This window comes from Trachinotus anak, unplaced genomic scaffold (genome assembly GCF_046630095.1).
Source record: "Trachinotus anak isolate AG129_WGS33_773 ecotype Australia unplaced genomic scaffold, CSIRO_AGI_Tana_v1 ptg000019l, whole genome shotgun sequence".
NCBI classification, from domain to species: Eukaryota; Metazoa; Chordata; class Actinopteri; order Carangiformes; family Carangidae; genus Trachinotus; species Trachinotus anak.
The window spans coordinates 16,537,698-16,681,876 of NW_027273870.1; the positions used below are offsets into that span (position 1 = coordinate 16,537,698).

Below are 144,179 nucleotides of genomic sequence, written 5' to 3' on the forward strand. Positions count from 1 at the left end.
GACCAAATAATCTATCTCCTTGTTTGGGACTTTCAGCTGTGGATTAATACACATGTATGTGAGATGAAGGAACATGTCGGTCAGTGAAACAGTGGACCGTATTAATGTGTTTTTAGTAAGTTTTGGATGGTGGTACACCGGAACAAACTATATCAGGCTTTGACTACACAGACAACACTTGTTTGTAGAATCAATTCATTCTTTGTTTTGCTCTTTTCATGGGATTCATTGACAAGACAACACAGAATATGACCAAACTTCTCTTTTACATAGATGTCATCTTTATGACCCATAAACAAGATGCCCCAAATAGCTTCTCCCTGCATGATAAATATCTAAATTACAGAGTATCACTTTACAACAAATATATAAATAATATGACTGGTTTTATTGATATAATTATTTCACTGCTGGTTTTGATCTTTTGGTAAACAGGTATAAAAGCTTAGAATATCATCAGACTTACACTTTAGTGGGACTGGACAAAGTAAGCCTTGGACTTACAGTATGTGCAGGCTGAAAAATTGCTCAAATAGTAAGTCAGTGTGGAGAAGCATAGGGGATCATTACTGAAATGCCACACAAGTAGCCAAAGTCTTTGAGAAGTGACAGAAAAGGGATGAAAAGAGGGAAAAGTGAGGATGAAGACAAATCTGAAACAGTACAGTTCCTGCTGTATCCTTCATTTTATGCACAGTATCCTCAAAGAATAACGGAAGATTACTGTTGTGCTTCAAAACTTTATTAATCCTTCTCTTCAGTATGTCGCAGGGAACATTTCTGACCTGGACCTCTTAGTGTGACAAAACAGGCAAAGGTGAGAAGTGTGAGGTAAATATTGTGTTTAATAAACAAACATCAGTCAGGGAACTGACATTAGTCTGGGGATGGAGAAGGGGGGGAGGGAGGGGGGAGGGGGTATAAAGCACAATGCACATGTGTAGAGGTGGGGGGAACATATTTATCTGTTACACAAGGTGCCCCCCGTACAGTAGGAGCAGGAAGTTCTATATAACATACAGATCAGGATCCAAGTCTACGGTACAAAAACTTAGCAGCAACATGTTAACATCGGAGACCAAGGGGCTAACAAAGTAGTTTCATTTAGAAAAAGTCACAGTATTCTTAAAGCATAAATTTGTTAAAAAGGTAAAAACAGTTCTAAGCATCCTCTAGGGTCAATGCTACTCACAAGATCTGTGTGTGAAATACATAGGTAGGGAAATTATCTATACATTTATACTCTAATATAAAGACCTTCTGGTAATGGCACAGTACAAACTCTCAGGAAACGCGACAAAAATATACAATGTCTTCACGTCACATTTGCAGATTAAAATGTAACTAAGGTCTCTGGCAAGCACAATAGTTTCAGTGATCAAAAAAACAACTTCTCTTCAACCAAAATAAAGGACACCATTTTGTTAGTTCAGCTATCTTGACAGATTATGCCTTTTTAATACAAAAATAAGGACAAATATAAATTAATATATATTAAAAGAATCAGATTGATACATGGGGGATCTACTGAATAAGCACAGGTATTTATGATACAATAAATACTTGTCATTCATGACTGGGGGTCGATAAACAGAGAGTAGTGTATTTAACCTGGCAGGTAATATGTTTAACTCCTCTACAGGTGAGAGCATACAGTATGTATGTGTGTGTGTTTGTGTGTTGTTCAGTAGCTGTATAAAATACCACAAGTTTGAGCGCAGCTGTGTGTAGGATCGTGCACACAGTCTCGGAGGGTTCAGGAGGTCTGTTAGGGGAGACTGCACACTACAGTGGTGGTTTCTCGTGTTGTAGGGGGTTATCACTGCCCGCCCTCTCCCATGCTTTAATGCAGCTCCTCCTAGTGGTGAGTCTGTGGTACTACCAGTTAAGGTTACTCCTAAAACACACAACTCACAGACAGGAAGCAGGAAGTCTACAGGAAGCGGTCAGCCATCAGTGACCGGTCAGTCCTCCAGGGAAGAGACAGTGTGGCACACCATTGGAGTCATCATGACCAACAAAAAGAAGTAGATGTAAGGAAAAGTCAACGCTTGTGTTTTTTTTTTTTTGTTTTTTTTTGTCTTTTTCTCCACTTCATAATAAAAAATAAGTCTGTTTTTGTACTTTACAATACAATTCAACATCCCCACCGAGGAAGCATCAATCATCAGTCCAGCACTGACAAGAAAAGAAACTCTTTTTTAGTTGTTTCTCTTGTTTTTTTGAATTTTTTCAGGGTTTTTAAAAAACAACAGGGTTGGTGGGGTGGGTGGGTGGGGGGGGGGGGGGACTGTAGAGGGTGGTGGGTTTTCTCAGGAAGAATCGGGATCTTGGACAATGGGGGAAGAGGATCAAGTAAGGCGGGCAGGAACACAAAACATATCTGGAGAGGAGGAAATCTGCCAAGGGTATTGTCTCTTTTTTTTTATTTCTTTTTTTATGAGGAGCACTTTGTACAGCCGCACTTGACCACTTTCTCTACTTCCTGGACAAACGAAGAGCCGTCAGTGCACTGGAAGGTGTATTTCCTGCGTTTGCTGCGGAGGGGGGTGCAGCAGGTGCCCTGTCCTTCTGCTCCCCCCGGGCAGCTGCCCCGACACTCTAGACGGGAGACCTTCTCCTGGGTTTGGCACGCCGCGTAGCCTTGCTGTCTCTGGTAGACATCTCGGACCCGTTCCCCTCGGCAGGCCACCTCTGCAGGGATGAGGAACATAAAGGTTACAAGTTATCCACACTTTCTGAAGCGACAAGGACATGGTGACAAAAGTGATCTTCATGGTGAGAAAAACATGATGACTCAAGAGCGGACTCCAGAGAGAGGCTGAAGAGACGACAGTAAGAGGAGGCAAAGGGACATGGAGGAAGCGACTTTGCATTGCTCTTCAGTGGAGGTGGGGAAATTAACCAAATGTACATTTTGCCAACTAGTTAGTCTTAGGGTGACCATTTCCATAACACCAAAAAGGAGGACATTATGCGGCATATCAATAAATTACTATGGTGTACATAGGACTCTGGTATACTCTCATTTATAGTACAATTGTGAGTGGTTTAAAGATGATGTTTGTGTAGCTGAATAGGCTACACAAACATACAGCGGCCGGACAGGGCATTGAAAATCTGGACTGTCCGGCCTAAAGCCGGACGCCTGGTCACCCTAGTTAGTCTCCACCAAAAATGAGGACTAACTGGTTGGGTTGGCAAATGTATGTATGGTTACCTTCCCTACCTCTGATTAAGAGCAGTGCACAGCTGCTTCCCTGATCTGTTCTATGATAACCATCTGGGACTGTTTCCATGCAGTGGTTGAAAGAGTCCCAAATGGGGATAAGGGACACAAGGACTCTTGACACTCTGCATAAATCCCTCTATAAACAAGCAAATTTATCAAAGTTATCTAGTATAGAAAAATGTCAAATGTCAAATCAAGACCCATTACCTGAAGAATGTTTAATACTCAAATGGTACACAATTTAAGGAGCTACTTTAGCTACATGTTGCGTGAGGTAAAAACAAAGTGAAGCAGAGACAGAGAGCAGAAGTATTTTGGGATGCACTGGAGATGAAGAAAAAAAGAAAAGGAAAAAAAATATCAGGAAAAAGAGGCAGACAGTAAAATGGGACCAGACAGTCTCACCTGAGTAACTCCCCGTGTGGGATTAAGAGGAGGCTCAGGAGATGCTGAGTTAAAAAAGCAGTGGGGTTAGAAGTGTTAAGTGCAGAAACATAAAACAGTTAGAGACACACATACTACAGCTGAGAGACTTTAAATGAGAGTTTACAAGTAACAGAGAGCAAAGCAGAAGCGTAGAAGAGATTCTGTTAAGAGAAACATACTAGATTCAAAAGCTTGAACAGCATTAGATATTGTTTTGTTTTTTTTAAATGTGGGAGGTAATAATTTCTACACACAGACACAGCCAAGATACACATGCCACCGTTCCAAACATGCCTCCATGTTTTCCTCACCTCTGTCGCACGCCTCTCCTGTATATCCGCTGTTACACTCGCAGTATGCTTTGCCCAGGCCCGACACCCTGCATTTGCCATGTTTGCAGCGAGACAGACTGCAGGGGTTAGCTGCATCCTGGTCCTGCTCGTCACAGAGTACGCCAGCAAAACCAGGCTGGCAACGGCAGGAGTAAGAGTAGGAGTTGATTGGAAGGCAGGTACCATGGATACACCTGTATTGTGGAGGAGGGAGGGACAGGGAAGACAGAGATGTGGACAGTTATACAAATCGTCCAGGTAAGTCACTCTTTTGATTCAAAAGCCCGCAACACTGGAGCTGTACTCGCTCTGGTTTTTAAAGTCATACAAACACAAAGGCCACTCACTTATTGCCATCACAGGGGTTGTTGACTTGTTGATCACACAGTGCTCCTGTCCAGCCTGGGTGGCAGGTGCAGGTGAAGCCACGGTGACCTGTTGCGTGACAATCGCCCTGGATGCAGGCACCTCTCTGGCATGGCTGGCAGCCTGGCTCCACCCCGTGGCCCAGCCACTGTCTGGTGGTGCTTTGTGAAGTCCCAGAGCCTGGAGAACCTGGCCCCAGCCCAGCCCCTAGGTCCTGGAGCTTCCCATTAATATACAAGTTACGCAGGCAGCCATGGAAGCTGGTGCCGTTGCGTCCACCTGAGCCGTGCTGCAGGGCCGACAGACCCCCAGAGGCTGAGGCGCGCTCTGGCATCCCTGGTGGAGGAAAGGAGTTATTGGAGCGATCAGATCATCACTAATGCATAGATACATTATCTAAACATGGCAGGAGAACACAAAGTAAATACAATTCAAATGTTCTTTTATTTCTAGAGCAGCTTTTGAGTTAATAAGAAATTCAGTAAGGGGAGAGATGGATTAACAAGGTAAAACTAGATTTAATAAATTTTGGATTTCATTTTAAAACAATGATGTTTGTAACACTTCTTTCCTTTGGCATCATAGTCAGGTTTTATCCAGGGGAACAACTAAAATGTCTGTGGCAGAGGATCAGATGAAGGGGCACACTGTGAAACATGTCTTACATTTATTCTAGTCCACTGACAGATTTAAATCCAACAAATTTAAAGTCAGGTATAAACCAACCAGTAAACTGAAAACGTGTTCTCTGTGCACTTTCTTTCTGGTCTGTGTTGGCACACGTGCTGCAGTGTTCTGAATAAATCTGAAGTTTATCTTTTTCTTGGATACTCCCAGTAAGAGAGTCTTGCAGTAATCAAGACAGCCAGTGATAAAAGGGTTTCACAGTACCTTTCCGTGACAAATGGCTGTACTTTGGAAAAACTCCTAAGATGATTAAAGGCACTTTTAGTGATATTTCTTGTGAGTTTCAGATTTCAAATCAGGATCAAAATGCACATCACAGTGACTTGTGGTTTGATGTTTTGTGCCAGGGATTTAAGTTAGTCTATCTGGGCCTTTAGAAAAAATCGCCCTTATGTCCCAGTACTATGTAATATATATCACATGTGCAAATAGTGTATTTTTTTCACTTTAAAACTTCAATGAATAAACCAGGTTTTTCACTGATAAATAAATTAATATACACAGCAAAGAATTTAGATTCTAGTCACATAATCCTCTGTGACCTGCAGTGGAGCAATGAAGTATCTATGGTGTATTTGTGTGAAGTGATTCTCACACACGCACACACACACACACACACACACACACAAACAAACAAACAAACAAACCCACACTGTGCACGGGTCCTTACCTCCCAGGTAAAGTGGGGAATCTATGTTGAGTGTGGACTGTTTGCTGATAGAGTTGATGGATTTGGGCGGCCCGCCATCGATGGACAGAGACAGAGTCTGGTCTGATGCTACTAACTCCACTGCATGAAAACTACCATCATTCACTGTCTCCACACTGGGTGAGAGAGAGAGAGAGAACGGAGAAATATTGAGTCATCCATCATGTGAATGTGGCATCAGTGACATTTCTGCTTGTAGTAGCATGTACCTGTATATAGCAGAAGGAGGGTAGGACCCAGTATCATAGCTGACCCTGAGGCGTCCTCTGTACAGCTCCATGGCAATGTGATCATTGTCCCCTTTGTACAACAACACGCCACTGTCCTCATCTGTAGCAATCTGTAAACACAGCAGGATGACTGTATAAATGATGCTATGAATGGTGGTAGAAGAAGTATTCAGATTCTACATATAAATGCAGCAGTCTTAGCTTTTTGCCCAACTGGCAGTGGAAACAAATTCTGAACTCAACACTGACATATTAGCAAACAGCTGCTGACATTATCATTAATTTGGAGCCACTTTCACAATCTTAGTACAGCATTCACTCTCTTTTAGCTCTGTTTTCTCTACCAACTCCTGAATGAAATATCTCGCTCTTTAGCTGCTGTTTGCTCCATTATATTCACAAACTAGTTGCTAACTGTATCTATCTGCTGTTTGGTGCTGAGGAGTAAGTTTTTTCACAGTAAGCTTTTTCACTGAAAATGATGCTATGAAAGCAGTGTTGTCACATTGTTTTTACAATGTCATTTCATACATTTTTAATATAAAAATATTAATTATAGCCGCTTTGTGCAGACAAAAATAGACGTATTTATATATATTATTAAATATTTAATAGAGCAGATTTTTTGTGTTGTAGCTTGTTGAAGTGAAGCTATTCTAAAATACTTTGGTTGGACCATCTTCAAAGGGTCACAAAATAATTGGGCTTGTGAGATGACTAATGTAATGGGTGAAAGAAATCTGTATTTTTTTTTTCTTTCCTCTAATATTTCTTTGTTTAGATATTTAACTCTTTGAGCTTTGAAAAAAACTAAAGAGGCCACTGTATATCGTTAGAGATCAATGGCTGGGAACCACTAGTTTAATACATAAAACATATACAATACAACACAGAATAACATAAAATCTTAATCTGAAAAGTAACTAGTGACTATGACAAATGAATGTAGTGAAGTAAAAAGTACAATGTAATTTCAACAGCAGTAGAATAGAGTAGAAATATAAAGTGGCATGAAATTGTATTACTCAAGTAAAGTACAAGCACCTCAAAACTACATAATTACAGTTTCAGTGGATTTAAGTAGGTGATGTTTTGACTGAGTGGGTGTGCACCTGTAGGCTGATGTTGGTCTGTGGTGAGAGCAGACTGGAGGGAAGCTGCAGGTAGGACTCGCGGTTCACAAAGTTGACGCTGACGAGTGTCTCACAGCGCTCGCCCTCGTAGCCGTGGAGACACTGGCAGCGGGGGTCTGTTCCCACGATGACACACTGTGCGCCATTGAGGCACTCATGGTTGTCGCAGGGGCTGGTACGAGGAAGGACCATCGGGGGAGAGAACTCGCAGAACAGCCCGCTGCAACACACAAATTCACACACACACACACACACACATTTTAAGTTTCTAATAACTTCAGTGTTAAAATTAGCTTGAAACTGGGGGTCTGTGTGAGTGTAAATGTGTTATCTTCATTTCTGTTATTCAAGACTGTATTATTGTCAAATTGGGGTATTAATAACTCTCTTGATTTATATTTTCAAGCACAGTCAGAAATCTGAGGTTTGAAAGCAGAGTTTCTGAATGTGCTTTTGTTCTTATTTTACATTTACATGCCAACGTTTTGTCTAAACATATGTTTGTGTCACTCTGACAAGTGAATAAAATGTTTTTAAAATAGTTCCTTCTTACCATCACTACCACAGCACAGCTTACCACAGCAATGAAATTACTCCAGTAACTTAAGGGTAGGTAATAATTTGTTCTTCGCAATAACTGACAATGAACACAAGGGGGAGACCCTACAACACGACACACTGTACATTTACAGTATTCACATTTAGCATGGTTTTAACAAGTTTTGGGCCAAAAAAAAAAAAAAAATCTTTAACTTTGTCCAGTATAAGATCCTGGTTCAGCAAATGTTTGCTGCACAGTAGCATTACAGGTGCTGTTGATAAGGAGAAAATAACTTTGACATGATTCAGTGTGTGTGAGTTGAGTGTGCCTCACCTGTATCCCTCTGGACAGACGCATGTGTATCCGTTGACGGCATCGATGCACTGACCTCCGTTCTGGCACTTGTTCTCCTCACAGTCATCATAGTCCAGCTCACAGTGCTCACCTACGTAGCCTGGAGTGCACTCACACCTACAACATACACACATACAAACACACACACACACACACACACACACACATACAGAGACAGGAATGCTTGTTGATACTGAACTTTAATTGCCAGTCTGGATACATTGTGATTCAGACAGTGAAGGCTGTTAGTGGTTTAAAAATAACTAGACATTATGTTTCAAAATGCCTGATGAAGAGTAGTGACTGTGTTGATAAGTTTATACAACTTAGAAACAATGCACTAACACACACGGACCACAGCACTCATCATAAAGGAGGAAAACTAAAAAAGACTCAGATAAAATCAAGACAGAAAACCTTATGAGACAGCCAAAACCATGCACCCAACACCTTCCCTTAAAACTCAAACACACACACACACACACACACACACACACACACACACACACACACACATACACACACACACACACACACAAAGCTTATCACTGCAGGGAAAAATCAGCAACAAATTTATTTCAGTGTGAGGAATGTTAGTGCTCAAATCCTGGGGGAGAGAAACAAGAAATCACTGCTAACTTCTCCAAGTCTACACATGTGTGTGTGTGTGTGTGTGTGTGTGTGTGTGTGTGTGTGCAGTCCACTCACTTGTATCCCTGAGGGGTCAAAATGCACTTTGAGTCATGCTGACATGGGTTCAGCTCTGGAGCGCAGAAATCCAGTTTCTCTTCACATAGCTCCCCTAGGAACACACACACACACACACATACACACACACATACACACACAAATCATCTCAACACCTTTTCAGGACTGTACATATCATGAATGATAAGTGGAATTATATATAAAACATCGCAGTATGTTCCAGCTGATTTGCAGTGTGTTTCTGCTTGTGCATCTTAGTATAAATGACCCTGTGTGTGTGTGTGTGTATATATATATATATATATATACAGAAATGTATGCCTGTATTGTGTGTACAGAAATGTGTGTGTGTGTATTTGTTGTATGGGCATGTGCTCTGATGATGGATGACTCTCTTGTGCCCAGAACCAACACAGTGGTCTGATAAATGAGCCCATCTCTGGGAATGTCATATTCCTGATGATATTCCCGATGTTCCTGAAACTCTGAACTCCAAATGAATCACAGATGAGGCATCAGGGAATAAACCAATACTCCTGTCAGCACAAGTCTACTCTGGAATAATTACGTGATCACTTGGCGATCACTGACAACATGTGTGAAATGATGGGAGATGTGTAAAGCATGTTTCTGCTGTAGAGCTTCTATCTCATTTATTTAGAAGCAGCCATATTAGTTTAATAGATGGAAATTTTAACATGCCATGTCTTCTTCTCCCAGGGTATTAGTTTTAGAAATGCTGATTGTACCTTTAAATGGCTTTAATAAAAACAAAACGGCTGTCAACTTTCTGTAAAATATGCAAAATGCCAAGAGTGGTGGGTGGGGTAGTGTGGGTGCAGGGCGTGGATTTAAAAAAAAAAAAAAATTATTTCAAAGTTAGTCAGAAAAAGCTGTCAATCTGTTTATAAGTGATGTATTGTAAGTTAGATATTTAGGTTGCAGGCAGCAGACTACACACAAGTTGCATTCCTTGTTGCGGGATATCAAAATGACATTTATTTGAAAGACAAGGCTGGTGATATTCTCTATTTTTCTTATCGTCAACATATTCCTGCTGCCAGAAATACTCACTAGAGCACAGCCGTTTTTAAAAATGTAAGTCTTTTGGGGCTGAATGCCACAGTAAGGCTGGGGGAATTGAAAAGCATTGAGAGAACAGATTCTTGGTTTGGTCTTTTCATGGGAATTTTGGATGATAAAATATAGAATATCATCAGCCTTCTTCTTTTACCAAATTGTTTACCTGGGATGGACCATACCATAATTTAGTATGGTAACAACATGTATACATAAAGAAGCAAGCGGAATAACAACAGATATCTGAGAGCATGAAAACTCAGTGCTCAGTTTGAACATCAAGGACATGCGCTGCTAACATGAAGCATGACTGCATACAGTATGTCAAATCTGTGGTACTGAATATCACATGTCTGGGGAGCATGGATAAAGCACAGGAAATGAGAGAAGGAAGGAAGAAAGGAAGGAAGGAAGGAAGGAAGGAAGGAAGGAAGGAAGGAAGGAAGGAAGAAAGGAAGGTGTGAGGGACAGGAAGGGCAGAGAGAAGAACAGACTAACCTCTCTCCACCTCATTGGTAGCAGCTGCAACCACAAAAGAACACAGACGATAGATGACAAGCAGAGCGAGACAGGAGAGAAAGACACAGGACAGCAAGACACAGAAAGACACAGAGAGAACACCGCCACAAAGGTTAGCAGTCAGAGATGATTAGCACAGTGCAAAAGCAGACAAACAAGTAGCAACAGACCAGTGTTAGTCAGCAAAAAATATGATTTGTCTGCAGCTTATTAATGTAAAAGGGCCGTCCTTATCTGTGCATGTATGTTTCAGTGGACGCAACAAAGCCGCGTAGTGAGAGTTTGAGTGCCTGGGAGTAAAGTCCCATTCACTTTTCCTATAGACAATGTTACGTGACTCAGAGATGGAGCGCTTTTGTGGCTTGGATAACTCATCAGTACATAAGATGAACCACTGCATTAGAAAATACCTGGTTCTTGATGATAAAAAGCCAGAGGTACATAAAAATGTCAAGGTATGATAAACTGTGGCCCTCAAGATCATGGTAGAGAGGAACTGAAAACACTATCTGCATCCACACTGTCCACACTGCTTACAGTTGTATTCATGAGACAGCGGCTGGTTGTGAACATGAGTATTGAGTGTGTCAAGGCACGTCATAGATCTTTCACAGATTTTTGGTCATCAAGTGGACAGATTACTGGATTTTATCTCAAAAAAGGAAAATAATATCTGTGGAATTTATATATATATAAACTGAACCAGGATAACTAGATATTGTACAAACTTAATGTACATGAGATTTACTCATTCAAATAAGGGGATCTCAACTAGAAGTCAACTCACAATTTTGAATGAACTCAGCAACTACAGAGTTGTGTTTTGTTCTCAACTGCAATGACCAGTTCTTTGAATTTGTTTCAGCTGAATTCCCGCCTCTGATTGACTTCTCCTCCATGGCAACAGCAGCCGAAGCTCATAGGTATCGTAGTATTTTTACTTTTTATAATTGTGTAAAGCACTTTGAATTGCTTCTGTGAGAGACTGTGCTCTACACAGAAACTTGACTTAACAGTTTAGACCCATCTACCAGGTCAAAATGACAAAACAGGGTGTCTCAGAAACTACGTTGAAATAACTGAAACCAGTGGCCATAACATAACACCTACAGCGTCCCAATGACATTTAGGATATTGATGAAAGGAACAAATAAAAGACCCCCTCCCACTCCATAGCTCTGTATTAACCTGTGTTACCTGTGTATTCCGGAGAGCACATGCAAGTGTAGTTGTTGATTCCATCCACACAGGTGGAGTTGTTCTCACAGTCGTTATCTTCACAGTCGTCGATGTTGATCTCACATGCGTCACCTTCAAAGCCCTCCGGACACACACACCTGAGAATACGCAGTGACACAGACGCAGACACAGACACGCACATACACACACATTAGAGCAGGTATCAAATGACAGACACATGTAGGGCCACATACTGCACATTGTCAACAGAAGTCTTAGAGAAACTCTGAACGATACACACACACACACACACGCGCACACACGCTATCCATGTGTGCAGCTCATAACAGCAGTGTCAGCTCCATCTACATATTCCCACTGGAGAGTCATTACTCTGTTAATGTGAGCGTGACTCAACTCTGTAACTACTACTCAGGTTTATTACTGTGTACACACACACACACACACACACACAAACACCCCTCTCTTACTATATTTGTGGGCAAGCATCATTGAGATAACATCCTCTCAAACAGCTATTTAATCTTGTGTCCAGTGTGTTTTGGTGTGCACTAAGCTGTCGGACCCCACAAGTACAGTGGACTTCTGGTTTTGGACCCCATGAATACAGTCAAACAAGGCCTCACGCGCACGCACACACAGACACACACACACACACACACACGCACACACAGTGGTATATTATGGGTCTAATAAAGAGCTCTTATGCGGCACACACTCAAGTGGATTAATATCTCATTACATAGTCAACGACAGCTCTTCACAAAGAATATTCCACCCCCTCTGCCGGAGAAGGAAAAGAAAGTGAACAATGATGGAAATACAGAACATACAGAGAAAAGCTGAAATGAAAAAGTAACAGAAGAGACAGAGAGAGAGAGAGAGAAACAGGAGAAGCTGTGATCTCGGGCTGGTCTTATTGTGTGTGTGGGTGGTTAAAGTCTGCTTAGAGTGAGCAGACAGGCAGTGTCTCCCCTCCTGTTAATACTAAATAGCCTAATGAAGAGAAGGCGATTCTCACAGCAGTGCTGTCCAGCTCAGAGACACACTGAAGACAAAACTGGTCCCCTGAGCCATTTACCTCCTGTGAATCCATTCCCATCTGTCATTAGTGGTGCAGCATCGTGGATGGAGTCATCTGCAAAGGTCCACTGATGGCTGCTATGTCTGCTATTGTGTTCTTAATAATAATAAAGTGCTTCACAGGTTTATTGATATCTACTGCCTGGTATCTAAAGATTCACCTTACCTCTGTCTTTTTAAGTGTATGGTTACATGTGTATATTTTTGTTTTCTGGTATACATAAAGAAATATTCAATTTCTTATAAACTGGATCTTGTTTTTGTCGCTGCCATCCCTTCAAGTTATAGGCTAATAACGATTTACTCACCAACTTGAGTACAAGATCTGAGAATGCTGCAGCCAGATCAATAATCATACAAATGCTGTTTAGCCAGATTATCTCTACAGTTATTCTGAAGGAAGAATAAATGTGAGTTTGAATGTTATAGGCTGGATCCTACGATTCACACAGCGAAAATTAGACCCCTCTTGCCTGTAAATGCTCATGTCAGCCTAACTCCTCACCCTCAGTTTATACTTTAGGCTTTCTGTTGTCAGGTTTCTCAGGCTTTAGAAACCTCCAGTGTCACTGGAGATGTTATGTAACAGTTTTCACAGGTTGAGTCCTCATGACAAGTAAACAGATATTTGTGTGTACAAATGGGAAAATCATCTTTAACATAACCCATGTAAGGACAGTAGAGTAGTTTAAAAAAAAAAAAAAAACAATTTTCAAGTTTCTCACCAAAAGTTGCTCCCTTCTCCTTCCTTCAGGTGGCAAGTTCCACCATTCTGGCACGGGTTACCGATGCAGGCGTGAATGGGCTCCTCGCAGTTTTGGCCCTATGTACACACACATAAACACACACACACGTTCAGAGCTTTCAGAGAACAACAGCTTCTTATCATAATCACCAAGTGCTTGCATCCGTCGTCTTAGAGGTAACATTGTCTTATCCTCTTGATATTTGAACACTCTCCAAGTGTTTAAAAGTTTGCAAGTGTTTAATTGATGACAAAAACTGTCTTTTACAATGGTTTGTTGTTAGGAAAGATGCTTGGATAAGACAAGTGAATAAGACCCTTTTGGCTTTCTATAGCATGTGTACCTTAAATCCATAGGGGCAGGTGCAGCGGTAGTAGTGCACAGGGTCATTGGAGCAGGTGCCGTCGTTCTTGCAGGGGCTGGACAGGCAGGGCTCACACTTAGCCTGGATACTCAAATCCACTGGGCCTGTGCGTTGACACACCAACCCACACACACACAAACAAAACACACAAAACAGAGAGACCACTGGCTTTATATAATATTCTGTGTCTGAGGAGTCAGGATACTCATATTTGCACACACTTAGACAGCTGCACATTGTCAGGGACCTGCATAAATCTTACATCTTAGATCTTCAGATAAAGATGGTGCTTTGTCCCCCTGCCCTCTAAGTATTTTTTGACATTTCAATTTGAATGATATAATACTGCAGAAACATTGCCCATATGAATATTAGTAAATGAAATGGGAAAAAAGAATATTACCTCTACTATAATATTAGGTAAGATAATGCTTTGTGGATGTCAGAGTTTCAGATATGTTACTGGGTTGTAAATGAGAATATAACAGATTTTCTTTGCAGGTCCATGGCATGTACAGAACACAGACATATCCCCAGCTCTGATGACAGAACATCAACATTTAACAGTCGGGACACATGATGCTGGTCAGAACATTTGGGCTGAAAGGGAAGCAGAGCGGTTCAGTCTGGTCAGGGTTCAAAGGATGAGGAACACTGGGCTGGGATAGTCTCGAGGAGCTGGGGAAGGAGAGACTGAGGAGGAAGTACTGGGATATGATTGGCTACTTTACCTGGCACCAGAAAACCACAAGGCCCCGGGACTTCTACAGTGTGTCAGTTAGATTAGGTTAAAAATAGATTTTAGTCATGTATTCATGGTTAATGTGATATAATAATGTCAAAGGTTAGTAGCATTTTGTGGATTTTGGAGATTTACTGTATATACATTTAAATATTAACATTTACAACTATCCATTGAAAACCATGTATCTATGTATTTGGAAATCTTGAGTTATCAGAATAGCTGAATGTTTTCTTTGTTAGTTCAGACTATTACCCTATTTCTTCAAATAAAAACTCTCTAAAAACTCTAAATGATCTAAATATGTTAAATATTAACACAAGAATTTATTTATTTTTTTACATTCAAGGTTTGCACTTTAGCCATACATGGTTTTCAGTGGACAGGGACAATTTATAAATGTTGTCCCCTTTAGGAGTCCTCATCAAGTGTCCTCATATTGGTTGTCTAGTCGCTGGCACTAAATAATTCTGGTCTGCTCATCTGCAAAGTATGTAAGTGCAGGCTTTTGTTTTTGGACACACAATAAAGTAGATATGACCTTTTTACATGCAAGTGCGTCTCTATATGTGTACATATATCTGCCGACGTGTGCATGTGTTTCTGTGGTATTGTAGTGCTGTGTGCACGTGACAGTGTGTGTTTACCTGTGCAGGTGAACTTCTTCGAAGGCGTGGTGAGCAGCAGCTTGTCAGTCATGTCGCCGGGCCCAGCACAGCGGGCTATGCCAGGTTCCTTGTAGCCACTCTTCACCCAGTCTGACAGCCACTGCATGTGGCAGTCACAGTACAGAGGGTTGGCGCCCAGAGCCCTGGCAGCCAGAAGGAGCGTAGAGTGACAACAAGGTTCAGGCATAATAACAGAGTACAGAGGGAAAGTCAGTCACTTTAACCTCAGTCGTGTTTTGTTTCAGATCAGCTGTACTGCAGAACGGAGCCAGAACAAAGGAAAATGTGTCACTGTCTAAATACTTACAGACTGAGATCAGTGTTGAATCAACTGTGAAAATGCAGTATATTTCTGCCATTAATAACTGTAGTTGAGACGACTGGGAGCATCTGTCTCGTACTGACAGGAGTGTTGGCGGTTGTGTTTCTGAAACGTCTCACACTTTCCGTGAACTGAATTACACATTTCATTTCCCCAAGTTTTTGCTGATGTTCTATGGCTCAATATAACCCCCCATTAGGGAGTTATTTTTCTTTTTAAAAGGTAACTAATAGAACCTTGTGTTAATTCAGGCAGACCATTAAAGTCACACTTGCAGTATCTTATTAGCATCAGCTGCTTTATTCATGCTCCACAGTGACTGATTCATCAGCTTGCCTACTATCTGACTCGTTACAAGTCATATTCATGCAGGTGCATAGATCTGCCTTTACACCCTGATTCTTGACACTATTACTCTTCGTTTCTGATAGTTTAATACCAGTATTTTTTACTGCTACAGCTCCTTCCATCACCCCAACCTCTGCATTATCTAGTGTTTTGTGTTATAAAATTTGACCAAATTCTACATGCTTACTGTTGTAGAGTTATATTCTATCTGTGCTCATGTATGGGCTTATTATGGGGAACTAATCTCTCTCAATTGCCTGATTCCCTACATCCACCTGCTGGTCTGAGCAGTGACACATTGCTTTGATTTTTTTTGAGAGCAACCTTAAAGAGAAGATTTGAACCTAACTGTACAACCATCGGCAATAAATGGTCAATTCTTTCATATAAGTGTCTCTGGCTGAACTATTGTAGTGGTCACAAAGGAAGAGCCAGTCTCAGGCTTGTAATAGACTGTAAAATAATAGGCCCCTTTTCTGTGGTCTGGAGTGTGTATTATTAGAATAAAAGCCTGTCACAAGCACTATCCATGGTGCTGATCCCCAGGACAGACACAGGCACTCCCTCACTGGTCCTCCCACCAGCAGGCAACTCAGATGATTACTGTCATCCTTCACTGCAGTCCATCATATGTGTGCCTCCTACCACTGTGCTCTCTCTACAGACTGCTTAGTTTTGAGATACCATGCTGAAAGACAACATCAGTAAACTGAAGAGAAAAGTTATAGTTCTTCGGTGTATGAGGTCAATCTTTCAGCTCTTAATTACCTCAGTTTATCATTTTTAACAAAACTATTGTTTAATGGCTTTTAAACTTTCTGAATTTCCGAGTCTCCACACTGGAGTCCTCCCTGCTCCAGTGTGGGTGTTTTTATGCTGTAAAACCCTTTTTGCAGAAAAAGCTATTTAGCAGATTTCCCCCAAATCCAAGAATACATTATTTAGCAAAGAAAGTAACCACAAAAACAGTTTTGCTGTTGTAGCCACAATGAGTGCAGCGTTCCACAGAAGAGGAAGCTACCCCAGAATCCCACTGTATACACACCATCCTTTAATTACAATAATTGTATCAATAGAAAAAGGAGGGGCATATTTAGGATCCAGGTGTAAGCCTCTCTGAACAGATGTTTTCTTTTCAGATGATGAGAAAGAAAAAAGTTTATGTTACTCACAGGTGGGAAAGTGACGACAGGTCTTTGAAGGCTCCCTCTGGTATCAGCGATATGTCGTTACCATGGAGAGACCTAAGGCAGGCCGAGAGGACGATGAGGACAGAGAAGAAGAGGAGGGAAATGTAGAAAGATATAAAAAATCTGGACTGCGTCAGTCTGACTCAAGGCTGTCTGCATAATGCTCATCGGTGTTGGTGTGTATTGGGACAGGTACTCACAGCAAACGTAGAGACTTGAGCCCGTCGAAGGCCCTCACTGGTATGCAGCGCAGGCGGTTGTAGCTCAGGATTCTTTACATACAGAATAAACATGTTGGCATGGAGACAAACGAAGAAATCCTTTTCAAGATATCTTCAAACGCAGCAAGGCATATCAGAGCACAATCCTGTTTATGACTACATTCCACTGAGCAAACAAGTCCAGCAAACAATTCAATACATTTGTTGGCACAAGCGCATCCATCCATTCAGGTATACACATGTACATAAACATGTGCATGTCTCTCAGGCACAAACACAAACATCTTGCACTCAAAACGGCCATTTTCCCCAATGTGATCACATTCTTATATGGAATTTGGTCTGTAAGTGGAAAACAAACAGCTCATTCATGAGTTCCCACAGGTCACCTGTGGTGGCCTACATGGGACAGTATTCATGTGTGGCTTTATCACAGCTCAACAAAATATATGTGCTGAAAAAAGGAATTCTTTATTTGATTTCTATTTTCATTTTTATCAAGGGCATCTTCTTCTTGTGCATCAGTGAACCACACACATTCACTAACACACAAACGTACACACACATTGCAAAGGCAGTGATGTAAAGCCAGACTCACAGGGTAAGCAGCTCGGACATGTTACTGAGGCTGTGGTTGGACAACGTGCTGATCTGGTTGTTACTCAAGTCACTGAAAAGGAAACAATAACAGATACATAAAAAAAACACATGCATAACAAAACACGCGCACACGCACGCACACACACGCACACACACACACACACACACACACACACATACACTCACACACTGTACTCGGGTTGTCACGCCCACATCTTGGCCAAACCAGGTCACATCAAAAGTGATACAGCACAGAACTCTGACAAAATTCAGTCAGTTAGTTTTGGTCTTCAAAAGTGCAAAGAGTGCAAGGAACACACACGGCCAAGTCACGATCCTGATCATAAATGTGTGTTTGAGTCTGCAAAACTCTGGCTTGGAGACTTGTGCATTAATATCTGAGTGTGTGTGCGTAATGTCTGTCAGCTGAGGTCATGTGGGCGAGACTTACATGAGCGTTAGGTGTTTGTAATTGGAGAGCTCCACAGGAACCTGAGTGAAGTGGTTACCATCCAGGTACCTATAAGAGACAGAAAGAGAGAGAGAGAGAGAGAGAGCGGGGCGGGAGCGAGAGGTGGTTTGGAAACAAAAGACAGATGAAGAAAGACATGTGGAAGATGTAAGGAGGATTGAGAAAGAGAGAGAGAGAGAGAGAGAGAGAGAGAGAGGGAGAGAGAGAAAATGAGAAGGGAGAAAATGAAGTTATTTAACCATGTGGGAAATTCCTCATCTCCAGCAATGTGAGCAGTCATTACTGCTGGAGCCATAATAAACACTGGAGTTTAATATCCCCACAGGCATCCTAATAGAGTATAGCCACCCTGTCTCTCGCACGTACACACACACACATGCACTACTCAGATCCTATTTCCTTCGCTGTGTGACAATGTGCTATTAATCCAGCGTATTAATTAAGTCTTTGTTAATATTGGAAGAAGCACATTCCCCACAGGAGAAATATTGAAATGATAGAAAATACCACTGAGGGTTTTTTTCTGATGTTCAATTTAGAGCTATAATTTTCTGATCATCAGGGATTTTCTGTGTGTGTGTGTGTATGTGTGTGTGTGTGTGTGTATATGTGATGCATTTCTGCAATAAAAATCCTCTGTAAGACCACAGTATGTGTGCCTGTGCATCTCTATGAGCCTGTGAGTTAATGTGCACTTTTTCACAAGTGGCCAGCTAAACTCCAGTGAGTTAAAAAACATCATTCAAATGTACCATGTCTAATTTTTTAAGTTTTGTCAGCTGATGCTATAAGGGCAGCAACTCCGCGTAAACTGGAGTCTTGTCCTGAATTCACACCAGATGTGAGGCATCAACGCTTCAGCACAGCACAAGTGTCCATCTTTCAGTCCACACTGACACTGCCCTCCATTATGTCTTCACTGTTCTCATGTCCAGCTGACAGGACAGCAACTGGACAGACGGTCCTCACCAGGTTGACTGATCATAAAGTCAATGAACAAAAATTGTTGATGTAAGCTCCATTTCCTATTGTAGCTATACATGCCCACTGTTCAAACTGGAGATCATTGTGCGCACTGTACAGGATAGACAGCAGGAAATTGGTGTGATATGAAAGGCTGTCTTTGACACTTCAGAGGGAACCACACAAATAAAAAGTTGTGGGCAGTTGTGTGTCTTTCAGAGTAAGTGTGGATTGTTTACTCCAGAAATCCTTCACAAAACGCAGCCTCCACATCCTCTTCGTCCACAGAAAACCGTGTATCCACAAAATTGGTAATTTGAAATTTTTCTAAAAAAAAAAACTTTTCATGTATGGGTTGAAAAAATTCTCCTTCCTCCTTTAGCTACATAAGCAATTGCATTATCTTAAAATAATACACGGACCTGTTTTATTCACCAAACAAAAAGCTGATGTTTTAAAGATACATGATTTTCTCAGGAGTGACAACAGGCAGCCATCTAAAAGACAGGACCTTAACAACTGTTAAACCAGTTATATTGTACGTAATGGTGTGCTGGTCCTAAACTCACAGTTCAGTGGTCTCTTTGGGCAGGCCTTTGGGCAGCGTGGTGAGACCCTTGTTGCTGCAGCGCACCACAGTATCCAGACAGGAACACTCTGCTGGACACCTCAGCACTGGAGAGCAGCTGTTCTCATCATTACCTGATCAGGATGAATGAACAGATAGATGGAGCGGTAGAGAGGGAGAGAAAGATTAATGGAAAGTTGAAAAAATGCAATGCAAAAATCTGTCAGGGCTGCAGATGTTGCAGAGCATCTACATCGGCCTTATCTCACCATCTTCACAGGCAAAGTCCTGGACAGCTACGTCCTGGATGGGGATCTCCTTCAGGAAGTATGGACTCTGGCAGCGAGGGTTACCGGTCACGATGCGTTTCCTTCTCAGCCAATCCCCGAGCCAGGCCAGGTGACAGTTACAGTTGAAGGGATTGGCCAGAAGGTTTCTGGAGAGCAAAGGGAGGAGATGGAAGTGCTCAGAGACATAGCTGATGTATTTATATTTCTCTACATTTGTGTGTGTGCGTCATACTGTTTGTACTCACAGTGTGGACAGGGAGTGCAGTGTGTCGAAGGCCCCGGGGTTCATAGAGGTGATCTGGTTGTCATAGAGCGACAGGAGACGCACTGAACTCAGCCCCACAAAGCTGCTGTTGCTCACACAGCTGATACGGTTACTCCTCAGCATACTACTCAAACACACAGACACACACAGGCACAAGTGAGTCAATGCACTGTGTATTTTTGCAGAAAAACCGTGCATGTTAGATCATATTTGAATGTGATGCGTATTTGAGATGATGATGTGATTGCATTTGCATTTTGCGTGTGTACCCACAGTGTGCGGAGGCCGCTCAGTCCCTTCAGCATGCGGTGGTGAATGTTCTCCAGTCTGTTGGAGGTCAGGATCAGCTCATTGACCCCTGAGGCTCCTTCAAATGTCCCCTCCTCTATGTCAGTGATACGGTTATTACTCAGGTTACTGCAAAGAGCAGGAGGCAGAGGTAAGAAGGTCGCACGAATGAAAGGAGTGGAAGCAAGAGAGAAGAAAGATGTAGAGAGGGGACAAAGGAGGCGAGAGGCAATTCAGCGAAGACAGAATGAGTAGTGAGGAGGTAGTAATGTATATAAAGAGACAGATGGTTCACTTTCGTTTCTCTTATTTGTACAATCATTTCCTCTGTGTGACCTGAGCATGACTTTCTCACAGGCACATGTGCTTTGTTCCCGTTACGTTTACAACATGTCTGACTCACATCTTCCTCAGCTGAGGTAACTTTTTGAAGATCCCTGTCGCCTCGAGCACAGTGAATTCATTGTTGTTGAGACGCCTGAGAACAGAGAAGAGAAGAGTCTGGTCAGAGACAAAGAGAGAGAACAAGTGAAGAAACAGAGACAGAAGAGGAGGAGACATGAAGGGCGATGTACAGATACATGTTGTGCTAGACAAATCCAGCATGACTCACAGTTCTGCGGTGTATTGAGGAATGTGATCTGGTATTTTGGTGAGTTTCTGGTTGGAGCAGTCGACCGTAGTGCCCTCACAGCGACACTTCTCGGGGCAGGCAAGGTCGGCGAAGCAGTCCCCTCCTAGCTTGCTGCGGTAATCCTCTGTACCTGGTCAAAATCATAATCCACAGCGTCACTGAAGGCCCTCACCATTCAAGAGTCGAACCCCAGTGTTTACTGGTGCTGGTTCCAACACAAACTCTGCTGATGGCCAAGGTGAAGTATGGGATACAGTGGAGGAATTTTGAGACTTTGCAGAGGGGCTGCGCTGCTTTTGTTTAGAGTGGGAAATGTCAAGATGAACCAAAGACGTTAAAAAAAAAAACATTGCTGATTATGATCATATGCAACATTACTCATGAGCAGCAGGAGCCAAGTCCGCAAGACACACAAACTGTCAAGATCCAGACATGTATACAGGCACACACGCACACGAGGACAAACATACTGAAGTTGTTCTGTCCTGTCAGACTACAAAGCAACTGTTAGTGTTAGAAACCACAGCACCAACAAAACAGCATCAAAAATTAGATCATAGCAGAAAAATGCTTACGCACACCCAGGCAGTCATCTATCAAACTGCACACACACTCTCTCACTACACACAGACACAAACACACACCCACACACACAGAGGTTGTGGGGGGACGACAGGAGATTGCTGTCTCTTGCGTCTTGGCCATGCTGTAGGGTGTTGCAGGGCCGTTCCATGGTGCTTGACAGAACCATGTTCCACTATAGGAACCTGGCAGCCACATGGTTAGATCAAGCACAAAGGAACAACCTGCTGACTGACTGCTCCTCCGCTGGAACACAGGGATGGGAAGGGCAGAGGAAGGAGAGGAGGAGGGGAGGAGGAGGAAGGCAGAGGAGTAGAGGATGAGAAGGAAAGAACAGGGTAAGAAGGAGAAGAGAAAAGAGGATGAAAAGGAAGGGAAAGGACAAGAAGGAGAGGAGAGATTGAGGAGGGGACAGGAGAGGAGGGAAGCAGAGATGGAGACAAAAATAGGGGAAGAGTAGGTGAGGAGAGGATGAAAATGAGGGGAGAGAAAATGAAAGGAGAGGGGAGAATGGGAAGGAGAGAATGGGAGGGGAGGAGAGGTAAATAAAGGAAAGGAAAGGAGTGGATGAGAAGGAGATGAGAGAAGACGAACAGGAGAGGAAAGGACGGGTGAGGTGGGGAAGACAGGGAGGAGAGGAAAGGAGAGAGGAAGATAAAAAGCAGAGAAGGACAGGATGGGATGTGAAGGAAAGGAGGAGGAGAGGACAGGAGAAGATGAAGATATGAAGAAGAAGAATCCAAGGGAAAAAGATGGTAAGATGAAGTAAGAGAAAACAGAGCTAGCTGGCTTCAGAAAAAATGAAGCACTGGGACCGAAGAGCGAGGGGAGAGGAGGACAAGAGGAGGATAAGATCAGACAGGCGGGTAAGGTACAGTAAAGTGATCAAGAAAAAAACAGGGAGGGAGGGAGAAAGGGAGAGACTGGAACATCTAAAGACATCTAAACTCACAGACATATCACAGGAGAGCAGGAGCAGTGGGAGGAGAGTTACAGCAGCACTGAAGGCAAGAGAAGCCCTGACTTCTAGGAACACACACACACACACACACACACACACGCACACATGTGGGTACTACACACACACACACACACGCACACAGATACAGAAATAGAGAAAAATACCATTGTGTGCTAAAATGCTCATGAATATTCTTGATGTTGTTTGTTAACAGACAGGAGGAGTCACAGAGGGGTCAAAGGTCACTGTGGTAGAGGTCTAAGGTCAGAGGCCAGCTCAGGGACGAGAGGTGAGGGATTCGGAGATGACGGAGAATTGGGGGTGCGTGTGTGTGTGTTTGTGTGTGTGTGTTACTTACAGCCGACATGGTGTACTCCTGAGTGTGTGAGAGAGGCAGTAGGAGAGAGAAGAAGGGATTTCACCCGTTTATTAGAACAGGAAAGAAAAAGCTGATGAAAAACTGAGAAATTTTTTCGTGTTTCTTCCGCAGGCAGTGATTCATTTAAAGGGGTAATGACTTGTGAATAGTGAGAATGGTGCTGGCATAAGAGGTCACAGGGTGGGCGCTTTCATCCGACACAGTTCCCAGCCTCGTTTGCTTCAAGCACGGATGGTTCAAACTCGGTTTTAGGGGGATTGCGAGATGGCAAAAAGCACACATGGCCAGATAAAAGTGCCAGTGCAGATGAAAAATCATAAAAAAAAAAGACCAGTTCTAAAAAGTGCAAATGTGTTATTTTGTTTTGTGCATTTTTTGACATCCATCACTTCAGCAGGTTCATTCTCCACAAGACTGAATCCAGATTTGGTAGGAGGGATAAAACTGGAAGTACAGCAGTTTTGTTCAATTAGAAATATAAGAGAGGATCCAAGATAATACAGTGTGAAATAATTAGAAAATTAAACTGGAGGATTTTAGATGTATTGATCTAAGGCATGATACCAAGGTTGTACAACAGAATAAAACATGTTTATTCAACTTTTCAGCTGCAAATGTTCTTAAATTATTCAGCTTTGCCCCATATGTGGTATCTGGGCTTTGAAACCTCTGTTCCCCCGGTGAGCTCAGAGTTAATGACTGTAGTGAATGCACACACGCGCACACACACACACACACACACACACACACACACACACACACACACACACACACACACACACACACAAATACCCACACCATGCCTCCTCTGTGTGCTGCTGTGGTAATGACCGCCTTTAGCCCTGCTACTGATCTCATATGCATGTCTGATTTACATATTTCCCAGCACCCCTCTGAGCATGGTAACTGTGTGACCTTTTGATGTTCTGCAGTGGGCGAAACAGACACAGATGCTCGCGGACACACGCTCATACATTAGCTATCGTTACATGTGCTAAGAAGCAAGGTATTAAATACAGCCTCAGTGATCGCCCTACCAATATACTTTTATTCATACAGAGAATTACGCGCAGTGCCCATTTGACAGCAACCTCAGCTTATTAATCCAATTGTTTTTCTCCTTCTAGCATCAAGGTTATGGTTACCATCGGAAACCCAGTGCAAGGACAAGAGTGTGATTAGCTGGTGCCTGGTTAGACGTGATGCATCATGATGTACATTTGATCATTAAAAGAAAACGTCTTAGCACTCAGACGGTGTCAGTGAAGGCAAGTCATCCACGTGTCGAGAGTGTGCGTGTGTGCAGCATCTGTGCACCGTGAGTGAACAAAAAGGCTTTAACACACACACACTCACACACACATGCTCAATGTACAATACCTGGGATGAAATACTGTTCTCTAGCTAATGGAGAGACAGAGAAAGTGAAAGTGAATAACAACAAAAGATCAAAAGCCTAGACTAGATGTCCGAGTGTGTGTGTGTCTGTGTGTGTGTGTGTGTGAGTGTGTGTGTGTGACAGGGAGTTGAGGTTAGTAAAGAGAGGCAGAGAGGCTGAGGGAAAATCCCAGCAGGAAAACACAGAATGAAAACACAGGAGAGGACAGTTTGTCTTAAGTAACATTCTGTTTGTGCATGTGTGGATCAGAAATTAAAAAAGAGCGATAGATCAATGTGGATATCTATACTGGCTACATTTGTGTGACCTGCTGTTTGTGTATGTACGGTTATGTGTGTGTGTGTCTTTCTACCTGAGCAGCGGAACTTCTTGCTCTTGATTTGTCCGATTCGTTTGTTGGCGAGCCGTCGTGGGCTGGTACAGCGGGCACCGCTTGTCTCAATGGGATTATCCTGCAGGTAGTCAGCCAGCCACTTCAGATGGCAGTCACAGATAAACGGGTTTTGGGCTAAGTGACTGATCCCACAAACACACATCACACAGAGCCATGGACACACAAAGCACACAATAAACAGCTGTTAGAACAATATATATAGTTGCAAGCATACGCTGGTGTGTTATAAAATCATGTGTCAGGACACCGCAAACATTTATTTTGGAATTGTTGTTATACCAAAGAAGTCTTGACTACTTTACAAGACTTTAAATAGACTAAAACATCTTAATTGTGACACTGAAAGCAACATAATATGTATCAATAACTATTTTTAACCTACTGGGATGATATCTTATTTTAAAAGTAAAAGGTCAGCAAATGCCAGAATAAAATTTTTATGTGTATTTAATCCCTTTTATATAATTTATTTGTATAATTTATCCTGTTTGCTTATATACATGTAAACTATGTTTCTGCACACTTCATTTGAGCTTCGATAATGTTTTATAAAGAAAACCACACACAAAACAATCAGAGCTCTAATCACCTGTCTAAATACTGTTCTAAAGCATTGTCATGGATATATTTAGCTGCTGGTAACATAGCAACAATACTTCACATTCTGTTACCAGGTAACTCACAAGTGAAACTAACTTATCCATAAGTTGAACTGACTTTGAACAACAAAAAATATCAACTACCCATTAAAACTATGGATGTGAATTCAAGCACTGCCTTCTTTATCATTCTGTAGGAAGTGTCAATATCATAAACAGTGTTGAAAACTGTAATCACTTGTTAATTACTGTCATTATCCAGCCCAATGTGATCAAAGGCACATTTGAACAACTCTAAATCCTCCATACCCACACATCACACTTTCTGATAGGGCCCCATTATTTAAGTCTTTATAAGCTGCAATTAATGTTTTTTTTTTTTTTTAATGTTTAATATAAAACCTTTACAAAAGCTGTCTTATCAGAAAGTGGTACCCCTCTTCTGTATTTAACATGTAGGGGAATAAAAAGAGACACTGTGGTTTAACAAGCAGGCAGCCTACATTTTGAAAGGAATCTATGACCATCCAGCTGCTAGCTTAGCCTTGGTGACTGTACATAGCTCTCTGGAGGTCCTGACTTCAGCTGCGGGTCTGTGCTGTTTGTTTCCTTTTCGAATCTAATAGTCATTGTTGTTTGTTTTATCCATAACCATTCCACAATCTTTGTTATTGTAATCACGGTGACAATAACCATCTTTCCTTAACCAAGTTCTTTTTCTGCCTTAAACTAACAAAACCTTGAACGCCCCATAAGTGCAATTGTGTTTATTATTGTAACCATGACGAGGAAAGTGCCAGTACACTCCATGTGTTTAATATTGTAACCAAGACCCATTATTCTCTTTTATAGGAACAACTGATAATGCTTAACCAGTCACATAGTGTGGGTGAAAAGAAACACACACAAACACATTTGTATTGGCAAGATATGAACCTGTTAGTCTAACAGAAGTTCAGGCAGAGTTCATCACCTAACATCAACCTAGCTTCTGTTACATGAAGACGGGGTCTTTTAAATCTATTAAAGCAAAAGTCCAGCCTTGAATACTTGAACACTGCCATAAATCAGCCTCTGATGTGCTATGCATTATGGGAGATAGTTTGTGACTTATTTTCCATGTGAATCCACTAAATAGTGAAGGAAACCAGAGCTTTAGTTATCTACCCAGATCACCCCGCTCAGGGCTAGAACAAGAAGTTGTTCAGTCAGGTTAAAGTCTGTTGAGGCTCCTCAAGGTGTAAAAAAGGATATACAGTATCTACCATCATTATTAAAAAAATGCTCTGTGTGTAATTTAAAACATCAGTGCAAGATGGTGGATTTAAGAAGAATTAGTTATTGTAATCCTCATTTTAAGTCATTGTAAGTACAATTTTTTTTTGGAAAAAGTCAGAAAGTCTGAAAGTCCAAGATGCATAAACATCTTGGACTTTAAAACCCATTGTTTGTGATGGTTGTTTTTCTGACAATATTCAAGTGCTTTTCTTTAGGCTGAAGTTTTTACTACAGTGCTATTCTGAAAATAATCAAGTTTTCAGTTGTTCAGTTATGAAGATTGCAAGCTGCCACTCAAGTTTCACACCTTCTTATGTACCACGTTTAAGTCTGGTATGTGTGCACACTGAGCTGTGCATGTCTGTGCATATGTGTACATACAGTGTTTGTATGGCTCTTAGTGATGAGAAGGTTCCCTTGGCGATGGTCTGGAGCTTGTTGTCATAGAGTGAGAGCAGATTGAGGTTGTGGAGGTCCTGAAATGCATCCACCCGCAGACACGCTATCTTATTAGCATTCAGTAACCTGAAAGAAAGAAGTCAGGGAGAAAGAGAGATAGAAAGAAAGAGAGAGAAAGAGATGAAGGAAAGCTTATCCTGTTATTATTCTTGGATAAGTGTTTCAAATGTTACAGGTCATTGATGATGACTTTTAATCATGATATCTTCACTCTGATGACAATGTTTTAGCTAAGCACTTCTCAGCAGAATATCAATGAGCTGCGGATGTGAGCTCTTAGCTGCAACTAACTCTGTGTGTGTGTGTGTGTGTGTGTGTGTGTGTGTGTGTCTACTCACAATAGCTGCAGTGAAAACAGTCCCTCAAACAGTCCTTTGGAAATCTCAGTGATCTTGTTCCCATATAGTACCCTGCGGAAAACCAACACTGCATTAATCAGTAATGAATAAGACCACACATATTATCCCGTAATACTATATAATATTAATACTCAAAAGGAAAAAAAAAAAAAAAATTTACTGGGAAGAGAATAAGATAAAATTAGAATAAGATAAAATTAACATCTTGTTAGGAGTCAAAAACTGTGGCTCCTATGTGTGTGACAAATGCACTATTCATGTCACATTATAACAGACATTAATTATAAGCAGCCTGAGAAATTGTAGTTACATCTAAAACAATTTACACTGTAGTTTTAACACTAATAAAAATTATTCATTTAATAAAAAAGAGCTCTAAGCCATGAATTTTTTCTGGTCTGACAAATTGTGGTGGAAGAATTATTCAAATAATTTACTTCAGTAAAAGTAGCAATACTAGAGTATAAAAATTGCAAGTCAAAATCCTGCATTCAAAATGTTAAAAGAACGAAAATATTAATAAAATGTGCTTATAGTATAAAAAGTAAAAACACTCATTGTGGAATGTAACTACCTTATACACTGTTACGTAGTTCGTATTTCATAAACTCATCATGTGATTTTTATGGAAAATCTGAAGAGTTAATAGTAACTGTACTTGTCAAATAAATGTGATGGGATAAAGCCTACAATATTTCCCTCAGAAATGGAGTTGAGTAACAAGTTGTGGGATAAAGTAAAATAATCAAGTAAAGTACATCAAAATTGTACTTAATTCAGCACTTGAATAAATGTACTTAGTTCCCACCACTGCATATACAAATATGTAACCTGATAAAAATAGCAAACTTAAGCTACTTATCTGGTGTGACTACTGGCCTAATGATGGGTGTAACCATCTTGGAATGAGGCTTGAATGCTCCCAAATAAGACTAATAGGAGGTTTTACAGTTCTTCCAATTCTGCCAACATTACATGAATGCAGCATAAAATTAATAGAGTAGATTCTTTACTGAAGAGAACACAGAAACATCCGAAGAAAAACATTAAGTAAATTAAAAGCCCTTAATCAAGGATGATAAGACTCTCTCTTTCTTTTTTGGCTTCCAAGTAAGACATTAATAAAACGCTACCAACACAAACACACCGACTCTGACTATGTGCCAACACCTGGCTGTACGTCAACAGTCAGGACATAAAGTATAACTAGCCATGAACACTTTTCATCTGAATGTCTCAATGAAAAAAAAAAAAGTCTACACAAATCTGGCTGTGGCTACACTGTGAAGAATGTACGGCGTTATCAGAGAAAAGCTTTTTATAAATACATCAGATTACATACACAAACAGGTCAAGGCTGAGACTGCCACTGCCTTGCCCAACAAATACCTTAGACGCACACACACTCACATCACATCACACACATTATCAGTCATCTTTACGCTCCACGCTGAGTTGAGTTGTGTATGTAGGCAGTCTAAAGACATGTGTTTTAGATTGGCTTTTATTTCATTGTGCTGAGTGGCTGTCCCTGAGAGACCTGAGGTTGGGAAACACACGATGTGGGGAGTGGACGCTTCATTTGTCTCTCACACGTATCAGCACGTACGCGTGTACGTACACACACACACACACACACACACATATATACAGAGACTACACTATTTTGAGTCATTTTGAAAAAACAAAAAAGAAATTGCATTGTTTTTTTTTTTCATAGACTGTGACATGAACATGTACAAAGGCTTTTCTTCACGTGTTTCAAAAATGCATCATTTACCTGTATTGATTTTAACGCTTTAACATCTTGCTTTGACATATACTGTGAACATGATCATGCCGTGTTGCACTCTAATAACAAGAGTGGCCAAAAGGCAACTACCTAGAAAATCATTTAAAAAATGTAATTGATAACTATAGTGTATTCAGTGTATGCAGTGTATGCAGGTACTAAGGTAGCATGCTAATATAGTACTGACTACTTTAGTACTAGTGTTTTATCATAGTTCCAAAAACCTTAAAAAACCTTGTTGTAACTTCATGTCTCAGTAAAACCTCAGCTGCTTGTGGTTTTCCATCTCATAACCCTCTGTGCCTCCACAGTGCTGCTGCCCATGTAGGCCTCCAAGCCATACAGGAGCTGCAAGTCATTAGCCCTCTTTAGGCGGGAATGTTTGCATCTTTATTCCACCTCGCCAATGTGTATAAAAGGTACAAATACAGTACGGGGGGTGGTTCTGCCTTTATTCCAGTCACAGAGCTGAATCGATTTCTGTGTAAAAGGGAGAGTTGGCAACGATAATGCGGTTGAGTTACATGTAATGCCTCAGATTCCACAATGACGGCAGGAAAAATCACACACTGGGACGGCATTATACTGGCTTTGCTCGGTTTAGTGTAAACAAGCAAAGCCGGCATCATAAAGGGTCTTCTTACTGGCATAGGAGTGTGAAAAAACATATGCGAACGAGTCCTTAAAATCCCTGCTCCCACCTGCAGAGGCAATGCTCAGTTTGAACTGTAATATCAAACACCTGCTGTTGAAAATTAAAATGAATTGAAAACAGAGCTTTAGAAATAATTATAGCATGATTTAAGGCATGACCAACAGTGGGCCTTCAAAATGTCCCTTGTTGGCTCACTGGTCCACTGTTGGTGAGTGTGTAATGACTGGGAGGTACACTTGTAAGTAAGTACACAAACACATACACACACCCACACAGCAGCACAAGATCGATGGCTCATTTACATCTTTTTTTAACTAAACACTGACACACAATGAACGCACAGTGCAGCTTAATGTGAAAGCCATACTGTATGTGGTGTGTCAGCATGAATGTGTGTGTCCCATTCTCTCTGTGGTGAATGTGTAATGAGGTGGCAAAAGCCTCCATTCAGCAATTCAGCATTTATGAATTATTGACTTTGGAGAGACGAGACCTTAATATAACTCCTTCATGAAATAACTCTACATCTGTCACTCCCTCTCCTGTTCCTCTCTCCGTCTTCCTTCGCAAAGCTTCACACGCAAAGCAGATGGTCCGACCCGAGATTTAAGCCCAAGAGAAAGCCACCAAAAGTACACCTGAAATGTCTTTTAAGATGGTATTCTTGTTTTGAATTGAACTGCTTTGGTGTTTGACAGAGAGGGAAAAAACTGATTTTTTAAAGACTGAGAGGTTAGCAAAAACTATGGAACAGAAAATGAAGTAAAAATTATTATTAAAACGAATCCTTTGGTATGGGTCCCTTAGTTAATGGAGTGTTTCTTTTTTATATGTGAAAAGGATTTAAGAATGAGAGCAAAAGTTGACAAGGGCTGCGCCTAAGACCACTTCCTTGTTCACATATTCACTACCACCTACGATAATATACACTAAATAGTTTAGCAGTTTATTGAGATTTTGTACATTTACTAATCATTATAATTTTGCGGTATCACTCTGCTATATCTATAAAATATGGAGCATTGCATTGTGGGATTTGTGTCATGGACATTACTTTATTCGATCTATAGTGGAATGCATTGTAATAGATGCATTCACACACTCGTATGTGCAAACGAAATTGCGGACAGTAAATCTAGTGCACTACATAGTAAATAGGGAGGAATTCTAGGCACAGCCAAAGTCATTTTGGGTAAAACTTTATGAACTCACTCAAAACAGTCCAGAGGCACTAACATTAATGCAGAGGACATCAGTTGAGTGGGCGGTCCTTCAATGGGGCCTAGGACGCCTTTGCGTTCAGATTTGCGTGGCTAAACTTCTGGCATGTGGAAAACCTGCCTGATAGTTCGACTGCCTCTTTGCTCACTTTGTTGTGTTCCCAGATCTCAGAAATTAACTTGATATATACAGTGTTCACATAACAGGTATAAGTGGTGACTAAATCTACAAAAACAAAACACAAGTTATGATAAATAAACATCAAGGTGGGTTGAACAGATTCTGGAAGAGTTAGACGTCCGATATTCCTCATGCGAGTTGCATTGTGATGTTTTGTGTATACTGCATCTTAAATACAAACATATCACACAATACTCACAGAGAGTTGAGGGAGCGCAGACCTTGGAAGGCGTCTGAAGCCAGCTCTGATATCTGGTTGTTACTCAAGTCTCTGTGAGGAACAGAGCAAAAGGAAAAGGAAACAAGAAACAGAGAGGCATAGAACCAGACACAGAGTCAGTGAGGGAGAGAGACACACAGAAAGTGAAACACAAAGGTCAACACAAGCCACAAACAGGACAGGAACAGAAGTTTTTTGTGTATCGTTGACAGTGTGCACAATGCATGTATCTCCTCATCTACTCACATCCTGCGCAGCTTCTTATAAGGAGAAAAGGCCCCAGCTGGGATCACCTTGATGGCGTTCTGCTCCAGTCGGCTGGAACCAAACATACACACAGACCATTGAGGAGAGACATTAACATTCCCCTATCACAGAGCCATCGCTGCTGTATCGTTGACTGCTGCTCTGTCCCGGGGCCTCTGGCTAAGCGGAACATTTCCAGATAAGGCGCTTTGATGACCGGTGCCAAAGTCTGTCACAATTCTCTGATCTTTTGCCCCCTTTAACATGTGTACAGTGAAATGTACACACACACACACACACACACACACACACACTATCTGGGCAGTGTTCCATTAAGTGCCAGTCAGACTCTGCGTCAGTCAGGCCCAAACAAATCAAGCCAGGCCAGGAGAGAGAAAGAGAGAGGCAAGGGGCAAACAAAAGAGAAAACAGACCCAAACAGCCGTTCTCTAAACATTTCACATGTTCAGTCACCGTGACAAGAAAGGCGGTGGAACATGATTTGCAAACCAACCACTCGATTGTGAAACATTTCCCTAAAATGAGTTTGTTTTTCATTTGCTGTTCTCTTCTGTTCTGCTCCACTCCGGTCCTTTCCTCAGTGCTAAAATGTTTCACTGGTCGCACAGGAGCTCTGTATTTTATTGTATTGTATTGTATTCTGGATTTATGTGCTCTAAGTCAAACAAAACTCTTGCCAAAACACTGTGCAAGTCAAGTATCAAAACACCAGACACGACTATCCCTAGTCAAGTCTTAAAGCCTTGTCAAAGCAGGAATCATGTCAAGTTTCAAGCCATTTGACACTGGTCCAAGTCTTGTCTTGTCGTAGCATGTGTCAAGTCAAGTCTAAAATCATGACATGCCCAAATCTTGACATGTAATTCTTTAGACTGTTCATAAATCAGTTGACATCAGTCCAAGTCAAGTTTTAGTCTTTTCAAAGCAAGTTTTAAATGAGTCGGGGCAAGTCCAAGTCAAGTCAAATATCAGTTGAGACAAGTGTAAGTCAAGTCTCAAGTCTTAACAAAGCAGGTCTCAAGTCAGAAGGAGGAGGACATATTATTGTCACCTCTTAAATTCAATGTCAAGTCTCAAAGTCAGTTGAGACAAGTCAAAGTTAAGTCACAGGTCTGAATAAGAAAGGTTTTTGAAAGGCCGTGACATGACATTTTAACATTTTCCGGTCAAAGCTTTGTTATACAGGGTTTTTATGGAGTTCACATGAATTCCTCCTAATGGTTAGACCTTGTAATTAAACAGTCAACATGTATTCAACAAGGCCTGCCTCGGTTTTTGCACACAAGTCGAGGCTCAGAGCAGTCTAGTCCAAGACATGTCTCAAGTCCTCGTTCATGTGACTTGGGTCTGACTCAGGTTCAAGTCTCAAGTCCATAGCTCTGCTTCGTACTTAATCATTTTAAATGTGCTGGCTCTAATCTTTCCTCTTTTCCTGATTCCTCCTTTTAAATAGAGATATGATCTCTTTTGTCCTTCAAATTAATCTTTTGATTCTTCCTTCATCCTCATCACTCATCCCTTCATTATTTTCTTAAGCAGGGAAGAGCTGCATGACCAGGCTTTCTCATTTCACAGATGTGTGGTTTTATTCCACTGCACAGAGAAAGAGAAGTAGTGAAACAGAAAGGTGGAAAGAGACAAAGCAGGAAATTGGGGAGACGCAGAGTGAAAGAGCAGGAGAAATATCACTGCACCGAGTGTGTACACAGAAGCCTGTGTGCAAGAGCGGATGTGTATGCATGTAGCATTAGGCAGGTGTGTGTGAGTGTGTATGTGTGTCTTACATCTCAGTAATGGTCTCAGGCAGGTTGGTGGGTATTTCTGTTAGTCCCTTCCCTCTGCAGTCCACAATATTGTTACTGCAGGTGCAGGACTCTGGGCACTGTAACACACTGCAGGAGGAAGATGATGACGACTGGTGACCTACACAGAGACAGAGGGCCGATATTATCCGTGGATAATAGATTATGCTTGGTGTGAATCCCAAAGCTGAAGGATGTTGCAGCTGACAGAAATCGGTGAAGAAAAATTCAAAATGTGAAACAGCAGCCAGTGAGAGAGAGATGCTTGTCCCTAACTCTGATAGTGTCCTTGTCTATCAACAGTGTCATTTGTACTCTTGCATTAAGTGCTCTTTCATCTAAAATGTTTTAGAAAAACAAAACAGATCAGTACATATTACAGTAAATGCAGGGCATGAGGTTGAAGTGAAGCCAAGCCATGGAAGATGAATACTTGCCTTCGTCCCAATCTTGAAAAGCATGAGCAAAAGACAATAAGAAAAAGCAAACGAGACAAAGCAAAAGATGGGTTTGCCACTTTAAAACAGCAAGCAGATGAACTGCACACATACATCACATCCCACCCTCTTGCACCTCAACCTACCTGTGCAGACAAACTCCTTCTTCTGCACCTCAGCCACGTTGTGCCCCCTCAAGTGTGGCGGGGCCATGCATTGCGTGTAAAGACCCAGACGGGGGCGTTGTCGCAGCCACTCTGACAGCCAGGCCACGTGACAGTCACACTGCAGGTTGTTGGAGTGCAGGCGACTAGGGGAGAGAGGAGGCGGTGGGGAGAGGAAGAAGAGGAGGAGGAGGAGGGAGAAGAGGGGACGGGAGTATGCGGGGATCACATATAAGAGGGGATCGACAAGTGGCGAGAACAGGTATATGTGAGGATGAGGGAAGCAGGAGCAGGGTGGGGAGGAGGAGGGGAGAAGTGCAAGTACAGGTGAATCAATCAATTGCACAACCGGGCACAGATGAGAGGGATCCCTCCCCTCAGGGAGGTAATGTGGACAAAATACTCTGCGGTGCCACTTACAAGGTCCTGAGCTTCGGCATGTGGTTGAAACTGGCCACAGACAGTCGGCTGATGTTGTTGTTGTTGAGAGTGCTGAGGAGAGAAAAGAGCAGAAAGCACAAGGCTGTATGGATTCAGTGGTCTATTTTCATCACAGGGTTGTTGCACACTGACACAGAGAAGTGACTTAGTCAGCACAGTAGGGTCTGCTTGCACTCAACTGCTGAGAGTCATGTAATCTGTGTAATTTTTAACTCTGCTGAGAGGTTATGTCTTTTCATATTAATCTTTTAGAAAGCAGTGCCTTGTTAACTACAAAACATGTTTGTCTCTTACCCGACAGTGTAGCTACTTTCTAACTACCTCCCTTAACAGCTGTCTCCTTCAGTTAAAACCAACTGAGATCTCTTGTCATCTTTTTTTGTTAACCTATCAAAAAGTGAGCCTTTCTCAATTCACAGTGATACAAATAAGTCTAACTAATTACAGTGACAGTGAAGTTGACCTGCCTTGTAACTCAGCTCAGTATTTACACAACTCCTTGTGTGTCTACAGCAAATATCTTTATCCCCACTCCCCATCTAAAATACTGATTAACTTTGAAATCCCAGCTATCTGCACTTGTCTCACAATATAATGAAAATTAATATCTGTCATTAAGAACATCAACAGGCTGAATTTAGGACAGAGGAGAGGTCGTTGAGTCATTTCTGGATATATATATATATATATATATATATATATATATATATATATATATGTGTGTGTGTGTGTGTGTGTGTGTGTGTGTGTGAAAGCGTCCTTTTTCAAAAGCTGCACAGGCAATGCAGTGTTTTAAAGGTCAACGAGGATATGAGCTGCTCCATATCCCACTGCTGTTAGTCTCCATCATTCACCAGGTCCTCACTGTTGTTAGCAGGGTGACTGAATAAACAGGTACTCACAGCACTTCCAGGTCACGTAATGCTCGGAAAGCTCCATCCTCAATACAGCTGATGTGGTTGTAGTCCAACTGCCTGCATACACATACACATACACATACACATACACATACACATACACATACACATACACATACACATACACATACACATACACATACACACACACACACAGAAGAAAGAAAAAAGAGGAAGCTGTAAAGGTGTCTTACAGTATATCTTCAGGTGAAATTCAAGCTAAGCCAGCTACAGATGAAAATGCACCAACTCCCCCGGCCAAAGTCACCGACAACCTTCCAGTGTCTCCCTCAGACTCATTCACTTTCTCTTTCGCTTTAGTTCTGTCTCCTGAGCTCTTTGTTCTTCTTAGATGTACGTATCCATCTCTGGATCCATTCTCGTTTCCTGCTCTCTTCAATCTGACGTCTAATTTGTATGCGCTGCTCTTCACCTCTTTCCCCCTTCTCTCACTTCTCTCTCTCTCTCTCTTTCTCAAAATCGCTTTGCTGAAACAATTTAATTAAGACATAAAGACAGTAAATCATGTGCTGTCACCCGCATGCTCATGGACACACACACACACACACACACACACACACACACACACACACACACTGCCCTTTCCTTTTACAATAATTAGAAGGCATTTAAAAAAAATTATCTGATCTGGAAAAAACCCAGGATGCAGCAAAATAGTTAAAAAAAAAATCCATATTTATAGAATTACTGCTGGGCAATTACTTTACCTGCAAAATGACCAACAATTATCTTCAATCATCATAACCATGACTGAAGCAAAACAAAGAGAGGAAACAACAGTAATGCTAGTGACACACACATGCACACACACACACACACACAGCTGCTAACGAGCAGCGGTGCCAGTCTATACAACAAGCAGGAGGCACATGACATTTAACACAATGAAATATTGATGCACAAGCACATGGGGGTTGTGCACATTTGCAAACACCGTGAAAAGCAAGTGACAGATGTGCCTGCACATACACACACACGCATGCACACACACACACACACACACACGCATGCACACACATACACACACATGCACACACACATACACAGAAAGTATTGCCCAAGTGCCACTTACAGGTTCTTAATCTCCACAGCTCCTCTGAAGGCTTTCCTTGGAACACCTTGAATCTGGTTCTCACTGAGATCACTGGACACAGAGAGAGAGATGTAGAGAGGAAGTGGGGGAAAGAGAAATAAGGTGGCAGAGAGTTAAGTCGTTGCAGCAAAAGTACTTGATGTAATCTCCAAAATGCACCGGGGGAACTTCGGAGCGAGACAGATCATCTGCAAAATTGAGTTCTTTGCACACAGAGCACTGCTTTGCCAAATACAATCAGCTGTCTCTATTCATCTCTCAGTGACACAAAAAACACTCCCTCTGACAAGTGTCCACGAACCCGGAGCCAGACGCAATTCAATTGTCTGCTTTGAACATCCATTCAAGTCAGGTGTAAGAAGGTTTAAATGCCTAAACAACCTGTAGGGGGCACTAGTGACCTCCTCTTCCCTCAGAGCTTTCCGTTCCTCCTCTCATCACTCCCACTCATCTCTCCCTTCGCCCCCACCACCCCCTCTCCCCTTCCTCTGGTTTTAAGGAGTGAGTGATGAATGTGTGTGTGTGTGAGTGTGTGAGTATGAGCACTGGGGTTTACAGAGATTTAATTTTCAGCCACTTTAACTAAGCCAGTGCTTGGAATAAAGCAAAAGAAGAAAAAAAAGAAACAAAAATAAACACACTAAATTTACTGCAGTCACTGACATACACACGTAGATATGCACACTCACATGAGTACATTAATACAGTCACATACATGAACAGGTGTCTAGCATAGACTAAATCTGCTGCCTGAAGCCAAGTGAAACACATTCTATCAATGGTTGATATAGCAACTTGATTTAGTGGAGGACACACACACGTAGGTGCTGAAGGATGAACACTCACAAATAGTTACGTATGTGAAATGAGGAACAAGAATGAATTCAGCTGTCTGGAGGATGAAGATGTAGTACAGGATGTAGAATGCAGGTACTAAAAAAATCAAGCTATATCATGTCAACAACTCAACACAAGAGAAACATCTTAACTGGTGTCTCAGTGTGTTTGTCAGTGTGTGTGTGTGTGTGTGTGTGTGCGTTGTCCGCCGCCAATACAGACCAAAAATCCAGACAGACTATTTGACCTTTCACCCTTGACCTTCCAGCTCTTGACCCCAACTGTGGCGCCGTGACCTCCACCATGCTAATCGGCTAACGGCTAAAGCCCAGCCACATTCCTCACATTCCTGTGGCTGTGATCGTGTTTGTATAATCAGCGCTGCAGGTATCGTCCATCGCCTGCGCTTCCACCTGCTGCTTCTAAACCTGCATCTGAAGTCATTTGTTGTATATGAAGTCACATCATTCACAGGTCAGCAACAGGATTACACGAGGATTATCTTTTGTAGCCTTAATGTCCAACTGAAATGACAAAACTGTTGTTTTGCGGCCAAAAGTAAACGTGCACACCTCTTTAGCCTCCAAGCCTGAAACGATTAATCGAAAGTTGATCAACAAAAAAAGATCACAATGATTTTGATGATGGCTTAAATAAAGTTTCTGGTTCCAGCCTCTCAAATGTGAGGACTTGTTGTGTTTCTTTGTTTCAAATGATACAAAATTTAACATCTTTGGATTTTGGACAAAACAGTCAAGCTGATGACATCACCTTGGGCAATTATGGGGAAATTATGAGGGGCAAAATCAATGTTACCTGCAGCTCCTGTAAAATGTGTTCACTCACTATATGCAGGGTTCTCCAATGCTCCCCCAATGCTAATTGATGAGTGCAACAAATACAAAACATGAATTTCTAATAAATAAACCAATTAACAAATAAATAAAGCATTTTAATTTCAGTTGTACACGTACACACATGTGCCCCTGTGCATTCCTGCATACATTAAGTTCATCAGGCTTTACAAACAGGGGCAGATAAAAAAAGAAGCTTCACCGTTGCTGTTTTACACACACAACACAAACACACGTGTGCTTCTCCACACACACACACACACTCGCACACACATGGCCGCTGATCTGAATCAAGTATAGTGTTTCCTGATACTGTTTTTACAGGACCAGGGGGGTTTGGAAAACAGCTGTGCTCCTTTAACCACTGGAACTCTAAAACCAAACAAATACTCTGAGAGTGCTCCTTAACCCTACACACACACACACAGACACACACACACACACACGTATAACTTCCACTTACATGGGCAGCATCCATTACATCTGCCTATCGGCTGTAGAAATCAGTAAAAACTTGTTAATGTGTCATATGTGAGGAGTTGACAGTCTGACAGTTTGTATATCTCCATTTTAAGCCGGACACAAACCTCACTGTAATCGACAGCACACGGTCAACTAACCTTGGGTAGAGTGTGTTTACACACACACTCGACATGTTCACTTGGGAACATACAGCACACACTGCTCTGCTGCAATTCTAGTCATGCAGCTATGGTAAACAACATAGGAGAGAGGTGGAGTTGTGCATAAGCACAGTGTGTGTGTGTGTGTGTATATATGTGTGCGTGTGTGTTTGTGTGGGTGGATGTGGGTGTGTGTGTCTGATTGTGTCTTACATAAACATTTATCTCCTGAAGCACTGAGATGATTGGAGATTGATTTTTTCATGTCCCTCTGTCCCTGTGATCTACAACAAGAGAGAGACAGTGTGCATGCATGCACACAGACATACATGCATACACATGTGATTGGCAGTTTGGGTTAGTGTGGGGCTGTTAAGGAAGTGCAGGAGGCCACTCTAAACCCTATTCATCACTCAGACCACCACAGAGAGGGGGGGGGGGGGGGGGGGGGGGGGGGGGGGACAGAGAGAGAGAGAGAGAGAGAGAGAGAGGGAGAGAGAGAGAGAGAGAGAGAGGGAGAAAGAGAGAGGGGGGAGAGAGAGGGTGAACAAGTTTTACCCCAAGTAGGAAATTGAGTTCTTAGAGATTTAGGAGTGGATTTTCTTACTCAGTTTGCGTCAAGGCACCTGATTCAATTTCATCTTTAGCTAAATCATTTGGTGGGCGTCCTCCCACCACTTTCTGCCTCTCTGTCTCTCTCCCTCTGTGAATTTCTCTCCCTTGATCTCTCCCTTTTCATCCTCCTCTCTGTGTCTTTTCCTCCTTTCCTAAATTGGTCTTGTTTTTGGACTTCCCTAAGATTTAACCCATCACCTCTGCCCCTGTGCCTAAACTGGGAGGTTACCTTCATTAAAAGAGGCTCCTGCTGAGCCCTGTGTGTGTGTGTGTGTGTGTGTGTTTGAAGAGGCCGGAGGTATTAAAGACTCACAGGAACTATATCATGCTGCTAAGTTAAGAACTTTCTGAAAGTGAAAATACACACACACGCACACACACGCACACAGCTGAAAATTGACAATTGAGAGCACAAATCCATGATGAAAATCAGGGGAACCAGATTTAAACACAGTCAGAATGCTACACACTGCTTATGATATTTATCCAACATGCTTTACATATTGCATTCACACACACAAACACAGACGCACACACAAACTGAGCAGAGTAGAGGGGCAAATTGATCTTTTAGAAAGCAGTGACGTATCCTGTGGTTGGGGCCGCACTGCAGTAATGTTAAGAGACCAATTTTCTGTTGCCTCCAAGCCTCACACATATTAGATGTCATTATAGCTGTCAGTATAGATGACTTTGCAATCTTTATGTGATTTGGTTGACACGTGAATGCACCAATGATGGACAGTGTTGCCCTTGTTAACCACAATCCATATATAAGCCGCCATCGAATCCCTGTTTTATGACACAAACGGGCCATTGTGTATTGTGAACAACTAAACTGTGAGTTTGGCTGCATCAACACACAGTATAAGTGACCATAGAGAACAGGAGAGGACAGGCTACAGGTTTAAACAGCTGAGACTCAGCTGAGTGACCAGATACTGGTGGTGTTGCACAATTTTACTCTTCGCTGACACAAAGAGGAGGAAGAATTAGAGATTTACCTGCTTTTTGAATGTTGTTTAGGAATTTCACTGTGGACACAACCTTCTTCATGTGTCTGTTTTTCTCACCTCTGGTGGCCCAGGATATGTTTGTGTGTATGTGTGTGTGCGCGCGCTCGTGTGTGCGTGACAGAGTCAGGTCTCCAGTGTTAAGAGCTTAGTGCTGCTTTTCTAAAGGGTCTTTTCAGTGTGAGAGGGGCTTTTGACGCCCTGCGTGTCTAAGAAGACCTGGGCATGAAAGAGGCAGCACTCAATTCTCACACATGCACCCCTCCTCCCTGCTCTTTCTCTCTCACACTGGACACACACACACACACACACTCACTCACTTGCTCTCTCACCTACTGTTATACAGTTTCTGAACCTCTTTTGTACAAGAACCACTGCCACAAGATTCTTCCCAGGTCCAGCAAACTGTGGGTTCCCGTGGATCCATGTACGAGTTGTCTGTTTGTGTTTGTGTGTGGCAGGGTATGGGTCGGAGTTGGCAGAGCAGTAAACTAATCATCTTGTTCAAATCCCTTTCGGAGACCTTAATCCTATTAAGTATAAGAACGTGTGAATGGGCAAAGAAGGAGCTGGAGAGAGTCAAAAAGGAAAAAAGAAAAAGGAAAAAGGGAATAAAAAGTAAGGCAGAAAGGGAGAAAATGTGAATGCAGAAGATGGTGTTTGAAACTCTTAGGAGAAGATGTTTAGGAGAAGACGGTCAGGGAGAAAGACCAAGATGAGACTGGAATTGTGAGCCATGAGGTGGACCCCCAAAGATCACACTTCTGTGAGCAATTAGGAGGAGAAAGACTCGCAAAGAAAAGAGAGGAGATGAGGGGAGAAAGGAGAGGGAGGAGAGGAGGCTTGCTGAAGACAATGCAGAGGATTACTGAACACACTGGGCCAGGACTGGCACCTGGGAATGTGGAGGAATGTGTGTGGCTGGTGTGTGTGTGTGTGTGTGTGTGTGTGTGTGTGTGTGTGTGATGGTGAATCATAATGTTTCTGGTTTTAAAGTCTATGTGTCCTGGAAATCTTGGGAGGCAGAATTTTAAAACGGAGCATGCACATGATCATCAAAAATTATTCTCACTGTTTCCTCTTTGAAGAGACGGCGTTTATATGCAGAATCACACACGCCCTCCCACACACACACACACACACACACAGATAGCCTGGTCTTTCAACCTCCTCCTTCAGTCTCTTCTAAACTAATATTGACTTTGCTTGTGAATGACAAATCTGTAGTCCTCCTCCTCACTCTCCCTCTCTTCCCCATCTCATTGTCTGTTTCCCTTATTCCCCATCACGCCTCACACACATACTTTAAATGCCAGGTAAGAGGGTTGCTATGGTTACTGGACAAGGGTGGACACCTAGGGGACATTTTGACTTGACAGAGTGGATGTCCCCGGTGTGTGCCTGAGTGTGCCTGTCTCTCGACCAGGATGGCAGTCTGCCAGAGAAGGTGTGTGTGTGTGTGTGTGTGTGTGTGTGTCTGTTGCCTCTATGAGTATGTAGCATTACAGAGAGCTCAGTTTACAAAATCTCTTGTGGCAATAGCTTTGTTATTTTTCTTGCTGCTTTGCTAAGGAGTTTTTATTTCGCAATGTTTCCTCCTTTAAACTCTGAAAACAGGCAGGAAAGCCAAGATAATTGCTTGGTTGAAATGCTACATTCTGCCTACTGATTTCCTACATAAATAGCTCCTGCTCTTTCCTTTCAGCTACCAATGGTTTTGTAGTGGGCTCTTCACAAAGCCAGCTGTAAGCCTCTTGTGAAACTTGTAACACAAGCGTCTTGTTGCTGAGGAAACAACATATTCAACACACGTCTTATCATATCTATCTTGAAAAATGAACTGGTGAAATAACAAAGCTGAAAAAATAAAGGTCATGTATGCTGGTGTGTTTGTGTGTGTGTGTGTGTGTGTGTGTGTGTGTGTGTAAATGTGTAAAACCAGACTGATTACGTTGCTTTCCAGCCCAGGAACAGATTAGTCAGCGGTCTGAGACCATGACATCATCAGAAATGTTTACACGTGTAATTATAGACAAGTGAGGAATACATCTGTTGCACACACACACCCACACACACACACATAGAAGAAATAGACAGTGGCATGCAGTAATGCAGTAATTGCATATGAGGAGAGCTGAGAAGCTCTTAGTAATGGGGACATGGTTTCCCTCTAAACATCTGATGATGATATTTAGATTGAAAGCTGCCTCAACAGAAAAGCCTGTCGCACTGCGCTGTGCACCTGTGCTGCTCCGACTTACATGTTAGAAAACACAGCTCCCTGTGTCTTTCTGCAATCATTTCAGGATACACTTTAGCAAAGGGAGGGAAGTAAAATGTCACAGCTGTTGGAAACATTTTTATCCACGCATACACACTTGCAGCTGACTGAACCCATTGTTAAGTGATAAAATCCCGATGTCTCTTGTAGTCCTGTGCGACATGTACATGAGTTCACCGATATGGGTAGCCCGCACTCTTATCAGTGCTCAGATACATGCAGACCCTCTCAGTCTTGCACAGAAACGGGCCGTAACAGCTGGTTTTGGTGATAATGGAGCTTAGCCCTTCATTATACAAAGAAGAAACCAACACAACAATGGACAAATGAACAAGATGAACTGCAGGTATCGCTGATGTTCACATTTGTGTGGCCAAAGGTCATCACTAACGCCCGGTGCAGAAGTGATTGTAAAGTACTGGAAAATGACTGATGGCTGGGTTTCAGTTAAGTTCTTCGCCGATATTTTTGTTGTTTTTAACATTTGTTAGCACAGATGCACGACCCGTATTTCTCATGTCTTAAACGAATGCTTCACACTGACACCTTGCTCGCACAGTAACATGCAAAAGTCTTTTTTCTTTTTAAATAATTTTTTACAGTCAACCTGTCCTGTACTCTGTGTGTATAAAAACTGACTAACTAAAACAGTTTCTAAATGATCTCAAACAGTTTTTTCATATACACTGTAATAAGGCCAATCTTGGTACTTATCAGTTGACATATACAGTAATACTGAATTTCTGCAGCAAGCTGATATTAGCTTGAGAAGTTATGTGATTACATGACGTAATACTATTGGGCTAACTAAATTACCCTTATTCTTGTTCGTGTCTTCGTTCTAATCATAAATTTGATAACTGTATCAGTAGTGTTCTGCTTTGTTCAGAAGATGCAACAATCATCAGTAAAATCTTAAAACACAAATGGCCGTAGTGAGAAATCTTGCAAAGTGACTAAATAAAATAATTCCATCTTGCTGTGTGTGTAGACTATCAATATACAGTATACTTATATATATTTATAGAAAAAGGAGTACTGCCCCTTACTGACTTGTGCTGGTTAAGAAAGTACGTTCGTCTGTGTGCGTAAATACCACATTGGCTATAATTCATTTTGTTTTGCGTTTGGAGCGCCCTCTGCTGGTCAGTTAGGAGTTTAACCTCTTCTGGATTCTCTTTCATGTGGTTACAGTGTTGAGTGCAGCCACACAAAGAAGAAAGCGTGATTGATTTCTAAAGATTGCATTGTCCTCATTCTCGTTTGATATTTCTGACACAGAGGAAGTGAATGTAACCAAAGATTTTGAATGTCACATCTTAGATCTCTCCCTCTCCTCTGTCGATTCCTTCCATTCCACACTTCTCCTTACGTTTCGCCCCCTTCCCGACACTTCTCTCCTTCACTCTTTGATTCTCCCCTTTCCTTCTTTGTCATCCCGTCCCTTCCCTCTCTTCTGTTTCTCCCTGCCTCTTTCTCTTTCTCTCTCTCTCCCACATCCTCTCCACCCTCCACCACCCTCCTTTGCCCTGCTCCCTGTGTAATGAGTCTAATCCATCAGCCAGACAGTATTAATCGTATTCCGATAGCAGTGTGTTCACTCGCTGCTCGCTGCTGTCTCCGTCTCTACGAGTCAATAAGCCCAGCTCTAACACCTACACACTGCCTCAGAGAGATAGGGTGTGTGTGTGTGTGTGTGTGTATGTGTGTGTGTGCATGTGTGTGTGCTTCTCTCTCTGTGCATGTACGTGTGTGTGTGTGTTTGTGTGTGTGAATTTTAAAACCAGCTCAGCACTATGACCAAATTTATTGCAGTCTTTCCCTGGAAGAGTGTCCAAAACACACACAAGATGTAGACACAGACACACACACACCACAACTAAAATGACCACCACTGGATGTGTTGCCAGACCACTGACAAACTCTTGGTCAGTGATATCATATCCTTTTCCTGTTTGCCTCTTACATTGCCATACAATAATAAATAGAATAGATAAATAGAAAGTGACAGCATATGGATGTGTGTCTGGGTCTGTGTGGGTTTGTGCATTTGCCTGTGTGTGTGTGTGTGTGTGTGTGTGTGTGTGTGTGTGCCCCAGTCTGCATCCCTTGCCAGGTCAGAAAGTTCTTCACCCACGTCTTTGACCTGATCTGCCACAAACTCCATGACCCAATAAGCTGAAGCAGCCTCCTCCCTTCTTGTCTGTCTCCTTTCCATTTAGAAACCCCAGCGTCTTACAAAAAAAAAACAAAAAAAAAAAACCCTCTCACTAGCGGATAATGTATCAATCTGGCGCCCAACGATCCTTTGTCATTTTCAGACTTAGCTTTTCCATCTATTTTTCTCCCCCACAATTTGCCTCATCCATCAATCGCTGCACTGTTCTCCTGATCGCTCAATCATTGCATCACTCTTTTCATCCATCAATCATTCATTTTTTTTCTACTAGTCTGTCATCCATTGGTCCAGCTCAGTTAGAGGAGCAGAAACACTGGATGAAAAGTAAAGCGTTTAAGTGCAGGTGGAGAGCCGAGAGACACAGTGTGACCATGTAAGGCCTCCTCCCGTACCTGCATTGTATTAGTCTGATTCATGCTGTTACACTTTGTTCATTAAAAGCTAAAAGCCCAGCTGCTGTTTTGTAGAGCTCAATGTGGTAAACAAACAACCAGAGACGGCATCAAAATAAACAACTGAACAGCTCATAAACAGTTTAACAACTATGAAATATCAAGGTCATTTTTTTCCCCTCTGAGAACACTTTCAGTGATTGACAGTTGAGCTTCGAAAGAGGTGATTTGTGGTCAGGGAAAGAGTGTGTTTGTACATCAGGAATGAGTGGTTGTGTGGTGTATCAGTGGAAAGAGGCATAAAAAATGTGTGTGTGTGTGTGTGTGTGTGTGTGTGTGTGTGTGTGGCAGCAGAAGACTGCAGTGGCGATGACTTACTCACCCTGGTGTCATTATTCACAGTTTACAAACCATGACAAGACAGGCAGAGACAATCACATACACACACTCTCCCTCTCTCTCACTTTCGCACACACACACACACACACACACACACACACGTCTCTTAATTCAGCACTGTGTGCGGTTTTGTCTTTCCTTCCTAGTGTTTACCCAGCAGCTTGGAGTGACATGCTGGCGAGGCCTCCTTACACACACACACGCACACACACACAGATACTGAGATAGATTATCAATGTCAGCTGTACTTTGTCTTAAGCGCTAACTAGCAAATGTTAGGATGCCAATACACTAAACCTGAGGTTTTCAAACTGTGTCAAGTGTCAAGGGGGGCACGGACGACAAAATAAAGATGCTCTTCACCACTCCAGAACTTCCCACAAGGTCATCACATTTGAAAGTTTTCTTCATGGTTGTCAAAATGGGGGGCCACACTGTCAGACTTTGAAAAGCCCTGCAAGACTTAAGTTGTGAACATGAAAAATGCTCATTACAATCTCCAAACCCATATACTGATATATCTAAATTGTTTTTTGTGTGCAACCAACTGTCTTAAAAAACACATATATTCAGTATACTATCATACAGGACCAAGAAAAACAAAATGTTAATTTTAATAGCTGAAAACAGTGAATGATAAGCACCTGATCACTTATTAAAACAGTTGCAGATCAAGTCTAAATTGACTAAACAATAAATTTACCACCAGTTATTGTTTGAGCCCTAATTTTTTAGCACTTGTTACTTCTTCCTACCTATTGTCAGATCGCATACATCTCTTGTAGTCCACATATACCAATTATTGGCATTTTCTTTTTCGAAATGACTTCATTATTCCTCATCTTTTTCCTCTTCCAGCTGGTCTACAGACAAAGGATCTATGATGTAGTTTGATTCTTTGAAAATCTAGTTTCTAATAAGCTTTAGACAGATAAAATTTCATTTCTTAATATGCAAATGTCTCCACCTCAGTCAAGTTCACAACAGTTCGGCATTTCTTTGGCATTTCCTTCCATTTTCTTTCTTTATGTGCTAATTTCAAATGCACATTAAAACAGGTGGGTGGACATGTATTTATAGTCACAATGAGAAACAGTCATTACTAGTTCAATAAGAGCGGAGGCCGATCAGATTTCTCCCTTCGGGCACTACTAAAGTGTGTGTCAGTATCTGTGTGCTGTGTGTATGTTAGAGACAGAAATTGTTTCCTTCCTCTCACTTGAACTCAGTGTGAGAATGAACATCTTGTCAATCGTCTGCTCGGGGCTGTTTAGGGAAATGAGGGATTCATCAGTCAGCCGCTGCAGCTCTGGGAGGGAGTTGAAGCTGGGACAGTTTACAATATCTGACCCAACACCTGCACAATGCTTTTAGACCAGAGAGAGAGAGAGAGAGAGAGAGAGAGAGAGAGAGAGAGAGAGAGAGAGAGAGAGAGCGGGGATGGAGAGGAGGAAGAAGGAGGGGAGGGGGCCAGAGGGGAGGACAAAAAGATGGAAGAACAACATTTGTGGCCATCAGAAAGAAATCCAAGTACTATTCAGATTAAAAAAAAGAACAAATTGGCAGAAAGGCATAGTTTCTGCTTTTCTTTTATCACTACTCCACCTCCTCCTCTTTGTCTTGCTCCAAATCTATTCAAGATGTCTCCAGACCCCCTGCCCTCCCGCCCCACCCCACCTCCCCCACCCCTGTGTTTGCCAGCTCCTGGCAATCACAGGCTAGCTGAAATATTCCTCTTCAAATAGTTTCTCTCCGTCAATGTTGTCTTTCTTTCTTTCACCACCGTAGAGGCTCGGGTCACACACACTTGTCACTCTGGACCAGCTGTCCTGCACCATCTGTCCACTGTCCGCTCTGCGCACACACACAAACACACGCACACACACACACACTCACACACACACACACACACACACACACACACACACACACACAAACACACGCACACACACACACACACACACAAACACACACACACACTGCAGCTCTGGCGCTAAAATGTGGCAGTTACTGGCAAAGACACCATGCGCAAGAACAATTTATGTTTATTGGGCTGTGTCAAAATAAATACAATATCTGACAATGATGGGAGGAAGACAAAGAGTGAGTGGTGGTCACAGACGAAAGACACGGAACGAAAAAAAAGACAGCAAACACTTTCAAACAAAAGCTGAGATCCATTTCCACATGGCCAACGGTGAATATGAGAAGTCAAGCATAATATGGACGACTTGTACGCTCTCTTGATTGGTTACTGGGGCTTTTTGTATGTTTGCGCTGCATTTTACTTAAACACCATATGTGTTGAAGTGAGCAAAATTACTGTGTGTGTGTGTGTCTGTGCGTATGTTCTGAATTCCTATGAGCAGCGGGTTGGAAAGACAGGCCGTGAAAGCAAACAGTGTTGGCCATTAAGTCTCCTGGACACCAGCCAGACGACACACAGGCATACACACATGCAAATATACATGTGCACGCGCGCACGCACACACACATATATATAAATATATATATAAATATAATGGTGGAGCACACATATACTATCTGTCATTGATAAAAAAAACTATATCAATATTGATGACTGAATTTCAAAGGATCATTTCTCAGTGATTATACTGTATATTCATTAACAGAAACAGCAACAAAAATTCATGTCTGCATGTTTTACATAATTAGTGTTTATCATTAACGGCCTAAAACACTCCTAAATTGTAGTACAAGGGTTTAATTGAAGGTCCTCAGGTAAACTTCTTTGGACCTTCGTCATCCCTTGTTTCTTATCTCCTCTGTAGTGTTTCTACTATGAAATTAAGAAAAAAAACTTGCTCAGTAGCTACCGTAAGTACATCTACTGAAGCAAGCTAATTAGAAACAATTTTGAGGTACTTTACTTGTGTACTTCGATTTTCTGGTACTTTAAATTTCCACAAGTACAAATATTGTACTTTTCACTGCACTACATTTACCTGACAGCTGCAGTTACCTTCTACTTTACATATTCAGAGTTTACATACAAAACAATTTAATTATTTGATGAAATGTCACTGATTTTTTTTTTTTTTTTTACAGACCAACAGAATGTAAAGTAGTTCAGTAATCTATCTGTGACCAGTAATCCATCAGTACCTTTTTTTTGGGTACAATGTGAAACGCAGGACTTTTATTTGTAATGGAAAGGTTTTATAGTGTGTTATTTGTACTTTAGCTGCCACCATTGTTCACATTGTATAACCCCAGCTCAGCTTCAGTAAAACATGCAAATCGACACAGAAAATCATGCACAGTGTCCTTCTGGCTGTTATGCACTTTTCCTTTTTATCACAGTCAAAAGACAGATGATGAGGATCTAACCCTTTCTGATGTACAGTGAAATGGCTTTCTCCTGTAACACCAGACAAGCCTGTCTCCACGGTGTTTGATCACATACATCCTGTCTAATTTAGACCAGCACGTCACATTTCCCCCAGACAAGTTCAGACACTCCAGCTCACAGTCTGCAGCCGAGTTCAGACCTAATTGATGCCACTGTTCCATTTACTAACCACAGCACAACACGAGCTGTTCGCTTTGAAATACAACCCACTGTGCTACAATGCCCATGATGAGGTGTGTGTCCCAAATATAGAGAATAAGTTCAGGTCAAAACTTGATGAGTGACTTTAGAGGGGCAACACAGAAGCAGGGGGGCACTGGATGAGCAACAACACCCACACATCAGACTGCTTTTTGAAGGCTACTGCTGTTAGCTAAATTAGATTAGCAGGGTGTGTGTGTCTGTGTTTGTGTGTGTGTGTGTGTGTGTGTGTGTGTGTGTGTGTGTGTGTGTGTGTGTTTGTGGGTGCACCAAGAGTGTCATATTAGATGGTAATGCATTGAACAGCTGTGACACACATATCCACCCACACAGACACACACAGATACCGACACACTTGCATACACATAAACTGATTAACATTACCAGAATACCAAACTCCAGCCTTGACCTCTGAGAGACTGACTGACAAGGCGACTGTTTTTAAATGCATATATATGTGTGTGCAATTGCAAGTGTTTGTGTGTGTATGCAAGTGTGCACCAGTGTCACAGCATTCAATGTGCGTATTTGTGTGTGTGTGTGTGTGTAATGGAAGAAGTGGACTGATGTAATGAGGCTGTAATAAGGCTGAAGCTTAATCCTGGTGAAGACAGACATAGACCTCTCACCCCTGCCTACACACACACACACACACACACTCTGCTTTTTTTTTCTTTTCCCTCATACTCTTCAATCCCCTCACTCCTTTCCTTTGCACTTTTTCTCTCCTCTTACTCATTTCCTTTGCTCCAAACTTCCCTCATTTCCTCCTTTTACCTCTTTATCTTTCCTTCCTCTCCATTTTCTTTTTCTTCCTCACCACAAACCCATTTTTTACTCTTATTTTTTTTTTACTTCTCCTCCTTTACATCCTTGCCACCTTCCCTTTTCTTCCTGCTCACCCCTTCTCCTGTCTACAATTTTTCTTTTTCTTTCTACCATCCCTCTCCACTCCCTCCTCTTCCCACATTCATGTCTCCCTCATTTCTTGCTTTTTAATTTCTTCCTTCCTACACACCCCCTTTCCTTAATTCACCTTTCCTCCTCATTTCCTTCCACTTACAAGCCTTCTTTTTTTCCTACTGTCACTCTTTCCTCCCTCCTCACCACACAATCTCTTTTTCTTTCCTTCCTTCTCAACTACCTTCTTTCCTGTCTCCCCTTTTGCCTTCATTTGCACCCTCTCTTTCCTTATTCCCTCTTTCCCTCCCACTTCATTTCCTTGCCACCCTTCCCACTTCCTTTCCTCTGTCTATTCTCTTCCTCTGCTTCCTTCCTTCTTCTGCCTCTCCCTTTATATCTCAGTGAATACCAGAGAGGGCGTGCATACTTCCTTTAAGTCTAACACATTAAGCAGAGCAATAAAATACCACCAAATCCACACACACACACACACACGCACGTGCACACACACACACACACACACACACACACACACACACACACACACACACACACACACACAATGTAGTTTAAGAAGACAAGCTACTGTGGTTTCTTCCAATAGTCTCAGTCTATTTCACGCGCCAGATACACATTATCCACCACAATTTATTGTCTTGAGGTGGCCAAGGCAGGACATATATACTCTCCCTCCCTCTCTCTCTCTCTCTCTCTCTCTCTCTCTCTCACACATACATATAAAGACAAAAAAATTGTCATGATTTCCTGTTTGGTCCAGGGTTTTGAGGTGGAGGTTATTTTAGGCCTTGGGTTTCACAGAAGGAAAGGATTCCCCACAAGTTTTCACTTCTATCAGCCTAATTCTTGCATAAGAGCATCTACTACTGTTGTGTTATTTGTATTTGCCCTTTAGATTGTTTTAGCAGCAGGTCAGGGACATTAGATGAGAATTTGGCTTCTTGGCAAACATGGGCCCAATTACAGCTCCTGTCCCTCCAAAATAAATGATCAAATGCAATAATAGTAGAATAATTAAGTCAATTTTCATGTGACGATCTGCAGACTTTTCAAAGAAATGCACGTCCATTCTCCTTTTCTATATCTAGCTCGGTATAAGCCAGCAGTGGCTGAACACTAAACACTTGGTGTTTAAAGGTGCCTTTAAGTGGCGCTGTGTTTACCAAGTTCACAATAGTCTACGCATGACCCACTGTGGTGGTATTCAAAACTTTTTATGTGAAAATTTTTAACAAATGACGGCACCCACTGACTTGGTCATCTGTTCTTTTCTTTTTCCTGAGCGTGATGTTGAAAAGTGTAGACAACCACAAAATCACTTAAAATTTTTGACAAGAGATCTAAGCAATGTCCAGTTGTGTTGTCAGTTACTTAGCAACTGTTTAACCACTTGAACACCAGTCATACTGCGCATTCAATTTCCCATGTCGACAAACCGACCTCATGAGTTTTGTATGAAAGTAACATAAATTTTTCCCATGAAAAATTCCACTGTTGCTCAGGAAGTGATGCGTTTATGTTTCCAGCTGCAGCAACAGTGGTTTGCTTGGAATAAACAGAAGAACCACTATGGGAAGCAACAGACAAAAGTGTGTAACCTCCAGGGTTGTCAGGTTCACCCCTTGATAAAACTGGGCAAAATGTATGGGCTAGAGTTCGTGGAGTATCACTTACAGAACGCTTTAGACCTTTTTGACCAGTCTAACTGGGTCAGCCCTGAGAAACCACAAAGAAAAAAAAAAAAGAAAAAAACCTCAATGTCCAGTGCTACTGACCTATAGACCTATACCTATACTATAAATGCACCACCAGGGAATGCAATGCACATACACCCCCATACTGGCTAATTGACTGCTTGACTGACAGGTGATCTGCAAGAAGTGCGGCGCCAAAAACACCACAGAAATAAACTCACAGGAATACCACTTGAACGCAGCACAGACCACTTTCAAGGAAAATGGTGCAACTTTAACCACATTGGTTATATTCATTGAGCCAGTTGCAAAAGGAGCTGGTAGAAGCGGACTGGAGAGGCTTGCGTTGTGACATTGTTTCTTTTTACCACGGGGGTCTTGGGAGGCCTCAGTTGAGGCCATAGTGAGGCACTGGAGCGGGCTGCCTGACTAGAAAGAGAGCACTCTAAATACTGACAGGCAGCACTTGAGACAGGCCTGGGAGTGCAGGGGTCCTACTGAGCTATTGTCACCCACCACACAGGTTAACAAGACACTGCACCGGCCTCTAACCTCTGTCTTTCACTTCTTGCGCACTTTGTCTACTTTTGTTGGCTTCATGCTCACACACACACTCGCATACATGCTCCTCCATAACCTTTTATCTCTTTTAAATTTTCTTTCTTTCTCATTCCTCCTTCCAATTTCTCTTTTTACAGATAAAGGAGAAGAGACAGAGCTGTGAATAAGAAAACAATTCACCTGTAAGGAAATAAAGGACAGATTTCTCACCTCCAATAATGACTTTATTCCCCCTACAAGTTTCTTTCTTATTGAATTTGGCTGTTCCTTTATATTCTGCTCATCACCCATTTATCTCTCTCTGTCCCTCTCATCTCTCTCTCTACCTAATCGTCCTTTCTTTCTAGGTCTCTTGCTCTCTCTCACTTTCTCTTTTTCTTTCTCTCTCTCATGTATACAACAATTCATAACTCTAGGTTATCATTTCAAAAGGCTTTCAATTCCAGCCCTCGCAGAGGAGACAGTATAAAGAGGTTTCCCCCTGGGCGAGCATGCAACACAACACACACACACACACACACAAAGAAATGTGCATGTGCATGTAAAGGCGCGTACAGAAGGGCCAACACAGGAATAACCACACATGTAAACAAAACTGACAGAACACACACATACACATTATCAAGCCACTTTTTTTTTTTAGATAAAAACACACACGCCCTGTTCTTCTCAGGTAAATATACAGATGCTAAGTGGTATCTAAGAGACACCAGTAATTACACACAAATACACACACACACACACACACACACACACACACACACACAAACATACACACACACACGCACACACAGCATGGGAGGGGAATCCCTGATTGCTGAGTTTATTATTCTGTGTTGACTCCATAGAAATACGATTTTTTTTTATAACCCCTATGTCCTCTTTCTTCATCTCCCATCTTCAGTCACTCTTTTTCTTCTGTCTGTTCTTCCGTTCTCTTCATTTTCCTGTCTGTCTGTTGGTCACGCCTGGCTGCCATTCTGTCATCAGTCCCTGTTGCTCTTTCTCTAAAAGCTCTTAGCTGCCCTCAGGGCTCAACTTATAATATTACAGTACACCTCAAATCTCTCTCTCTCTCTGCCTTTCTCTCCCTCTCTCGCGCACACACACACATACACACTAATACACTAATGGAAGAAAGAGGTACAATAGCAGCACTAAGTGAGCAAAGAGCCACTGGACAGAGAAAGGAGGAGCATCTTAAAGAGCCTTTTGGGTCCCTCTCTGTCTGTCACACACACAGTTATGGTCGGATTAATGTCTTGGACCTCTGGCCAGATCAGTAAGCTCTGTGATGCATGTGGTAATGTGTTAAAATGACCTTGAATTAATAAGCACTTTTGGGAGCAATTAGGAAACAATGGTTGCTTGGGAAATGATTTTGAGTTTTACAACAAGCTGAACTTCGCAGTCAGATCTGTCACACTTGGCCTCAGTTCCTTATTTTGTATTTTTGTTTAATATTAATGGGTCCCTGGGAGATTAGTATTTGCTAGGCCAGCTAATAGGAATCCTAATAAAGCCCGAAAGTGACACACTGACTGAATATTAACGCAAACATACACTGATAAAATGAATGCAGAAAAGCACAAACAGAGTACAAATGTACACATCTCCATTCAAAACCAGCCTCAATCAAACCAAAGAACAAACTGTTTCTCTGCACTGCAGCATACCGCATACTGTGTATGCATGAGAGGCTGTGCATCTGTGTGTGTGTGTGTGTGTGTGTGTGTCTGAACCGCATAATAGTTAACTGTATCATACCTTAACCATGGGAAATACCCACTGCACATTTCAATTACTTAAGTGTGCGTGTTTGTGTCTGTTTTTATGTGTGTGTGTGTGTGTGTGTGTATGTGTGCGCATGTGTATGTGCATGCATAAGTGTGGCGGGGCGTTAGGAACTGCTCTATTGATGAGAGAATGAAGTCATTTTTCAATGTGGGGTTAAGCGCTGCATTATTGCCGCCTCATTTGGCTCCTGTGGGCCACCATAGCCCTCCCGTCTGGTTTCCATGGCACAGAGAGAGAACAGAGAGGGGAATGTCCCTGCTTACCAGACTGCAAGTTCATCCATCAGCTCACACACACACACACACACACACACACACAGGGGCAGGCAATAAGGGCTTATCCCACTCACAGTCAACTTTCCCACAAAGTTGCAACAAATCAAGAGCAGCAGCGCTAAGTCTCCTAAAGCCATCCAATATCACATTATATGCTAGTTGTGCTTGAGTATACAGAGCTGCACAGAGTGGTGTGCGGCTGTAAAACCAATTCACCTAAAAGGATAGTGTTTCTGCTGCAGTTCACACAGTCTACGGGGGCTCAAATGTAAACATAAGGAAATCTTAAAGAGTCTGTAATGCTACTGAAGGGAAACGATTTAATTTCTCAGTAGTCTCATGTTTACTGCTCAGTTTCCTGCCTTGCTTATGTGCATATGTGTGCGTTCTGTGTGAATATTCTGAGATTCGTTCTGCATCGAACACCATAAGCGTGTACCAGTTCACAAACACTGTAGGGATTGTCTGCAGTAATGGGATGGGACGAGCAGGCTCAATGTGCACATGCACCTTCGTGTGGGTGTATGTGTGTGTGTGTTTGGGGAGTGTGTGTATGTCGGCTGTTTGAACAAGCGCTGAACGTGAGCCAACCATGTCAGTGAGCATTGTCAGTTCACATAATAACGACATTCCTCTGGTGATATCACACGGAGCAGATAGAGAACGGTGTCACTGTAAAGACGCAGAGAGATGGATGAAGTGTCCTCTGCCATTAATGTAAACTTTGACAATTTTCTTCTGCTTAACAGAGTTCAGTAAAAACATCCTACAAGCTGGGCCCTTCTTTCACATCTCCTCTCTCTTTCTTTTTTTTTTAAGCCCCCTGAGCTCGAGTCTCTCTGCCTTTCTGGGTTTACTGTAAACATCTCCATGTATCACTGTCATATCAGCCCATTCATCTCCTATAGAGGGGCATCATTCCTGCAGCGCACCATTCACCCTCATCCACCCACTCACGCTGAGCACAGAGCGCATGCAAACACATACACATAAGCTCGCATGATTCCTACAAGTGCATGTATGTGTGCTTGCCAACACACACACATGCACACACACAAATGTCTACAACCTATTGTGCTTCAGCTTGTGTGACATTTTTATTTTTTAGAGTTCATTTATCATGCAGACACAAAAGAACACGAGAGCACGCGCAAAATGCAACTCTGCGTGCACACATACACACAGGCTATCACAGGGCCCTTCATCACTAATGCCAAATTTAATACACATCATTGCTCTTTGTTTTTCAAGGCTGGATGAACTTCCTTATTGAGAAGAAGGGGTATATCTCATGGTGTTAATCTATGAATTTCTTCCCTGACAGCCTCCTTGTGTATCTCAAATACCTACTTAATTACTGAGTATATTTATTAAGTGTGTAGTTTTAAGTAGTTAGTGAATAACCGTCAGGAGGCAAAAGAGTTTATGTCCAGCTGGTGACCTTCTGTGTGATTTCCCCACATATCTCTCCCTTCGTTTCTTGTCATCGCACTATTGTCAGCTATCTGATAGAGACGTAAAATGCCAAAACAAACAAACAAACAAACAAACAAACAAAAATATCCCTCCCAAAAAAACTTGAGCAGGAATGTCATTGTTGACCTCGATGAGAGGCTGATTAAAAACGGAGCTGTACTGCACATGCCCACAGGCGTTTTCATATGGACACTCACAAACTGGTGGAGGGGCCCTGTGTGGCAGAGGTGATCCATTTGGATCCATCTCTACTTCCCCCTGTGTCTATAAAAAGCCTGGTGTCACATAGTGAGATCTCCTGTCTCCTCTCCCAGACTCTCTGACGAGGTGTCAACCCTTCTCAGCTCCACCTGACACAGAAGCCACATACCAAACATCCTCATTCCTGCTTGTGTGTATCTGTGGGGGCGCATGTCGCCTGTGTTATCACCTTCCTTTTTGCGGTTACTATGTTTGTCCATCATGTTAGGACCTGATAGTAACAGGCAAATAAAATCACTGCACACACTGTACTTCATACTTTGAGAAACAGCACCAGAGCAAATGGGAGACAGTCTGCCCTTCCCTGTCATACTGAGAGGCACTGGGTTCAAGCCTATTGCACTGACAATCAAAATGTAATGCCATCATCGCGCAGCAGCACCCCCCCGGCAACTGTATCACGCTCACTCAAAGGACACATAACTTTATTAACTCACACACAGCGTGACATGTCTCTGAAAGCAGCAGGCCGTGCACGCTGCTTGCCATTCTGATAACATAACTTTATTAGCCAGTCTATTGACACAGCCGCAGACAGCCGCCTCGCAAGCGCAACAAGTTCATTTAGGCGTTCATGGCTGGCCTTCAAAACAGCACAACTTTATTACTAGTAGCACTGCCAGACGTGAACGCAGCAGAGGTCATGCTGTCTTCTCGGCTGCCAGAGAAAAGGCTTGTGATACAATATGGAGGAAAAAAGATGGGTAGACTGGAAATGTGCTATCCACACTATCAGCTCTGTAAAACACAAACAGAGACAATTTTCTAAGGCTCTCCTTGTTGTCCAGGGTCTCTGTAACTCATCAACTGTCCAAACTGAAATCACATGAAGGAACTAATATCAACCCACACAGAAAAAGAGAGCTAAAAGCATTGTTGTTGTTTCCGACTGATTTTCATAGAAAATACTCACACTCTTTAATGGAATAGATCGATTAAGGTCTAATTTAAACTATTTCCATTTGTCTCTCCTGATGAAAGAAGATGCCAGGTTCCTTTTGCAATGATTTAAGCTCAGAAAATCTTAAAACATCAATAAATTCCTGAGTTTGAACCGAAAAACTGAGCCCATTTCCACCTTAAACCCCACAGGTGGATGGAAACAAGTCCAAACAAATACCACATATTTTTGTAGCATGTTTTTATTTGCTGTTTGTTGTTAGTCTAGGCAACAAATCAGACGGGCTGAGCATGGAGCATGTCTGCACACAGGCATCTGGGGACACACACACACACACACACACTTGCATGCCCACACGGGCACGCACGAGCGCAAACACACACATGCACACACATGCACACACACACACACACACACACACACACACACACACACACACACACACACAGTTGGATTCCTAGACTCAGTACCATGTGGCATTTGCTTATTGAATGCTTTCCTCCAGAACACATTCATAATTTATGGAGAGATTGGATCTGTCTCCATGACACACCCACGCTGGCTCCCCTCCTTCCAATCCTCTCCCCCATTGCCCTGGCCCCCTCCCATTTCTGTCAACCCCTTTTCTTTTTTCCAATAAACATGACACAACAACAAAGTCTTTTGAAAAGAGGTTTTATTGCATTTGATTGAATTTAATCAACTTAGAGAAACTAAAAGGAACTGATATTGCTCCTCTCTCTCTCTTTCCCTGTCTCTCTCACTCTCTCTCTCTCCCCAGGGATTTCGGAGTAAGTGATGTTACTAATTGACCAATCAGGTTGCACTAACAAGGCTGTCAGACCGTGTTAGGATCATCCGCCAATCATGGCCTGCTGAGTTGTCTCCCTGGGCAACTGTTAGCCAATGACCTGCAAGAATCTGAGTAGGAGCAGTCGCAATCAACCACCAGAAGCTGATATACAAAGTGAAAATACACACAAACAAACACACGCACAAACACACAAACATGAACAACTAAAGTCACAGAGGGCAGAAATACAGGCAAGACAGTTATTTACAAAGAGTGAATAACCATACATATGTGTGTGAGTGTGTGTGTGTGTGGGTGTCTGTGTGTGTGCGCGCACCATTACTCAAAAACCATGTTGCTCAGGAACAAAGACTTTGCTGCCCATTAGTGGCCAAAGGCATGAGGGCAAGTACACAAAAACACACACACTAACACACACTGAGCTTTGTTCATTTTGATGTCTTTTAAGACCATCTATGCCCCGAGCGTGTGGATGTCAGAGCAGCCTTTTTATGCTACCATAGTGGTGTACGATGGTTCTCTCTCTCTGTCTCCATCACTGTGCAGGTCCTTAACCTCGTTTCCTCCTTTTAGTTTCTCTCTTGACCGCCTCTTTCACCGTCACTCCACTGCATCTTTTTTTTTTTTTTTTTTTAACCAATCCTCTAAATGTCTCTTCTTCTCCTCTTTACTTCACCTCATCTCTCCATCCTCTTTCTGTCTCTAACCCTCCAACCTTTTCTCCATTTTGGAACACTTCTTGAACTTCTCCATCTTTCTAACTCGTCTCTCTTCATCATTCTTTCTTTCTGTCCATCCCTGTTTCTCTCTTTTGCCCTGAGGGAGAGGGATTTGTAAAGATGCCACTGCTTTTAAGTGACAGCGGGTTGCCTCTTCATGCCCCAGTCATGGCCAGTGGAGCCTACGCTATTATTGCACACACACATACACACACACAAACACAGAGAGAGAGAGGCCAAAATGCACATGGGCACAGATTCAGCTTCTGTCCCATGACCGCAGTGGTAATCAAGGATTGACACACTCACACACATATGCACAGGCAGCTTGTTAGTATGTTAATTTTCGCTGTGCATATGAATGATCATCTGAGCGCAAACAAACACACACAGCGACCATCTGCTCCATTGAGGTGTGTGTGTGTGTGTGTGTGTGTTTTTGTGTGTGTGTGTGTGTGCGTCCACATTATTGTTCTCCTTTAACTGTCGCTTTTCTCACAGGAGAGGATATATTCATCATAGTTCGCAGTATATGTTTAAGAACATATACACACACATATATGCTCAGCCACAAACACACAGATACACACACAAACACACACACGAACCCATACCAGCAGTAGGAAAACCAGAGCCCTGGGATCAGCGGAAAAAAAACTGAGAGCATGACGATAGCTCACATTCCAGGGAATGCTGCAATACCTCATAGTGCGCACACACACACACACAGACACACACATTGAAAGAGAAGATGCTTGTGTAATGGAGACAGATAGATGGGTAATCCCAATTTCATTTTTCCAGAAGGGCAGTGGATTAGAGGAGGATTAGGACAGTATCATGACAAGATTATGACACACATGAAGCTCTGCTGCACTAAGCTCATTACTCCCTTTTCTGTCTTTTGTCCATGTGTGTGTCTGTGCGTGTGTAGGAGTGTGTGTGTGTGTGTGTGTGTGTGTGTGTGTGTGTGTGTGTGTGTGTGTGTGTGTGTGTGTGCGTGTGCGCAATTGAGTGAATGAATGCATGTCTGCCTCAATACGTTCTACAGGATGAAAACGTGTAGAGCCTGCTGTTAAGCTTTTTCCTTGGGGAGAGCACTGACTGTATATGCAGGGAAGTGTGTGTGTGTGTGTGTGTGTGTGTGTGTGTGTGTGTGTGTGTGTTGGGTGGTGTACATTGGGTTAGAGGGGTTCAGATGTATTTCTGATGCTTCATACCACATATGGGTCACTGCCGCTGTCCCCCAGGGGCGTAGGAGGGGTCAGAAATTGGGGTTTTCTGGGAGGAGGGGGGGTGGGCAGCATCGGTTGTCTTCAATCTGTATTTTGAACAAGGTTCACTGAGCATTTGAGCGACGAGACGTTCCCTTCCATGGGCGAAACAGGGGATGAGCCCAATTCAGGCGCTCATGAGTGAATCGCAGTTACGATGAGCAAATGGAAGAGTGTGATGACCAGATCGGCAAATAGGAAACAGACCTCCGCTGCAGAGCCCTGGTCTTGGCTTGCACTATGTGTCTGTGTACAGTAACAGTGCAGGCAGCGTGGAGAGCTGTTAAGTTTATGGGCTATGTGAGAAGGTAGCAATGAGAGGTCTGACAGTGTGTTGTTATTTTTGGTCCTGGGTTCTTAGGTAACTAAAGGCCAGACAGACAGACAGACAGACAGACAGACAGACAGACAGACAGACAGACAGACAGACAGACAGACAGAGAGAAGACCAGGCTGGTAGACATGATGGTCGACAGAAGTGGAAAGTTAAAAGTTTTAGCTTGTTGATTATAAATCTTTTACACTTAACATCTTTGTAAATCATTTAAAAATGTATAAAGCATTTTTAATTTCCCAGGTATCCATTCATTTCTGTAGCGTGTGGAAAACAACTGACAAACTTAAAAATTTGCTTAATTTGTATAATTCATCAGAGTAAACGTAAAGTCTTCATTTAATTTTTCATCAGACTTTCATCATAATGGCATGGTAATAAAGTGAGGACTTTTCACATCAATCTTAATCTGCATATTTGTGATCTGTAGTACACATGTGTAGCCACTCTTATGGACCGTTTGCATGTATCACTGAAACAATTAATTTTACAGAGGACATTTTTTTTCTTTTTCTTTTTTTTTAAATATTTTTTTCTGGCTTTTTATGCCTTTATTATAGTCGCAGTGAGAGAGAGACAGGAAAGTTGGGGAGAGAGAGAGAGAGGGGATGACATGCAGCAAAAGGCCAAGAGTCAGACTCAAACCCCGGGCCTCTGCAGTTAGGACTAAGCCTTAATGGTACGCACTCTACCAAGTGAGCCACCGAGGCGCCTCCACACAGAGGACATTTTGCAAGTCTCAGTAAAAGCACAGGATTAAATCATAAAATGAATCATGGCTGAATTCCATTTAGCTGCTTTTGGTTTCAGAATTCTGGTAATGTCATAACACTTGACTTTAATGGGGCCATTATTAATGTGCTGTGCTTTTCTTAGTCTGACAAGTCAAAATCTCATAATTAAATTCAAAATGATTTGGCAATCAAAAATGCAAATCATTGTCTTATTCCTCTGTGTCAAATGTGAGGATTTGCTGACTTTCTTTCATATATCTGTAAGTTTAATATTTTGTATATATACACATATAATTTTTAGTTGCATGTGGGCGGATTAGTGATTCATCAAACACCAGTATGGAACCACCACAATTTATTTTGCACTTTACAAATTTAACGTGTCAAAGCCATGAACTCTTTTGTTTCTACACCTTCTGTTCCACCCACAGTTATTATAAATCCATGTCTTATGTCTTTTGTTAGGTCATAAAAACACCCACATAGAGAGAACTTTATTAACAATCTCAATCTTGCACTGATTTTGGCCTATTGAACAGAGAACCAGAACAGAGATCAGAAGCAGCGTGATGAAGGGGGAAAGTTGGAGACTTTAAAGAACAGAGGAAGCGAGCTGTTTGACACATGGAGAGAGGCGAGAGCAACATGAAGAGAGATGAAGGACGATGTTGGCACTGTGAAAAGGGGGCATGTTATGACATCAGATGTCGTTAACCAATTAGACGGGGTGTTGCAGGAGAGTGGTTCCAGGAGCCACTAAAAGCCTCTGTGTCACTGACCTCAGGAAGAGAGAATTTAATAACAAACAATCTCTCCTTTCTCTTCCCCCCCACACCGCTCTCATCATTTCTTGTGCCAACAGCCACTTCAGAAATGGCCGTCTTTGTCCTTCCTGAGCTGTTGGACCCTTATTTATGTTGAGCCGAGCAAACCTGCCCATCTGGTAAGAAACCTGAGGCCCTGGCTACTTAAACTGTGTGTCAGGACCGCAGATTGTTTGCTGATTGCTGCTGGGTTTCCACATGACCAGATTAGCAATTAGCTTTAATGAGCTTCGGTCAAAAGGTGAAGCTGCAGAACGATCTCATTCGGGTTTTGAACTGGAGAACGGTTAAGCGACACTTGAGCGTAACTACAGGACCTGGAAAAGTGTTCACCTCCCTGCTTAGAGAAGATCACTGGCTGAGTCCGGTCACTGAGGAGACCGAGGCAGAGGATACAGGCTGCTATGAAGACCGATTCAGAGTATGTGTGTGTTTCAATCCATTTCATTACAATGGAGGAAATCTCTTTCTTTGAAACTCTCTTGCTCATGTAAGGAGACAATCTGTCCCAGAGCTCATAAGCATTCTCACAAACACACACATGCACACACACAAGTGTAGTTACAGCACAAGAACAGCTGAGCTTTAGATTGCTCCAAAATCCACTGTGACTATGAGCTTGGGCCAGAGGGGTGAAATAAACTTACCACCTGCTACTGGTAGTCCACACACACACACACACACAACCACACACACACACAGATATGCACACACACGCTTTTCCCTAACATCTGCCACTGCAGTCCCTTGTGTTTTGCCAACACCGGAAACTTTCAGACTAATAGTCACAGCTCAAGGCAGTGCTTACAGTTTCCCAGCTTTTAATGGCTGTTCGCCTTACATCATTAATGCATATCAATCACCATAAACACACATACATATACACACACACACACACACACACACACACACACACAATCGTGCACATACAGCAGGATTTGTATCACTGAGCTGTGAATAACGGAGCTGAAAGCCTCTGCAGTGAGTATTGAGCTGTTAAAAGTTCAGAGGGAGAGAGCAGAGTGAAGGAGGCAGCGACGGAGAAGAAAAGGAAAAAGGAACAAAGGAGAAGAGGAATACCTGCAACACTAAGGTGAATACAGGGTTCTGTATTCACCTGAGATACAATGGCTCTGCAGTGAATACCTATTCGGTGAACTAACTCGACAGTCATTTTTGTGTGCTATTGACCAAATACACAACACCTCACGTGTCTGATTTCATATTTAAAGCAGGGCGACTACATAACAAAAATCTAAACCTAAATCACATGACAAGCAAACCTTTCTCTTTTCAGGAAGATCATTAAACCTGTCTGTTTCTATAGCTGATGTACCTGAACGCAACTGTGCACTTCAGCTTCACATAAGGATCTACACTGTAGTTCTACTTCATGGGACAATTTGTTTGTGAGTCATGTTTGCAAAAAAAATAAAAAAATCAACAGGCCATCTTTTCTTATACATAAGAGACTATTTGTGTGCAATCTAGGTCTCATGAATATTTAACTAAGCTGTGTCTGGTGTATCTGGTGGAATATAATATATATTGCACACTATGAAGAGACTCCAGTGGGCAGACAAAGACACACGTGCACAGTCACACACATGAGCGGTCATAGAGGACAAACAGCGATCAAACGTCCAGCACCTCTTGTCTGACTCTCTTTCATCTTTGCATGCTAATTAACCTTGACCTGAAACCTCCTAGCGCTTAATTGCTACCATGGAAACGGCTGCCATTTGCAGAGCTGTCCCACACACACACACACACACACACACACACACACATACTCACACAAAACACACTGTTCAATTAGACCCATCCATTCTGCTTGACTAGCACCAGTCATCAGCATCAGCCCATCAGATATCACCTGTCTCTGTCTGTCTCTGCCCCATCGACTAATAGAGAGGAGCTGGAGGCGAAGAAGAGGAGGAGGGCACAAAGAAAACAGAAAATCCCTTTTACTGTTCTTTGCTTTCTTGTGAGATATTGGATAATATTCAAATTAGATGTTTGAAGGAAAAAAAAACCAAGCAGCTGTCAAATAAACATAGCAGAGGTATAATATTTCCCTCTGAAATGTAGTGGAGTCTGTGTTAAAGTACTGTATCTCAAATTTGTAACTGACCACTGTACTGGAGTAAATTTACTTAGTTACTTTCCACCACTGCAGGTAGGTAAGGTACGCTGAGAAATTTGGTGACGCTGAGAAAAAAATCTGTTTCCTGCAAGAAAAGGACTTTGGGTTGGCAGGTAAGAAGATTCACAAAAGTGACGGCAGGAGGAGAAACACAGTCTGGTCTTAATGCTATAAAGTCAGCCAAGCCAACCCGATGGCTGCTATCTCCTGAGAGAACTGATTGAGGGAAATGAAGCAGGAGATGGGAGTATCGCCATCATTTTAGAAATGTAGATTCAAAGTATTTTCCTCTGTCTGTCTTCATACCGGCTACAGGGAGACACAGGGACAGGAACATATAGAGGCTTGTCGTGCATACAACACTTACAGTCTCTGCTTGCATTATAACCAGTATGCTGTGGAGACACACACACACACACACATTGGTATTGTTACTTGTGGGTTTGTCTGAACATGCAGGTTGTCAGGCGGTAATGCGCTGTGGTTAATAACCCTTTCCTCTCCTCCTCCCTCCCCCTCCATCCCATCACTCCTTAACTCCCTCCCTCCCTCTCTTTGCCTCCCACTTTCTGTACACCAGGTGCTGAAGACCAAAGGAATTCTGGCTACTGCTGTTTGAGGGCATGACACACACACACCATACTGCACTGAAAGCATCTTGACCACGCCTCACTGGTTACCACTGGGTCATTTGTGGCCGTTGTGGACTATATTGATGCAGCCTTATCTGAAACCAGTATGAAGCTTTCCCCAGTCAAAGGAGTTTAAGAAATGAGATACAATCATCACATTAGTGCTTTCAATTCTGCACTAAAAAGTCAATTTAAAGATATCAACTGCAGAGCTTTTTTTTTTCTCTGTACAGGATGTGAGGTGGAAATTGAACCTCATTATTTCTGATTAAATGTGTCTGCAGCACAGAATAAAACGTAACTCGGTAACTTATCCTTTGATCAGATATTTGCATATTTAAATAATAATTTCGGTAATTTTATCCATGAAAAGTTCTCGTGCAGCAGGTTGTGTTGCGACAGATCAAACACAGATGTATTTGGGAAGTCTGAATAAAAGACTGAATTCTGTGGCATTTTTCTCATATAAAACTTTGTTAGTTTTGTTATTTTTTGCTCATCTATTTTATTTGGTGGAGGAACAATCCTTTTACAGCTGTTTGTGTGAAGACAAATCCAACACAAGTTTCTTTGTTGAATTAAAGAAAAACAATTAGTCATAGAAAAGCATACTTAATCTTGACAATGCTCTTGTATTTTCATTTATGGATGGAAAGTTTTTGTACGCCTGTTTGCGAAAAAAAACTAATTCCTGCAACAAAGCTCAACAGATCCACTTGAAGGAGTTTGGGTTATTATTTCAAATCCAAAAATGTCACAAAACGCAGCCCTCATCAGGGTGGTTCTGGAGGAGTGTTGTCACTCAACAAAAGAAGTGATGGCCAGGTGAACAGTCAATTTGTCTCATGTTTCCCTATGACTTATGGGTAAACACTGGGAACAGACATGGGAGACAATGGAAACTCAAGTTTTACTAACAAGGAGAACTCCACACTCTTTTATTCCATCTCACACTGTCCGGTGCTGTGTAACACTGATTCAACTCGATATCCTCAGCTGCTAAGATGTCTGGGAAGCACCAAGTGTTACCTAGCGGGTCACCAAGGCAACTCTGACAGGAATCTTATGTGCACTGTTGAACACACACATGCTCACAGTAACCCACCCACCCAGAGCGCTGCTTGTAATTATGAGAGCTGTAAAACAGGCTGACATCATAGCCTTGGGTTGCTTATTCCCTCGCTCCCTCTCTTTGACACTATATTATGGCTGTGTGTGTATTTGAGTGTGTCTGCATGTGTGTGTGTGTACCTAGTATTTATCCAAAAGTGGACCACCTCCCAGTTGTTACACACTCACCAACAGTGGCCTGGTAAACCAACAGGGGTAATTTCGGTGGCCAAGCTGTAAATCATACTATAATTATGTCTAAAAATCTATTCTGAATTTATTTTAATTTTAGCCCAGAGTTTACCTGCAACTGTCCAACAACTTATTCACATGTTTTTTTTTTTTTTTCTCAGAGAGGTCCCCTCTTTGACAGTCTGCAAGGGTTGCAAATTCCCTCCCCTGTGCAGAACATCACCCTTGGCCATACTGGGATTCCAGGGCTCCTCCGACTTCAGTATGGAGCGATGTGTCTGTGCCGTGTCAATGCTGGAGTCTGCGTGGTTCTCTTCAGCATACTCCAGCTTTACTAACTTCTTACTGTAACAACCCGCAACAGCCTATAGATAATTTTTGTTGATGTTGCTTCTCCAAAACAGCAAGAAATAATGGTCCGCGCTTGATCGGCATAGTCCAACAGTCCACTGTGGGTAAGGCAGGAATGTATGCGTGTGTGTACACCGTCCAGGTGTTTAGGCTGTTGTAACTTTCACTGCTGCCTTCTATCTGTAACAACCTGCAGCAGCCATACTCATTACGGAAAAATCTTTGATCTACCCCTACACACACACACACACACACACACACACACACACACACACACACACACACACACACACACGCATGCTCAGCAAATAACTAAATAGTGAACTCATAGTCAGTGGAAATGGTGACAGCGGGAAGAAAGGACAACAGCGAAGAATTTAATAAAGGCAAATTCAAGGCAGGCCAAAGCAGTAAACATCAGCATCATTACTGAGGAAGTCAGTCAGAGTTCTGAATGGAGAGACCTAAACATGCACTGACAATTCACAATCAATATATGCAGCAAGAGAAGAAGAAACGCTACAGTAAAGCAAAAGTGAGATGAGGAAATGATGCAGGAAATGAGACAGATGTAGGACAATTTTGCACTCCAGAAAGAAAATTCAATTAGTCCACACTACATTGAATAATCAAGAACACAATCTGGACCAACGCTGAGAAAACAAATTGTTAAAATTCCTCCTTCTGAACTCATAAATTCGTCTGCCAATGAGTTGTTAGGACGCAGGTGACCCCCCTGACTTCTCATTTCTGGCCTCTGACCCAGAAACAGGATGAAACCTGCACACAAAACACACACTTTCTCCTCTGTGTCTCCTCTATCTCTCCCTCGCTCTCTTCTCCCCTCTTTCTGTTTCCACATGTGTGCCAATAGCTCATAATTGAATTTCTCTCAATGGTGAAGATCTCTCTTTGTATTACCATTGCACTGAACCTTGTAAAGTTTTGCAATGAGGCAAAATCCGCACACACAGACAAGAAGAGGAGAGGGCATGAAGCCTTCTAAGCGTGTGAAATATTTACGAGGGCCAGTGGGGGGAAAAAAATGCTGTGTTTTGTTTTTGTGAAAAAGTGATGAGAGAAACACACACACACAGAGAGCGAGAGCAAGAGCAAGAGAGAGAGAGAGAGAGAGAGAGAGAGAGAGAGAGAGAGAGAGAGAACTCGAGGAGAACATAAACCACAAAAGCTCTCCTTCGACTCGGCCCATTTAGGCCCATTTAGAGACAACACACTTGCAAGAGAGCGAGACTAAGGGGAAGAAAAAAGAGAGGGTGTGAAGAGAGGAGGCACATGAGTCCCAGTTATTGTTATTACTAGACAGAGAGATCGACAAATAGACAGATGAAGAGAAAAAAAGTGTGAGGAAGAAGGAGTGATATGATATGATCAGAGTCCTAACTTGTCTTTGCATACTTTATCTGATCACTCTTTCAGATAGCATCTGTTTTATCCTGTATTACACAATCCTCCTGGCATCCTGTGTGCGTGTGTGTGTGCGCGCATGAGTGTGTGTTTTCTCTTGACACTTGCTGAGAGGTCAGAGTTCTTAAGAGCAGCCGTCCAATTACGGGGGGCATGGTGTTACCGTAGAGATGAGAGAAAACTGTAATTGGATAATGACACGGCAGGGTTGGAACCTGTCATTAGACACTAGCATGGACACACACACATATACACTAGCATGTGTGCACACACATATACACACAGGTCGGGTACAAACCTGTGATTACAAACCTGCTGATCTATCACTAGCCTGCAGCTACAGAGTTACAGTGTCAAACTTTCTCTCTCTCAAAATTTTCTTCACCAACCCTTACTGGTTCATTTCCTCTGACTCTGAGAAAAAAACATTCATTTTGTGTATCAATGTGCTTTAATTTGAAATCTATGATTTTAAAGCCTGAAATTCTCTTAAAGTGACAGTGACTGATGTGTTGTGGGTCTGTTTCTGGCCTGAGTCCTCACATTATGTAAACATAGTGCGTTTTAATGAGCCTGGGTCGCCGTGGTCACTTCAAACACACTCAGCTTTTAGTGAAATAATGTGAGAGGCTCTAAACTTGTGAGCAACATCTCTGGGAGGAATCACTGGTCAGCTCCCAGTTTCCTCTCGTGGTTTCCTCTGCATCATTACCATGGATGAGGGTCTTGCATAAGCCTCTCCAAACCAATGTGTTAGGCTCGGGGGAGAGAGGTGGGTAGGGGAGTGATGGGGGTGAGGGGGGTAGGCAAGAAAGAGTGTGAGAGGGAAAAGACTTAAGAGAAAGGTGTTGGAAAGAGAAAAGGAAGATAATAGCAGAGCAGGGAGAGAGAGAGACAAGGAGGGGAAGAAAAGGGGGGACCAAAAAAAGACCAAGCGAGCAGGAGAGGCAGAGAGGGAGGGCGGTGAGGTTTTCTTTTGTGGTGGTTGGAGAGTGACAGGGGTGCCAATAGAGTGGCCAGCGATGACAGTCCCACTGGAGAATGCCGGCTATGCCAGTGGAGTGGCACTAATGGAGCCAGAGAGGGGATGCAGTTGCCTGCCCCGGAGGGGGGATATTGTGCAACTGGACAAGGCGACTTGAAACAGAGCCAAGATGGAGGATTAGAGGGGAGGGAGGGAGGCACCCAGGACAGAGAAAGACAGCCATGTTAGGTCTGCTGACTGATTGACATAAACTGAACCCTTTCTATTTTTCATTTGACTGGTGAGAGTCTGTGAACGCTCAAAGTTTCTACTTTTTGTTTGAGTTTCTGAAAGAGCAGACACTTGGTAGCCAGAGTGAGTTTTCCCTGTGGATTAGCATTAATAACCCTTTAAAACACAGGTTTTCCCATCTGTTTCTCCTTCAGTGGCTTTATTCTTGTTAAAATAATCTTATTCCACAGAGTGACCGTAACATATATATATATAGTATTGCCATGTCTCAGCTCTTTGTTGAGCTATATAATGGTTAGGGTTAGAGAGAAGACAGAAGAAGAAATTTTCTGGACGTCTTGCGCAACATTTTATACACATTTCACCAAAGTTCAGCCTGACATACATTCAGCCTGACATGTAATTTAGTATCTTTGGAAACTTTGGGATTTCCACTTTAAATAAAGTTTTGTGGGTTTGAACAATGTTTGGATGCACAACATGAGCTGGTAATAACTGACCCAATGGCAGGCTGGAACAGTTTGACTGTCTTAACTGTCTTGCTGAGGGGGTTTGTGTCTTGGGGTTTGTGAACTGTTTCTGGGCTGGGCACAGAAGTTCCTGGTCTGTTTTTACTCTTTGGTTAGTAATATGATGTAACGTGTTAATTTCTCAGCTTTAAGGTGCTGGTAGGAGCTTACTGGACAGAGCCAGGCTATTTGTCTCCCTTTGTTTCCAGTCTTTATGCTAAGCTAAGCTAACCAGCTCCTGGCTGTAGAGATTCACCGCACAGCGACTAGAGTGGTATCGATCTTTTAGTCGAGCTCCTAACAAGAAATCAAATAACTGTATGTCTAAATTTAAAGAGTTTAAGGAGGTAATTCCTACTAACTTGCTTCCACCTTATAGAAAAGGTGGAAGCATGAAACATGAACACACACTCACACATACACACCAACAAGTGTAAAGCCACAACAAGTCCCTCTCCTCCTCCTCCTCTACATGGACGCACACAGCAAGCAGGGGTCAATATTGCTGAGTGGCTGTGATTGGGGTGAGTAGAGGAGCGTTGCATGATGAATTGTCCTGATTATTCCATAATCCCTCCCATAATTCACCAGCAGGGCTGACTCATCCATCAATACACGGCCTGGATCCATACCTGCAGATACCCTGGAAAGACAAGCTGCCGCAGAGGGAGAGGCAAGTAAGAGGGAGGACTCTATATCCTGCTGATTCCCCAGCTGCGTAACACCAGCGTTAACTTCATATTATTAAGTTAAGCACTGAGGCTAAAGTGAATAAAAGGATGAGAGGAAGTAGATGTAAAACAGAGCGACGGAAGTGGAGAGGATGCAGGATGATTTAGACGCTTTGTTGGGAGGTATTACCGCACACGGTGACCCTTAATCACACACAAGCAAGGCGAGGAAATGCTTTGATGATCTAGACGACCTCACACGCACACACACATAGATTCACACACACTCTGCCATCATAACTACCTGCTTCCAGGTAAGCTCTTCCTGGCGTTGGATAGGTATGTAACCCCCCTCCCAATAATCCACACTCAGGTTACGCACGCACACACACACACACACACACACACACACACACACACACACACCTGGGCACTTCTCTCTGACAGACAGACATGCTGGCTCCAGGCTTCAGGCTACCTGCCATCTACAGTAAGTACTGACATACCTCTCTCCTCTTCTTTCCACTCTCCCCTCTAGCTCTCCTCCTTTCTTTACTTTCTCTGTCCCTCACTTTCTATCACTACTTTGCATTTCTTTCTCTCTTTTTTTTTTCTCACAGCTAACTCACAATGGAGCAAACACTTCTGTCTTCACCTTGGTAAATTCCTCCCTGCTCTTTTTTTCCACACCATTTAAGAGAGCAAACACGTCTCTAATCTTTCCCTTAAATACCCTTCATTCATACTGTCTGTCTGTATCCACCCCTACCCTCTGTCTCTTTTTCCAGCCGTAACTCTCGCTCCTTCTGTAACCTTACGGGCCAAGCAGCAGCGTAACTGCTGGCTTGTCCATTACCCTGGATATCTCATCGGCAGACACTGATGCTCCCTGACCTTTGACCTATGAGCTGTGAACTCTGACACTCACAGTCCATGGGCGGCAGGTGATTATTTGAGCTGCATTCAGTGCACCAAATTGGGCAGCCTAAAACGGAAATTTGTATGGAGATTAAATAAGAAGACAGTGCTGTTTATCAGATGTGTCTTGAAAGTTTTTTAAAAAGTAATTTATCTTTTCTATTTATCTTAATTAATAGCAAAGATCACACAGTTTGCCCATCACAATTTGCCCAGCCTTAAATTTAAATACATACATACATATTGTATATGAATTTATGCTTTTACAAATTAAACTCACTTTCCACAGATAAGATTAGAACAGCAACATGAGCTAGTGTGAGAAAAAGAAACGTAGTGGCCCCTTAACTTGCAATGAAATATTAAATAATAGGACAGCAAAGAAGACCCATGATGTGTATGAGTGTGTACATACATGGACTGCCGACTATTTATATTAGATGAAGTCTATCCTCTGATGTAAACTGCTGAACAATATATTAGAAACACCTCTAATTACAGCACCAGACTCAACAGCCTCCAAAATAACTATGAAACCAAACTTCAGATTCAATAAAAACATTTTAGCAGAATTCATTACAGATTTGTTCTATTAGACTACATTAGTTATAGCTCAGTGTACCTAATAAACTGAGTTTATATAATGTGAGTCCAGCATGCTGTCTCACTCTGCAAGTGAAGAGTCTTTGTTTAGAACTGAAGATAAAATAAAGTTTATTGAAAAACTGAGTAAAATCTATTCACACAAAAACACACACACACACACACACACACACACACACACACACACACACACACACACACACACACACACACACACACACACACACACACACACACACACACACTTCCCGGGCTCAACTGTGGAACAAGTTAGGTCTAGCCATGGTGAAAGTCAAGCAGGGCGTTTTCATATCTTTACATTCTGTCCGTATAACATAATCTTTTGTACTGGTGCCCTCATCATAATGCCAGTTCGGCTTTGGCTAGCCCTCTCCCAAATGCTCCAGAATGAATTACAGCATTGTGTTGGGATCTGAAAGGCCAAATCACTTCTTAGGAATGAGTAGCCTTGAGCAATTCAGATAGGCAGTCGCGTGATTCATATGATGGCAAGCGAGTGAGTCACTGACACTCAACACCTCAACACTGTTGGTTTACACTCAAGGTGATTCATAACGTGTACACAGATGACATGGAAATATCTAAAAACACACAAACTCAGTGACAGGAAAGAAAAATAAAAACACTATTTTCCTATTTGGCTGGATACGATTGGTGTGATCCAAATGAAAATATTTCTTGGACAATATGTCTTTGTATATGCTGAAAAGAGCTGTTTTCTTGTGTGTGTGTGTGCGTGTGTGTGTGTGTGTGTGAGTGTTTTTATATCTGTTAAAGTGCATTCAGAGAAACAGGAGGGGGCAGGAAATATTGCTGAATGGTAAAGCGGTGTGTTTGTGCCAGTGTGTGTCTATGTTTGTTAGATGGAGAGAAAGAAAGAGGAGAGAGGGAAACAGACTGAGAGAGAGGGGAAAAGAGAGAGGCAGAGGCCCATCCACAGAGGCCTCGGGCTGCAAAGGCTTAACTTCATTTCCTTGGACAGACATAATGGCAGATATTTGCATATCCTATGTACACAAAGTCAGTGGCCAAGTATCTTCTCATCCAAAACACTCCAACCAACCTTGCAACCAGAAGATACTAATCTTTTTAAAGGCAGCAAACATAAATAATCTTCCACAACAAGAATAACCAGACGCAGAAGTTATTCTTGTTTTTCCACACAGCAACATGAAGGGTCAGTATGGCCTTGATGTGTAACTGTGTATGAAATAGTAGTTAAAGATGGTTGGATTTCAACACGAGGTTGGCCACCTTTTGCATCACATCTGCAGAGAAATTTCCACTGGGAACCGTCTAAAAGAAATCTGCATTGTGGGTTCTGGCACAAGTTCGTCTACTCGCAAGGTGCATGGAGAATGAAAGTGAGCTGCCAATGTTCTGTATTTTTGTTATTGTCGAACAATCCAGTAAAAAGACCAAAGCAAATAATGTTTCAGTCTGTTTAGTCTCAGTGTTCTCCAATCTGTCTAACCTGTTTGTGGAACTCTCTCTCAAGCCTTATACTTTCTTACATCTTCATGAATCTTTAAAAATGGGTCACAAATATATAATTTAATTTAAAGAGAGGCTCAGCAATTTCCTTAAAAAAAAAAACTGGGCAGTAGTTCTTAGCAAACATTACTCAAAGTAGAGTAAAGAGAGCATTTATTTCATACAAGTTTAATTCAGTCTTTCATTTGATTTGTTGACATTGAGGAAAAATATGGAACATCACCAGTCTCACTCACTTTAAAAGATCAGTTGTGCATAGCCACACTTGTAGTATTGACCAACTTGAGACTGGCATAATTTGGCCTGTGGCATTCATCAGGATCATCATACACCCCATTACATTACAAAGGACATTTAAATAGGTATGAAGGAAGTACTAGAATTTGTTAAAATAAATGTATAGCATGACTGCTCTAACCTCTGTTTAGTTTAGTTTAGTTTAGTTTAGTTTAGTTTAGTTTAGTTTAGTTTAGTTTAGTTTAGTTTAGTGACCATGACCATGTAATTCTAGTATTTCCAAGGTCAAGAATGAACTTGGTTTGGTTTGGTTTAGTTTACGACCACATGACCATGAACTAAAGTCATTCATGGCTACATATGTGAATACCCCAATGGTTCAGTTAATCATTGTGTATATATGATACGAGTTCTCTTTTATATTTTATTCATTTTTTTGTCTTTCATATTTTTCTTCTTCGTGAAATGTTGTATGATTAAGGCCAAACCATGGTGGTCTCATCATAAAGTTGCTTAATCTTAGAATAAAATAAATTCCCAGCAAATCTCTTTTGAGGATAAAAAGCTGTTACTTCCCATAAGGAGAAGTTTAATTTGTCATGATGTTTGTTAGTGAGAGGGAGGAGATTCCCCCCTCCTTTCTTCGATAAATCATCTCCTGCTTAGATCTCCTGACTGAAACATTCTTCACCTTTGACCTCTGTGGGACCCAGAGGTCATCGTCACTGTGGCAACTAAAACGCCAAACGCTCTCTGTCTTAATTAAAAAACATTATTTACTCAGAGAAAATTTCATTTTCACTACCTTTGACCTCTCTCTTCCTTTTCCTTTCTCCTCCTCGTCCTCCTCCCTCTGTGTTAGTTAACCATCGACATGCTGGGAAAGCCCACATCTTCTGAGAGACGCCTGCGCTCTCGTGACTATTGTGCCGAGCCTGTCATCTCGGCCGAGGTGGTATGTGCGTGTGTGTGTGAGACAGAGAGAGAGAGAGAGAGAGAGAGCAAGAGAATGTGTGTGTGTGTGTGTGTGTGTGTGTGTGAAGCGAGGTTAAGCTCTCACAGAAGACAAAGACACATCCTTCGAGGCTGCTAAGCAACAATGCCGCCTGGTAAAGCCTCATCAGGGCACCGTTTAGCAGAGGATTAGAGACTATTACGCACACATAAGCACACACACCCAAAACGTAGCCTCATCAGCTCCTTAATTCAAACCCCATACCACTTTAACTCTGCTTTAGTGTGTGTGCGTATGTGTGTGTGTGTGTGTGTGTGTGTGTGTGTGTGTGTGTGTGTGTGTGTGAGACCTGAAATTCAGTCATTTTCTTCCTATAAATCAACAACTTTAACTCTCTTTTTCAGAGGAATGATGATGATGAAAGCAAATAAATCACATGCAAGATCCACTTAAGAGACTAAAAATGGCAGCAGACAAAAACATCAGATCTGTGTGGAGCGATAATGTTCCTCAGTTAATACATAAAGCGAACATAAATGTCCTATTTCGATCGCGTTTTTTCACATCGTTTATGTTTGTTTGAGCAATGACTGGTGCTCTTTTAATTCAGTCATCATACTGCACCATTGTTGTCTGCAAATCACTGCCACAAACAGTTTATCTCAATGCACCCAACTCCTAATATTCACATAATGGTAGTGGATGGAAACATACATTAATTCGCATTTCCTTTTGCTGATTTCCTGGAAATGTGGTTCAAATTGACACCACATTTAAATGGAAACTTGGCTTATCTCTCCTCATTTCTCAATGCGCTCTCTACTTTCTAGCTAATTAACACAGGAGAGTCTGAATTATATACACATCTTAACACCATAAGACACACTGTGAAAAGGTGACTTGGTAAACTGCTTCTGAGGGACATTGACCAGAAGAGGCCTAGCAGCTAAATAACACACACACACACACACACACACACACACTGTCCCATCAATCTAGCCTCATACTGAAGCATAACCAGACTTTTCAGCTGTGGAAGCGGTGACCCATTCTCTTATCCTCCCATCACCCATCCCTTCATCAACCCCTCTTTCATCTCTCCCTCTTTCATCTCACTACTGGTTTCTGTCCAGCAAAGGGGAAGAGAGAGAGAGAATGAGAGAGAGAGAGAGAGAGAAAGAGAGAGCTGGCAGAGGAGAAGAGAGGAGGCAAGACAAATGTATTTGTGCAGCACCTTTTGTGTTTTGCTGAAGCACAAAGGTTGTACAGTGTTCACATACTTTACAGTACTACATAGACCAATTTGTAGTTTTGATAGTTTTAAAATAAAATAGATAAATCAAGAGACTTCTTTATTATTAATTTAAAAGTGAAAATTTAGTAATATCTGAATATTGCTTCACTGTTTTTGCTTCTAATTCAAGACACTGTTGGGCTGGCTGCTACCTAACGATCTGAGGGATCTGCTGGCTTTACATTTTTTACTTTTAAACAATTTGTTGCCATAAGCCAAATATGTGACATATAAACTATCAGCAACACTTTAAACACTAAGTATGTAAGTAAGAAGATTTCTAACTTGGTCTTTCATCTTTATAGCTCTAAAATCAAGGTGAGCAATAACTCTTGGATTTTTCTCCTTGTTACTGAGGGAAATTTAGTCACATTCAGTTTTTTATTTATTTATTTATTTTTAATTTAATGGATCATCTGGAATCACTGATTGTAGTGTAGTCTCTTATCATTCCTGGTATCATAGCCCAATATGAACACCAAATAGATCAGAATGACATACTCTTAAAGGTGTGTGTAAGGGTGTGTATGTATTTGGATCTCAGGGTCAAAACTTGTGATTTGCTTGAATGGGGGAACTCTTGGTTGTTGCCCAGTGCAGTGAGGTTTTACTAGCCCATCTTGTTTTACAGAGTCTTTCTAATGAACTGTCCCTGTTTGATCCATTGTTCAAAGTGTCTCACTGCTCTCCTCGTCTCTTTTTCTGTCTATCGTCTCTTTCTCAGAGCAAACAGTCACAGCTGTGGTCCTCAGTATTACTGTGGTGTGGATACAGTGATCAACAAAAGGATCGAGGGAAACAGGAGGGCTCTCTCTCTCTCTCTCTCTCTCTCTTTGTGTGTGTGTGTGTGAGTGTCAGAGACAGACACAGAGAGAGAGATAGTTTTTGGGGATATGCCCACCACATGGTGTCTCCAGATGTGTGTGTCTACGTAACCTAATAGAGTCTGGGCCCTGGGGTGTTGGGGGAGGCTCTGTGCGTGAGTGTGTGTGTTAGTGTGTGTGTGTGTGTGTGTGTGTGTATGTGTGTGTGTGTGTGTGTGTGTGTGTGTGTGTGTGTGTGTGTGTGTGTGATGTGGGAGATGTGGGGTGAAGGGGTGCAGACGCAGGTGTTTTAAATGGGAAGGATGACGAGGACACAGGAGGGTTTTATAGGAACTCACACTTACTGCTCTCTGTTATGTTTTTGTATCACGTATCCATGTGATTTACTTCAACACAAAAATCTTCTCTTTCAACTGGGAATTCTGTTCATGTACAACTAACTTGAATGAGCAAATGTATTTTATGGAAATGCAGTAAATGTTGCTCATATTTCACATTTTTTTATCAACATTGTAAGGACAAATTAACACTGAATGCATCTAAAAAATGTGTATTACCTTGACGACTTTCATATTATATTCAGCTTTCTTCTGGTTTAGAAAACTTAAGGCTCTTTGTTGAGGTTCAGAGATGGCTGACCTTGAGGAGGCAGCATGATGTCGCTTAATCTCCTGCATCTTTGCAATCTTTACATCAAGGACCAGAATATAAATAAGCCTTGAGCTGTGTCCCAGATCAGTCCCTTCCTCACTAATTCACTACTCCCTTTATAACAGACACTAAATAATTCACTCTCTAGTGAGCAGTTAATCCAGATTTCAGACACTTATGAGTCATCATCATATTGCATCAATGCTCACAGGTGTTGAGTCACAGGAGAGTAGTTTTGTCATCTACAAAATGCATTGCACTGTGGGATTATTATCAGAAAATAGTGTACATGCCAAAACTAAAATTTAAATGTGTCTGGTGTTGTATTTACTGTTGTACTGTCCAGTCTGATTTCTAAACAAACACATTTTATAGCTACTAACTTAGAAAGAGGAAAGTGAAAAGAATGAATATGCCCTCTGTTTGCCACATGATTCTTTTAAAGTGTGACAGGCTATAGCCTATGTGATGGTGTCACCAGATGGACCAGATCAAAAGTCTGAGGTTGATTTTTATTCCCACTCCTTTCCTGGTGTATGTTGTTTAGGTTCTTTTTATGTATTTGGTGCATTAACATGAACGAAATGTAATTTCTTCCCTTATTTATCATGCATAACTTTATAGATAAAGAAGTGATGATAACGCAGTACATGCTTTGAATTCCCTAGATATGGTAATGGATTGTTCTGAGCAGAGCGGATGACAGAACATGCATTACAAACATTAGAGACTTGAGACTTGACCTAGACTTGCAAAAAATGACTTGTGAGCGTCTCTGTCTCATTCTCATGTTGAACTGAGCTAAAACTAAACTAAAAGCTTGTCGTTCTGCTTCATTTTGAAAAGCTCAGCACTGACTTGAAGCACAAGACTGAATGCGACGACTTTTTCCATATCCAAGATGTAAACCAAGTGTACACTTAACATGAGACTTAACACATGTCTTGCATGATGCAACCCAGTCTCTGGTGTAAATGTCACGCTTCCTGGTTTTAAAAAATAAAAAAGTTGCAGGTAAACATAATTCATGCAGAAATTATGTTCCCTTGCAAATGTATGGCATGTCTCACACCTGATCTCAGAACAGTTTAATTTAACCTTCAAAACCCTAAACCACCATACTGAGCAAAGGTTAAACACATATAGGACATGCTCACACACATATACACAGATTTTCCAAGCCCAAAAAAAAGTGAAAACATCATTTTCATAATAGCAGGTTGAGCAAGTGTTCATTTATAGCAGTACTGTCACAAAAACCAAAGTCGGTCCAGTTCGCACATATCTTCTGACCTCAATATAAAACTTAACAAGATTCCACTTCAGAGGTTCTCAAGGGTTTCTTGTTGTGTTTTCTAAAAATACAAATACACTGTAGGGGGTGGAGACGCAGACATAAAATTTCATATTGACCAAACAGCCCTAAATCACATTGGCTTAGCCTCATGGTTGTCATTCGATCTGAATGACTTCCATACGTCTGACAAATCTGCTCAAAGATTTGTGGCTGCAACTGCACCAGCTTGGCAATTTCATTCTTCATTATCATTCAGCAATTTTCAGAGTTGTGGCATACTATATTTCACTTACACACACATACCCACACAATCAACATGCACTCATATAAGCACTAATACACAAAACCCGCGCGCACACACACACACACACACACACACACACAGAGGCCCCTTGTCTGCGACAGCTGAGCAGAGAGCAGTATATCCGAGTTGTATTTTTACCTCGGCCCACACGCTGAGCAAAATGCCAACTCTTGGCCTTGAGAAACTCACACACACACACACACACACACTCGTACAAACACATACGCACATGGCAGACGCACACCCTCAGACACGACAGGTCAAGACCAGACAACCACCGTAGCAGCCGCAGAACATAAACAACTTTCACACACTCTGTGAATCATCTGAGCATTTCAATATTGTTTTAGATAAATATATTCAGCCACACATATAAATATATGGAACCATAATTATTCCTTGAGACCACAAATAACCATGACGGGAAGTTAGTTCCCACAGTTTCAGCAGCGTTGCAGCCCAGCCCTGCACTACTGGAAATCCACAGCTTGGTTTACAGTACAGACGGCCGGGCTGAGAGTGAAGAGTGGAAGGTGCCTGACGACAACAAACAGTGGTTCGCTGGTTTAAATGCAAACTGGAACATTTATGTTCTGTAACTAAAACTACTTTTTGCCTGAGAAACACTAAATGTAACATCAGAAGAGAGACCTGTTTCTACGTTTCACTGCTTATGCCTCCCTTGGTCTGTCGTGCTCACTTTCTCCTCTCCATCCTCTCACACACTCACAAACACACACAAGCACACACACTCCCAGTGGGCAGCAGCTGTTGGAGTGCTAATCTCCATTAGCTACTGAACTGGCTTCTATGGAGAGGGCCATGTTAAATCTGTTCACTCACTCCTCTCACTCCTTCATCCAAGTAAAACACCGCGATTGCATCACTGAGAAACCAGATATTTTTTCCCCCATGATACAGGGTCTCTAACATATTTCAGCATGTCATTTTAAGTCATAATCAATATGCTGTACACACAAACGCACCGTTGCGTGCACCAACAATTCATCTGAACGACTTCTTCGAGGCGCTCTCGTTAAGCCATACACATGTGAAATTAAAAATATTTCAGTTACCAATGCAGAGGAATTGAGTGATGATAGGAGAAGAGAAATAAAAACAGGACTTACAGTCTGTAAAGCTTCGTCGTTCCCAGGAAAAGCAGCTCGGGAAAGACGGCCAGATTATTCCGATTCAGGCGCCTGGAAAAACACAGCATAAATTAGAGAATAAACTCTACCTAGCCCCTTCCAGACAGTATGGGTAAAGCGGTTACATGTGTGTATAATTAGCTTTTTAAAGTTAGATTTGTATTTCCTGATCAGCATATCAAATTATGGTATGTTATTTTGATTTTAATGCAATTCAGTTTAGTTCAAGGAAGCATGAAAGAATAGGGAGATTGATGGAGACATTTTTAAAAACACACACATGTTCATGGACGAAAAAAAAAAAACAACAAACTCTGGGTTACCCTTGATTTAAGGGGTACAACATGGCTGCCAGACAAACAGTGAACTCGAGAAGGACGAACGGAAGGCGGGGAGAAAGACGAGAGAAGGGGTTTGGATGAAGGGAAGGGGGGAACTTTTTTTTTTTTTTTTTAACCACAAAGGCGGAGGAGAGGAGACGATGTGGGAAAAACAAACAGGCAGTCTGGCTGGGCTACCGAATGTGTGAAAAGGACCCCACTGAGTAAACAAGGCCCTCACAGGGGAAGAACTCACAACAACCCGTCATCACACACACACACACACACACACACACACACACACACACACACACACACAACAGAGGAGTTGAGAGAACTCGGGTGAGTTTAATAATCTGGGTGCGATCATTTAACCCTGGTTGAGTGGAGTGAAGAGGTTTGTGTGCTGGTATGTGTTGGTGTGTGTGTGGTGGTGCCGTGATGTGAGTCAGAGTGTGAGGCAACTGAGTGACACAATGAGAGACAGGCTGCTGAAACAGTTTAACCCTGACACACACACACAAACACACACACACACATTGACAGGCACCGCAACGTTGCTGCTGTGCTGGCTGCTACAGGAGATGAATGATGAAGAGAGGGAAGAAGAAAAGAAAAACTGTAGAAGAGTGACGTCAAACTAAGAAGAAACATGCAAAAGCCCTGATACTTTTTTGTATGATTTACACTCATTAATACATTAATCCAAGAAATACCATAAAAGAAAACACTACAAAATGTCACCAACTCCATTCAAAACTCCAAAAGCCTCTCTTTAATTCTCTCAATGACTTTTTTTCCTCTTAACCCTCGTCTTTCGCCTCTTATTGCTGCACTATATGCTGCGGTGGACTCTCCTTAAATAACGTCAACCCCTCTGTGTCCATCTTCCACCCACAAGTGCACAAATATATGAACGCACTCGCGCACATGCACACATTCACCCTCCACAGTTACATCAGAGGCCACTTAAATATTTAAAATCCCGAAGAAATGATGTCTCTGAATTATTCACTCCTCTTCCGTTAACGGCGGCTCAGGCGGCTAAGAGCCCCACGTGGTCCCGTGGAGAGGTCCACTCCCCCTGCAGGTCCTGCCCAGCCATGAGCGCCCGTTAGTGGGCTAGACCTCCCCTGGGAGAGTGCATGGACTGGTGCTGGAGGTGGGGAGGAGGAAGGAGGACAGAGAGGGGGTATGATCTCATCCTCTTAAAATAGATGCAATGCTGTCAGACTAGGAGACTGAGAAAATGAAGTAAAGATCAAATCCAGTCTGGTTCCTCTGCATTTAAATGCACTTTATTAATTCAGCAACTCAAGCAGCTGCCTGATCATCACCTTAACCATCGCAACTTGCTAGTTTTAGATCCATAATCAAAGTAAAGCAAGAGAGATGGTTTATTAGGCAATGAAATTACAAACAAATTAGGCTTGTCTAGGTCAAACTGCTACTTGAGTTAGATTTCTTGTGCCTGTTACTTTTGTAGCTTAACTGGTTGATAAAGAAATATCAATATTACAAGCAACTCTGCAAATGTTACAGCTCATGATAAGAAGCTTCAAATCCAACTAAAGGGGCATTCAGACAGTGTGGACCACCAAGGCCAATGTCAAACAACATACACCAGACTCTAAGAAAAAAACAACTAGCAATTCATTTGATTATCAGTTAATCTATTGATTATTCTACAGATCAAGACATTTATCTTTTAAACCTCTAAGAGCCCAAGGTGACATCTTCAGTGACATCGACTAACTGACAGTTCAAAATCCTAAGATAGCGAGTTTACAATTTTCATAAAACAGAAAGAAAAGTAAATAATTTGTCATTTGAAAAGCTGGAACCAGAGAATGTTTGGCATTTTGGTTTGACAAAGGACGTATACAATTATTCGACTATCAAATTGCTGCAGATCAGTTCTCTGTCATCAGCTAATCATGTCAGTTCTAGCTACCACACTTCCTGAAGGAGAGCAGATGTTAAACTAAAAATAAAAAGCTGCATCATTGTTATGTTATATGGGTGTCCCAGCTTACTGCGACTGACACCACACATCCTACAACTATCAAACACCTCTTATAAACTTTAGTTCATGGGTTTGCACAGCGACAGTGTGTATTTGCATGTATGAACAGTACAGGTGGAAATTGTGAATTATTTTGCCGATTTGTTAAGTTCATTTCAAAGGTTTTCAGGCCCTGACTATGTAGTTTGTTTTCCTTTTTCTGAGCTACAGTAAGTAAACGTATAAATGTTAAAATGCCCTTGAGTACATACATCAGTATGTTAAAGGTAAAGCTGTTGGTCAGTGTTTTTATGTGTGGGTTACTGTTTTGTTTGCTCATGCATGTGACCGATGCGATTACACATTCCAGTCAGTGGTTTCACACTCTTCCAGTTATCAACAGGTGGTTGTAACATGCCAAGAAACGCAGGACTGCATGCATTGGCTGGACCTCATGGATACAACACAACTTCTGTCTGATTAGTAGAAAACACCTTCAACGCATCACTATTCATAATGCAGTCAAATGTGGTGCTGCTGATTCTGTTTTCAGTTCAGAAATACATTCAGTCTTTTCCTGGTTCAATCTGCTCAGTCTAACACAAGGGCTATCCAGCAAATGTTAACAAGGTTAACAGCTCATCAGCCAAATACAGAATTTGCAAGAGAATAAATGATATTTTCTGAGGCTTTTGTGGTCGCTCAGAAAGATTTTAACACGTTAACAAACTGTACCTTACAGCTTAACTCTACGTCACCGGTGAGTTGCACTACACTGCTAAAAGCTACTGATTCATTCAGTTACAGCGGCCTGTATAGTCAGTTCAGTCTGGAGATTCAGTGTTAAAGATTTCCTGAAGACCTGCATCTACACGTTATTGACTGCCTCTTCAAATACTCCACAGTCATCTGTAGTGGTTTAATGGTTTGATTCTGGACCTGAAGGAATGTAGCGTTCAAAGCCTTGTGTGTGTGCGCGTGTTTGTGTGTGTGAGCGTGCGTGCATGTGTATGTGTGCATATTGTAAACAGCCTCAGAGTACTTCCACAGTCGTGTCTCATTAGTCAAAGTCTGGCTAAAAGTGAATGAATACTGAGTAGCCAGTGGTCTGAGGTGTGAGAGTTACTCCACCAAGCTAATGTCACACTGCAGTGTGGTGATAATCCCTGCAGTCATAAACAGATGCTAGAGGGCCACAAACCGCACAGTAAACACACACACACACACGTTTCCACAAACACGTACAGTGTGCCAAATCTTTATACATACACACATGCATAACCACACAAATATAAAAGAGAAACACACACAGTCCTAACACCCAAGAGCCTTGTATGTGTAGTACAACAGGCTTGCAGGCTCTGGCTGGAAAAGAAATAACATACCACCTCAGAAACCAATTATTACTCCACTGATGCAACTGCTGCCATAATACACATTTTTCACTAACAATCTGTCACACACGAGCATATTTATATATACACACGCACGATGCTGTTACTGTTACCATAGTTATACCTCAAACCCTGTGGATATTTTCGTGACCCTGGGAAACTGTCTTCACTCAGAAAACCACTTCACACTGACCAGTGTGTGTCCCTGTGTGTGTGTGTGTGTGTGTGTGTGTGTGTGTGTACATGCGCATGTGTGTACAGCACAGTTCATGTTTTTGGTTCACAGCTAGTGCATCTGAAGTGAACCAAGGTCCATCATCCACCAAAGTTTTACACAGTCTAATCTGATCTGTTATTTAAACACTAATGACAGATAACATCTCTGCCCTAAAACACTGCCTTGAAGAAATCCAGTCTTCCTGCCCGACCTGTAAATTCCTTCGCTATCACCAAAAATCATTCAAATTCAGCAGTCCTGGAGAACCTCTCCTCCAAACTTTGAGCTAACTGGTGTTTACCAACAAACACAACAAATGGCTGCTGCAGACCGCAGCACAGACAGGCAGGGACCTGGGAAAATCTATCATAAATGACTTTTTAGACAGAACTGCTGCGGTGAAATTGGTTTTTTGTGTGTCTTCACAACGCAGATAATTTCAAGCTCTGCTGCTCAATAAAAATGAAAAGAAAAAAACATTTGAAACTTTGCCCCAAAATGATCGGTGAGAACAATGTTATCACTAACAGGCTTCAGAACTAATCATCTAATACTAATCCAGGGCTTTTCTTTGAAATCCATATCCTGCTATCCGGGATCACTGCTACAATTATCTTTTGCTATTCAGATTGTCCACATATATTACAACATAATCACTTGGTTTGAGACTTCATTATCCAGTTAGTAACTCTTGATAGACACATCTCACTACCTGTAATCAGTTTTACAATTATTCATTGCCATTGAAATTATCTTTGACATTCTAATCATTCAATTACAGGCTAATTATCTAAGGCTTTATCTCACTGCTGTTCTCTGAAATCATTCTCTCTATACCTGTAATTACTGTTTTGTTTCTCTCGGCATCTCTGTGGCTGCTATCTCCTTCAATCACACACAGATGGAATTGGACAGAGGCTATAAACCCATCAAATGTGAGAGAAGGATAAGAGGGTCAGGAACTCCTCTTTCCTGTTCTGCAGCCACAGGGAGGAGGCGAAGAATGTATGAATTTCCTGTATGCACTGGACAACAGAGAGAGAGAGAACGAGATGGGTGGGTATGGAAGAAAAACATGAGGAGAGGCAGAAGTATGAATGAAAGAAAGACAGAAGGCGTGAGTGGGTGTGAGGGGGGGGCAAAATCCAGATAGAACCAGTACTGACAGAGCAGCCTAGCGTAAGTGAATGCGCATGCATGAATGTATCCATACCCATGCATGTGTTTATGTATGTGCATGTGTGTGTTGTGACATGCCCATCTCCTCCACACCTCCTTCGACCACCTACCCCTCCTCCATACCCCCCAGCTACTGCCCCATACCTGACCCCGCCCTGCCCAGCCCTGCAGGGCCTGTCGCAAAAGAGGATGAGAAGGGGAACCGTTTTCCACCCCAGTGGGGGGCAGTCACTGTGGATCTGTCAGCCCAGCTTAGGGCCCTCTCCTCTGGGCAGCGGTGCCCAGCAGGCCCCTTCCAGCCCCCCCGGAGGACGGAGGCCTTTGAAATGAGCCCCCAGACTCCAGACTCCGGAGACGTGCCTTTGTTCGGCAGCTGCGGGGGGGCATTGATGACTGACTCCATCTTTGTGTTTGTGAACATGCCACGCTAGAGACGCTGAATTACAGTTGAAAACCTTCGTGACGACAACAGAAAACAGTCACGTTGTGTCAGAAAGTTAGCTGCTGTCAAAGGTGTTTGTTGCCATCAGAGACAAGACAGAGCGAAAGAGACGACAAAAGCATGTGTAGTCTGACAGTAAATGTCCAAGACTTCATCTGCTATTGCTGTTTACTGACTAGTCCACATCATAGGTGCAAGTATGTGTTGAAGCCACCATCCCTTCGTACAGAGGGTAATCAGTATCAAAGTTTACTGTCAAAGCTGCACCATAAGCAGTAATATCGACCCCTTTGTCCACAGCTCTGGGCAGGAATTCCCAGAACTGCTTAGCTGGACAGAACTCAGTTGTGGTTTCATGAGAAACACAGGCAGATTCCTTATAGTGGTCAACAGAGCTGCTACCTTTGTCAACAAAGAGCAGCTATAGTTCAGCAGACAGCAGCAGGCATGACACGATCCTTCTCATCCCGAAGACTCCCGGAAAAATATACCCAAAGCAGCTATCAAAGAGATGAACAACCTTCATTTTATTTACTACTGTATGTGCATCTGTGTATATGCACAGGTGGATAATGCAGTTACGTCTGTGTTTATGTTAACGTGTGCGTAAGCAGCGAGGACTTTTATGCGTCTTTAATTAAAAGCTTGTCTCTGAACCTCCTCAGACTCGGTCACAGTCTGCTGCATTCCGGCGTGTCATTGGCTGGCAGTCAGGGCACATAACACACAAACACACATACATATACGGACAGCTCACACATCAACCAAAGCTGACAGTCGACACAATGGACATATCAGCAGTCAGGGGTCCACGTCCCCCTTCTGTCTTGCTCCCTCTCAGAATACCAAGACTTAATTATGCCATAACTGCCTTAGGGTTGGATGCTGAATACCAGTGATTCCAGGCCAGCGCCGTAACGACCTCTGGCCGCTCCTCTGTCGCTGCCCTGTGACTCAATCTCAAAATGTTTTATCTTGGACCGAGACGTCAACACCCTAACATCCTGACAGTCAGGTTAAATGATTATGAAGACATAAAGTGGTGACAAATCAAAGGGAAAGTCTGAATAAATGAGTGCAGACACATAATAAATGCTTCCACAGAAGGCATGTGGGGTCACAGAATTGACTGACAATGAAAATGATGCAATACCTAGTTTAGGCCTTAGCATTTTTTTTTTTTTACTTCAGGCAGTCTCAAACAAGTGTTGGACAGTCGCGAAATATTTTTTGCCCTCAATTCAAAACAGTGAGTCCTAGATGAGAGACTTTAGATATATCCAAAGATTGCTGATTTAGATTTGGAAACTAAAGACAGCCTGCGTAAAAACTCTGGCAGCATTAGAAATTTAGGATCAAATTCTCACAGTGTGCCCACTGCTACAACTCATGTCTACACTGGTCGATAATAATAATAATACTACAAAAAAAAACAAAAAAAACATGTGCAATGACCAAAGCTTGTTTCAGTTTTGCCGCATTTTAAAAGATAAGAGCACAAATGGATGACATGTCTCCGCCAGCACTGTTCATCACTACATACGGTGTCACGATTCACAGGGTCTTCAAAGCGCAATCTGACATGCTCAAAATTGATATCATACTGTCTGATACAGATTGCAGCCAAGATTATTAAACCCATCTCACATGGCGTGACATGCAACGAACCTGCAAGATTGCTGTTACTGCACAGTGTGTCAGGGCCTTTGAACAGCGCTCTCTACCCACATCATACATCTTTTGGAAGAACAGCGTTCATCCCTCCACTAGAGCTACCATTACCTCATTAAGACACCTTACGTTGGTTCTCGTCTTTCATTTGTCACCCATCTGTGTATTTCAAAGTGCATGCACCTATGTGAAAATGAAAATCTGTGTCTGCTTGGCACATTTTTTTGTGTATGGATGCTTTCGAGGATAGACAACCTGAAATTTGATAAATAGAGAAAATGTGTTAAGGGATAAAATGCCGACTCCTTTGACAAGATAAAGTTACTCACAGTCTTTCCAGCTCCTTCAGGTCCTGGAAGGCTCCTCTCTCGATCGTGGTAATTTTGTTCTCCATTAGCTGCCTGAAAGAGAAACACCAGGAGAGAGTGAGAGAATGAGAACTGGACAGTAAAAAAAGAGAAGAGTGAGAAAAAGAGAGTGACAGAGAGACACATAGAGCGCGAGAGCTGACAGAGTGATTTGTGCGATGAAACCGTGAGAGGCCGAAGGAGAAAGATGGCTGGATGGGGCCACAGGTAAGAGAGAGAAGAGGAAGAGAAGGTGAAGGAGAGTGAGATAGGACACAAGAGAGGCAAAGAGATGGGAGAGGAGAGGGAGGGACAGATGGAGAAGATAGGTGACAGGGGGTGTGAAAAAAAGAAGAAAAAACAGATTGGTGGAGATGGAAAGTGATAGAATGTTGAAGCAGCGAGAGAGAGAGAGAGAGAGAGAGAGAGAAGACAATCAGCAGTGGGTCGATAGAGCCCCCGAATTGACTTTAAAACTGGCCCATCAATTGGACAACGACTCATCTATCATCCAATTTATTCTCTATCTAACCACATAGCTGTGACTACTCATTCACTTACACTAGCACAACTCCACCAGGAGCAGTGTACTGATGACCAAGCCAAGCAACCACACACACACACACACACACACACACACACAATTTGTATAAGCTGTGTAGCATGAGCTCATGATAAGCATTAAGTAGCGCACACATACAAGCCAGCTTCCAGTTATTTTCATTACTGACTGATCAGTTATTTATTTATTTATTTTTGAAAATGGTGATGAAGATATGATTAAAATACGCAGCATACACTCACATATGAGTTGCAGGAACCATGGATTTGTTTTGGGGGGGGGGGGGGGGGATTTCAGATTGACCAATCGACTACTTGTCGCAGCTCTAATTGAAAATGTTCGAGGGCGTGTGTGAGTGCACTCGGGTAGACGTGAACACACAGGAAACAGCGTGAAGACTGACACACACACACACACACACACACACACACACACACACCCAATTAAGGACATAATCTCTGGAGGAATTCCAACAATGTGTATTCCCTGCCATTCACTTTTAGCGCCTGAATAGCACACACACACACGCGCACACACACACACATTAACACACACAGACACAATAACAGCAGGCTATCCCTATCCCAGCGTTGGTGCAGGCGAACTCTTCACCTGGATTCATCCCAGGTAAGAAACCTGTTCTTACTTGACTCTCTCTTTTCCTCTCCTTCCACCCTTCCCTCCTTCCCAGCTGCATTCCTCCCGCAGCGGTTACACCTAATGACCGCTATCTCTTTCCTTCTTTTGCCCTCCATCACTTCTTCGCCAGCGCGTTAATCACTCCAGCACATGGGCCCCGGGGCCCTGTGGTTAAAATAAGCCCCTCCTGACACTTCCACTGGCAGATTAACACGACAGCATTAACAGGTGCCACTGCTTTTCTGTTTCGACACACATACAGGCTCAGCGACGGAACCACCGCTTCCCACGACCAGACGGTGCAGTGCTGCATGCGGCAGCTCCGGGGCTGGATGAGCAGTCAGGAAACAGTTAAATCCATGCGTGTTGTATAGTGTTTTTTTTGGGGGGGGGGGCGGGTGTTGGAAATGCAAGGTGCTTTTTTTTAAATTTTCGCTTAAACGAGGAGGGGAAAAGAAAGGAGAAAAGAAATCAGATAAAAGCCACTTACAACACTCGCAGATGCCTCAGTCCTGCAAAATCCGTCTTGGTGATTTTAGTGAGGTTGTTTGCATTCAGATCCCTGGACAGAGAAATTGGCAAATAAGGAACTGTCAGTACACGAGATTGATATGTTAATAAAACAATGACAAAGCAGATGAGCAGGTCTGTGCTAAACAGATTTTTTTTTTTTTTTTTGTTAAAACTTGATGCTTGTGCTGTGGCCGGTGCAGAAATTGTCATTTGAGCTGCTGCTGTTGCGCTGTGCTGTGTAAATTTTAATTTCATCAAGGGGTCTTTGCCTAATAAAATACGGCCTTTTTTTTTCTTTTTCGTCTTCTTCTTCTTTTTTTTTTTTTTTTTTAAACTCAAAGCCACTTGTGCAAATCCGTTTTTGATTAACTTGCTGGTCTCCAGACAAACCGATGTGGTCTACGGAGGCTGTGCTAATGCAACAGTGCGAAACCACCAACACAACCACAGCAGTGCCCCTAACTTCAGCTCCGCGATCAGCATGAGCGTGTGCTCACATCTCACACAAGCCATTGCAAATCAAGTGTTTGTTTTTTTTTTTTTTTCCAAATCATTTTTAATTGGATGAAAACAGCATTCACAGTTAAACACGAGCCTAAAGTTTAGTTTTTGACACGTTAGTTCAAACGTAAAGCTCTGTGCTATTAAAATGTGGCCCCCAAGGAAAAAAAACAAAACAAAAAACCCTCTTAATATGCTGTCAGCATGCAGTTTAAGAGGGTGAAATATACAAGTCTAACATCCAGAGTTTTAATCACTGTTTTGGAACAGTAGCCTACATGATCATAAAACACTGCTGTTGATATCAAACGCCAGACAGCGGGATTAAATTGCCGTAAACTCTTTAAGCCCCAGCTTTATTAAAAAATAACATAAGTGAGATGAGGTGAGTGCACAGTGGTTATTCAGCATGATTCACACACAAAGAAATGGTCATGTTCTAGTGATTTTCCTCGTGAAAGGTGTCCAGATTGTTGGGACACCTGGGTTGCGCAGATAAAATCCAAACTGCGCTGTAAGAGCTTTCACCCCTCGGTACTTACAGTCTCTCCGTGTTGCGGGGTATGTTCCTAGGCACGCTGCGGAGCCCTTGGCCGTGACAGTCCACTGTTGTACCGGTGCAGGAACACTGGGCCGGGCAGGGCTGGCCGTCCGCTCCGCTGGACAGGACCAGGACCGCAACAGCCGCCAGCAGCCCTAGTGCAGTCGCCGGGGAGCGGCTAGGGCCAACGGGGCTCAGAGCTCCCACCATCACTGCGGCAAGTGGGGGCCAATATGAGACCCACAAAAACACAGAGAAAATTCAAGGGCGTTAAAAAATAAAAGCCCCGAAATCCCTGAAAGAGCTCACCAAACTCTGCACGCAACGGGATGCCGTCCTCCTTCTCGCTGTCCTCCCTTTTTCTCAGACGTGTGTTTCTGCAAATTTCTCGTTCTGAATTTACATTTGGGGTCTTCTCAGAGGGGTTTCAATATGTGAGGGCTGTGAGCCGGGAGTTTGGTTCCCCCTGGGCAGAGAGAGGGGAGCTCGACGAGGCGGTGGACCGGCTCTCTCGCTGCGCTACAGCGGCGCAAACTTCCACATGTCCCCGGCATGCGGTGCCCAAATCCCCCCGGTGTGTGTTGTGTCTGTGTATGTAAATGTGTGTGCGCGGAACCAAGCCAGTGAAGCACCTCGATCCTTGACCTGATCCACAGAAACACACACTCACTCTCTCTCTCTCTCTCTCACACACACACACACTTTAGTGCGTGCACACACTCTCCAGGTGAGGCTGTCTTGGTGGTTATTAATTCACAACACGCGTCCGGCGAGGAAGCAGCGGCTGCGCTCGGTTTTCCCCAAAGCTCAGCAGAGGTCACCGTGGTGGAGAGATATTGATTCCGATCATATATCAATTGCCGGTTAGTGGCAAGGGTGTAGGCAATGTGAGGGAGGAAGAAAAAAAAAAAGCCCCGTGAAAGACCAGCGCGCAATACTATAATCCAACTCTGCGTGGTGCGTCAAAGCGCTGCTCCCGAGAGTGTGTGATAGGGAGAGAGAGAGAGAGAGGGAGAAGGAGAGAGAGAGAGAGAGAGAGGGACGAGAGCGGGCACGTCTGCTACTGCGTCTGTCCAGGCAACTCTCTCTCTCTCTCTCTCTCTCTCTCTCTTTCACACACACACACACACACACGCACACACACGCACAAACGTAAACACACACACGCACTGCGTTTTCCCTCAAGGTAGCAGCAGGTTTCCAACTGGCCGTCTGTCAAACAGCAACAGTTTGGTCTCGGAAGGGGACTCTCCTTCTCACTGCAGTGTCCCGGTCACCTGATGCCTTATTTCTCTGGCCTCAGGAAGGCGACAGAGCCTCTTATTGAAATCTGCTGTGGAAAATAGCAGAGACCCCATCTGATTCTTGAATTACCACAGCTGAAGAAAGAATGAAGTGCTGCATTTAATACATAGAGTTGTTGTGGCTCTTTTGCAGCTAAGCCTCCAGTGTTCAGTTTAAGGACTCATTTAAAGGACACCTGTCTCAGGATGGACACACACACTGCTGCTGTTAATGGGATCACATCGTCCTCTGCAACTTTCATATCCAGAGTAACTGCAGTGGATATGAAAGCTCAAATGAAGTTATCTGTAATCGTTATAAATAGAGTCTGCTTTCAGTTTCAATTAACAAATGCTACAGTTGGCAGCAGCTCCATAAATTAAGAATTATGACTTACCGGAAATTAAAGCATTAAGTTAACTATGGAGACATTGTACTATGCTGCAGGCTTCCCAGTGCTCATAAGTCTTCCTTCCTCTTGTTTGGATGAAGAGCAATAAATGTTAAAAGCAAAAAAAATAAAGTTGCGAACAATTGAAGGATAAGCACACAGGGTAGCTGGGCAGCACAGTGTACTGGCATTTGCTTCTCAGTGGAGGCTTTAAACATACACAGTATATGCTCAGTACTAATAAGTTACTGTAACGTGAGGAATACCGATGAAAAAAATCCCAACATATGTGAACGAAGTTAATCAGTTATTGAATACAAGAACAATACACTTACTGCATATTGAATTTAACATAGTCATTCACAGGCTATATATTTACCATGAATGTATTTTAGTCATTGTTTCCAGCCAACAAGAGGTCAACTGTGTGGACATGCGATTCGGTATTTTTGGTGAGATAAATAAAGTGACTCACAGTTATGTGAGTCTGTATCTCAAATCTCAGAGCTTTTGAGCCTTCAAGCCTCCTCTGAGGTCTGTAAAGTTCCTGGTATGGTCTTGATGCTGTGGTACCGAGATAGCGGTACCCTAGTACTAATAATAGGGGTGCCTACACAATTGAAACATTAAGGTTTCTCCTTAAAGGCTGTTTTTACTTATTTACATGTTATGTTCCAGCCTGCGTTCTCCACCTGCGCTGCTTGTCACATATTTTTTTTTAGCCTTAACAACTGTGTTGTTCTGAAATGTATTTTATGAATAAAGTGGCTTTAATGGATAGGGAAATCTTGCCACTAAATGCCAGTCTTCGCTGGAACTACACTGTTTGACTACATGAGCATTACAGGGATACTTCAGTGATTCTTCATTAGGGGTCGACGATATCTCAAGGAGATGATGACTCCGTGGTGAAGCCTGTCTTCCTCTCTCTTCTCTCTCTTGATCCCTCTCTGGCTCCCAAGACGGAAGACAAACAGCTGTGTGTGATTGTAATACTGATGTGTGCTATGTGTGTGTGTGTGTGTGTGTTTAACTCTGCTCACCCTCCTCCCTGCATCCCCAATCCTAACCCACACACAGCACACACTTACGCAGGTCCTCATACACACAGTGTGCTCAGAGAGTGAGGAAAAATATCCAACAGCAAATTCTAAATCTTTTTCTCTTCTGTTTTTGGGAGGAGGGGTAGACAAAGGAGATGTAGATTTCTAATATGTCTTAACAAAGGGGAGGAGGCAGACATGCGGACATGTGTAGGAGACAGACGGGGAGGAGGAGGAGGAAGAGGAGGAGGAGGAGGGCAGACGCTGGTCATTGATGGTGGTGTATCATAGCTCAAGTGAGGGGACAGAAAAACAAGAAAGGAAGCAGAGGGGAGGAGATGGAGGGTGACCCCTATCTCCTGCAATACAATGAGGCTTCAGGGCACATGGCCTGTTTAGACACAGCCTTACCTGACCTGCCCTTGCCTTACACACACACACACACACACACACACACACATACACACACACCTCAGTGGTTATGGATTACACCTAAAGCCCAGACAAAGCTTTCTCAACTGACCAGGACAGTGCAGCCTCAGTGACTGGTTTGCCAGCTGTAAACACTCCTGTAAGTGATCAGACAAATGTTGTCATTTATATTTGTTTCCAATTCCAAAAGCAGTCTAGTCATTTTCATTTACAGAGCCCAAACTCACAAATTTGCCCCAAAGAGCTTCATAATCTGTACAACATATTACTCTCTTTGTCATTAGACCCTTTATTAAGATGAGGAAAACACACAAAAAAAACAAACAAAAAAACATACCTTTTAACAGAGAGTTAAAAAGGTTGACGACAGAACCCTCAGGAAGGATCCAGGGTAAGATATTGTTTAGACAGAGTAGGTAAAAACAACAATAGTGAAATTGTGATATGGGAAAAAGATTGTGATTATTAGGTAAATTGAATTCTAAGAAGGCACAAATAGATGTCTTGACCTTTCAAGCTTCATTATAGAGAATCTGCAAGTTAGAGACTGTACCAGCACTGACAAACACTACATTTAGGGCATATCTGAGCCAGAAAGGGGCTGTATGGTCAAATGTAAAGCCTGCAGTGGAGAGGATGTGTGCATCATATATTAAACTACTGTCAGTGTCTGCATAACATTTGTTTTTCTATTTGCATAGTGGAGAATATGCTAAATAAATGAAGCAGCTGGCGACTGTTTACAGTGTTTAAAGTTATGCAAAGAGAACTGAGAATCTGGTAGCCTGTGTTTGAAGTTGGTACAAGACACTGTTGTTCTTCTGATGTGAAAATGGCATGAACAAAGATCTATTATTTACTGAACTCAGGAAGTTAGATAACATTGGCACCGTAAATGAATACAGGCGCAACTTGACAAACTCGATTTTCTCAAAAGCGCAGCACAGAGAGCATCTCTTAAGTGTTATTTCTATTAAAAAACATTACATGTACAGTAATATTTCTTTCTGAAAGTGTTATCCTCCAGCTGAAGCTTTGGTTCACCTCAGTGGGTAGCTCCTGTCAAGCTCACAATCTGTGTTAAAACCATCTTTTGTAAGGCAAACCATCACAAATAAAGCTCACCTATTAAGCTCAGAAAGAACAACAACAGTTATGTGGACCAGTGAGCAGGCGAGCTGCAGTAAATCTAATCTTTTCATTTTAGACTGAGTAGTCTTTGTCAGTTGTACAAATAATGAATGGATGGAGGTTTAGTTTTAATTAAAAGGCCCATCCCAGATTAGACAAAATGAGTAATACCTCATATAAAACATGACTTCCGCCACCAAGTGACATTCTCACACGAGAAAGAATAATCACTGCACACTAAAAAACTATGCAAGTTCGTAAACAAAAGGACTGGAGGCATGCAGTAATATTGAAGTCAAATTTTACCCTTCATTCATAAGTCTTAGCTCAAAGAACAATATTTAACATCCAGAGATGCTGGATTTGGCAGGTTAGGAGGCTTCGAGAGCTGCTAATGAGAAGTGAATCTGTCTGTCGGCTGTGATGTTGGTACTGCTCAATCTAGCCTGTTGATTTAGGAGCTGTTTGTGTTATCTTTGGTTTATGGCCATGCAGTAAACTGAAGGTGTGTGTGTGTGTGTGTGTGTGTGTGTGTGTGTGTGTGTGCGTGCGCAGAGGTCAGTTCAGCCACCTGGCCTCTGGACAGCTGCTACTGAGACACATGCTGCTCAAAGCCTGTCCTACTGTACACACACACACACACACACACACACACACACACACACACACTAGTACCTATCTCGCAAATATTCATTTATGCACAGACATAAGTTCACACAGTGCAGCAGACAGACACACAGAAAGACAGATTTTCAAACAGTTTATTACACATATGTATTAATTAACCAAATGAATCAAATCATGTGGTGTGTGTGTGTGTGTGTGTGTGTGTGTTGACTGATAATCACATCATTAAAAACCAATGATGTTTGTGTTTGGACTGGTACTGTCAACACAGGGGCTGGTTACACAGCTGCACTGAGATACACACACACACACACACACACACACACACACACACACAGAGCACCACACCAAAACACACAAGCAGAACATTAAAAAAAACAAAACCTCCTCCTCCTGTCTCAGATTCCATTCACTCCCAGCTGCCAGTTTCGTGCTGATGTGATCCGTACATGAAGTGTATTGAAACCGGATTGAGGCCCTGAGGTGTGTGAGTGGCTGGTTACCATTGTTGTGATGGGACTGTTGTCTGTCTCACACACACAGCCACTGTGGCCCCGGGAGATGCTGAGGGAGTGAATAGGATCTCATGAAGCACTGGTATGTTGGAAACTCTCCATTCCTCTGGCGCTGGAGAAAGGTGTGTCTGGTTTCACATGTCAGGTCTGTGTGTTTTGTTGTTGTTGTGTGTGAGAGGATGTAATTCATCATTATGTGTGAATCTGAAAGACAAAGTGACGGAAGTGGTCCAAATCTGCAATATGGTCCAAAGAAAACAATATATGTATTTGAATATTAACACATATCAAAAGAGTTTTTGTTTAAGGTGGGGCAATAAGAAATACAAGGCTTGTTCAAAACGGGATAATAGTGCATATTTTTGCGAAGTCTCTTGTCAAATACATTTATGTTGTTGCTCACACCCTCGTCTCTACACGCCTGGGCAAACATTGTGTAAAGTGAGCATAATTGCCGGATTCTTCCAAAATTTCAAAAATTGTTGTAACTTTGTTGGATGCAGTCCCCCAGACGGTGTTGGGGGGAGGGATGGTGTTCAACTATCCAACAAGCCCTTAAGACCCTAAGGCAACTTATCATACATTTCCTCCACTCCTACATACACAAAAGGAAGAACTTCAGGGGGCTTCAGAGTTTTGCTAAGGGACACTTCAACATGTGGAAAGTTGGGGATTGAACTATGAACTCCGCCAACAATGAACAGGCCACCTGCTTTACCAGCTTGTGGTGAGCTTCTACTTGCAACAGAAACACTAAAACATATGGAGAAAATTAATTGAAGCCGTTCCACTCCTTTAAACATACTAGCTGTATCGTTCTGAAAATACTTGCTATTAATGACTCCTATGGTTATTAAGCAGTCAGAATCCTGTTGTACTCATGCTCACACTCCATAGGTAGGACAGTGTGAACATCCTGGGCATTGACCAGAACAGTGACGTAACATACACAAGATGAGGTAACTAGAGTTATACAGTTATTATTGTTTGGCTATTAACTATACTTGAGATTATAGACTATATTTGACTCTCCAGCCTGGGCACAGTGCTAAAATGAAGCGTGGGGATAGATCTGGCTATGCAAAACTTGAGTTTGACTAATGTTATGTTATGGGATGATGTTATGTTATGAGGTCCCTCCATGAATTGAATGCCTGATGTTGACCCTAGTTCCACTTGACTCCATCTCTAAGCTAACGTTAGCTAGTGTTACACACTGTTGGTGCTTTAGGGGAGCGGAAGAGAAGCATTGAGGCAAGGCACTCACTAGTGAACATTAACATCACATGCATTGGATTTTCCTGGAAAATTCATCCAGTCCATAGATTGTTATAGGCAACCAAGACAGTTGAAGAAAGTCTATATATAAAGTCAATATACCGACACATATGGAAAATACACACACATTTGTGTACAGGTGAATTCACAAACTCTTTGCAGTTAATGGGTTGACCTTAGCTAATAACCAGGGCCTCCAGTCACACACACATTTTATTCTGCAAAACTCCAGTCAAAGTTACTCAAAATATTACATGTACATTCTCTCAACACTTGGACTTGTAAAAGAAAAGTATTGCAACCACTTAAACAATACAAAATCCCAACAACATACCCGGGAAATGGGGAGAGACAATCACGAGAGTGATAAGACTGTTTCCTTGGTAACAGCATTTACTCAAATGTGCAATACCTGGATTTCCCCTTGGTACGTGGGTGGAGACCAGAGCAATTGAGCTCAGACTAGCAAATAAAGACCACTTTGAAGATCACCGATAATACTATTGCATCTTAACTACAAAAAGAATGAAATTAACAGTGAATGAATTAAAGACTTTTTAGCATTTTAACCCTTTTAACAGAATATGAGTTACTAAACAATTTTGAAACATATCATATGAATTGTTTCTCATGACAATCATGTCTTTTTAACCTTATCACAGAATTTTTATCTTATTACGGACCATGAATTACTGTCTTTTTAAACTTGTACCAAACGATAATGTATTACTCGTTTAACTTGTCACAATATCTGTCTGCTTGCTTTCCCTGAGTCTATGTCTACTATCACTGTTGAAAAAAGACAAAATGTCAGTAAGAATAAGAACAATGTCTTTAAAAGATTTGTACCTGTGTCTATGTTGAAGCAGGTAAATTATTTCATTTGAATGTGTGTTTAGCAATGGCAGAAGGTTTCCAACCAGACATGATAGTCTTGCATATTTCCCCTCATGGCGCAACAATGGAGTCTCAGCCATTCTAATCCTTTTACACAATTACCCCTCAGTGTTTGTGTGTTTAAGCGCAACTACTCTGACTGCGGCTTTTCCATGGACGTGAACCAAAACAACTCAACTGCCATTATCCTAAAATAGCCCATAAGTACAAGATAAACATGTGTGTGAAACTAATTGTGCGTTGTGCAGAGCTGGCTTGTTGAGGGGCATTGTTGTGACAACAGATTAAACATCTGTCTGAACCCATTCCTGAACCCAAATTGAGATTAAGAGGGAAACAGAATATATCCCACATATCCCTCGTCTTGCCAAATTGGGGAAGATGTAGTCTAGGTGACAGCGAGCAAGTTGAAGCAAATAAAGTAGATTTTAGAAGAACAATGGATATTCCTTCTCTTCTCCTCGTTTCTCTTCTGTTTTTTTTGTCTGTCGCTGTTTTTCCAGTGATCTGAATCCCAGAAAAGAATACAGTCTAGAATCATTCTCTTCACGTCTCTTCTCTCCTTCATAGTTTTCCCAGCATGCTGAATCAGTGAAAAGCCACATGGAGTTAATAACTAGACCCATAAAACACTGCTTTCTCTGAAACACACGTACATATTCACACACAACCCTAGACACACACGCACACAGACTTAGACACACGCGCGCACACACAATACTTTAGCAACAGTGTCCATGCTGGAGATGTCATCTTTTTATCGCACACTGCAGGATCTAGGAATTTGTCAGAGGATTTGTTCATGCCAACTGAACTGCCGAGGAACAAAAACATAACTAACCAAAGCTAGACACAGAAAGAGCGCTGTATATCACAAACACCAAGAAATGAGGCTCCAGCTTGATAAGAAAGCACTGGACAGTACCACAGCGGGAGATGAGAGTGAATGAGTTATGGTAGGTTGTAAGCTGCGCTGAAGAAATGTGCCTTAAATACTGACACAGTATATGATTCCATGACAAGGGCAGGAGTCTTGTTGCAGATGGAGCTTTATAGGAGAGGGCTGTTTTCTGTCAGGTGAGAGGCGTCCTGCATCCTGTGAGAGAGGGGTATAAGTAAATCATCCAAGGCTTGGAACACCTTTGAAGTACGGCACAGAAATGGTTCACGCTGTATGTATCCATAGCACCTTCGGAGATGTGTTTTATTGTTACACTGGTGTGTAGAAATCAAAGTGAGTTTCTGAGTTAACGCAAGAGTGGGGGTCAGTCCCATTCAATACCGAGGAGAGTGCAGAACAAGAGCCTGGAGAGAAAAACATAGAAAACAGAGAGAAAGTGGAGAGTGGGAGGCGTGACATAGAGGACTTGGGGAAGAAAAAGTGAGGTTTGAGAAAAAGAGAGGAACAGGACAGAGAAGGGAGGGAAAGAAAAATATGAAGGGTCCTTTGGAGAGAGAGAGGGTGAGGGAGAGAGAGAGAGAGAGAGAAGCAGAAATAGAGGAGACGAGAGAGTGAGAGGGAGGTGTGTAGAAAGAGGAGTGTGGGAAAAATCAATATGCTCTCTGGAGCGACTGGAAGAGACAATCAGTCCTGTCTGACCCTCGTCTCCCCTTGGTGTCAGTGTGTGTGTGTGGTAGTGAATGCACGTGTGTATTTGTGCATATATTTTATTCACAAATTCCTGTATGTGTTTGTAAGTAACATGCCCGCACATTGATTTTGAGTTTGAGTAGATTCCTGTGCTGATATGTGCAGCTGGGTGCGTGTGGCTGTAATCACACACACATGTGAGTGTGAGTGTGTGTGTGTGTGTGTGTATGTGTCCCTGTCTGTCTCCCCTTGTGTTTGCTGTCCTCAGCTCAAATATGTTTTATTGGCATGACTGCTGAGGGCAGGAGAATGACGCCTGGCGAGCTAATGGGATAAAAGTTCATTACTTTCCCTCTATCAACTTTATGAAAAAGGGCAGATCGAACAAAGACTCTAGGCAAAGTTGAAATAGGATGAGGGTATCACATCCACAAATGGACACTCTACTGACTTTAACTGGCACCAAATGCGTTGACTCTTGCTCACGGTCGCATGCAATCACTTTCCTCACTAAGACCATCGATATCACTCTCATGCATGGGGTCACATTCACAAACAAGCCAAAGGCTATGGGCCAGATTGTCCCAAGCTACTTTTTGTGAAAATGGCCTCGCTTTGATAGCTATTATTATTATCAATATAAAGAAGCGAGCCCCTTTTCTCTCTCTCCTTCTCCCTCTGTATATGTATGTGTGTGAATGGTTAGTATTTTAGCGAGCCTCGAGGCTAGCGGCTTTCACAGGCCGTCCACTCGACGTTCAGGGTTTGTAAAGCTGGCTCAACCCGCCATTGTCCGAGTCCCTCTCCTGAATTCAGTTTCTCCATCTGCCCCCAGGCGCCTCTCAGACTGACAGGGGGGCGAGGGGGTAGATGGATAGATGAAAGAGCGCACGGGAAGAATACGACTCCTCAGAGAGAGAGAGAAATTTACCAATCACGAAATCCACTTTTCTCAATCTCTCTATCACTCCTCTGCCACCGTCATCCAATCACTTCTATTATTCTCCCCTCCCTCTGCCCTCCTCCCTGCTCCGTGTCTCTGCTGTGCAGTTGCAGGGGGTTAATTGAGGTCTGAACAGCAGGGGGCCATTATGACACCTTAGGAGAGACGACACACAAACACACACACACACACACACACACACACACATATATGTACACACAGGCAGCATGATTCTCACTCACACATCATAAAGCAATAATCAAAAATTAAAAGGAAATGCACCAGATTTCTCATTTCAGTGTCATGCTATGCAGCAGCTGCATTGTTGGAGTGTGTGTGTGTGTGTGTGTGTGTGTGTCTGGGGGGTGATGTCAGATTTAATGATGGTTTCCACCCTTTGGAAAAGGCTGCCTCACCCCAAATCAGGAACCAACTGAATAAATCACACAATTAATCCAACAAGTCAGCGTGGCGTATCGAAGCACTGCACACACAAAACAGAAGAGACTGACAGGTGTGTGTGCGTGTTTGTGTGTGTGTGTGTGTGTGTGTGCTTTCTCTGCATGCACTGTTGGTAGCAGATGGTAGGCTGGTGGTCTGTTGCCAAATTCACTGTGTGATCATGTAAATGATCACATGCACACCCACACTCAAGTAACACAAACGACCCTGCAACCACACCAGGACATAAACAAACATATGAAGGCACACCCACACACAAACACACACGTACATACACACCCAAAGACAGATGCCGACACCTGTAGGTAAGCAGGATGATCATCGCTGTACAACCATCGATCTAAATGAGTCTTTTCTTTCTCTGACTCCCCTTTGTCTCGGCTCTTTTTAAATTAAATGTGAAACAGTGGCTGCGCTGCTGTGTGTGAGTGTGTGTGTGAATGTGTTGCCGTTAAGACGTTGATTGAAGCTGAAGCTGAGCAGTGGGAAGCTTTACATCAAAGACTGACATTCACCTTTCATATCCTCTTCTTTTGATGCATGGAAACACACATACACACACACACACACACACACACACACACACACACACACACACACACACTTCATGGGAATAGAGAACCGACAATTTCACTAAATCAAAAAGTGACATTTGCTTCGAACCTCTGCAATGCAGAGAGTCTCATATGCACACACACACATACACACACACACACATACATGTACAAAGCAGAGATAAGGTTCTCCTACAGGGTTGCGGGCCCCTTTTGGCACACATCTACTTACACAGAACACTCCCCATGCTTTTGCACAATGAACACAATATAAAGAGGAACACACAAACTCCCCGACACACATTTGGCAGCAACAGCATCAGGCAACAGATGCTTCTGAAAGAGTTCCTTTGCTGGGCATAATTCATAATGTGGCCATTGAAAATCACTTGCAAGACATTCATAACCACTTATAGCTCTCTATGAATAGTCACAGCTCGGAGTCTCCACCACACGCATGCTCTTAATGGGATTTACGCATAGATATATACAAACACACACACAGGACACACCAACTTAAGCTTTGTCTGCTTGAGATACTTTTTATGCCTCTTTAAAATTTCAGTGAGGTATTGTTTAACATGATGGATTACAAGCAATTTAGGGTATGCAGATCAAATTTTTACAAAATTTCCCCTCCTAATGTCCCTGGTCTCTGGCGGAAATTGCTTTCCAGGGTGAGACTGTGTTCTGATGTGATACAAATAACTTTGATCTCAGGTTAGAATAAAAAAAAAAGACCATGTCCTCAAAGGACCCTTGAGAAAACCCCATCTCTCATCATCTCTACTCAGCCGCAATCTTAAAACACTTGGAAAATGTCTTCCCAAGTTTTCATCTCCTCTCCTTTGCTTATTGCTCCTCAAGGGATTTTCGTGTCGTGCTCTAACAGTGAGTCATCCTCAGGCTTCAGCTTGATGCGATTTCCAAATATCACCCGTAGAATTACAGGAGTTTGTTTGAGCTTTACCTTTAGGCTCGTGGCAGCAGAGGAATTGAGACATTCTTGAATGAATAAAATGTAGAGATCCATTGAGGTTTCACTGATAACTTAAACAGAATTTTCTCAGCACTGCTTGCTCAACAGAAACACTGTGGTACTAGACAGACAGACGGACGGACGGACGGACGGACGGACGGACGGATGGATGGATGGATGGATGGATAGATGGATAGATAGATAGATAGATAGATAGATAGATAGAAAATAGCATAATAAATCATAATTTAAACTTAAGAAAAAGGACAGGACAAAGTATTGGATGACAAAACAAGAGCATTGTTACTATGGTAACCAGAAGCCAAGTGAGTTTTATTTACACTCTATGGTAGAAGGCAGCACACAACGATATCCTGGATACTATAGAGAAGAAAAAACCCTGCATTTTTAACTTTGCAGAGAGGGAGATTGTTGGTATTTCACCTTCAATGAAGTATCAAGACACAGAGACTTGACTTTTGGGCAGATGGAGAGAGCTGATGAAGAACTGCCAGGGTTGCAGATAGCCGGATGCATTTCTTGCATTCGCCATCATACTTCATTTTACCACCAGTAAAAGATTCCACCTCCTGTCACAGCTGACTGTGACAACAAAAATGACAACAATTAACACATACAACTTAGGCGTAAATTAAGATTGAAAGCTTCTGATCTGACATTAATTGTTTATTGGCACCGATGATGAGTTTTACAGCAGCAGCCATAACCTTAAGTATGTTGTAAGGAAACAAAGTATCACAAACATTAGCCTCTTCCCATGTGATGAATTTATGTATTATAGGGTACAATAGCACATTTGTATGAGCAGGGGGGGGTTTTGTGTTTTTGTGTGTTTTTTTTTTACGAAACCTCACAAGATCTTCTCATCACGAATGCCACAACTTTTGGGTTTCCCCTTTTCTCTACACAAAGAAAACAAGAAGATGACAAAAAGAGACAAAAGGTAACAGATCAAAACAAAGACAGAGAGAGACTGAGAGAGAGAAAGAGACGGAGGAAAAGAGGCAAGAAGTTGAGGCAGTGGTTCGTTTCTTGATTGAAACCAGATGAGGAATGGGAGGGTGATGAAAGATCTGGGAAAAGCACCATTAACCAATTAGCTTTCCTAAACAGCCGTGTCTCCACCTATCAGAGGGCTTTACCTGACAACCTCATTAAAGGAAACAGCTGATTGGTTGATTGAGTGAAAGCTTAGTTAAACCTTGTTCTGAGGGTGTATTTTTCATGCCCACACACACACACACACACACACACACACACACACACACACCCACAAACACGCAAAGTCAAGAAAAAAATTGCCCTTTTCATTCACATCCCTGGTTTGGATTTTCTGCTGCATTTTGTCTGTTCCCACTTGAAGTGGGACGTGACTTCATAGACTGCTATAAGTGGACTGTGTGTGCGCATGCGTGTGTGTGTGTGTGTGTGTGTGTGTGTGTGTGTGTGTGTGTGTAACGTGCCTCTGTGTAAAGCACTACTGTGTGATCTTGTCCTTCTTTCTCCTCTAAACAAATTCAGACCACATGTTTTTCAAACAATGAATTCAAGACTAGAATTGGGAAAGCACCTTACAGTCCCTCCCCTCCCTCTCTGCCCTCCAAAGTCTCTCTCCCTCTCTCTCCCTCTGTCCTCCTCTCCACCTCCCTTCCCTGTATCCCACTTCATATCTCTCACTACATCCATATGCCTTTCCTTAGTATCTTCTTATGTCTCTTTCTCATCTGTCAGATCTCATCTCTCACGCTGGAAGTTTTATCCCAACACAGTGTGAGGACAGGTTCAGCTCAGCGTGAAGTGGATGATGGGAAATTGAGTTCCCGCTGAGAGTGTCTGATGTGACCTTTTGACCTATTGCCTCAGTAAAACACAGCGAGCGGAGGAAAGGAAGTGCACAGTTGGTAAAGAATGTAAATGAAAGAAATCCTAATATTTTTCTCTGTGTGTTTATGAGAGGATGAGCGAGAGAAAAACTCTGTAGGCGTCTCTTGAGATGTTCCTCGGATTAAAAAGGTAAGAAAGTGGGGGAGAAAGAAACGGGGGAGACAAAGTCAGGGGAAAGGGATTAAAAAAGAGAAACACCGTGCCAAAGCCGAGGGGTGCAAGAACAGGAGAGGGAAGGATGGAGCTCTCACCTTTCTCAATGCTGTTGCTGAGACACAGAGAGCGAGTGGCATCGCCATGACAACACAAACACAAACATCAGGGTCTTAACTGTGTGTATGTGTGTTTAAGGGTGTGTGTAAGGGTGTGTGTCTGCAGAAAAAAAAATCGAATTAAATGCATTCTGAATTAGGATTCTCATTATATGTCATATATGTACATGCCTAATACAAACAGACTGGTGTGTGCAGCAACACAAACACACACACACACACACACACACACACAGTTCAGCCACACGGTGAAGACATCATAAGGGTGGAATTAGAGGATTTGACGTGGTATTTTCTGTGTATAAGTGTGTGTCTACAGAGGGGGAATGCCTTGGCTGTGATCCTGGTTGCGTGTGATGGAGAATTCAACAAATTTCCAAACAAACATTCTGGAAATAATTAAGAGAGAGAAACATGGAGAGACAGAAAGATAGAGAGGACGGAGAGAAAGAGAAAGAAAGAGAGACAGAGACAGACAGGGAGAGAGGGAGTGGTGGAGAGAGACAAAAACAAACTTTGCTTGCAGGTTAGAAAGAGAACAATTACACTTTGCACGTATCAAGAGCAAATGACTTCCATGTCTCTCAGATTGAATTACAAAAGACACACACACACACACACAGAAAAAACACACAAATACTGTACATAGACGATGAGTAATTAACAGAGACAGAGTGTAATGTCTATGACACAATATTCCCAAATCACAGGAAATGATTATTCCCAGATCAGGGAGAGCGAGTGGAGCCATCAGTCTGAAGCTCTGGAGACTCATCAGCTCCAAAAAGCTGCAGACACACAGATCTCCACCTGCTGCTGCTGCTGTTTCCACACGGCTTACATCTATAACCAGAGACACATAGACAGACAGAGAGAGCACAAAAGTCTCCTTAAATAATAATCCGTAACATCTTCATTACATCTGTAAACTTACATTAGCTGTTTCATAACACCCGCAGTCTGGTTGTTCTTTGTCTGGAGAAATCTTATGAGATGTGACATTGTTTTCTATCCCAGTGTACAACTCATAAATGAACAAGCATGCAAACAGCAATAATAAGAAAAAATAAACCCATGACTTGGTTTGTCTTTATTCCAAAACACACTAAGAAGTTAAGTATAGTGTAATAAATAAATGGAGGGTGGGTGTGATGAGAATGAAGAGCCGTGTGAGGAAAAAAATATTGCATGCCGGGCACTGAGAGCCACCCTGACAGATGAGAGTAGTAACCGGCACCACCTACACAAACTCACACTTCATCAAACGTTAACTCAGAGGAAAAAGACATCACAGTATGGGCAGTACAGTGACTGTTTATCATTCATCATGTTGCCAAATAAACATTTCTCATTACGACTTTGTGTAATAGTACTCATGCAACAGTAATGTCTGAGTGTGTGTGTGTGTGTATGTGTGTGTGTGTATTGATCGTGTTCCCACTCCCTCAGCATCTGCACAGGGGAGTGACCTCATGTCCATCAGCAGCAGAGCTGTTGGTCCCGTCTAAACACTCAGTGATAGATGCAGCAGCTAATCAGGACAGTGATCACACAGCGATGTTGTTACAGCCCACATCAGCACAGACACTCCGAGCCAGATCCCAACAGGTGGTTTACTACTACAGCTCTTTGTGATGAATCGTCTTAGGCTGGTGCTCAGTATGTCACTGTGAGTGTACTTCCAGTTTCTTAACAGCAGCTGTCTGTGAAAGATAATTTTATCTTTAAATTTATCCCTTTAAACTGTTAAACATTGAGGGGTGGAAATTATTTTTTTATGATGGGTTTATGATGACTGAACTGTGTCGTTTTAAAAATACAGATACTTGTTTCATAAATATGATGATAAACTGAGGTAACCTCAGACTACCCGTCCCAACAAGGCCCCCACAGCATCTTAGCCTCATGCAACCCTGTCTCCTATGAATTACATTTATACACCTATTTGCAACAAATATGTTTTGAAGGAAACCTTATTGTGACCAGATTAGGTTTTTCATTAAAGTAATGAGGATATGTATTTAGCAACAAATATGTTGATTTTTAACCCCTCAGTAAAATGTCCACAGATAACTTATTTGTTTTCTGCAAAAATATCTGCTCTTGCAGCACAATATCCACTTGTTATGACTTCAGCATTATTAAACCTTTTATGGTTATATTTAGGAACTCACAGCACTTAATGTTAGGGGAAACCATAGTCTGGTTGTAACACATACATTTAGACACAGACCATGTATATTTACATTTAACCAAAACCACAATCTTCTTCAAGCCTGAACCCAAATGCTTTGGTTGCCTTGGGACGGCCCCAGCCTAACCTGTTATGTGGTTGTTGTAGACAAGCTACTGTGCTTTACCATGTGTCCTCGAAGGTAACCGAGGAACGTGATCACAGAGGATAAAAGCACAGGCCCACACTGCTCTGGCTCCCTCCCTCACCTGGACTCACCCCTACCAGTGTCTACATGTTTTCTTTTGTTTGTTTGACTTTTGTTTGGTTTTTGTTTCCACAACTCATCGTGTTCACACATGCACATCTACATCACTGATGTTACGGACTGACACACTCCATATTTATAGTTGTTTCTTTTGTTCTTTAATTTATTATGATAAATACAGCAAACCATCATCCATTGTGTCTATTCCCGCATTTGTCATGGCCTTGGAGCCGGGTTATGACAGCCTAAACCAACCCACAGATGGACTGTGGATGCAAACTCCAGTCTCTCTGGTGTCATTTGTGCAATTTGTAAACCTGCCATCCACTCAAACCTCCTCCTGCCACCTGCATTGCTGTTAGTTTAATTATGTACTACCTCATTCATTCATTCAAAACAAAATGATGCCTCAGAGCATAACCCAGCCAGCCTGCCAATAATGTTGCCTCCATAGTATTATTGGGGAAACAGTTTAGTAGTATATGAAATTTCTAGAAGGCAGGGTGGAGGTGAAAAATAAGGAACTGAGGTCACTTTTTTTTTTGGTCTGAACAGGCGGAGAGCTCTATTCTAATGACTGAAGCCAACATACTGAGATGGCCAGTGGTTTACTGATAAGGTGCTGAGTGGAGCCAGACACCCCCAGAAAAACTACAGGAGACGGTGATGGTGCCCAGTGGCAGACCATGGACCTGGTGTAACAGGGTCCTAAGATTAGAGGCAAAGCCAGTTATGACCATTTCCTCAGTTGTAAATGAATAAAGATAAAAGAGGCCGTTCAGAGTCTCTTTAATTGGCTCAGTTTGGTGGATCTGGGAAGAAGTGGGAAGTTAGACTTTAAGACTTTTTTTCTTTTTAATTTAATTAATTTGAAGCTAGTTGTGGAAACTATGAAGCTTCATTTAGTCAGGAACTCATTCTAGTTGATTGGGAGCTTCTTGGATCCTGCAGTGGAAAACTAAAGAGCTACGGGAATGTAGTGTAGCTTTAGATCTGTTTTCAAATATTCTAATCGGGGATAAAACTATTTTTTTGCAATCTGTATTAATATATTGAAATGCTTATATGTTAAAATGCTTAAATACATTGACATGATCATTGTGGCCACATTTCTTTAATAGATAACTGCAGTACACCATGAACTAGTGGAACTACCTTCTTACCTTACACTTTTTTGCGTCCCTGAAAACAGCCAATTAAATCCTTTTTGTGTGTTATCACTTTGTGCTTGTCGTTCTTAACATCCAATGAGTGATTCATGTTAAGTATGTTCTCTACAATATAGTCGCCGTCAACATGCTAAAAGCCTGCTGGCATTTAACTTCAAGTTACTTAGCAACAGCCATAGAGCGAGATTGTGAGTCTGGAACATCTGCAACTGAAAACTACACTTTATATATTATTATCCCTTGTCTTTAACCTCTCCCCTTCTGAATAAAGAAAAAGAAAAATCTATGCATCGCTATGCTAACTGTCAACTCCATCCACAAGAGGAGCAGAGAATGGACCATTCATTCATCCATCCATCCTGTCATCCATTCATTCCTGCACTCATAGAGACAATAGGCTGTTGTTGTTGAGTTTATGGTCTCTGTTTGTGGGACTTTCTCCCAGGCCCAGAGTGCCATGGACTCAGGAAGCCTGTTCGCTCTAATAAAGTTTAACAGGCCTGTTTCAGTTCCACAGGACCCTGAGCACACGGGACGACAGCAGAGCAACGCTGACTTTCATTATCTCAAACTCCTATGACCTAATTATATCCAGTCTAATCAGCGCTCAGTCCTCCACTGTATGGTTTTCATTACAGAAATGTGGTAGAATGATTGACAGTGATGATTTAAACATCTAAGAGTGTAAAGTCTGACTCAGAAGAATTACTTAATTACGCACTGATTGCTTAATTTGTACCACTGAGATACTGTCACAGATGGAAAGAATTTGACTTTAAAGACTGTAAAAGAAAATTTTCATCACACACAAGTCCCACAGTTTGAGTAGCCAGAAAAGTAGGTTAAATAAAAAATGTGTACGCTCGCACACGTGCATCACTGTGGCAACAGATTAACCACTGACCCCAGCCTGAGGTCATGACAGAAGCCGTCCACCCTTGTAAACAGCAATTCCGCTTTATGGTTGCCATAGTACCAACACATGTAATCAGGGGCAAACAGAAAGGAGTCAGTAATGTGTACATGTTCATGTCACCACTACATGTATGAGCCCCCATAACACGTCTGCATGATTATAACTATGTAAACACTGCTCTGTCTTTGTCTTACACTTCTTTCTCACTTAAACGCTCTGTTGGCGCTCTGTCTGCAGTTCTTCTTCATTCTCTCATCCACTTTATATCTTTTCTATCTGTTGCACCATTAATTCTCCCAGTCCTTTCATGTCTTTCTGTTTGTATTTAAGACATGGAGCATCCAGCAGAGCTGGGTGGAGTAAGAAAGGCGTTACTGGAAGATAAATGATTAGGAGTGTTGAATTACTCTGCGTAGGGAAGAGAAATTTCACCATGTGTCTATAGCTGCCAGTATTAATGGGTCTTAGACATGTAACTCTCACATGCAACTCTCTTAGAAGGAGGGGTAGATGGGGAGATGAGCAATAAGGTTTAAGGAAGATAAAGAGATGTGCTTGAAAGAGCACAGTGAATAAAGGAAGATTGTCCCATATCCATCCAAGCCAGTTCTTTGTAGGGGATGTGCAGGCGCTCAGAGGCCTGCCAGTAGATTTAATCCCTAAAATCTCTCAGATCATTCATAACAGCATTTAAGGCCAAAATCAGTTCATTGATATGAAATAGCTGCGAACTGGCTGGGGGTGTTCTTGCAGAGACAAAGTTAATTCACCAGGTGTTATTGCGTACAGCCACATTTCTTTTTGTGACAATGTGTTGCCTATTTTGTAACCTTTATACTGCATGATGTACAATGACACCATTAGACCTTTCTACCTTTGTATCATTTTGCCACAAAAGAAACTTGGTACCACTACCAACTATCAGTAATGTGAAAAGACTCAAATCTATGACTCAGAGACACCAATAAAAAATTCAAAACAGTTCACCTTTATTTAGGCTCAGCAGACAAATACAGGCAAAGATAAAGGGTTAGGGTTAGGGTTAAACAGGTAAGTGAGGCAGGAAAGCTAAGGCTGGGATGGCACGTAGATTATCTGCTGGAGTGTATGTGAATGGAGAATGAGGAACAGGTGAGAAGGTGGGCAGGGAGAAGTCAGGTGGCTAAAAGGCGGGAAAGGCTGGGGTTACTGCAGGATAGGTGGGAGTGGCAGGTCCTGAAAAGACAGATGACAGTTGGCGATTCTTGGTAAAGGCAGACAGAGAATAAATGAATAACTGAATGAGCTGTGACGCCCACTCATAAAAGCCTCGTTCCATAGCACTACTAGTGATTCAAAACTGCACAGTGTACTACAAGTCCGAAAATAATGTACCCAAAATAAAGAGGCTGCTGTTCTTCAACCAGTTTGATTACATTCAGAACTCTGGTCTCATTACAACCAAAAAAATCAAAATTAATATAAGACCTAAAGGGGCAAAAACAGATACCTTTTTTATACTTGCTGATATAAAAAAAAGGGCATATAAGGCCTGTAGTTGTGCCATTTTTGTAGAAAGCACAAGGACCCGTATCGACAAGTCTGAACCAATTCTGTGTCAACAGCTGGCGCAGTGATGTGGGAATCCTAAAATGCTCTGCACAGACGGATAGATAGCTGTCTTCTATGGACTGATCACAGGCAGTGGGAGTGAGACTCATATGGACTCATACTTGCCCTCCTGACATTTGATCAAGCAGGGGATTACAGCATGTATCAACACTAGGACTCAAACCTGAGCATGAGTGTTGAGAGTGTTTGCCTTCAAATCATAACCATAATCTCTGATCAGCACCTCATGAAAATGTCCAGCGCAGAGGTGATGTTTTTACTCAAATTTAATGAAAAAGGAGAATCCTGATAAGGGAATGAAACCCAGAGCACAGGGTGGCTGCACAGATGTAAAACACCTCTGACTTTTCTGCATTTTATTCTGACAAACATCTGCTCAGAGAACAAAAGGCAGTCAAACCTGCACACGCACACACACGCATGCACAGAGCAAAAGTGACAGGCAGAGTGGGTGAGTGGGGGGTTAGAGAAACAAGGAGAAATGAAAAGTGTCTTTGAAAGTAAACAAAGGCAGAGTGATCAGGACCAGATTGGTGCAGATCAAACAGTAGTGTTGAAGTAGGAGGAGAGAGGCCTCTGATGGAGACATCAAACAGAACTAATGCAAACCACATATCAGCACACACGCGCACACACACACACACACACACACACACACACACACACACACACACACACAGGCAATAATGCACTACAGATAGACATGTAAAATTGACATTGGATCCCACACTCATACTCAGGTCCTGTCAGATGCTTGTGCATTTTCAGACAAATTTAATACATGCATCCGCACAAAAGAACAAACCCCCGCATACAAGTGCTCTCTCTCTCTCTCTCTGTCTCTCACACACACACACACACGCAGACATCAAGAGCCAAGTACTCAGCAAATACTTTTAAAAGACTGAATATTATTTTCTTTCCAGGAAATTAGAATTATGGAGCAAGAACCAAAATTTATCAGCAAGTGATGAAGCCAAAAACTCAAAGTAAAACCAAATGAGCTTTTAGAACATATTTGATCAGGAGTTTGTACTCATCAGGGATGAATTACACATGGATTAGGTGATAGATACTGCTGGAAAGGGATGTAGTATCCATGAAGATTAATGGAGTCATTATCTTTGCATGATTTGTACCTGCATGACCATGATCCGTGATGTCAGATGGATGACAGAGAGGCGCTGAAGGAGAATGCACAGTGGTGATTGGATATTAGTAAGTCTGTCTCTATGTGAGCGGGAGTGTGTGTGATATTTAAGCTACCTACGTCACCGTGGTGTAGGGCGTCCATGATGAATCAGCAGCAGAGTAATCAATGTACTCCAAAATGAAAGAGAGAGTGAGACTGAGACAGAGAGGTTACAAACAGGTCAGCGACAGAACAGGCTGATGGCAGGAACAAAGGGAATATTTCAGCAGGAAGACGCAGTCAGCCAGCACACTTTATCCACACAGGCAAATCCTGAGAAATTTTCCACAGCTTTTTCCATTACCTCTGATGTGCTGTGTCCAAGGAAAGAGCTTCCCAATCAAGCACTGGAGTGGTGCAAGGGGTGCGTCAAAAATCGCGCCCCTTCTTTTCAGTGTCATAACTCAGTCGAACCAAAATGTACAGACATCGTACTAACAGCCGTGCCAAAGCACAGTCCTTCCAAATGAAACTGAGAAAGGGGGAAAAACAGGGTCAACAAAGTCCATAATCATCTTCTCTTCCTTTATATTGTCAATACACTTATGGATGGTGCCAAGACTTAATACAATGGTGTTTGAAGGCTGAGGTATAGATTAACATGAGTTATGAGTAGAAGCCGTTCCAAATGGCCGCACAAGATGAAAAGTCTGCCATCATAGAGAGGGGTGAGACATAATTGTATAAATCATGTCTTTATTAAGGAGGACTGGACTCTGCATTCAAAGATGGACCTCCATTGATTCATATGATAGTTGCTCACTGGGCGTTTATGTCAAAGAAACTTCCACCGGCTTCCTCACACTTCCATGTTTTTGGCCCCCAGTCTCTGGCTGAGCCAATGCATGTATTCACTGTTTTGCAGCTGCTTCTTTCCCAGTGATTGTATATGGTGGAAAAATGGTGTTTGGGCCAGTTTGCCTCTGTGCAGCCATTATGCCAAAGTCACCTCACAGCCCCAGCGCTGTTCATGGGGGCTTGGCCACTCCCAGAATGCATTCATGATGTTTCACGCGGCTGTACCCATGAAAAGTGATAGAAGTGGTTGTGTGAAGAATGAAAAAAAAAAAGCTTATACACCTGGCCAACTGAAACGTGAAGAGGTTGTGCTTGACCTATTGTCAGCTTTTTGAAAAGCCACAGATATTGTTGGAGTCTGTAGTAGTAGTCAGACATGTCAGTTTACTCCTACTACTATTACTTACTACTAGTTTAATTCCTGGGTAGCCTAACATGCTCTGAAAAAGGAAAATATATGACATGCACTGACTATGACATAAGCAGGGAGTGAATACTGAGCAAAAACAAACAAACTAGTGTTCAAGAAATCACAATTAAATTAAAATAGGGGATGTAGGCTCTTGTTCTGCTGTGAAAATTTTTGTACGTGTAAGCTAATAAAAACTGATGTCCCCAGTTTTTATTAGCGAGAGAGATACTTAAGAGAGATACTTACTGAATTTTCAGAGAAATATCGCAGCCAGAGTGTGTGCTGGTCTGCCAAGGAAGGCCTCTAACCTCTGCAGTGGAGCCAGTGAGCGATAAACCAGTCTGCTCATTTTTCTCAGGCCGCTTGTCCCTCTCCGGTTTCTGCTGCCGTCCCTCCTTCTTTTCTTTAGCTCTATTCATTAAAGCTAAGAGCCTATTGAACATTGGCCTAATTAATTTGCTAAACAAGGAAGGGGCGTGGTGTATGTGTGTGTGTGTGTGTGTGTGTGTGTGTGTGTGTGTATGCATGTGTATGCATGTGGGCGTTCATGCATGATTAATACCCCAATCAGGATGTTTATTTGTGTTCACGTCTGAGATCTGTGTTAGTGGGGTCTGCACGACGTGTGTGTGTGTGTGTGTGTGTGTGTGTTTAGGACTTTATGAATATATTGTGATGCTGACATTGTCGCCAGCCCCACTCTTCGTAAAGGTCAATGAGACAGAGAGGAAGCATGAGGAACAATGATCAAGCTTAAAAGAAAAAAAATGTTTATGCAACGCTGTAAATCTCATGTAAGGCCTGCTCCTAGAGCAAGACTCAAGTATTAATCCACTGAAGTTTATGGAGATTAACCTCATCCTATTAATGTTGCACTGTGAGATTTTTCCCTTGACTTTCCTCTTGCTGCAGCAGAGAGGTTCGGTATCACCATGTAAATTATCAGTTTTGGCATGCTTTGTACAAGAAACGACGGCACGACTGGAATTAAATCCAGCAGTTGAAGAATGAGACGTGGGGGAGAGACAGAGGGGAGTCAAGGGGTTTTGGGGGGTTGGGGGGTGACTGCAAAATCTCATGGCAAAAAGCATCAGAAGTACACATCAGACTGGACTGCTAATTAACTCCAAACTCAAATAACAAACCTAATATCCAGAGGAGAACTTCAAATGAAGTATTAACAATCAGCTGGCGTGATAAATAAATAAGTGCAAGAAGATATAGAGTCTTTCATTTCATAAACTTTAATTTGGCACATACACACAAAACACACACACGCACATACATGCACACACACCACCTTTGCTGGATTATTTTACAAGGATTACGCCGGCGATTACATGGGGCGCTTTTATTGGCTGTTCCCACATTCCAGTCTCTCTGTCTCACTTTTTTTTTTTAACTCTTGTTCTTTCTATTCTGCTCTTTCTCTTTCTTTTCTTTTTTTTTTTTTTTTTTTTTTTTTTACAACCCCTGTTTCTCTCCACTTTCTCTCTCCAGACGGAGAAATTTATCTGAGAGGCGAATATGGGGCTGCAGCTCTGCTATATTAACATTTCAATCACGCTTTTAGCTCAGTGAAAGAAAATAAACTCAAGTGGGTTGGTGCCTTTTGCTCCTCTAAACTGTATGCCATTGCATCTCTCGCTCTCTCTCTTTCTCTGGCTGTTCCAAACCCATAAGAGCCGGTTCAATAAGTGAATGATAATCCCTGTAGAAGCAGGGAGCAGTCTGCTGGAGTGCCTTTGTAGTTTGGAGGGCAGATTAGCATGGTGGCCGCAGAGAGAACAGAGTCCTTTGTCTTACTAAAGGCCTGGGATAAGATATGGAGACTGGCCTTTGAACTTATGGGAATTTTGTGTGCACTTGTGTGAGTGTGTTTGCGTATATTGAGGGGCTGAGGGGCCAAATTTGGTATGCATTTATCCACTTACAAGAATACAAACACACACACATGTGACAGTATTTCATTTTCAGATATGGTGCTGGTCAGTGTAAAGAAAGATGGGTAATTTGGATCCTTAGAAGAATAGAAGAATTTTCCGACGTGATGCCCCTATGAGCAGGACAGCATGATTGTGAGAGTGTTCTGAAATCCTTATAAATCGCTTTTGCAAAAAATAAAGGTTGCAGTAATTAGACCTCTACTTAAAGTTTTCTGATCTTACACGGCCATGGTTTTGTTCGATTTAGGCACAAAAATAACTTGGTTTGGATTAAGGAGGGACGATGGTTTGGGTAAAAATAAGTACTCTGTTCAGGTTAAAGAAGGCCCATGGTCATGGTTAAACAAAACAGCATTGACTGTTGGCAGGAAATAGGAAATGAACAGCGGTCTACTGTATTTGTCTGGCATTTTTTTGATCCATCCAACCCACCATCTGTCTCCCACTGTGGACTTTCTGGCTTATAACAACATCACACTCTCATGCTTTGCTGACAAGAGATCATTCTTATGGCCACTAAAGGTCTTCGTCACTTGAACATAAACATTTGTTGTTTTGGAGTATTTGTTGAAACAACTGTTGTTGTTTTTTTGGGGGGAGGACAGTCTCATCGTTAATTGCTGATCAGGCTGTTATTAATGACTTGAGCCACAAAGGACTTTGAACTTGTAAATATGTTTGTTCATCAGGGCAACCCGATGAGCCACATACCACATGGGCACAAATGCTCTATACAGACGAGTCCCTGGTTTGACTCAACGACCGGTCGGACTCTTAGTTGCATGTCATTCCCCTTCTATGTTCCATTTCCTGTCACTCTCCACTATCCTGTCAACTAGAAAAAAGGCATGAAATGACCAAAAAAAAAAAACAAAAAAAAAAGATGTTGGTTAATAGTTCATGTTTGCTCAGTATGAAAAAAAGATGTGTGCTATGTCCAGCTGGTTTGTCATTTTGTTGCCATCTAGGCTTGAAACTGATAATGATTACATTGAGGTTAAACAGCATCTTCCATCAGGGTAAGAAGTCGGTTCATGTGTCAACTGAAAAAGTTGGGTTAAAGGAATAGTTAGGTCCCTTCTTCCAGTTATTATAAGCTGACCAACTGCTGATTGTAGCTTCATATTTAACATACAGACTTGAAAGAGGCATCAATCCTCTGTCAAACTATTCCTCAGCACTCATCAATCCTGGTGATATCATCCTCCCCGCGCTATTCTCCCTGTTCAAGGACAGAAAACACACACACACACACACATACAAACACCTGATCGAAACAGTGATCTGAGAGAAACACACAGAGACACGTGGAGGCTCAGTGAGTGAATAATATCCACAAAAGTTCCAGTAAGTCAGAGCCTTAGCACATCCAAATAAATATAGATGGTGTGACTAGGGATGACTAGAGGCAACTCATGATCAGTCCCATTCATCACACATGTGCACACACACACACACACACACACACACACACACACACACACACGTTGTTATATTCCACCCTCTACATCAACAAACATGCACCCAGATTTAGAACCACAGAAAAATGCCAGCAATGAAACAATGTTATGAGAACAACCACCACTGCCAAGTAACTTACTGCTCATCTCAAATGTTGTGTGTGAGTGTGTGTGTGTGTGTGTCTGTGTGAGAGAGAGAGAGAGAAAGAGAGAGACAGAGCAAGGGAATGCACACTCATGCACACTTTCTCAGACAGGAACAGGGAACAGATGCAGCAAACGCAAAGTCACTGTTCAGCCTCAAAACTGGGAGCAATAAGTCGGCCACAAACAGCGATCTCTGTGTATATTTCCTCACCACTCACATTTACTGACCACTGAATAATTTGAAGACACTCTTGGGAGTAACCCATTAAAATATGAAATGACCATATAAGGTTCAAGTGCAACTTTATTTTAACTGCCTATTTGTCTGGTAAGTTGAGATGCAATTTGAGTTGCAGTTAGACTGTGGAAAAAGTCATTATCTTTACATTTAGTTTGGTTTTTGCCGTAGTTGGGGTAACAGCCCATTCCCTGCCTCCAATCTGCTGTTATTCATATTACTATTGAATTTATGAATCTGAAATGCAATTTTCCTGTGGTTTTAAGGCTATTGGCACCTTCTACTACTTGGACGGTCACATAGGGTGGAAAAAATATGCATGGGAGTGTGCGAGAGAGAGAGTGTGTGTATGTGTGTGCACATGTATTGAGGTACACAGGGGTATCGTTACACAAAACTATCTTGCTGCTCCTGTAACACACACACTCAAGAACAGCTGCCTTTACAATAAAGTTAGGAAATGACTAACAATTATTCTGAGAGGCAAAATGTATTATTTTCGGGGGGGGGGGGTGGGGGGGTGGGGGGTGGGGGGGGGGGGGGGTAGAGGAGCAAACTGTGATACTGTTTGATTTTAGGAGAAAACAACTTAATCATTACTTCAGATTAACAACCTTGGTAAAGCCTTAAAAGCCTCTCAGCATGGCCATTGTTTGTTTTCACTGTGTTCTGAAATTACACATTTGGTTTATTTCTGCCTAAGCCACAAGTTCAAAAACCGCATTCTTGTGGCATCAAATAATTTAGTTACGTTTTATATTTGTTCGAAATGAATGCTCTTAACTTATGTTGTCTCATGACATAAGATGTGAAATCAAACTGATGTATGGCAGCCTGTTGAACGTAGCTGAAAGTAAAGAATGAGTCTCTGCGAGTAGAGCTACAGAAAATCACGTAGTTCAAAGTTGAACTAAGACAGGAAGAACCAGGATGATCATTGGGTCATTTGATCTGATCACCTCATACATGTACACATATTGTGAACTCACCAAACGGGCAGTAAGAGAAGCAGTCGGTAGTTTTACTCAAAGCTCAACAGCTTGCAGGATACACTTATTCGCTTTCTTGCCAAGAATAAGAGAGCAGATCACTCTCATACCTGTCTGTTCAATATAAGGCAACAACCACTTAGCTTCAGGTAGCTTTTCCACCTGCCAGAATCTTCAATGCTAACTGATTAACCTGTTAATTTGTTTCATGTGTGATAAAATAAAATAAAATAACCACAGTGTAAAAACAAGTTGTAGTTTTATGGAGAGTTTTTGCCAAGAAATAGTTCATGTTAATTAGTGAGCTTCAAAAGTGTTGGTACACAGATTTTCTTCCCTTTGAGCAAGCTAGCTGCTTCCCACTGTTTTCAGTCTTTGTGCTAAGCTAACAGGCTGCTGGATGCAGCAGGCATGAGAGTGGTCTTGATCTTCTCGTCGAACTCTTTCAGCAAGAATGTGGAGATTATTTTCCAAACTGTTGCTTTCAGTAAAAATCACAGATACCACAGTTAGATACCACAAATAGTCAAATCTTACTTCATTAAAGTACAATGTCAACGTCAAAACAAAAATGTAGTTATGTAATTAATTCAGATATACTTGATTTTAGTACTGATATGTTCACATTAAAGAATCATTTCAATGTTGTTGCTATTGGAGTTGGAGATAGTTTTAACCATTTTACATACTGTTTGGGATTTTAAATGTAATAGTTATATATGAGGTCTTACAAGCTAATTGTGTTTGTAAAAAGTTAATCTGCAAAGTAACCTATAACTTTCATATGAGTAAAAATAACAGTGTTTGTACTTACGTGAATGTACTTGTTTATATTCTACCACTGAACATGCAGTAGCATTTTAGTATAGATCCATTTATCATAGATCAGTCCCTGTTTGAACTGTAGCTCTGGAAAATTTTGCTTTATAACAAGAAATGCTCTAATTGTCTTGGGACATCAAGAGTAAACCACATAATTATATGAATTCATCCCTTCAGGTGTGTTCCCCCTTGATAAGGGGAGTGATTGATTGATTGAATCATTGATGGTTGACGCAGGCCAATTTATCCTCTTGATTTATCATCATTCAAGTGGTCAGGTGCTCTTTGGATCAAAATGTACATGGCAAAGTCATAAAGTTAAAACAGAACAAACAGACTTTGACATGACCTGAACATCCCCCCTTCTAACTTCCAGGTAAGAAAAATGAACTTCTTTTGCCTCAAAGGTTCTTTTGTCCCACAAAATACGTCTTTATTGTTTTAAGTTCTACATTTACACGTCTGCACCAGTTTGTCAGAGAGTGAAGAGTTGTCCTTAGAAGGGCAGAAAGGATGTGACACTTGGTTTTTTGGGCAAGATTGTGGGAATGGTGTCACTTAGGAATGTGGGGGCTCCATAGCAAAGTACCTCTACTGTACACACACACACACACACACACACACACACACACACACACACACAAACACATACACAGCAATCTCATTCCTAAATTGCCAAAAATATCATAAGTCACATCTTTGAGAATGGGTGCTGAAGACATAATTTTCCAGGTGCAGGAAGAGAATCCTGGCAAAACAGGGACTGTTGAATAGAAAATAGAAAATAGAAAAATGGAAAATAAACCACAATAATTTTAAACATTATTATTATCAGGTCCATTGACTTTCTGTAACCCAAAGGAGTAAATAGTCAAGCTTAGATCCAGACTGTGAAGGTATGTCTTACTGGAAGAGCATCACACAGAGCACTCACATGTCTGTCCACAGTTTATACACAGAAGACCATTACTGTTGTCACAGATGGCCCTCAGACCCACAAAAGGTGACTGAGTATGTCTTTGAGGGCATGTGTGCTTCATATTTTTTGTGTACCTGGCATTCATACACTTTCCTCACTTGTCCTCAGGTGCATGTGTTCTTGTGTCTGTCTGTGTGTCTGTGTTAGAGAGAGAGAGAGAGAGAGAGAGAGAGAGAGAATAGCAGCAGGCATTAATTTTTCTGAAACCTCCTCCAAAGAGCCTTTGTGCTAATTATTCATGCGTGCATTTCTTTGCGATGAATAAAACACTGCTGGGCCTTCATTTTTCCACCACGCGGCACGGGCCAGAGATGTTAATCAGGGAACAAGACAGGGATCTGCATAGACTCTGATCTGGACCACTCTGCTGTGTTTACACAGTTTTTTATTACAGAGCAGGGAAGGAGGAGGCGAAAAGTCTTTATCACATTAATAATATCCTTGTCAGACTCCTACAGGACATGGGGTGATGAAGAAAACAGATCCAGAAGGGAGAGTGAAGAGGGACAGATTGAGCTGCATTTGAAAGATTCTGAACTGAAGAAGTGAAAAGGAGGTTTGCTATCATCTTGTATTTGTTGGCATAAAGGCCGAAGTATGCTAGAAACAGACAAGTTTGTGCAAAGCCTGTCGTTAAAGAGAAGGGGGGTGAATTATACAATGGAGATAATATGTGCTTTTGGACAGTCTCTCTCCCCTTCTCCTCTTCCTTTTTTACTGTACTCCTTTGAGTGGCGTATGCATCATTTTTTGTCTATTACTTCTGCATACATTTTTGTGTCCCCGGTATCATGTCGGAATTACAGTAGTCCAGGTAACGATTACATGATATAGTTTTTCAGCATCCTTCTGACACAGGATGTTTCCAATATTCCACAAAGTTTTCTTACAGTAGAGCTTTAGGCTAAGGTAATGCCATCCCAATTAACATCTATAATTAGATAATCTTTTTTCTGAGGTGTTAAGGGCCAAGTACAATAACCTCAGTTTTGTCTTAATTACAAGTAAAGAATTGCTGGTCAACCAGGCCTGTATGTCTTTAAGACATGTCTGAAGTTTGACTAGAAGTTTGAGTAGTTCCATCTGGCTTCATAGATAAATACAGCTGTGTGTCATCTGCATACCAGTGGAAATTCTTGTAGTGCTCCCTGATAATGTTGCCTAAAGGAAGCATATACAGGGTGAAACGTATCAGCCCTAGCACAAAATCCTATGGAACTCCATGACTAACTTTTGTGTGCATGGCAGAGTATTTGTAAACATGAACAAACTGGAATTTATCTGATAAACATGACTTAAACTGGTGGTCTCAAATGCAGCCCTAAGATCTAACAGAGATAAGTCTAATGTCTTCCATGAAATGATTATTGGTAACTCTAATCAGTGCTGTTTCTGCCCTGACTAAAAATCTTCAAATGTACAGTTCCTATGAAAAAATCACAAGATTGATTTGCAACAGCTTTTTCACGGATTTCCACAGGAGGATGGATCGAGAGTAGGCATTTCAAGTAGACGTTTAATTGCTGCAACCTTAAAAACCCAGTGGTACATAGCCTATTAATAAAAGTAAATTAATCCGATCTAATATGGACGTGTTAATTAAAAACAAAGCATCCCCTAAACAGTTGGAAGAGGGTCTAAAAGAGTTGAGTTGATAGTTTAGATGAAGTTCAGAGATATCTGGATATCTATAGGAGAGAAACAGTCTAAATATAAATCAGACACATATCTGTGCCAGTTGTGGGAAGAAGGTAATAATTTTTTTTTCTCTAGCAGTTAGAAATAGCTTTGAGACAGCTGAGAGATTAATTTCCCAGCATGGTTTATTCTCAACTTGTCTGTGTCTTGCTCAAGACACAGGTGTTTCCACAGGGATCAAACAAACAACGAGCTATCCATCTTAAACAAACTCTATACTTCTATAACTAACCTACTCTCCCTCACCACCTCCTCTGCTGAACGCTACCTCCCTTCATACCTGTGTCAGTGCTTTCCATCTTGCCACCCCCTCTGCCAAAAAAAAAAAAAACCCTACGTCATGTCTCTGCAAAGACTCTCCAAGTCTGATCCTCCTGCTTCCTCTCTGCCGACAAAACAGGGAAACACTGCTGCTGACCTTAAGATGCCTCGAGGAGGAGCTGTGTGAGTGTGTGGGCGTGTGACCTCACAGCAGGCCCCTTCATCTTTCACTGTAATGTCTCGCCCACAGCAAGGTGATGGAGCTCACACATACACGCACATTCCAGTGATCACACACACACACACACACATGCACACACACAAACACACGCCAGTGACCAGTCAATGAGGCCTGCCAACACCAGTCGACTTCAGTGCACGTCCTGAGGCAGTTCCAGATGTGAAAGACAGAAATGCATGTTGATCAGAACACTACAGCTGCTAATACCAGAGCTACTGTTACTAAGGGACAGGGTTGTGGTGGAGCATGGGGGTGGGGGGTGAATGCTGGATACTAAACTAACTTACCACTGTGACACCTGTTACACTTGAAACAGGTGTGACAGTCCCTCATTCAGCTGCTGAATTCCAGATGCTGACTAGTCATTTCTATCAGCTGTAGCTTTTCCAATGCTGTGTTCAAGTGCAACATTAAACTTTAGAACTGAAGCCCCCAAAAGGCTTAGGTAAATCATTAAGGTCTGCTTCATATATCATGGTATTAACTTCACAATGAGCAATATTTCACTGTTACAGCTAAATAAAAGCCATCAGTCCATCTGTAGTAAGGCTAGGATATCAGGAGATAATGACTCTTCAGTTACCACCGCTCTCCAGCAGACTGTAACAACCACTGGACTATAAGTCACTCCACTCTACTGCTAATACCTTTGCATGACTTTCTTTGAACTAAGACTTGACTTACTTGTTTTCCTGCCACAATTGCAATACCTTTATTCACTCTGCTAATGCTGCTATCTACCATCCAGATCCATTCCATAGCTAATCCTAAATGTATCAGTAACACCAAAACACCAAAATATCCAATCTTGCAGACAATATCATCTTGTAACACAGCATTGTTGTTGTTTTATGATTATGTTGAGGCACACATAGAGCTTTTGACCAAAGGCACCGTCTTTTCCTAATATTTATTTAATTTATGGGTTAAGAAAAGTCCACTTCTTTTGGATCTTCTTCTAAATAATATAAATCCCCTCTTGACATTGTAATTATCATGCATCTGACAATAATTGTGTTTTTCTGTGTTTAAGTTTTAGTGTAGGCTACTTCCCTCACGTGTAATGTCCATCTGTTTTGTACTTCCTCTTTGCTCCAATGCTTCCAATTTCCATTTGTGGCAAATATGTCTGCCTGTGTTTGATAAATGTAAGCAAAGTAACATTTTTGAAATAAGAGAAATAAAAAAAGAATTAGTCATATTTTGAGCTGCACATTATAAATGTTGTGGAACACTTGTAAGGTCATTGGTTACATTAAACACATTGCTTTTAGTTAATATGAGATTAAAAAAAAGGCATTAATTGGCTGAAATAACTCAAAATAACAGAGGAGGCCAGTAGCTCAGATAGTTAACATGTGTTCAGATAAACGATGGCTGCAACTCAATATCAGGACACTTTGGAGTACATGCAGTGAGGTGAAACGTCCACCACTGCTGCTGCTGAAATGACATTCAACTGAAAACGCTACAGTGACAGCCGGTCAGCTTACTTAGAAGGGTTGTTTTGTGGAGTTTTTGGGTCATTGAATTGTAGAATATGGACGGAAATGAATCTCCTGTCTGCTGTTGCAGCATAGATCAGCGCTCTGTCTGGATTTTTGTGAAGGTCGGTTGAGATGCTGAGTTATGGCTGTGGAGAACTGCTTTCCTGCAGGCAGGACTTTATGGGGTCACCAACTGTGCAGTGGTAGCATACATGGACACACACTCACACACATGATGTGTCTATGCTGAAGGTTTCTGGGGCTCTGTCAGTGATTTAAACCAGATGATTAACAGGCTAATTATTATGCCCTTTTTCCTCCCTGAGACACACTCACACACAATCTCCATCACCCTCTATTTGACCCTCTTCCCCCTCTCTGTTCGATTCACATCCTCTTACTTTCTCCTGCTTTTCACCCACTCAGCTCTTCTACATATAATCCCCCCCCTACACACACACACATACATTCCTACCTTACCAACAGTGGACAGCAGATGAAGTGAGGACCACTTTTTCTGGTTCTGGGGATTGAACCCAAGACTTCAAAACTTGGAGTTCTTCTAACACCCTGAACTATTTGGCAAGACACCCTTCCCTCTGTACAATGGATTACAAAATTTGGTGAGCATCCTCTGACTTCTTATGCCGGTTGCTCAGGGCCATTTGAGCTGTGCCTCTGAGACCTTCTGTGTTTATCTATTGTCTGACATCAATGATTTCTTGGGGCATTTTAGTTTTTACTTTGGTTGCTGGACTTCATACAAATTGAGCCTCAGATCTTCCAAGCAGTTCTTATGATGAGTTATTATGTTAAGGACTGTTTCACTCTTTTGCTTAGATTTAAAAAAAAAAAAACTCTTTCAGGTCATTGTGACCTCTTTATGATGCATTGAATTTTCAAGTCCAATATCCAATGTTCATATTCAAATGCTCTAGGAAATAAGGGTCAGCTGTCTGACCAAATAGCTCATGGTGTTAGAGTAGCACTTGGAAGGTGTGAGGTTGTATATTGTAAATGGCATATGCTCTGTCGCCACACAACCATTGCCCATGCAGGTGTGGGCCTGCATTGGCCCAACACTGTGTCTCTGCATCTGCACCTGTCTAAACTAAAATTGAAATAAATTCAAAAAAAGTTTTCGACATAATTATAGAATGAAAGGTATAGGCCCAAAATGTCCCCTGTTGGTTCACCAGTGAGTGCGTAATGACTTGGAGGTCCACAGTTGGATAGATAGACAATCACATGCACACATGTGCCCACACAGGTCTCCTGCCCTTTTCTCCTAATCCTTACTTACGTTCCTCTACTTAGAATATAGAGCTAATTAACTCATTTCAAATCAGAACAAAAGCTGCACAGCTCGCTTTCAAATCTGTGGCAGCAGCAGATCATTAGCTTCATATTGCTGGAGTAATGTGCAGAATCCCTGCTAACCAAAAGCAAGTTAAAGGAATCACGGCTGATGACTATTGGCAAGAGCGACCAAGGCTGGATGACAGTACTTCACAGTGACATGGAAAAACAACACCGGAGGGTTTTCCCTTCCACACAACTGCTGTCAACTGAGCTCAGAGACAGACTGAAAAAATTATGTGAAAAAGAGAGAAAAAGGGGAGAAAGTTTGAGACTGGGTCAACTCTGTGTACCCTTGTCACATGTTATTAGTGTACCAGTTTCCCCACTATAGCCTTGTCGCAGCTACCAGCTCATCTGACACAAAAACAACGAACAGACATACACAGCGTACACACTGCTTATTCAACCTTAGGTGCCAGAGAACACGTCAAAAAGAAAGTCAGTGCACTGCAAACAAATGAGTGTCATAGGTTGTCAGGGCACTGTGGCAGACTGTTTCACCACACTTCAGCTGGGTCATGGTATACGAAAGGATGATAAATGAAAAATTAGGATTGACTAGGGTGAAAATAATGTTGTCATGCAGTGAGCATAAGAGTGAGAATATACTGTTATAACACACAACACTGAAGAAGAAATATCTAACATATTTTGGTTTTAGTTTTTATGCTTTATGACTTTGGTTCTTCTTTACGTCTTCACCTTTACTTTTCATTTGTTTGTTTTGGTGTAAATTTTTCAGTGCTTTATATATATAAATGCTTGATTAAATTTAAGTCTGTCTAAATATAAACCTGTCGTAGCTCTGAAAAAAAAAAGAAAAAAACTAGTGTAACTAAGTGTAGGTGGGAAAATAAGTATGTGAATTAATGTTAACCTGAGAGTAAGTGCTGTATTTTATCTCTATCAGAGTGCTATCACTAAGTCTGGTTCGATTATGAGATTTTTTTAGCACCCCTGCTGTGGAGAGTCTGTGTGCCCTGTTGGAGGGTTCTCCCCCGTGCACATGTGTGTGTCCCTGCTGGCTGTTTGTCAACAAAAGTCATCCTGACAGTCCCCATTTCCCCATATTCTCGCTCTCTCTCTGTCACACACACACACACACACACGCGCGTGCGTTAGTGTGTCATCTGTCAGAGTATATAGGACTTGTGTCAGCAATGTGGACATGAAAATACTCACTTGCTTTCAAATATGGCTCATGGTGTGTGTGACTGGTGCCCAGTGTGTGTGTGTGTGTGTGTGTGGCCCTCTGGCTAGTTTTGCAGTGTTAAGTGGTATTTTGTAAGTGTTAATTGAGGCACTCTGATGCCAACCTGAGGTTGCATCCACATTAATATGAATACATCTGAAAATACCAGTAACATGTGTCCACTAAATGTTAAATGTTAAATTCAAATGTGACCATTTCAATTTTGTTTCAGTGTTGTCAGACAGAGACATATGATATATAAAATACTTTATGATAACGTGTTAATCAAGAAAAACGGTGATAGACAGCTACACTGTGATTTTCATTTAAATTCCTGTCCAAAATAATTTAATAAAGATGACTGTCAAGAAATGAACTGAATTAAAAAGTGGTCACAGCACCCAACAATCTGTGAAAGCAGGAAAGTCATCACTTCAGATGATCTGTTTAATGCTACATTTTTGTACATGCAGATTAAAATTTTTTGAATTAATTTACTCTATGAAGTGCTTTCAGAAAGTTTTTTTTCTTCTTTTTTTAAGATTATGTCTTTAACATTTTGCCCTTCAAACCCTTCAACTAGCCGTAGAAGCTATTACAGGAGGAAAGGAGGAAGTAAGTTGACTGTATCGTACAGCAGCAAAGGCCACATAGGGAGGAGGTCGGAGTGGATGGATAGGTCATCAAATGAAGACTTTAACATGGGAGGCAGATGTTTGTTTTCACGTTTCCAACCAACAGACAGCGTTGTCTGTTAAAATCATGACCATTATTGTTCTCCGACCTTAATCACGTGTTTATTATTGTAACCATGGCGACAAAGCTCCCCCAACATGAATCAAATAATCATTTTAACCCAAACCTTAAACTTGAAGTGATTATTTTAACAAAAAACAAGATTTTTCCGTACAAAGTCATTTTTTTCCTAGACCTAACCAAACCTTAACCATACTGTTATCAAATTACAAAAATACTTATATTTCCAACAGTGATTTCTAATGGTTTTTTGAGGGCACAGCCAAATGAGGTCATCCTGCTGATATGGCCGTCAGATCATAAAACACTTATATATGTTTTTAATGAGACTGTATTTTGCTGTTTAATTTGGAGGACTTGTTGACCTTTGTTCTTTTGATGGTGAAACCTAACCACACGCAGGAGTCAGGATGTGAACCTCAGTCTCTGGTACCAAAGTCCTGTGCATTGTGAGCCCAACATCCACCTCTACTCCTTTCTTACGACTTCTGTGAGTTACAACAATGTAGCACTTCATTCACTGGAAGAAAACATTGGCAGTGACCATAATCCAGGTTGCAATTTCCCATCTAATTGTAACTGGCAATACAAACAATAGTTTACAGATGTAATTACTAGGAGACAGAGTTGGTATATTTGTCTGTTGAGTCAGCCACAAGTGTGTTCAGGAGGTGGGAAACAAACAAACCTTGTATTTTTTCATTTAATTAGGAGGACTTATTGGACAGTAGGGATATGGGCCGCTCTAACCATAACCCTCGAGTCAGAATCTGTGTATCCACCAAGACGGCCAAGAAGAAGACTTTTTGAATTTGGCTGTGTTAGTGTGGACATGACCTGAAAAACAACTGACAGCACGCTGACATGTGTGGGACATTATCAAGCCAGATGATAACTATATCATGAGACAAACCTCATAAAGGTGAGTTATTCCCACAGTCACATACAGTACAATCACATTCAATCATGTACATTACCAGTAAAACACATACACCTTCAACTGTGGAGCAAAGCTTCCTAAAATGCATAATAAAGTGAAACATGATTAAAAGTAGTGCATTTAAAAAGCAGAGTAGAGTTTCCTTCCCTGTGGGATCCAGCCAAGCCAAATGTTGGCTGGGGCCATATAACGTGTTGCACCTCTCTTAGTAAAATTGACGTTGACATTTAGGGTTAATACTGCTTGTCACTGTGATTTCTGCAAATATGGCTTCACCGCTAAGTGTTCCAGCAGCTGTGTGTGTGTGTGTGTGTGTGTGTGTGTGTGTGTGTGTTTGTGTGTGTGATTGAGTCGGACTGCGGTGTGGACTAAAACTGTCATTACAGCTGAATCCAGTCATATTGTCCACACCTAGCAAAAGCCTTCCAGAGGTCGCTAAACACACACTTATCCGTGTGTAGCCGTCCAGAATATAAGAGGAAACACCCGTTACCCACCCACTGACCCCCACACCGCACCCCTTCACCCCCACCCAACACCCTACCCATCCAGTCCCACCCTGCAGCACAGGTCTGAGGGTGTGAGAGCTAACAGACCGCAGTGAGTCATTGCAGGCAGGAGGGAGGAGAACTGAGGGTGCTGTGAGGGACACGAGGGTGAGGAAAGGGCTGGAGACACGGGAAACCACCCTGAGAAAAGTGAACATGATTCAGCCTTCACACACATGCTCACAAACACAAACACTGACCTGTAGCCATTGTGTGTTGCATGACAACAGGCCACAAGCACACGGTCGCCCAGGTCAGTGGTCAACTTGGTGACGGCAGACACCGGGGATTAGGGAAGGACAGATGACGACACCCAGTGAGATACTTCATCCAACTTCAGCCACGAGAGAGTGTGTGTGTGTGGGTGTGTGTGTGTGTGTGTGATGATTGCGTGGCTTCATTCATTATTAGAGCAATAAGAGATGCCAAAACATTGGATCCATAATTAACAGCATGAAGAATATAGGATCTGAATCCCCCCTTCCCTCTTGGTGATTTTTGTGACTGCTGGCTGGCTGGGGGTGACGGGAATCTTCCCTTGCTCATGACTCACTTTGAGCCTGTTTTGAATGAGCCGTTTGCCAACAGCTTGGAAAATAAGAGCAGGGGTATTCCAGAGTTATGGTTTCACCATGTAGCGATAATTGCAACTTGGCATGCGCTGATGCTTAATAAATGAATTAAACTGTATTTAGGTAAAGAAGTGAGATCAGAATACTTATTTGACGGCTCATAGGATTTTGTTTTCGGGAGGGTGTGTGTGTATGTGTGTACAAGAAGGTTACAGCCTCCTACACCCTTGTTTCCTACATCCTAAACACACTCATGCAGCCACAGGGCTGACTCAATAGACAAATATACCAACTCTGTCTCCTAGAAATTATGTCTATATACTACTATTGTTTGTATTGCCAGTTACAATTAGATGTATGTATTTGAGTATTTGCTAACACAGGTAATGTTCACTGGCAATGTTTTTTTTTTCCAGTGAATGCAGTGCAATGTTCTTGTAACTCACAGAGGTTGTAAGAAAGGGGTTGAGTGGATGGTGGGCTCAGAATGCACAGGAATCTGGTTCACATGAGGTTCCCAACCTGACTCGTGTGTGCGCTTAGGTTTCACTTTGATTAAGGTTAGAGAAAAGTCGATAAGTCCTCCAAATTAAACAACAAAATACAGTTTGTAACTTCCATTGGGACCAACACATATAAGTGTTTTCTGATCTGACAGCAGGGTGACATACAGCATAATTTATCTGTGCTTTCCAAAACCATTACAAATCACTGTTGGAAATACACATCACTTTTATGATGTGCTAAGGATATGGTTAAACTTTGGTTAGGTTTAGGCCCAAAAACAACTTGATTATGGTCAAGGAAGGATGATTGAGTTAAAATAATGGACAAAGATCATAATTACTGTGGCCACTAGAGGGCTATTCACTGGAACAGAAACAAGAGTTACCTCAGGGTTACTGCTGAAACAACCGATGCTGTCGATTTTCATGGGAGGACAGAACAGAAAAGTTGTGGTTTCAGTTTAAGACCCCTACAATGAAAATCAAGTTTTTAACCTTGTTAACACATCCATATGGTGTTTTTATATGATACAAGACATATCATGAGCAAAATAAGCAGTCAGCATCGTGACTGCACATTTCCACCTTGAAACTGCAGTGAACCAATGACAATCTCATAAAAACGGATTCAGACAGCCAGGGTTTAATTTGTCATATACAAGTTTTGTCAACTTGCGGGGAGGGGGGTGGGCAAAATAAACCTGAAACCTTATCAGTACAGAGAGCAAGAGTTTGCATTAGCACAACTACTAACACTGCGTCAGCCACTGCCAGTTACAAGCTAACAAACAACATAAACAAATAACTATGCTTACCATTGTGATACATCTTCTAGTCACTGATTCTGGTGCACAACAAACTCGTCACTCCTCACTGCACTGGTGGTGGGTAGGGCACAAGGCATGATCCAGAATTTCTCAATGAGCTTCTCACTTGTTATTTGGGAAAAACATGTTAAACAAAATATTAATGTTATCAGAGTATTTTATATAGTTTAACACATGTCTGGAGAGGACCTTTAAATGTTTATAAAGTAAGCAGTTAGTGCCCAAACATAACCATTAAAAATGTAATCATGCTTTAGTTGCTACAAGCAGATATAGTCTTACGAGAATGGATATTGCATATGAAAACAACAACTTAACATTCAGCAGATATGCTCATTTTGCTACTTCAGATATATTAACAACATTTCCTCATTAGATGAACAAAAACAGCATTATATTTCTCCCATTTGCAAATTAGTAGTATATAAACATCATTTCTAAGAGACCTGGCTAGTTATGCATCCCCCCTATTGCCCGTCTTGGCCCCTGAAACCTCACAGACTGTGTTTTTATTGTCTGCCTTTGATCAAGCTGACATTTTAAAGGGGTGTGTGAAGTGTGTGTGGCTGGAGACAGAGGGCTTGTGGTGGTGTGGTGGCTGGTGTTGTTGTTATTTGGTTTGAGCCTGATGTTCACTTCGATCCTCTGCACTCAACTAACTAGTTGCAGATCTCCAGGCGCAGAAATAACCCTCGATATCCACTGTCAAGCAGCTGAGGGCACAGAGCCACACACTGAGAATCTACATGTACTGTACAAACACACATGCACGCACACACACACACACACACACACACGCATTAGTCTGCCAAAATATAAGCAAGGGTTTGCACACGCTGAAACAGATGAAAATATGTACTCACACACACACTGAGAACACCCAACAAGTTCAGAGGCATCAGCCTGGAATGAGCTGCAGCTGAGAATAGTGGCCAAATACACACACACACACACACACACACACACACACACACACACACACACACACAAACACACACACACATTTCTGATATTATTTTAGAGTTCTTGCTTAAAAGAGTGTGTGATGTGTCAGAAAACAAACACAGTACCAAAGTTCATACACTTGACAACCACTCATACATCATGCACAAATACACCACAGACATGCACGTCAGTCTGACACATGACATGGTGGGACTGAAACACAACAGACAAGGATTCTTTTAATGTTCTTTTAAAGCTGCATTCCTTATTTAATAGAGCCTTATTGCACATATTGTCTCTGTTATAGCTTAACTTTTGGCAGACTGTGTGTCCATGTACGTGTGTGTATGTGTGTGTATGAATCTGGTCATTGTAACAGTTTAACAGCTGGCTTATTATCTGAGTTTATCCATGCACATATGAAATCCCCATCAGGCTCGACCACAGCAATTCATCTAAAGTATTACCTCAATTCATTCAGTCAATTTCAAGGTTTGCTTGTGTGTACGTTTGAGGGTACATGAGTGTGTGTTTCTGTCGCTGCTGGTTTGTTCTCTTTGCTATGCCGCCACTGAGTGAATATGTGCCTTTCTCCACATGGGGTCATGTCTAAAAGTAAAGAAAGGTTTTGTAACTTAGACTATAAGAGGCCAACTGACTCGGGCAGGAAAGTTTATGTTGGTGGCAAAAGTACACTGATGAAAAGGCGAATTGTTTCTGCTCAAGAAAAGTATATATATTAGCCTATTTAAAAGATAATTCGTATTAAGCTATTGCTACATAGCCAATGTTAGCATTAACACATGTTTACTTACCAGTTTTGCCAAGATCTCAGCCATTGTTGTGTTTAGAATACAAGAGGTTATACTATGTCCTCTGAGCAACGCAACATCTTCAGGGCAGATTGGACACTACAGTGATGCAACCGGCTGGAGCTAGCTGGTTAACATGATGGCTTCAAGACAAGAGGACTGCCTTCCACCACTGGAGACAGCTCTTGCAGAGTAAAGGAATGAAGTTTGATGCTGAACATGCAACTTTTCTTCTAGACTGGTAAGTAAACCGCTTTTAATACTAAAGTATGTGGCAAAACTTATAAATACCGCCTTTGAGAAGAAGGTCCTTTTGGTTAGAGAAAATGAAGAGACAATACCAACGTCTCCCAAACTACATCAAAGTAAGAAACTGTTGAGCAGCTTCCAATGAAAATGGAATTTCAAAAATGTTATTTTCACAAAGATTTTTGTGTTATTGTTTCTTTAATTTGATTTTTCAGAATTAACAGATACATTTGCAGATTCATTTGTTTAAATGTAATGCAAAAACAATTAACCTTATCCAAGCAAGGGCACCACAATACCATGAGGTGTTCAACTTTTCTCTGAGTGGTACAACATCTGGAAAAAGAACTGAAGTTCAAACCTGGCAGCAAGTTGAAGGCAAGAGGATGTTATGAAGCCCACTTTCCATCACCTCCATTTCAGTCTGTCATCACTGAGAGTTGCACTTAAGTGTAGAATGTAAAACAAATCTTGTCACTGGAATGTCTCCCTGTTTCTGTTGTCAAATATTTGCTTGGCTTAAAAAACCCTAAAATTTCTCACAAAACGATCCCAGGCAAAAAAATCTATGTTGCCTGTCTGTCATGTGAAAAAGATACAGTGGGCAGCCAAACATGCTGATGTTAGCACCCTGTAACTTCTGTGAAGTTTTCTCTCATTTATGCAAACAGTTCATGCAGCCAGGATAGGTAAGTTCATCTGGATCACATGGGAACAGCTGCACATCTATCTTTATTTTCTGCATTTATCTAATTTGACAGATTGTGTTCTGGCAGGTTGAACCATGTTTTGAAATTAGTTCAAGTCGACTTTAATGACCATGTGTTTGGTCCTCCAAAATGAAAGAAAAAAGAACAATGTGACAGAGGATGTGACAAAGTGCCATATCTGTTCTCACAGTGTCATAAAGGTTATGACTCCTTCATTATAACAACATCAGTATGTTAACTCTGGTGTTAATGGCGAGTCTCATTATGCGCTGCCTGCACTGTCCTTTCTGCTCACATTTATCCTCTCTGTTTCTTCATTCTGCTGCAGCTGCTAGAAATAGCACATGAAGTAAGCTTGTGGAAATGCCACAGGCGACAGCTTATGACAAAGCTGGGACTACAAGAGGCTATTAGCAAGCTTGCCAATGAGTCATTAGTAAATAGCAAAGTTTTCACTAAGTATGAACAGACAGCAATCCAGTGTAGCTGTAAAACTGTTTCTTTTCCCATAAGCCTGTCAAAGCTGTTCCTGGAAAGCAAGAAAAAGTCAAACTTGATTTCTGTAGTGTCTGGTCAAATAAAAATGAACCTGAGGGAGAGACAATGTGTCCACAGGTACTGTAGTAGATGATAAGTGCATATGGTTGTTTTTGTGTGTATGTGTGTGCATGTGCATGTGTGTGTGTGTGTGTGTGTGTGCGCGCGTGAAAAAAGACTCATTGGTGCCACATGTGTGAATAACGGCTGGCAGTTTTGTCACCAAGCGTGTGAAGCATCACATTGTGGTGACACATCTCTGTGACAGCTCCCAGCGTAAACACTGCAGCTGGACTTTGACAGTGATAACTACTGACAAGGAGAGGGAGAGGAGAAAGGAAGGAAAGGGCAGGACACTTGTAGATAGCAGCTGTAAGCCTGACTTCATGGCTTCACAAAGCGCTTTGAGCAAGACCCTCTGACAATGCAATTGCACAGAAAAGGAGAACTCCATGAATCTTAAATCTGCTCCCTGCATGGTTCAAAATTCAATGTTGCTCTACTTTTGAGCAAAGGCAGAAAATATGGATCCATTTAACCTTTGCTCCAGTTTTATGTGTGTGTGTTCGGTTTTAGGTCGTGTTTATGCGCATATAAGGACCTGTGACCTTTTTCTCTGCTGTTACAAACAATTTGTCTCTTGCATCTTCTCGATGAAGTCCTGTAAAATATCCATTTACTGTCCTAATAAAGAGCTCTGGGTTGTATTCACCTTTAAGGGCAAACTCATATAAAACACACACACACACACACACACACACACACACACACTCACGCACACACACACACACACACACACACTGGTGGCAGTAAGAACTGTGGTTTCAACCACATCAGAGAAAAGGTCTCTCTTTGCAGGTTATGAAGCAGGATAGTCTCATTGTTCATCTTTACAGCTGTCAGTTAGCAGACGAAGCCCAATGCATGCGTCAGCCTTTTCTTTAATAGGGAACACAGCCTCTCTACACAGCCATTGATTTACCTCCTCCACCTTCACCAGCTCTTCTGTCACCCAGAGGTTTGATCAGCACAAGTTAGATAAAATTTGCCATGGTTGCGCGTGTAATGAAAGTGTAATGAAAAAAAGAAAGAGAATAAAAAAAAAAAACAGGTAAAAAAAACAAAAAAGAAAGAAACACTGAGTTGTGTGTTGTTGTGTGTGTGGTTGCTCGCTTACATCTCAGTGCATTTGTGCTTCTGCATCCGTTCGGCATGCAGTAGTAAATTGAGCAGCTGTATTGTATCCTGTGAACAAAAGAGGCCCATTTGTATAAATTTGGCTTGTAGAGGGTTTTGGCTCTTGAATGCACCCCTAGCGTAGCAGATTTGATTACACGGGTATCTGTTGCTCTGCCTCAGCAGATAAAACAGGCCTCCATCAATAGAAGAAGTCAACATGCCCCACAACACTTCAAACAAAACTTCATGTGTTAGCAACCAAATTACTTGTGGAAGAGCGTTCATCTGAACAAGCATATAAGCATATTTATGTGTCTTAGATGTATGTGGGTTTATGTGCTTCGATTACAGTTTTAAGTGTGTGGCAAAGACCCTCTGCTCTTCAATTCATTTTGTTTCCCTCTAGGACTGTTTTGTTCTCTTGAGAATTTAAAGGCTGCAGTAATGTTTGTAACATTTCAACAGTTTCAATTTTTCAACTGTTTTGATATTTTACTTTAGTATTTATTTCTCCTTGTTAACTTTTATTTCTTTCATCTACTCTGCTGTGTATTTCATGTCAAAGTAGTAGGTCTTCACTCTTAAAATCACTTATTTGTTTATTAGTGATATGACAACAACCTTGGAAGATAAAGGTTTTCCTGTTATATTCAAATATTAAATTATCACTCATCAAAGCTTAGTCACTCACACAAGTTAGCTTCTTTAATAAATCTTACATGGAGAAAAAGGTGAGAGCAAGTACTGATCTGCAAAATAAAATCTGATTTCATCTTCAGTGGACAAGAAATTTCACAAAAAAAAAACCAACCCAATAAAAAATATCTAAACCTCAGTGTCATTGAAATGACAAAGTAGTTAATTTTTACTTCTACACCTGTTTGCACAGTTTGCAGATTGACAAATTTGAATTCTCTGCTCTTTTTGTGTAAAGAAATATCCAATATATTCAATATAACTATAATATATAATATAATAATCACACTGCAGCTACTGTCCATATTTTTCCATTTTCCAAACGGGGACATATTTGTATAGGGGACTGTCTTCCTGTAAGAAACGACCCCCATCATCTTGGCTAGCAGCTTATTATACTCATAACTCTATTTCATTCACAGGTGACCTGTAGCAGCTCTAGTATTAATTATGATTATGATTATTATTTATTGAGTTTGCATCAAGAATTAATTTTAGTTTGACTTCAAAATTCAGGATCTCTCCATCAAGGTTGGACTGATACATTAGTGTTATGTACGGTGGCCGAGTGGTTTACTTTCCACTGTCCCAAACTTTCTCTCCTGTGTCTCCTTTTCTGCTGTGCTAGTAAATAAAAAACATAAAATTTAATTTCCCTCTTTCTGAAAAAACACATGATTGTTTATTTTCCCTTTGTTTTGCTCCACTAATTTTTCACTTCAGTCTACAGTGGATATCCCTTCATATATCGCTCTCTCTCCTTCAGGTACAATTGTTCCAGACACAGTTTTCTATCTGTGGTTGAAATGTAATGCCTCTCAGGAGAGTACATTCGCTGGCCGAACGCTGGGCCCCTCAGCACACACACACACACGTGCACTCTGGCACATATCCATTTAAACCAGCACAATCTAGTACACAAGCAGGACTAAGTAGTACACACACAAGCTACATACCCCACCTGCAATCTCTTCAGTATAAATCTCCCACCGTTCTCCCATTGCTCTCCCACAACATGAGGGCCCCCAAGCCCCGAAAACCTCTTCTTCTTTAAGATCTAACCACCGCCCTCCACTCCACTTTCTCACTTTCTGTGTTTTTAAACTCAAAGCCAAAGTGTAGTTTTTTTGGCTGCTGATAAAACCAGACTTTTATCCGGCAGCAGACAAACAGCGGTTGATATAGAGGAAAGGATTTTAAAGGCAGTCTATACAACTGAGGTCATTTATTGATGCATGTGTTCAGAAGTAGTGTAAAGGCTTCTGTGTGTGTGTGTGTGTGTGTGTGTGTGTGTGTGTGTGTGTGTGTGTATGATTAACTTGGCTCGATGAGACTTGGTTCCATTATCTCCACCTGTTGATCGTCACCCTTATTACACTATAACAACAAGAAATCCTCCCACTTATACTGGCCCTGCATACTGCTCACATGAGTTCACATGTGCCATACACACTGAACTAATCTGACTGTGTGTACGTGTGCGTGTATGTGTGTGTGTGTGTGTGTGTGTGTGCGTAACAGAGGGAAAGAAACAGAGTGGTGACTGAGGCATGTTCATGTTAGCTGTGGTATTGTTCTTGGAAGATGCCATTAAAATATATGGTAAACATAACTGCAGTGAAGGGGTCCAAACCATACAGTATATGTTATACATCTTCAGTGTTGGATGTTTGTGTGCGTGCGTGTGTGTGTGTGCATGAGTGTGTGTGTGTGTGTGTGTGTGTGTGTGTGTGTGTGATTGTACGCTGGATTTGCTGTCCAAAGCTGGGAAAGAGCTCTTGCTGATGAGGAGATGAGATTTTGAGATGGTTTTAAATTCCCAGTTTAAAATGACATCTTATTTATGGCCACTTAACTAGGTTGACATGATCGGAATGCATGAGGGTGAATATGTGTATGTGTGGGTGCGTGCACGCCCGTGCATGTATCGTATCTGTGTGCTTTTGTGTGTGTATGTGTGGTTAGCCCTGATTGCTTTTGGTAGCATTATTAACCTTGCCGGTCAGGAGCAGTAAATGAAATGTCAAACATCATATCAGTTAGGAGAAAGATATTCTCTCTTTCTGTCACACACACACACACACACACACACACACACACACACACACATTCATTCTCCACTTGACAGCAGGAATTAACATTCTTCATGTAGAGGACATATAACCACCAATATACTCACACAACACTTTGAATAGCAATGAAATGACAATTCCTACATAATCCCTTTCTCCAGCTCAGGAGATTGATATGTAAATGAAGGTAAATGAATCTCATCCCAGAAACCTGACCTCACCAGGCTGGTGCACGTCGGGCCGTCAATCAGCAGCCTCATCAGCAGCAGCACAAGAGCGATAGCAGCAAAGCATACCTTAATGGTTCTATCAATCCCATCATGCCCCGCATATGCATCCCTGTGGATTAGGCCTGAAACCTGCATCTATCATTATTGTGCTCTGATACTGCCATTAGAGTATCTTTTCCCCTTTGCGGCTTCCCCTTCTATGCTCTCGCCCGAGGAAAGAATGTAAAATCACTTTCCATTCAGAAGAGAAAGGAAAACAGGATTTTTCTCACAGGGTGTGGAGCTGGAAGACATTTCTTTCACTGAGTGCTGTGTTCTGACCACGGTCAGGGCTATCAAGAAAAGCAATCTGTGGCAAATCAGTGGAAAATTAGACTTTGTATTGTCACTGATTTTTTTTAGGAAATCTTTGATTAGGGGTCCGACATATGATGGCTCTTCTCGTACTTGACAGAAGATCTATGAAAAATGTCTGGAAGAGTCTCAGTCTGCTCTCAGCATCACTGCCAGGTAATCACAGTTGTAAGACCTGACTAAAGCCATGTTCAGACTGACGTTAGCAATGTGTCCCACAGTGCAGCCTCCTCATGTAATTCAGTGAGAGCATTGCATTGGCACAACAGGATCACAATGCAGAAGCCTTGAGTGTACAATGTTGTACTTATTCAAAAAACTAAGAAGGCTTAAATATATAACGTGCATACAGTCAAACTCCTGCAACCTTCTCTTTCTCCCTCTCTCTCTCTCTCTCTCTCTCTCTCTCTCTCTCTGTTTTTAGTAAATAGTCAATTTCCAGTCAGGATTACAGCTAATCACAGGTGTATGACCAGACTAAGCTCATGTTCAGACACACATCAGGTGTTAAAAACTCAGCTTCTTATTTACTTGGCACAGCAAGGAAAGGCAAATTTGGGTGAATTCAGCAAAAATGTTAAAAGTTGCTCAACTTTTGGTGCAATGCAATGCAACCTTTACAACTTTCCAAACATCCTTCCTTAACCACTGCTCAGCGTTTTGGTCATTTAATAAGCTTCTATGTATTTATTAGTTAAGCAGCAACACACCACCACCAGTGAGTTTTTTTTTCTTAATAGGATATAGACATTAACCCACTAAAGTCTATACGTCATCATTATCATCATCATATATTGCACAAACACTGTTTTTGGCAAAACAAAACAACATTTTCAATCTTTCTTTGGAAGACAAAGTATACAAAAGGATGAGAAAGAAATGGAAAAGATGAAAAACAACAACAACAAAAAAAACAAAAAGTGGTGAATGAGACAAGAATGACAAGAAGCAGCCTCAAACTGTTAGAGGCATGCACCTTGGTCTGTCGACCCACAAGCTGGCCCCTGCATCTATGATCCCTGAGATACTTTTGGTGAACCGGAGGCTTGGCCATGGAGAGCATGAAATAGGCTTTTATCGTAATCACGGCCTCCGGTCTTTTGTGGTAGCCACTGCAGAAAATCCCCACCCAGCATCCTATGTGGTGCTGCCGCTGGATCCTCCCCATGAGCTCTTTTGTAGTTCGGGTAACAGCGCAGAAGAAGTGCAGCAATCATGAAACAATCATGTGGAACGATGAAGGCTCATATTCATTTGCAGGATCACAACCAAGCTGCCAGGCTCACATCGGGCCACTGCGGAGTCGAGTGTGGCCTCGCGGAGTTCACACTGGGATGTGAAGCAGACTGAAACATACTGTCAGAGCAACTGTAGGAACAGGTTCTGTTTCATCTGGATTCATCTCAGCTGGTAGATTACTGGCAGGTGTTTACACAAGGCTTCAACACAGGCACTCTGCTACCTCCTCCTGGAGTGTATGTAGTGTGCGTGTGTGGCATGTGTGTGTTCCTGTATCTCTGAATGTGAAATCAGATTAAACTCAGGGAGAGGGGTGGGGAGGTTGAGCTGCAAGTGCTCGGTTACGCTCGCTTTACTCCAAGGTATGTGAAAGTGAGTGTGTGTGTGTGTGTGTGTGTGTGTGTGAGTGAAAGAGAGAGAGAGAGAGAGAGAGTGAGTGTGCATTTAAGAGGCATAGTGAATGCGTGTGCATCTCTGTTGGGGGTGGGTTGGGGTTCTTGGCTCTCAGGTATTTAACCTGGGGCCATTTGTGCACAGGTTTTGGTATGTATGTGTGTATTTGCATGCACTTGTGGTGTGGGTGCTTCATAAAGTAAAAGCCCACCTGCTGATGGCCGTGATAAGAACCTTTGGGGCTCTGTCTCCTGTTACATCCAAAACATCCACAGGTTGGACAGAAAATTACCAGAACATGACCACAACATGATCAGAACCCTGAACAACTGTAATTACATGTTCATATCAAGTTGTCGTGTAATTTATGTGCACAAATTCCTACTTCTTTGAAGGACTCTGAGGGTTGTTGGCTAATATGAAAACCATTTTATGAGACTGACGTGTCTGGGAAACATTTCTATGTTCCCATGCGGAGTTAAAGTGAATACTGTCTTTGAGTACCAGTTTGAGATACAGCAGTGGTGACAGCAAAGATAACAATATCAAAGTAGAAAGTCTGGTCATTTGCCCAGTTCTCCACAGAGGGGATCGGCTCACTGGTTGAGATGGCCCTTTTTTAAAATGCATGTAAAGTTGAGCAACAGCTTGAAGCCCAATTGAATGTAAAAAATAAAATAAAGAAAAAAAAAACAAGCAACAAGTGTTTGCTTGATCTGTGGCCATTTTCATGCTTTTCATCAAGCATCGCAAAGTGGAAACACAAAGCTAAATTGTAAACACAACCAGAGAAAAAGACAATAATGATAAGCTAATATAGTCTGATGTCATATTATGACTGTTTTTTGTACCTATTTTCTGTAGGGTGGTTGGGTGATTTTCAGGCAGACTGCAAGCAAATGAATGTTAAAAGTTAAAAGGATTCAGGGGCTGGTTTACACAAATCAAAATATATTGTCTGGCCCCACAGAGAATCTTGGTTTTATTATCAGAGCTACATCCCAGTAAACTAACAACTGGATGTTAAGGAAGGAGCTGTTCTGAAGTTTGTGGAAACAATTGTCCAGTGTCATATAATAGCTTTTCTATAGCAGACATGCATACATAGCTAAATCAAACTGAAGCAAGTGGGTAATGTCAAGAAGTGATAGATGACCTCACATCACCTGTAAACAGTGAAGCTGACAACCTATGATCCAGGTAGTTGTAGAAATCAAATAACTAATATCCTCTATCATTCACTCTTCTAGATTATACCTTTCTAACATGCAAGGGGAAGCTCTCCATAACCTCTGCACTGACCTGTGTGTGTGTGTGTTACCCAATCCCCCCCAGGTGAATGTGTGTTAACTGGCTCTTTTGTCATAACTTTAACAGGACGCATCAATCAATAGAGAGGAAATTACCACTTGAAGAATGAGAGGAATCTGTGTTCCCTTACAAAAAGTGAGAGACAGAGAAAGAGGGCGAGGCCGGCAGACAGACAGACAAAGATAGACATGACCTCTCATTCATATTTTCAGCTCGGTCATTTTGATCAGTTGACATTTTTATTTTCAGACATTGAATCTGTGTCTGTAGAAAGCCCAAATTGTGACATTGTGAAAACATTTCCCAGACACCAAGTGTGTATTTCAGGATTGTGTTACAGGAAATTTCCCCTCACACAAAAAGTGAGGTTATGACACACGAGAGATCAGTGCCAGTCCAGTACCGTAATTTGAACACTACCATTCTCTTGCCGTGCACAAACAAAGTCTGTTATGTTTTTTTTCACTGGCAACAATGAAAATGACAAATGAAATGGGTGATAAATTTAGTAGTGGTTGTGTTACCATAATGTATTGTTTTATAGTTACTGTATGTTGAGGAAACTGGAAAGAGATAATGTGACTCACAAAATACATACAACTCACTCCAAATGATAATAATTGTAATAGTCAAAGTCACATTTTTATTAATCTGATTTTATGAGTTCTGCAGATGTTCAAACTTGATATGAAACTCAAAGTATAGCTTCAGGCAGGAACATGTAGTTATTCAGCTCATATTATGGGAAATATAATTTTAAAACTTGAAGTTTGAATGGAAATGTTTGAGTGTAAAGTTTAATCACTAAAAATCACATTTTACCACCAGCAACCCTGTCTCCTAGAGTTATTTATATTGTTTATATAATACTAATCTGCAACAGAAAACAGCTTGATAATGTTTCTTATTATGATAAATGTCACAAAATGTTGACACTGTATCCCCAGACACTGTGTACAATGTATTCCTTTTCTTATTCCCTACCATATCCCATGCAGTATCTTCTCATAGCAGCTAAAGCATGTATGATTATGTTTTGGCACTTAAAGCACTCGGTTAAGGTTTGGAAAGATTGTGGTCTTAGTAAGAAGTCCAGAGTCACTTGAAGCTCGAGACAGGACATGTTTACTTAACATTTAACCAAAATCCCCAACATGAGGAAAATGTCCAGGTCTCAAGAAAATATTGGAAGAGTAATGAGGTTTGAATAATGACGTTCTGTCTGGGTAGAACTCAGTTCAGTAATGCTGAGCATGAACGACTTGACATGCTAGTTGGTAAAACCTATTGACAACTTTTTACATATTTACCTTGAGAAAGTTCTCAGAAATAAAACACCAAACAAGTATCATGGAACATTACGTGTTACAACAAGAACCTCATGTTAAAAACTGAGTGTTACAGGAATAATCAAACCATCTTACAGAAAAAATATCCCCAACACATTTTTTCCTCCAAACTTTTGACAGTATCTCATTGTGTTGTGAACCTGCGCTCAACCAAGTACGGACCAGATGGTTGTATATAGGGGGAGATGGCAACCTGTGTCTCTGTCATTGGGTTTGAATTACCAACTTGATCCTTCTTTGACAGGCACTAACTTCTTATAAATGATTCAGACCCCCTTCCCAGTCAATAACTTCGACCGGTTTTGGTCTGACAGAGACAGCTGATGTTGTTTGGCGTGTAGTGTTCCCTACAGCTGTTGCATGTGTTAACATATATCACTCCAACTTTACTAATTTCAGAGGCCAGATCTTGTCTCTATTATTATTTATTATTATCATCATAATACTATTTCTAAGGTCAAGATGAAATGTTCAAGCCTTTTTTTTATCTGGTGTTATTATAGCATGGAGTAACAGAGACAGATTAGCCCACGTTTGTGTGTGTGTGTGTGTGTGTGCTCTGGTGTTCTCTGTCTCAGGTCTTTGTGTGGTGAGAACTTCAGCCCGACTTGCGTGTCTGAGTTTTCAGTGCGGATTTCAGACAGATAATAAATGTGTCAGTAGAACGAGGTAGAAACATACTTAGCTTTCATTACGTCTGCAGTCACACACACTGTCACTCTCTCTCTCTCTCTCTCTCTCTCACACACGCACACACACACACACACACACACACACACATAAAACAGAGCCAGTCCTATAAAACCTGGTGTATGAGTCAGCCTGAGAGAAAGAAGGTTTATAACTAGTGTCTAGTCCACCCTTTCTCTATGGACACCATAAAGACAACTGCAACCAGAGCTGCTGTGTGTGAGAGTTCTATCTTTATGAGGACCAGTTTCACTTCCTCAAACTTCTGCTTGGTTTTTGCCTTTGTTTTGGATGGATGCATCAATAGGCTATGTCTATATTAACAACGGATGCAATGACTATGTGAGTGGTGGTGATTATACTCATGAATTATCACATGATCCTGCAGTTCCCCTCAGCCCTATGGAGCATTTTAAAGTCTTTCAGCTCATTGTTCTGGTTTTACTACGCAAAACCTTTTCTGTTTCAGTTCAGTCTCACTGTTCTCATTTCCAGGACAGACAGCTGTTTTCAGTGACAAACTCTAATAAACCCTCTGTTGTCACGTTTGCGGGTAATGGCACAGACACAAGTAGAGAGGACCCCAACTGATGCAGTGAAACAGCTTTAATGGATGAAGCTTGCAGGCAGATTGGATGACAAGCAGGCAGGTAGGTAGACGGGTAAACGGGCAAGAAGGCAAGCAGGTGTCAGGCAGGTAGATAGGCAGGGAGGTATGTATAGACAACAGGTTACAAAAACACAGGTAGCAGGCATATAGGAAACCACAAGAGAACAAAAACAGACAAACCAACAAGGACCTGATGACAAATGCAGGTTTACATTCTGGCTGGGGTGATGAGAAAATTACTGCGCAGGAAAACTCAGGTGATTGCAGATAAGAAAGAGGTGAGCAGGTGGGTAAGGAGACAGGAAAAAAGTCTGGGGACATCTGGTGGGCAGATGGAAAAACATGGCCAGGGAGAGGTAAGTAGGGGCTGGAGACAGAGGCCGAGGGGAACTGAGGAGCAGATG

General features: G+C 41.9%; 1 protein-coding gene across 5 annotated transcripts; it reads right to left on the minus strand.

Annotated features, from left to right (window-relative positions):
• Positions 1-726: 726 nt before the first annotated feature.
• On the minus strand, positions 727-91,680 carry slit2 (slit homolog 2 (Drosophila)). 5 transcript variants are annotated; one of them, XM_071504459.1, is made up of 38 exons: positions 90,587-91,680; positions 89,521-89,592; positions 87,812-87,883; positions 80,234-80,305; positions 36,881-36,952; positions 35,773-35,844; positions 34,850-34,921; positions 34,412-34,575; positions 33,811-33,949; positions 32,006-32,077; positions 31,739-31,810; positions 27,671-27,742; positions 27,255-27,398; positions 24,955-25,118; positions 24,584-24,607; positions 21,261-21,411; positions 21,051-21,125; positions 20,633-20,776; positions 20,340-20,483; positions 20,074-20,240; positions 19,806-19,938; positions 18,253-18,321; positions 17,800-17,871; positions 17,181-17,252; positions 16,963-17,034; positions 15,100-15,263; positions 13,690-13,814; positions 13,326-13,423; positions 11,515-11,654; positions 8,719-8,812; positions 7,990-8,127; positions 7,095-7,335; positions 5,962-6,092; positions 5,714-5,868; positions 4,338-4,692; positions 3,970-4,184; positions 3,638-3,681; positions 2,462-2,694 (listed from the first exon to the last, which is right to left on the minus strand). In XM_071504459.1, the coding sequence occupies exons 1-38, from the start codon at positions 90,793-90,795 to the stop codon at positions 2,602-2,604; spliced, it is 4,584 nt and encodes a 1,527-aa protein (XP_071360560.1). In that variant the 5' UTR covers positions 90,796-91,680; the 3' UTR covers positions 2,462-2,601. The 5 variants fall into 5 exon arrangements, with proteins under 5 accessions (XP_071360557.1, XP_071360559.1, XP_071360558.1 ...); XM_071504456.1 differs by lacking the exon at positions 3,638-3,681 and having other exon boundaries at positions 727-2,694; positions 90,587-91,673; XM_071504458.1 differs by lacking the exons at positions 3,638-3,681; positions 17,800-17,871 and having other exon boundaries at positions 727-2,694; positions 90,587-91,674.
• Between the last annotated feature and the right edge of the window lie 52,499 nt (positions 91,681-144,179).

Excerpts from the sequence above, each read along its gene's own strand:
- slit2 (XM_071504456.1), bottom strand. The coding sequence starts at position 90,795 with ATGGTGGGAGCTCTGAGCCCCGTTGGCCCTAGCCGCTCCCCGGCGACT. Across the intron at positions 18,322-19,805 it reads CCCAAAGAGACCACTGAACT|GTACCTGGATGGTAACCACT; the intron begins GTGAGTTTAGGA and ends TGTCTCTTATAG. Across the intron at positions 4,693-5,713 it reads TTCCCCACTTTACCTGGGAG|GGATGCCAGAGCGCGCCTCA; the intron begins GTAAGGACCCGT and ends TTCCTCCACCAG.